Genomic DNA, 121,896 nt, shown 5'->3' with positions numbered 1-121,896 from the left:
GATTAAGAAAAATTGAATCTAGACCTTATTTAAAAACTAGCACATAATTAAAAAAACAAAAAAAAACAAAAGGACATTTGGAAATTGTCCATGGTTCTTCTTTCCAGATATGAAACAAAAAGGAGGATGCTTATTCAGTGCTAGTCCACTTAGGGCCACTTTGTGAACCTGGATAATCTGCTCTTGATAAAAAAAACAACAAAACATGATGAGGCTTCATGTGAAGTTTGTGGTGCAGACTTGGAAAAACCTTCTGGGATAATGGGTAGAATAGCGGCCGCTTTCTGCTTCAGTTGTGTCGCGTCCATTGGTTTTTGAGATGTGACGTCAACTCGCGTGTCACTGCCAGTGCTCAGCAGACTAGGCCGGGGAGACATCAGCCTGATGGGATAGGCTCTTCTAAAACTTTTCCTGAGATGAGAGAATCCATATCTAGCATTTTGTATTAAGGAAAATCACTGAAATTAGTAGGAAACAAAAACATTTGTAAATGGTTAGATTACATTAACCAAACCACATTTTTTGGGTCTATGAAATGGCTGAATTAAGTATTTTCGACTACTCAATTCGTACCTTCAACAGTCCCCCCTTGACTTACTTCTGCCATTTCCAAATACTAAGGGTACTGTGTTCCCTTAGGAAAAGAGGAAGAAAGATCTGTTGGGAAATCCTGCCTGACTGAACGTTGAGGCATGGGTGGAGAGGGGAATGGGATTTCTTCACCAGTTATAGACCAAGGACCCCTAGGTGAGTCCTCACCCTTTGTAGTTGGACTTTCCCATGTCTCAAGGTTCTCTAAGTCCTCTCTTCTAACTGTTTCGGCAATGATGGTTTGGGACTGTACAGGTTTTTTTGTAAAGGATAAATATGAGCAGGACGCTTAGTGCAGCTCCGGTGGATCGACCCTTCTGCAATGCAGGGCGTGAATCCATGCTGTCCTGCCGTTGAGCTTTATCGAATTTTCTGTGTCCTTTTAGGATTAATAGTCTCCTGACCGAAAACCATATACTACTAACTCTGATTTAGGATCTGGAATTAGAAAATACACTTGTTTATTTCTCTAATTAGTCAATCATATAAAAATTATACGTGGTTTGCGCTAGACCAAAAAGAAACATTTTACATTGGAACCTGTTTATTACTAAAGAGAAACACAACACACACTAAAGAGAAATATAACACGCATTGATTTACAACTTATCAGTTTGGTTTTTTTTACATACCACTTGCATTATATGGATTTTCAGCAATGACGTCGTTTTCTGCACTGGAAAGCCTCTGACCAGACCTGGAAAGAAATCTACACAACACGCACAGACTTGCATACAACGTGCTCATGATAAACATCCATAATCAGTTTGCAGTCTCTAAGAATGGGTAGAGCAGGTGCAGGGTGTTTTTACGGACTCTTTTCAGTGTTCTTCATTGTTTCAAAATCGTGTTTTACAAGACTGGGTGAATTTGCCTACCTGGGTACTGAACCCTGGTGTCACCAAAGCGCACACTGATATCCAACTGTCACAGATGTTAGTCCATGCTACTTGGGCCATCATTAAGAAGAGATCTCATGGCAGAGAAAGCTTACCGCCCTTCATCCACAGACCTTCCTCAGTCAGCTGGCTCCCTGCATCTCACTCTCCACTCCCTGTTGATTCGCTTGTTCCTGTAGGGATTTAAGAACACAAGGAGTGACAGAAGTCACTGACGTGACAAATGTCACCGAGGCATGGTCTTTATGCATGGTAAAGGACTCCTCAACTCTAGGCCCGTTCACTGCTTCTTGGTCAGCTGCACCTGTACGGGGATCTCCATCCGATTGCATCAGCACAGATCTAGACTTTCTTTTCGGCGTACCTAGCTTATTTGACAACAGGAAAGATCTACATCCTACATACATTTTGACTATCTTACCTACCTCTGCTCCACCCATCTAGAGAGGCACTTACGTCACTTCCTTTCGTACCGATAGGAGGGGAGGGAGTGGCCTAAATTTAGACTACCTCATGTTGTGCAAATTGTAGCATATCCAGTGCAGAATCGACCACCTTCTGGTTTCATCTATAAAAACAAAAACTAAAAGAAATATAGATTAGATCATTCCTATAACAGACATATATTCCTACATTCATAATAATCCAATAAACATGACATAACTGTTGCAAAAGAAAGGCCAGCTTCAAAGCCTGCTTTAAAGCCTATCCAATATGTCTGCTGCTAGAAAAATATAATAGATATCTACTTCCTCCCTTTTTATATATACTACTTTGACAAAATATATAGATCTATAACAGTAAACAATATGATTAACCAACAAATAAATATAACATACTCTACTGGGAAATTTTGAAACCTTACAACAGGGTTCATAGATAGTCTGTATCTACAAAAAAAAGGAAAATAATCAATATTGGCAGTCTGTATGCAAAAATAATACAAAAAAAAACATAACCATAAAAACAAAAAAACCTAATTTGTATATTTTAAAAAATATACTTTTCCCTGCAAAATTAATTTAATTATTTAAATAGCAGCAGAAGTCCCCTAGGTATGGGGATTACGATTGGAAATTTATATGATTATATATAAGACCAAAAAAAAAAATTGTTTTTGCGGCTCCATTTTATTACCAGAATATGAATCTCAGTTTTATAAGAAATGGTTTATAATGTGATAACTTAGACGGCCAAAATGGCCTTAGTCGCATTTCACGGTATATCAAACGTTTATGACTTACTCCAATCTATAAGTGAATCAATCATCATTCTTTAATGTTTTCCATTCTTTGTATTAATAATTTGAAACTCAATAAAAAATTTATTGTTTAAATAGCAGCAGAATACTATTGATAATCTCCTATGAAATTTTGAACTCTAAGGATTAAACAAAATCCACTCCATCAGCCGGAAAAAGCACTGGTTAGTACATAAGACAGAAACAGCTTTGTAAATCTGCTGAAGCTACCTTTTTTTTTTTACTTTTCTCTACTTCCTTATTTATTTTTTTTTCCTGCTCTCTACAACTTGTGACTAGCAGCAGCTTACTGAAAAAAAAAACACTCCCACACATCCCTGCATTGATTTATGCCCCCCCTATCTCCTTCAGGATGCGCGATATTAGAACAGGTGGTGGGCAAAACAGATACAAGAAAAAAACCATGGGCAGAACTTTCACTATAGAAATATATAAAATATATTTCTGTACCGTGTCAGCCAGCAGAAACAAAGGTACTACAGAAACATATATTATAGAAACCTTAAGATTGATGGAGTGGAATGGAGAGCATCATTAGAGCGGGTAGCTTGGGACTGGAAATCACTGCAACAAAAACAAGCAGTCCGGGGCTCCCCCCTGTGTCATTAGGGAAGGTTGGGGCAGACTCCTGGGTGCAGCCGGACTGTGGGCAGTATCTTGGGAAATCTCCTGGGACTGATTTAAAGGGATACTGTGATACTCTGGGAAAAGGCACACCTGGCTTCAGGTAGATCATTACTGAATCTACAGGGAACACCTTTATTATAAATTTATGTGTTGCAAGTTTTGGTTACGGTTTTGAGGGTACCTGGCCAAACACTGAGATTTGGGGGTGTGACACTTTCTTTGATAGTGACCAAACTGACCACAACGCCAACAATTCTGTTGCTGGCTCTGCTGGTTTTGTTGATTGGGAGCTACGTATATGGGGTTTGGGCCCTGTCGGGGCATGGGCTGTGGTGGGGGCTGCACCGGCGCGGTTGTATACACAAGGGCCAAAAACTGTCTCCTGCTTTTACTTTGGTGAGATTATCTAGGTCCTTCCGCGCAGCTGAGTATAACTGATGGACCTGTAGCATCTTCCTATAAAATCGCATAGGGTTAATGCTGGGAACTGGCAGGCAGGGGATTAATGCCGCTGACTGGGTGGGGTTGAAAGGGACATATTTAAATGAGGGCTGTTCCTTGTCAGGTTCGGGGTAAGGCTCACTATGTGTCCTAAGGAAAAAAGGGGGATCCAAGGGGAGGGGATTGGTAATTGGGGAGTGTGACGGCAGACTGGCCGGTATGGGGGGAGACGGCATTGCAGGTATGGGAGGGAAAAGGGGTATGGGTGTGGAAAGGGTTAAGGGATGCTGTCTAGTGACTGCAGCATCTGTGAATATCTCCGGGACGGGCGAATAGAATGGGGATCAGGTTGTGGGGCAGCAACAAAACAACCTATCGGATGACCCTCAGATCTGTCCTCAGACTCGGGTAACATATAGTAAAACACAACATCCCCTTGCTCATCTTCATCTTCAACCTCAATATATCTTTCTGATAGCAATGCCTGCGATATTCTGCCAAACAATTCTGCATCATTCAACAATCTCCTGTCTTTTAACTTGCCCTTTTTTGCTTTCAATGCTGTTGCCCATAGTGACGGTTGTAACCGACCTCCTTTTGGTAATTCTAACATTTTAAAAATCTCCAAGGCATGGTGTACAGCTTTCTTCCCTTCTCTCTCTGCACCTTGGGACTAGAACAGGAAGTTTAGAGAGTATTCCACTCCCCAATATTTCCCAGTATGCTGTAAAATACATCTCTGTTCGTTATACATTCTTTCTGTGTAAAACTACTGATAAGACTTTTGCTCATCATTATGAAGACTTTCATTGTCTGTACATCTGTTCACTCATCCTTGGTAACCCCTTCATGACTATACAGCTTAGAATCATATTACAGGTCTGTGCAATTGCTATATAGACACACAAATAATTATGCAACTACATCTATATTTTGATTATTTACATACACAGATATTCTTATTACGTTTGAACACATAATTTATAGCTTTGGCCACCTCCACAAGGCAAGAGTTGATTTACTGCTATAACATTTCCCACATTTTAAACAAACATGTCTTTTACCTTGTGTGAATTTTCATGTGTCTAACAAAAGTGAATCTGTGAGCAAAGCATTTCCCAAATTCTGAACATGAAAATGGCTTCTCCCCTGGGAGAGATTTTAGATGCACATTAAGCTCTGATTTCTGAATAAAACACCCCTGTGTGAGTTTTAATATGTCGATCCAGCCGTGATTTCAGAATAAAACATTTCCCACATTCTGAACATGAAAATGACTTCTCCCCTGTGTGAGATTGTATATGCTGATCAAGCTGTGATTTCCGAAAAAAACATTTCCCACATTCTGAACATGAAAATGGATTCTCCCCTGTGTGAGATTTTATATGCTGATCAAGCTGTGCTTTCCGAATAAAACATTCCCCACATTCTGAACACGAAAATGGCTTCTCCCGTGTGAGATTTTAGATGCACATTAAGCTGTGATTTCCGAATAAAACATTTACCACAATCTGAACATAAAAATGGCTTCTCCCCGGTGTGAGTTTTTATATGGTCATAAAGCTGTGATTTCCAACGATAACATTTCCCACATTCTGAACAAGAAAATAGCTTCTCCCCTGTGTGAGATTTTCTATGCTGATCAAGATGTTTTTTCCCAATCAAACATTTCCCACATTCTGAACATGAAAATAGCTTCTCCCCTGTGTGAGTTTTAATATGCCGATCCAGCTGTGATTTCACAATAAAACATTTCCCACATTCTGAACAAGAAAATGGCTTCTCCCCTGTATGAGTGTTTATATGCCTATCAAGATGTGATTTCCGAATAAAACATTTCCCACATTCTGAACATGAAAATAGCTTCTCCCCTGTGTGAGATTTTAGATGCACATTAAGATGGTATTTCCGAATAAAACATTTCCCACATTCTGAACATAAAAATGGCTTTTCTCCAGTGTGAGATTTCATATGGCAATCAAGAGATGATTTCTGAATAAAACATTTCCCACATTCTGAACAAGAAAATGGCTTTTCTCTAGTGTGAGATTTCATATGGCAATCAAGAGATGATTTCTGAATAAAACATTTCCCACATTCTGAACATGAAAATGGCTTCTCCCCTGTATGAGTTTTCATATGCTGATTCAGCTGTGATTTCAGAATAAAACATTTCCCACATTCTGAACATGAAAATGGCTTTTCCCCAGTGTGAGATTTCATATGGAAATCAAGAGATGATTTCTGAATAAAACATTTCCCACATTCTGAACATGAAAATGGCTTCTCTTCTGTATGAGTTTTCATATGCCGATTCAGCTGTGATTTCACAATAAAACATTTCCAACACTCTGAACATGAAAATGGCTTTTCCCCAGTGTGAGATTTTATATGGAAATCAAGAGTTGATTTCAGAATAAAACATTTCCTACATTCTGAACATGAAAATAGCTTCTCCCCCGTGTGAATTTTCATATGCACATTAAGCTCTGATTTCCAGCTAAAACATTTCCCACATTCTGAACAAGAAAATGACTTCTCCTCAATGTGAGTTTTAAGATGAACTTCAAGCTGTGATTTAAAACTAAAACATTTTCCACATTCTTAGTATGAAACTGTTTTTCCTTTGTGAATTATTTTGTGTGAAATTAGAGCTGACTTGTGGGTAAAACAATTTCTACATTGATTACATGAATACGGCTTCTCCCCTGTCTGAGCTCTTTGTTGTTTAACACCCCTTCTGTGGCTTTTATTTTGCTGAACATTCTGCAGTGAATCAAGACTTTGTTTAGAAGCAGCAGATGACGGATCCTGCCTGTGAAGGACTGAGGGTAGATCTGGGACAATTACTTGCTCTTCATATGTATTCTGTATAATGCCACTATCTTCTGTGAAAATAATAAAAAACAGATTTTGTGAAATTTGCCCCTTCAATGACCAACAACACAAGCTTTCCCTACACTAACTCCAGACACACTGCGCACAAGATGGCATCTGTGGATCTTTTTTTTTGGGGGTGGTGGTGGGGGGGGTGTTCTCCAGCTGCTCCTTTTCCCACCATATCTACAGATCCAACATGCGATCCTTCACCATAATGGTTGGAGGGCCCTCACTCATACATTTTGAAAGGCCCTTTTTCATACATTTGGCAAAGCCCACAGGTGGCCCTCTACCAGAAAGTTTGGAGGGTCCTTCCTCTAGTTCCTTTCATCCTGGTCTGATTTACCTTCCCCATCAGTCCCAGGCTGGAAATACTGCCTCGGTGAAGCAACAGGCTGTTTAAAGGACTGTCTTTAGATGATAAATCGCACACTGCAGCAGAGTTGAAAGGTCTAATAGACGCGACAGATCTGTATCTTTTGCCCTCCGAACCAACAACCAGCCATGCTCGTGTGTGATAACCTGGTGGTGGCTCTGAAGCTTAAGAAGCTCGCACATGTACCATGCACCATGCCTGGACCACGTGCTCAACTTCGTGGTTCAGCAGTTTATGAAAAACGAGCCCAATTTGCCAGAGCTACTTGTGAAAGTACCCTGTGTGTGCGCCCATTTCCACCAATCCACTCCAGCTACCACTTGTCTGGCAGGGCTTCAGCAGCGGTTGCAAGTGGCAGCTTAGCGACAGCTGTCTGACGTGACCACGCTGGAACGCCACATTGCACATGTACTTGCCAAGACTTTCTGACCAACAGAAGGCATTAGATGAATACCAGATACAGCTTAATTTTTATTTACATAACGCCAAATATATTCCATCGCACTTTATAATACCAAGTCCAACATGAGGTATTCCGGTCAGCCCCCATGCATAAAAACTGACTCATGAACATGGATGTCTGAAATCTGTGACTTTTTACAAAAAATTGAGGAAACAACCAAGATGGTGATGATGAAGCCATAATCAGCATAACCATCCTGCTTTGGTGCCTCCTCAAATGCTTCATGTTCCCAATTAAAGAAGAAGCTTTGCATGTGGGACCAAACACTATACGGGCATATTTACAGACTGCTTGCACTGGAAATGTAGCCATTATGTAGCCATACTGGACACTGAGGCTTGCCGTAACCATATGGCAGCGGCTGTCCTTCGGGACTTACTCCCCAGTGCAACTATTTTTTGCCCTACAACAGCACATATAAGAGATGAGTGAACCTTTCAGGGTTCGTTTCGCCGAGCCTAACCAAACATACGGTGCGTTAGTCGAACAAAACTGAACCTTTATCAAACCTTTCTGAACCCCACTGAATTCAAAGGGAGGCCAAACATAAAGCAGAGAAAACACCTTGGGGGTGGGGGGGGGGGGCGGGGGTTTGGGGCGAAATCCTTCCAAAACAGCAGAAATACGTTTTACAGTGCAGTACCACTGTTTTGGCATAGCCATTAGCTTCCTACACTATTGACAGAAGAAATATAGAAGTGGATGAGAGACAGATGTAGGGCTAGTGCTCCCATAACCATGCAGACAAGAGACAACTTTGAAACCTATCATGGAGACTTGACATTTAAAAGCATGTTTGCGTGGCAGGTGCAGGCCTCTTGCATGTGTGGTTTTCCCCAGTCACTTTGCCGTTTGGCGATTTGTGACATGAGCGCAAACAATTGTAATTGGAGTGGCACCTTGGAGGAATGAACTGTGTGTGATGTTGAGGTGCAGGAAGAGGAGGAGATGCCAATTAATGCAGCACTTGCCATCCATTCCAGCACCTGTTCTCTATCAGCCTCATTTCAAAGTTGAAGCAATGTGTGGCTGTCAAAGAAATCTAGTGGAGTAGGCTGCCCAGTAACAGTTGTTCTCATTGCTCTTGGGATAGGATGAGCCGGTGTTTGCTCACTAGACCTTTGGCTAATGGAACTTCCCACATGTACACCTACAACACCCCACCTATTTCCCCTTCCACGACAACCTCGTTGTCATTTACCACTCCTGAAGAAATGAAGGTCAGTCAGTCCGAAAAATTAGGAAAACTTTGAAAGTGTACCCAAGTGCAGTGGCAAAAACCATAAAACACTACAAAGAAACTGGCTCACATGAGGACTGCCCCAGGAAAGGAAGACCAAGAGTCACCTCTGCTGCGGAGGATAAGTTTATCAGAGCCACCAGCCTCAGAAATCGCAGGTAAACAGCAGCTCAGATTAGAGACCAGGTCAATGCCACACATAGTTCTAGCAGCAGACACATATCTAGAACAACTGTTAACACCTTCACCACCCAGCCTATTTTGACCTTACTGACCTCACCATTTTGCGCAATTCTGACCAGTATCCCTTTATGAGGTTAGAACTCTGAATTGCTTCAACGGATCCCGGCAATTCTGAGATTGCTTTTTCGTGACATACTGTACTTACGATTTCTTTTGCGTTTATTTTTGAAAATTTGGCGAAAATTTTGCAATTTTCAAAATTTTAAATTTTATGCCCATAAATCTGAGAGATATGTCACACAACATAGTTCCTAAATAACATTTCCCACATGCCTATTTTACACCAGCGCAATTTTCGAAATACATTTTTTTTTCATTAGGAAGTTAAAAGGGGTGATCAGCAATTTCGAATTTTTGCAACAAAATTTACAAAAACTTTTTTTAGGGATCACATCACATTTGGAGTGACTTTGAGAGGCCTAGGTGACAGAAAATACCCAAAAGTGACCCCATTCTAAAAACTGCACCCCTCACACTGCTCAAAACCATATCCAAGAAGTTTATTAACTCTTTAGGAGCTTCACATGATCCAAAGCAATGTCGGAAAAAAAAATTAAATTTTACTTTTTTTACGCAAAAATGTTACTTTAGCCATAAAATTTAGCAGTTTCACAAGGGTATCAAGAAAAATGCCCATAAAATGTTTTGTGCAATTTCTCCTGAGTACACAGATACCTCATATGTGGGGGAAATCAATTGTTTGGGCTGGGCTCGTAAGAGAAGAAGCGCCATTTGACTTTTCAAACTCAAAATTGTCTGGAATCGTTAGCGGAAGCCATGTTGCGTTTGGAGACCCCTTGATGTGCCTAAACAATGGAGCTCCCCCACAAGTGACCCCATTTTGGAAACTAGACCCCTCATGTAATTTATGTAAATGTTTAGTGGGCACTTTGAACCCCTGGGGGCTTCACAGAAGTTTAGAACATTGAGCCGTGAAAATAAAAAAAAATGTTACCAAAAAATTGTTACTTCATCCAAGTAGTTTTTTTTTTTTAAAAGGGTATCAGATAAAATTGCACCATGAAATTTATCGTGCAATTTCTCCTGAGTATACAGATACCTCATATGTGGGGGAAATCAATTGTTTGGGCGCACGGCCGGGCTCGGAAGTGAAGGAGCATTGTCTCTAAAATGGAGAAACTTATGAATGGCCTCAAACAGTTTGTGGGTCATGACTATGCCAAATATTGGAGTTTCATATAAAATATCAGTACTCCAGTATTCGTGAATTTCTGGTTTCTTCACAATGTCCATGTGAAGGACCAGTCCCCAATATTTCATCATTTCTACCGAGTCAACAGGACTCCAAATAGAATATGATGAATTAGGGTTTTCGGCCAAAAATTGCTGGGCATACAGGTTAGTTTGCTCCACCATAAGACTGACAATTGACTCAGAGAAAAAGACTTTGAAAAAGTCTATTTCCCTGAGGTTGGCAGTCTCGAACTGGATTCCTGATTGGGGAACATAATCAGGAATCCATGGAGAAAAATTTTCAGGGACGGGTGTTATGATTCAGGGACCGAGGAGGATAAAAAAAAATGCGGAATCACAAAAAGTAACTAGAGTGGCTGGAACCTTAATGGACTGCACACCTAATCCTGACACACAACTAGAAGTAGCCGTGGGACGAGTCTACGATGACCTAGTTGTCTCGACACAGCCGGAGAACTAAATATCCTTACAGATAGAAATATATAAGAAAAACTAATCTGCCTCGGAGCAAGCCCCAAAGATATAGATAGCCCCCCACATGTAAAAACTACAGTGATATAAGAAAAAACAATACATAGCCAGAAAACAGATTAGCAAAGGTGAGGCCCAAACTATCTTTATAGGAAAGGATAGGAAGGAGTACTGTCTGTAGCCGTAAAAGCCCTAAAAAAAATACCAGCACGTCTGATATAAAAAACCCTGAGACCAAACGGCCTCTCCCCCCCTAATCAGCACTCGGATGTTACTGGGATCCAATACACTAATATAGATAAGGGACTGGATTAATACCAAGCATGACAAAACACAATACATACACAATACAGTGCGATAAAACATCGCATTCCACTCGGACCAATATTAACCTGTGTGTCAGCGCAAATGAGCGTTTTATTTCTCAGCCCTAATCGGACCGAGAAAACAATCGCAGCATGCTGCGATTGTAATGCGAGACTTTTTCTCTTGCACCCATTCAAGTGTATGGGGCAAGAGAAAAATCACATTGCACTTGCGGTACACCGGTGTACCGCGTCTGCAGAGCGAGAAGCGCAATAGCCGACTACGGAGGAGAGAGGGAGATAAATCCCTCCCTCCTCTCCTGAGCTCCGGCTCGCCCCTCTGCAGTGTCGTCCTCCCCCTGCAGCTGAGGTCCGCTCGCACAGTCGGACCTCAGTCGCAGGGATACTAGCATGATACTCGACTCTACTGTGCTGCCAGCGTGAGCCGAGTGACATGCGAGGATCGCACTAGTGCCCCGTTTGGCCCCAGTCTTAATGTTTTGTTTAAATATTATTGTTTGTTTGTAATTGAGAAAAATATTAAAAAAAAATTAAAACGTTTGATATTTTCCACTGTTAAATACTGGGGGGAGCAGCTGCTGAAATCCTACAGAAATCCGACTGTAGAAATATCTCACTTTACAACTGCAGTAAAGTGGGCAGAATCTGCTCTCCTGTGTGTGAGGTCACAGCTACCCCTCCCAATCTGTGGGTTTCCAAAAGGATAAGATAAAATGAAGTGTAGGATCACAGTGCGGAGCCATTTTGCAGGTGACCGCAAATATCTAAAGTGTCACCAAGGATAGCAGACAGTATCACACAGGAGAGGATTAGATACACAGCTCAGCAGACAGTGTCACACAGGAGAGGATTAGATACACAGCTCAGTAGACAGTATCACACAAGAGAGCATTAGATACACGACTCAGCAGACAGCATCACACAGGAGAAGATTAGATACGCAGCTCAGCAGACAGCATCACACAGGGTGTCATTGGAGACGGTAGCAGCAGCGGCAGCAGGGGGAGGGTTGCCAATACTCTCGCAATGTTCTGCATGCACACCCAGAGGGTAGCAGCAGCGGCGGGGGGAGGGGTGCCGGTACTCACACAGGCCGAACGGGTGACAGGGGGAAAGTGAAGCACACAGCATATGCTGTGAGCTGCACAAAGATGGCGCCGTTCTCCTCCCTCTGCTCTGATCTGGACAGGCCAGGGGGCGCGTCTACAGGTCATAGCAGGGAGATGTCACTGTATTAAGTATAGAGTCGGTGTCCGACTATCAGAGTCAATGCTCTGGAAGCTGCCATAAAGGAGATGAGTAACTGTCGTTACAAACACCAAATCCATGAAGGCAGCCCCCAGTGCTTCAGTAAAATTAGAATTAAATAAAAACTAAATAAAAAGTGAGTTTAATTTTGTATTAAAAATATTTGATTTCATAATCACTATTAATCCAAAAATAAAAAGCATGACACCTTCCCTTTAAGCTCCCCATCTGTGTGTCTATGAGCGCAGTGCTACCAGCCATCATTAGATGTTGACTTACCATTCCTGGGTTCCCTAGTTGGAAAGGTAAGCTTAGGCTTCAGGTACACTGACAGGACTGAAAGAGTTAACCAGAGAAGCCGGTCCACAGTGAAGGGGATATAGTGTGGAGCATTTCATGGGTTTGGAGACGTAAGAATAGTGCGTAGAGTAAGCCAAGGCTAAAGTAACTGACAGGAGGAAGCAAAGGTGACCGGGACCGGATTGTGTAAACAGTGCAGACGTGGCAACTGACCCTGGGGAACAGACTCTAGGAGCAATCTCAAAGAAGTAACATACCCGTGCAGGTACCTCTAATCATAGATAAACACATTACACGTATGCTAGATACCTAGAGGACAGGGATGCACCAACCACCTCCACCCACATTGTAGCTAGTGTGAACTTGTCAGCAGCCGAAAACAGAAGAGCTGGTTTGTACTAAGGCTGCTTTCACACATACGTTTTTTTCCTTCAGTTGCAATCCGTTGCCTTGAGGAATTACGGTATACTGCAAAATATTAAGCAGGAATCCGTTTTTTCTCCATAGACTTGTATTAACAACAGATTGTGACTGATGGCATTGTGTTGAATCCGCCACAGGACGGATTAGTCGTTTATTAACTGACTGTCGGGCGGAAGCAACACAGAATGTAACGTTTTTTCTCGGCGGCAAAATAACGGATGCCGACGGATGTGTCATCGCCCGTCGTGTGTTATAACGGAAGCCTATGATCGTCAGAATCCGTCAAATGATGGAATCAGTCAACGGATCCGTGTTTTTTATTCTGTGCATGCCCAGATCAAATGTAAATGAACTTCTGGTCATGAAAATTCTCCCTCTCTGGGATGTGTTCATATAGGATTACAATCACAAATCTTTCCCGGCTATAAGAACAAAATTACAATGGATCCGTTATTTCACAGGAATCCGTCACATCAGTTTGACCACTATCTGCAACGCATCAGTCCATTCAGCACACAACGCATTGTGACTGATGGAAAAAAATGGAAGTGTGAAAGCAGCCTAAGATGGTAATACTTTGTTTGAAACCTGTCACAAGCAAAAGGAAACGGTGTTCAAAACGTGTTACAAGTAAAATATCTGCAGTTTTTAAACATTGTGGACTCGTCTTTATTCTTTAAAGGGAACCAAACATCAGGATTTTCATCTATAAGGTAAAGCCAGTGCAGTACTGGCACTATCCGGCACAGGCTGTACACACCATTAGTGGGCAGCTCGGATGTTTAGGCTTTGAAATCCAAGGTTGTAAAATTTAAAAATTCATCACCTTTTTGACTGTCAGTTGCACCTCTGCTGATAATATCGGGGCAGGTTATGCACATGATTCCCGACCAATACCTCCCCCGTCACCTGCTCCTCCCAGACAATATCGTAGCAGATATTTCAAAAGACTGACCTGCACATCCTACAAGTGTGTATAGGTGCCAGCTGATAAAATCTAGCAAATACAAAATGGATACAGCCGCACACTAAATGCCATCAATGTATAAGGGAACTCTGGTACTGCATTACTGCTATATGAAAAATGAGATTTTTAGTTTATGAATTGGCCAATGCATGTAAGCCCGGAAACCAAACGGCAAGGTAAATCTCAATATTCCGGGTACCTAACTAAAATGCCACTATCTAGGTTAAAAACATCCATGCCTGGGCAGCTAGACTAAAAATCTAACTTGAAATGCCACTATCTGGACTAACCTCCATGTCTGGGCAGCTAGGACTCCTGGTATAAGGATTATGAACACAGCCTGGTTTATAGGGCGGAGTGCTCAGTCAGAAAAAAACTCACTGCAAATATTTCAAAAGATTGACCTGCACATCCTACAAGTGTGTATAGGTGCCAGCTGAAATTTTTAGTCTAGCTGCCCAGGCATGGATGTTTTTAACCTAGATAGTGGCATTTTAGTTAGGGACCCGGAATATTGAGATTTTTCCTTGCCGTTTGGTTTCCGGGCTTACATGCATTGGCCAATTCATAAACTAAAAATCTCATTTTTTCATATAGCAGTAATGCAGTACCAGAGTTCCCTTTTACATTGATGGCATTTAGTGTGCGGCTGTATCCATTTTGTATTTAATATCGTAGCAGATGTCTGCTGCAGCTAATGAGTAAGATCAGCTGTTCTCCAGTCCTGTTGTGACCGCACGCGCTCCCGCGGTTACAACGAGATCTGAAGAAGCGAGGGCACATGCGCCACCCTCTCAGGCACAAGACTAGGAAATACAGGCTTCAGAAACATGGCGCCGGAGATAAGCACTATGTGCAGGCGCCAACTCCGACGCCATGTTACTAAATATAAAAATTTGCATAGAGCCAGAGAGAGGGAGGAACACGCGGGTGGGGAGGGGGGGTGTTAACGGGAATCAAGTGCCTAACCCGCCCGAATATTATCAGCAGAGGTGCAACTGTCAGTCAAAAAGATGATGAATTTTAAAACTTAACAAACTAGGATTTCAAAGCCTAAACATCCGAGCTGCCCACTAATGGTATGTATAGCCTGTGCCTGATAGCACCAGTACTGCACTGGCTTTACCTTATAGACTAAAGTCCTGATGTTTGATTCCCTTTAATAACCTGGAACAACACAGTGTGACCTTGATGAAGAGAAGCTGGAGGAGACGTACTGTTACAACCAGGTGAAATCTCAACTCTCCCCTCTGTGTCTGTAGGGTACCAGGGTAAAAACACAGCCTCTCGCCCATGATTGCCGCCCCTGGCACCCTTACACGTGTCAGATACCTAGATTTTGGAAACACAGAAACGTTGCAAATGTCAAAGATCCATCGCATTGAGATGGATTTCTTATAAATACCTTCCAAAATATTCAGAAAAAAATCCAGCACTCGTGTCCAGAAAATAGCTTGGCTATAGTTATGGACTACCACCATACAGGATCTGCTGCTGTCTCCCCAAGCCTCCTGAGGAACCTTTAATGGGAAAGGAGAAACGTGTAGAGGCAAGGCAGGGATGAGGACCTGCTTTTTTCAGGGAAGTAAAACTATCCTTATATTCCCTTTAGTGTCTTTTATATTTACTTGGGACTGATTGTATCCCAGTAAGGCACCATTCATGTGTGGTACTGTAAACTCTGCAAAACATATGGTCTTGGTCTGATTGTGGAGGGACCATGATAGCTCCCTTTTGGAATGTTTTTGGTATAAGGGATTATTACATGGGCTAATGTTTGCAGGTTTTTTGTTTTCTTAAATATCACCTCCTATGGTTGTATATCATATTACCAGTAATCAGGTCTTGAATACATATTGGTGTACCAAACCCCACTTAAATTTTGGGAGCGGCAATCTTACTTCCCCCTATTTACCTTCATTTGAGCACTGTCCCTGGTTTAAGGGTAAGGAGAAAGAGGGAAAGCCGTCGTGGAACGGGGGCGCCCGGAAACTCAAGGTGTCATACCCTCCGTTGACAGATAGGGACATCTAGTCCCTTGAGGGTTACTAGGGTTTGTCCCCCCCCCCTTCCACGAGATATATATATACTTTACCGACTCCCATATAGGGGTTACCTGCTTCTGGTATTTTTGTGTTTGTGTCTCCTTGGAATTTTAACCAATTATTAATAAAACATATATTTTTAATAGGGGTTGAGGATAATTGTAAATTGGTAACCTGCGTCATTGGTAATGTCATTGGTTACCATTGGTAAGGAGTGACACTCCTAGAGTGGTAGAGCCAATGCCCTATGTAAAACAAAAATTTCCCCAGGGGACGGGGTATACATGGATCATAAGCATCAAGACATGGTGGAGAAAGAGGAGGAGTAGGATGAGAAAAAACCCATATACCCCTGTTTGGATTGGAAGGGACGTACGTTAATACAACTTACAAAACTTTACATTTTCGGTCACTTAAGCGTCATCTAGTGGTGTGATAAAGTGTGGGTAAATAAAACCCTTGTTCAATTGTATAAGTCAGCCTGTCTGCATTTTCCTATGACAGGCAGCTGTGTCAATCTGCTGTGATGACCCCGACGCCACTAAAAATCAGCTCAGACAAGACGCTAGCAGCAGTGCGGCATAGCACCTCCAAGGTATACAAGGAGAGTTTGTGGCATGTATACAGCTTTGACACCCAATAGTTATATGGCACTGAGGAATCGGAATCAGAGAGGACACTGGTACGGTCACCTATCTACACCTTCACCATCTTCGGCAACTTCCCCCTGCTTGTCAGAGCCTCGTCCCTTGGTGCTGGGACGGTTAGAGGAAAAGTTACAAGGTCCTGTACATTGTACACTGCAGGGCATGACCAGCGCTGACTTCCGGAGGTTAGCTAGGTGCATTAAATGCGGTGATCGAAACCGCTGCACTCCTGATATCAGCGCTGGTCACCGAGTTAAATGACTGCCGCATTCTCAGATCACCTCTCGCGAGCGGCCCGTGACGTCACCGCTAGTCACAGTATGGGCCGCCCGCGAGAGGTGATTTAAGAACACGGCGGTCAGAGATACCGCAGGTAATGAACTTTACTGACCTCGTGACGGCAACACTCCTCATCCCCACAGCTGCTCGCACTGCAGAAGAGGACATGTTCCATAATAAAGGAACGGACATACGGCATCCGATGTGTTTTTTTGTAGGATCGGATGCACACGGAAGTGCTCCTATGTGCCATCCAATCCTACACAAAAGACATTGAAAAGATGGTCCTGTTAGTAGGTCCGCAAAAAAAACAGGAAATGAGCAGGACAAACGGAACAGTCATGTGAATGAGCCCTTAGGGTCAACAGTGAAGTTCAGGTCACCACCAGGAGCAAGTTGTCACCGGGTCTCTATTAAGCAAATACCAATTATCAATGGTGAAAAGGGAAGAATTGACACTTATATTCAAAAAAATAAACCACCCCTATTAGTCGACCTTTGTACCTAAAACCTCGTGGCTACCTATTGATACCCCTTTTGATTTTGATTCTGGATTGGAGCGGTGTATCCACTTGATATAGTACCTATCTGTGAAGCAGCAGAGATAGCCATTCTCGAAGTGCGTCTCCTGCAATAGTAGGATATGAATTTGATTCCGTCAAATGGATCTGGTGACGGGGCAGTCCAGCAATGCCATGTGGAGTAGACCACGACCCATCAAGGGAGGTGAGAAACTGTTTTCCCCCCTCCAACCCGGCGGAGAGTGCGCTGCCGATCACTTGAGGGCACGGCACCCCTCGGTCCCATCGTAAAGTCTGGCCAGTCCTCAATGGCAACCAAGGGGATGTCCAGGGCCGCAGAGAAGGAAGGCATGTCAGAGGAGGATCAAAGGATTTGCATGCGTCCTGTGTAGCGAACCTGAAGGTGGAATGGGAAGCCCCAATTGTACAGGATGTCGTAGGAGCATAGCATGTCCAATAGTGGTTACAGGGACTTCCGCCTTTGCACAGTGAAACAGGACAGATCAGGCACAATTTGAATTTGTCCATCTTCAAATAAAGCTAAGGCCCCACTGCAGATCTTGAGCATAATAGGCTCCTTCAGAACAGAGCGGTGCACTCTACATATCACATCTCTCGGGCGGTCATTTTCCACAGGTTTAGGGCCCAGAGCCCTAAGAGCTCTATCTAGTTCCAAAATCTTGCTAGGGGGTTCGCCCAGGATCTCATTAAAGATGGTTTGTAGTGTACAAGGAAGGTCTTTGGATTTAACAGATTCTGGCAAGACACGTACCCTAATAATTTTTCTCATAACAGATTTCCAGAATACCATACTAATCATATACCTGGCGTCCCTGATTGTCCAGGGATCACACAGGTGGCACAAACTCCTAATTAATTCCAAAACAGGAGAAACACGAGTTTTTGCAGTGCAAACAATACATAATTTATTTAGTGAACATGGTGACAAAGACTTGAAAAAGTTAAAATGAGCACTAAAAGCCGGATCAAAAAATTAGATTTTACATGTACCGAATATAGTAGGTCCAATACATCCATAAGAAATGTCCCTCTGTTTACAACATATAAAGGTATGTAAAACCATATTCATATATAACCAAGAGGGAACATTAGTGTACCTAAGTCAATAATGGATGTATCAGGGCAAATGGCAGGCAATAGGGCATAAAGTCAGAAAAATGGGTCCAGTACACCCCCAGAAAATGTCCCTCTGTTCACAACAAATAGGTAAGATTGTACACAAGCATATTCACATATAGTACAGAGGGAACATTATTATACTCAAATGGAGAGAGGATGTACCGGAACCCATGACAAATGCAGGAGCATGCAGTTAGATCATAACATTCAATCATTAGCGTTCCTAGTAAGTCCCGGATTTAAGTAGGCACAATGCAGGAAACATCCGACCGCAACTCACACCCCTTATCTGCCAGGCCCACGTCCGATAACAAGTGCTGTAATGAGGATTTTGATCCGGAAAAGAGGCCCCAGATAGCCCAACGTACGTTTCGATGAAGGTATTCAATCTTCTTCAGGGGAGGGATGCCATGAGGTACGTGGCGAAATGCCGGTTTTTAAATGGTGGCGGTGTTTTTCCGATCCCGGAAATCACGTAATGGCGCATGCGCAGATCCACCCGCGAAGTCTCGCGTGATGCGCCGCCGTCATATCATCCCGCGCATGCGCGGGAGCGGGGACGCGTCACCATAGCTCCCGCGCATGCGCCCGACACCAGACGGCGGCGACAATCACGGAGACACAGGCAGGGGGACCCGGACATGCGCACATGAGGACCGGGAAGGAAAGAGGGTACATGCATCAAAACATATATATTAAAGGCCACCGATGACAAGGTTTTCCAAAAGGGTCCATAACAACATCTTTAGGTAGATAAGGTGCCTATATGGAAAAAACCAAATAGAACCAGCATTAAAAGATGGGACCATAAGAACAGTTAAAAAAGGGGATTTAAAAGTCATATTAACAATGACAAGAATTGCAGTAAGGCAAAAGGTGGTCACTCGGAAAATATCAAAACCAACCAAAATAAGAGAATTTTACACCTAGTTTTTTAATTATAAAGGTGTTATAAGAAGGAAGCGTAACTAATGGACTCATTAAGTCCCTGGGGGGCCATAGTGTTAAGAGTAAGGATCCATTTCACTTCACATTGTGCCAAGCGCTTTTTAAGATCACCACCCCTGATCCCCCCATTTATCATGTCAATACCTCTGACTTTCAACTGGGAAGGGTCACAGGAGTGGTGAGTCCTAAAATGCCTTGGCAAGGTTTTCAGAAGTGTATCATCAGTTACTGTCCTGGCTGCGGAAATGTCCCTCACATGTTCTCTAACCCTGATGCGGAGCTCACGTGAAGTGAGTCCCACATATATCAGGGGACAGGTGCAGGTTGCAAAATACACCACATGTGTAGAACCACATGTGATGTATTGCCGGATATTATAATTTTTCCTGCCATCTGAGGAACAGAATTGTGTACTACGGAGGACATTGCCGCAGGCCAGGCAATGCCCACAGGGAAAGCATCCCTGCAATGGACCCCGTGAACCGAAGATATTGGATATAGGGGGGACATAATGACTTCGTACCAAAAAGTCTTTCAGATTTTTAGCACGTCTGGATGTCATTAATGGCCGGTCAGTGAGGTTCTGGGCCAACACCGGATCAGTTAGTAATACCGGCCAGTGTTTCCTCATGATGTCCCGCATAGTATCCCATTTTTCATTATAAGTCCCTATGAACCTCACTGAAGGATCAAAGGAGTCCTGTTTCTTGGGAACGTGGGCAAGTAATTGTGCTCTAGGGGTCTTCTTGGCCCTATTGTACCCGAATTTGATGTTCCTATTGCTGTAACCCCTATCAGAGAAACGGGCCCTGAGATCGGATGACTGAATTTCAAATTTACTATCAGAAGAGCATATCCGCCTCATTCTCAGAAATTGTCCGGTGGGGATGGCACGAATAGTAGATGGATTATGGGCAGATGAAGCGTGGAGCAACGCATTGACGGACGTCTTCTTACGAAAAACGTCCGTCTGGATTGACCCCCTATCGTCAACCGATATTTCAACGTCCAGGAAGTCAATCTTGCGAGTGCTGCACTTATATGTAAGTTTGATGTTAAACTTATTTCTATTCAACTGCCCCATGAACTGATCAAGCTGCTCCGCCGGGCCCTGCCACACAAAAAGAATATCATCAATAAAACGATACCAGCACTGCACATGGGCCGATGCCCCCACGCCTCCGTCACCAAAAACCAGCCTCTCCCAATATCCAAGGAAGAGGCAGGCGTACGAAGGCGCGCAGGCCGCACCCATTGCAGTGCCGCGTCGCTGTAAATAAAAATAATCTTTGAAAACAAAAAAGTTGTGTGTCAGGACGAAGCGGAGCAGCTCCAAAATCAGTTCACCCATTTCATCATCCCGACCGGACATCTCCAAGAAAAAGCGGACTGCTCTTAGCCCATCCTCATGTGCAATACAGGTGTAAAGACCCTCTACGTCTGCGGTGACGATAGTCATATCGTCATCTAAAAAGATACCGTCAATTCGCCTCAGGACGTCCGTCGTGTCACGGACATATGAGGGTAGTGTCTCAACCATTGGCTGAAGATAGTAATCAATGAATTTACATATAGGGTCACACATCCCCTCAATGCCTGACACGATCGGACGTCCAGGCGGATTGACAGCATCTTTGTGTATCTTAGGTAAGACGTAGAAGGTCGGTATTTTAGGGTATTTCCTGCATAGGCCATCGTGCATTTTTTTGTCAATCAACCCGATCTCAAGGGCCCTCTCTAGGATCACAGCAAGTTCACTGGTATATTTACCTAAGGGATTTGAAGGAAGCTTCACGTATGTTCCCTTATCACGTAATTGCCTAGCCACCTCATGCTCATATTTATCAGATGACATAACCACAATGTTTCCCCCCTTATCCGCAGGTTTTATAACGATGTCAGGGTAACTCTGTAGTTCAGTGAGGGCCTTTCTCTGCGAATGGGTTAAATTATCCCATTTACGCCGAGTGTCAATCTTCCTGAAGTCCTCACTGACCAACCTCACAAAGATATCCACTGCAGGACATAGCAGAAAGGGGGGAAACTTAGTGGATTTTGGGAGAAGAGACTGAGGAAACGCACCTGTTGGGGGAGCCTCCTGCTCCTGGAGTAACTCTTCCAGGTTTTGGATGGCTTCCCTTTCGGCTTGGCTGTCTGTCACGGTGTCCTTCTTGTGAAAAAGTTTTTTAAGGATTAATTTACGTGCAAATAAGTTAACATCTTTCAGGGCTGTAACAAGATGAAAAGAATTAGATGGAACAAATGTTAAGCCACGGGAGAGGACCTCCACCTGAGCACCGGAAAGAACTCGTTCAGATAAATTAATTACCTGTAACTTGTTTCCAGATTTTTTATTTTTTCCAAGTGGCACAAGTTGTCGGTTCCGCTGTTTTACACGGTCTCCCACAGTCTCTGCAGGTATATGAGAACTCTCCGACGTCCCGGAGGAAGAACCCTCTCCAGAGGTCTGGGACACAGAGGATACGGATCTAGTGCGCTGACCTCTACCAAAACGGTTAAAAGGGCGTCCCCTACCATTATCAATCTTCCACCTATATGCCTTTTGAGTGGAATAGTCCAGTAAATCCCTATTGAATTTCTTGATTTTATACATTTTAATTTCCTTTTCCCATTTTTCCAGTTCCTTCTCCATCTCTAAATTAAATCGGGTTATGACTGTGACGTCACATTTTTCTGTAATAGTTTTATCCAGGGTTTCCAGCTCACTTTCAATCAAAGTCAGGGAGCTGGAGTTGTGGTCACACAAGAGGGTCAGAAACCCCTTTGAGCAGGTTTGTGCCAATGTTTCCCATTTACTACGGAACTCCTCGTCCTCAATTGCAAAGGATGGGAATACCTTAATTCTAAGGCCTCGTGGGACCATGTCCCTTTCAAGGTATTTAGTTAAGAAGGCACGGTTCCACCATAGTTTCATTCTCTTTTTGGAAAGATCTTTGTATTTATTAATAAGGCTATCATCCGAGTGAGTACCAGTCGCCCCACCTGCAAAATCACCATCACTCTTCATAACGTCATCCAATAAAGAGAGCCAAGTGGTGTCCCTGGCTCGAAAATTCATGTTGGATCTGGTGGCAACTGTGAAAAACACAGAAATAATCAATATCATAACAGATTTCCAGAATACCATACTAATCATATACCTGGCGTCCCTGATTGTCCAGGGATCACACAGGTGGCACAAACTCCTAATTAATTCCAAAACAGGAGAAACACGAGTTTTTGCAGTGCAAACAATACATAATTTATTTAGTGAACATGGTGACAAAGACTTGAAAAAGTTAAAATGAGCACTAAAAGCCGGATCAAAAAATTAGATTTTACATGTACCGAATATAGTAGGTCCAATACATCCATAAGAAATGTCCCTCTGTTTACAACATATAAAGGTATGTAAAACCATATTCATATATAACCAAGAGGGAACATTAGTGTACCTAAGTCAATAATGGATGTATCAGGGCAAATGGCAGGCAATAGGGCATAATAATTTTTCTGCAGCTCCTATTTTCAGTATCATCCATATGAAGCATCCCACGGGGCAGGTGTTTTTCACCTACTCGTCGCTGGGTCGGGGGTGCAGATCCTCTGTACTGTCACGGGGTGGTTTGGCCCAGTCCCGTTGCCCCGAGGCATGGTTAAGGGTGGTAGGAAGGATGGAGGCGGTAGTTGCAGGATGGGGGTGACAGGAAAAGTCTATTAGATGATCATGATGCCACCTGTGATACACAACTAGGTATGCGGCCGCCGCAGCTGGATCTCTCACCGGGGCAGATGTTGGGTGCAGCCAACATGGTGTCGCTCCCCACAGGCGGAGCGGGATTACCCCGGGGAGAATGATGGAGGACGGGGGTGGTGGTAGTCTCCGTTGGCACCGCAACGCTGGGCGTCGGTAAATGAGAGGCAGAGGCAGGGACTGCGGTTCCAGGTCTTTTACTCACAAGTTCTTCGGGCGCTGCCCCAGAGTACCGTCCACTGCCACGATGAGCTCCAGCCGATCCCGGATAGTCGGCAGTCACCACTGGTGCCCGTGAAAGTCTGTTAGTAAAGTGTCTCTCAGTTGCTATCCGTAACCCGGGCCGAGCCTCCTGCTCCAAGCCACGGGCCCATGAAGAGAGAGAAACACAAAGTCCAGTTGTCAGTGCTAGGTGTTACCCAAGCTGTGCCCAGGAAGGTTCTGTTCTAGTGTATTTGTTGCGCCTATTTCTACCCCATGTTGTGCCCGCCCCCAGTGGTTGTCCTAGCGACTATGAAAGTCCCATGCTTCGTGATGGCTAACTAACCTGTCTGCCCTTGTCCACCCCCCAGTGGAAAGCAACTTTATTGTTTTGTGTGTATGTTTTGTGAAGACACCGGCAGTTAACCCCCTCCTGACCCGGGATAGATATTACCCCATAAAAGTGGTGTAATACCCTGTGGCGCCTGAAGCCCAGGGGCGCCACACATAGCTTCCACCATGTACTGTAATTGGCGGGAATGTTGCTCCAATGTGGCACTCTGGGCTTGTAAGGAGTCTTCAAGGCACTGGATTTTCACCGCGTGCAGCTGACTCCAGGCATCAACCCTCTCCACATCCCCCCTCATGGAACACAGTTCTGTGCAGTATGCCAGTTCTAACCCAGCAATATAGGCCTCCATATCCTCCCTGGTGGGAATGGCAGTTAAGCGTGTGTGCAACTCATTAAGTTTAACCAGTACCCCTGTGGGCCCACGCAGTGCACTAATGGCCCAGCATTCCCGGGAACATCACTATCTGGGGTCCCGTGCCCCAAGCTCTGTCTCCCATCAGAAAGGATCCCCCTGTTATGTAGGCTCTGGCCCTCTGAGACCATGTGAGAGTCGCCATCCAGGGCCACTGTGCGACCATATGACCGCGTTGGAGAAGAGGGATCCGCCTTGTACCCAAAGGCCTTGGGGTCCCAAGCCCCTGTCCATGCTGCACCAACCACACACCTTCTGCACCGCCGGCTGGCCATTGGATCCCCATGCCTGGACATAACATACATCTGAGCAGAGTCTGGCTGCTCGGTGTCAGCTGTGCAGGAAGCTCCCCCTATGTAACCGCAGCTGCTGGTGCACAGGTATGAGCCAAGGCCATTTTAGGAGTCCTTTGGAGGCTTCTGGGAGTCCAAGCCTGGGAAAAAAGTGCTGAAAGTACCCGGTGTTGCACCCTTGCATTCTGCCCATTCTCATAATCTGCTTTCTTGCTCTGTAGGCTGCGTGGATATGCTGATATTTGGTCCGAAGGCAGAAGCTCAGACACCGCATGTCCTCACTCCTCCATAGCCAGGTCATGCCCCACTAAATTCTTTTTTAAAACACACTGGCCCCTAATTTTATGGCTCCATGTTCTGTATCTCTCACACACTGACATGAGTGTAAAGGGAGATAATGGATTCTTAGTCCCTAAACTGGAGAAACCCCTCATCAGCCCTGACAGCGGATAATAGGAAAGAGCTAAAACTCGTCCTCGCTCACATCGGCAGAATTCATGTCCAGCTGTATTTCTCCTCTATAACATAACTGCGCATCCCGTGTTATCACCTGCACCGGGATCCCAGATTCATTCACATTTCATGTGTATTTTACATGAAGGGTTAATATACCGCTGGAGAAACTGACACAGCAAAGAGCGGGGAAAATAGGAATGTGTGACTTGTGTGCGTTATTGGGTGGTCTGTACTCACCGGGGCGGTGATCTGTAGGAATCCCCTCGTTACTCCGCTGATCGCCGCTCACATTTCTCTCTAGAGAATTAATATTGCTCAGATCTTTATCCGGATCCAAAAGCTGCAAAACAAAATATTGTAAAAGTCCCCGGGAATAATTGAAATAAGATCCGGACATGTGCGGTCTGTGGTCAGCTGTGATCCTGCCGTCTCCACCGCTCTCATTACACAAGTATAAAACATCTAATACTGGAGGAGAAAACAAGACTGAACACAAGGAGGTCACAGCCGTCTACACCTCATAGGGGAGATCTCCATCTACCTGAGGATCCTGTGGAGGAGGAGGAGGAGCGGGACATCTCTCTGGGGTCGTCCTCGTACTGGAGAGACCTGCAGGAGACACAGACAGGACGGACATCATTATTACATACAGATAATTATAGGCCGGGTGTATTCAGTCCTGTCTATTACCTGGTGATGTGCGGGGCTGGGGCTCCTCCATCATCACCTCCTTGTACCGCTCCTTGTGTCCTTCTAGATACTCCCACTCCTCCATGGAGAAATAGACGGTGACATCCTGACACCTTATAGGAACCTGACAACACAATGATACCGTCATCACCCAGAATCCTCCAGTGCCGTCCTGTATAATGTCCCAGCATTCCCGGCAGTGTCACCTCTCCAGTCAGCAGCTCCAGCATCTTGTTGGTGAGTTCTAGGATCTTCTGGTCATTGATGTCCTCATGTATCCGGGGGTGAGGTGGAGGCCCCGGGATTGGTCTCAGGGTTCCTCCCCGTCCTTCACACACAGGGGCCTGACAGTGATCACTAGAGGTTTTCACTAATGTGTAATCCTGAGTGTGGAGACATTAATAATATCACTACAGACATTTCCAGATTCCATCACCTCCCCGGTCATATCCTCTGTTATTCCCATAGATAATGATGTAATGTGATGACATCAGAACCTCTCACCTCCTCGGTCATATCCTCTGTTATTCCCATAGATAATGATGTAATGTGATGACATCAGAACCTCTCACCTCCCCGGTCATATCCTCTGTTATAACCATAGATAATGATGTAATGTGATGACATCAGAACCTCTCACCTCCCCGGTCATATTCTCTGTTATTCCCATAGATAATGATGTAATGTGATGACATCACAGCCTCTCACCTACCCGGTCATATCCTCTGTTATCCCCATAGATAATGATGTAATGTGATGACATCAGAGCCTCTCACCTCCCCGGTCATATCCTCTGTTATTCCCATAGATAATGATGTAATGTGATGACATCAGAGCCTCTCACCTCCCCGGTCATATCCTCTGTTATTCCCATAGATAATGATGTAATGTGATGACATCAGAGCCTCTCACCTCCCCAGTAAGATGGAAGATTATCTCCAGACTCAGGTTTAATATCTTCTCCATAATTTGGTCTTTGTCCTTATTCATCTTTTATGTCAATCAGGAAATATCAAAAGAAAACAACAAAAGATCTTTTATTGTAAAGAGGATGAGATAATTATGAGAAAAATCAACTAAAAACACAAAAAAAAAATAACTGAAGATAATAAGGGGAAATTATTTGAAAAGATAAAACAGTGCAGATGTCGTCTTCCCTTTTTTTTACTGTCGGAGCCAACTGAATCCGATCTGAGGAGACTGTGCAGGAGATCGGGCGACTCCAACACTTTATTCTTGGTCATAAAATTGTCCAGTTTTTAGAGGAGTTACTCATAAACCATGTGTCGCTCTCTCCCCCATGTGTAGTGTGGGGTCTGTCGCTCTCTCTCCCCCATGTGTAGTGCGGGGTCTGTCGCTCTCTCTTCTCCATGTGTAGTGCGGGGTCTGTCGCTCTCTCTCCCTCATGTGTAGTGCGGGGTCTGTCGCTCTCTCTTCCCCATGTGTAGTGCGGGATCTGTCGCTCTCTCTCCCCCCATGTGTAGTGTGGGGTCTGTCGCTCTCTCTCCTCCATGTATAGTGCAGGGTCTGTCGCTCTCTCTCCCTCATGTGTAGTGTGGGGTCTGTTGCTCTCTCTTCCCCATGTGTAGTGCGGGGTCTGTCGTTCTCTCCCCCCATGTGCAGTGCGGGGTCTGTCGTTCTCTCTCCTCCATGTGTAGTGCGGGGTCTGTCGTTCTCTCTCCTCCATGTGTAGTGCGGGATCTGTCGCTCTCTATCCCCCATGTGTAGTGCGGGGTCTGTCGCTCTCTCTCCCCCATGTGTAGTGCGGGGTGCTGCCCTGGTTAGGGCAGGAGTCTGGGGCACACAGGGTCAGGTCTAGTTATATTGCAGGGTAATCTACACCTGATATTGATTTGCCGCTGTGGCTCCAATGTGAATGACCCGACCATATGAATCTACATTGATGGGGGAGACTTTTTGGCAGATGTCACTATTGGATTTTATGAAAGGTTTTTCTTTTCACCTCTGTGATGCTGTAATTTTTGGAGGTTTTTTGTCTCCAGCAAACCAGCGGTAATTCTTATAAACTTGAGGTAGTGTCAATACCTACTAATAGGTCTCTATGATCCATCTCTTACATGTGAATGTTGGGAGTATTAAGGGTAAGTGGTATAGTGGAGGTGGCCTAATCTATAGCTTGTTTGTTTAAACGTAAGAATATCTGTGTATGTAAATAATCAAATATAGATGTAGTTGCATAATTATCTGTCTGTCTATGTAGACATTGCATAGACCCATAATATAATCCTAAATTTCGATAAAGCTCAACGGCAGGACAACATGGATTCACGCCCCGCATTGCAGAAGGGTCAATCCATCGGAGCTGCACTGAGCGTCCTGCTCATATTTATCCTTTTCAAAAAGACCTGTACAGTCTCAAACCATGATTGTCAAAACAGTTAAAAAAGAGGACTTAAGGGGGCTTTACACGGTAGCGATATCTGTAACGATATCGCTATCGTGCGTACCCGCCCCCTCGTTTGTACGACATGGGCATATCGCTGCCCGTCGCGCACAAAATCGTGCTCCCCCCGTCACACGGCTTACCTGCGCTGCGACGTCGCTATGGCCAGCGATCCGCCTCCTTTCTAGGGGGGCAGTTCGTGCGGCGTCACAGTGACGTCACACAGCAGCCGTCCAATAGAAGCGGAGGGTCGGAGATGAGCGGGACGTAAACATCCCGCCCACCTCATTCCTTCCTCATTGGCGGTGGACGCAGGTAAGGAGCTGTTCCTCGCTCCTGCGGTGTCACACACAGCAATGTGTGCTGCCGCAGAAACAAGGAACAATATCGCTAATGAGAGGTGACCGATTTTTGGTTTTAGGACGACCTCTCCAGGGCAAACGATTTGTGCCACTTATGCGATCGTTTTAGGTCGCACAAAAGTGTCACACGCTGCGATATCGTTAATGACGCCGGATGTGCGTCACTAACGGGGTGACCCCGATGATAAAACATTAACGATATCGTAGCGTGTAAAGCCCCCTCTAGAGAGCCTTGAGACATGGGAAAGTCCAACTACAAAGGGTAAGGACTCGCCTAGGGGTCCTTGGTCTCAAACCGGTGAAGAAACCCCTTTCCCCTCTCCACCCATGCCTCAACGTTCAATCAGGCAGGATTTCCCAACAGATCTTTCTTCCTCTTTTCCTAAGGGAACACGGTACCCTTGGTATTTGGAAATGGCAGAAGTGAGTCAAGGGGGGACTGTTGAGGGTACGAATTGAGTAATCTAAAATACTTAATTCAGCCATTTCATAGACCCAAAAATGTGGTTTGGTTAATGTAACCTAACAATTTATAAATGTTTTTGTCTCCTACTAACTCATATGAATATATTCAGTGATTTTCCTTAATACAAAATGCTAGCTATGGACTCTTTCATTTCGGGAAAAGTTTTGGAAGAGCCTATCCCATCAGGCTGATGTCTCCCCTGCCTAGTCTGCTGAGCACTAGCAGTGACCCGCGAGTTAACGTCACATCTCAGAAACCAACGGTCCTGAAACAACCGAAGCAGAAAGCGGCTGCTATTTTACCCATTATTCCAAAAGGGTTTTTTTTCCAAGTCAGCGTCACAAACTGTTTACATGAAGCCTCATCATGTTTTGTTTTTTTTATCAAGAACAGATCATCCAGGTTCACGAAGTGGCCCTAAGTGGACTAGCACTGACCAAGCATACTCCTTTTTGTTTCATATCCGGAAAGAAGAACCATAGACAATCTGTAGCAATTGTTTTTTAGTTATGTGCTAATTTTAAAATAAGATAATGTGCCCTAATGAAAGTAATAACGCCAATTCTAATAGCCCCTATAAATGATAAAGTTATTTTTAATAAATACAATAAGTACTTAAGGGGGGAGTTAAATCCTGTAGTGTTGTATTAGACAACAATCTCATGGAAAGCACACACACACACACACACACATATATAACTATAATTTGAGTCCCAAGGGGGGTAAGTCACAAATTAGTCCCAAATAAAATATATCTATATATAATATATACCATTAGCTATCTTTACCCAAAATCTCTACCTTGACAGTATTAACCCAATAGATGAAAGATCTGGGATCACATTTAAAATTGTTTTCCCAAAAGAAAGGCGTACAGAAGAATTTAACTGTTAAGGCCACGTCTCACTAAAGCCTGCTTTACACGTTGCAATTTCGCATACGATATCGTATGCGATTTGCAACGCCCCCATCGTATGTGCGGCACGTTCAATTTGTTGAACGTGCCGCACAAACGATTAACCCCCGTCACAAATGCTTACCTTCCATACGACCTCGATGTGGGCGGCGAACGTCCACTTCCTGGAGTGGGAGGGACGTTCAGCGTCACATCGACGTCACACGGCAGTCGGCCAATAGAAGAGGAGGGGCGGAGTTGAGCGGGACATAAACATCCTGCCCACCTCCTTCCTTCTGCATTGCCAGCCGGGAGCTGCAGGACGTAGGTAAGCTGCAGTTCATCATTCCCATGGTGTTACACACTGCGATGTGTGCTACCCCGGGTATGATTAACAACCTGACGTGCAATTCGTCAGGAATGAACGACGTGCGTGCGATGAACGGTTTTTCGTTCAATCGCAATTGCACGTCGCTGTCACACGCTACAACATACCTTACGATGTGCGTCACTTATGACGTGACCCCGCCGACACATCGTAAGATATATTGTAGCGTGTAAAGCGGGCTTAAGCGACATCGCTAGCAACATCGCTGCTGAGTCACTTTTTTTGTCACACAACAGTGATCTTGCTAGCGATGTTGCTGTGTGTGACATCCAGCAACAACCTGGCCCCTGCTGTGAGGTTGCCAGTCGTTGCTGAATGTCCTGGACCATTTTTTAGTTGTTGCTCTCCCGCTGTGAAGCACACATCGCTGTGTGTGACAGCGAGAGAGCAACAACTGAATGTGCAGGGAGCAGGGAGCCGGCTTCTGTGGACGCTGGTAACCAAGGTAAATATCGGGTAACCAAGCAAAGGCTTTGCTTGGTTACCCAATATTTACCTTCATTACCAGCGTCCGCAGCTTCTAGAAGCCGGCTCCCTGCACATGTAGCCAAGGTACACATCGGGTAACTATAAGCGAAGCGCTTTGCTTAGTAACCCGATGTGTACTGTGGTTACGAAGCATAGCGTCGTTACACGGGTCGCTGGTGGCTGGAGGCTGATCTCTGATCGCTGTGGAGATCTGCCTGTTTGCCAGGTCAGATCGCTGGTGGGATCGCTGGAGCGTCGCTTAGTGTGACGGTACATTTAAGGTCACTGCTTCGTCATTTCTGAGACCTTCTGTTATTAAATGGAGAATGAATATATGAACATACGTCGCTGGAGTTATAGTAACCAGAACCCCAGATTGTAATGCATGGCATAACACGTGGAGCGAGGGGTTTATCAGAAGGAATATTATATATATATATATATATATACACACACTCCTTTTGTTGTCCTAAGGCCGGTTGGTCAGGGAATGCAGTGCACACTGGCTAGTAGCCCCTCTCTCACGTTTGCACTATATAGGTGTGTGTTGGTGTTTAGAGGATAATAGTAAAGGGTTAATGCTACATTTATTTCCTCTTTTTGCTGCAGGAACATGTTGGGGTAAATGAGGAATTGGTGAATATCTGATGTGATTGCAGATCTTTGCAGTAATTACCTTTGTGAATATTAACCCCACATTTGCTGGCACCAGTCATGCGGGACAGACCCTGTTATTATGGAGGCTGTGAAGATTAATAATAATGGTGTATATCACCGTACTTAATCCCTGCAGCTCTCGGAGGTGTCTGCCGTCCGGGCCGGGATTTATCTACTTTACTGATTTTGAAGCGGTTTAAGAATTTCTACTAATAACCAAGATAAAGTTCATTATCTCAGCTAGAAACCAGTAGAATATATCAGCTGTAATCCACACATCCGCTGTAATCCACCCATCCGCTGTAATCCACGCCTCCGCTGTAATCCACGCCTCCGCTGTAATCCACGCCTCCGCTGTAATCCACGCCTCCGCTGTAATCCACGCCTCCGCTGTAATCCACGCATCAGCTGTAATCCACGCATCAGCTGTAATCCACCCATCAGCTGTAATCCACGCATCAGCTGTAATCCACGCATCAGCTGTAACCCACGCATCAGCTGTAACCCACGCATCAGCTGTAACCCACGCATCAGCTGTAACCCACGCATCAGCTGTAACCCACGCATCAGCTGTAATCCACGCATCAGCTGTCATCCACGCATCAGCTGTCATCCACGCATCAGCTGTCATCCACGCATCAGCTGTAATCCACGCATCAGCTGTAATCCACACATCAGCTGTAATCCACACATCAGCTGTAATTCACACATCAGCTGTAATCCACACATCAGCTGTAATCCACACATCAGCTGTAATCCACACATCAGCTGTAATCCACACATGAGCTGTAATCCACCCATCCGCTGTAATCCACACATCAGCTATTCTACTAAAAGTGTAAAGTGCTCACCAAAAGGAGCCAAGACAGATGATGTATGCGCACACAGAATGTGGTGAGCCTTCCTCATAAAGATGGCTGCAGCCCAGGTGCACGATGCTGATGAGCAGCCACTCCAACCTCCACACTAGAGGTGAGGGACGGCTGCTTAGCATTAGACATGCACACTCATAAGGCTTGCACAGGGAGACCATCATATAATGAGTGAAATGTTCAGTGTCTGAACTGTAACCTATAAATGACGCCAAAAACCTAGGTCAGGCGAGCCCATCAGCACTATATATAAGTGCATCTCACCCGGATACGCGAGATGCACAGTGTCTGAACTATAGCCTATAAATGACGCACAACACTAGGTCAGGCGGGTCAGTTAGCACTATATGAGTGCATAACGGGTGCTTTACACGCTGCGACATAGCTAGCATCGGCTAGCAATGTCGAGCGAGATAGCACCCGCCCCTGTTGTATGTGCGATATTGTGTGATCGCTGCCGTAGCGAACATTATCACTACGGCAGCGTCACACGCACATACCTGCTCTGCGACGTTGCTATGACCGGCGATCCGCCTCCTTTCTAAGGGGGCGGGTCGTGCGGCGTCACACGGCAGGCGTCCAATAGAAGCGGAGGGGCGGAGATGAGCGTGACGTAACCTCCCGCCCACCTCCTTCCTCATTGCCGGTGGAGGCAGGTAAGGAGATGTTCGTCGCTCCTGCGGTGTCACACATAGCGATGTGTGCTGCCGCAGGAACGACAAACAACATCGTACCTGTCGCAGCAGCGATATTAAGGAAATGAGCGACGTGTCAACGAGCAACGATTTGTCACGTTTTTGTGCTCGTTGATCGTCGCTCATTTGTGTTACACGCTGTGATGTCGGTAACTGCGCCGGATGTGCGTCACTACCGACGTGACCCCGACGATATATGGTTACCGATATCGCAGTGTGTAAAGCCCCCTTTACACATGACAGGCTCACCAATTTACCACCTGAATTCAGAAGGTCAACACATATCCTGCAAAAATGGATAAAATGTGCCATACCTCAAATAGTGAGATATTAGTTTATATTTTGGCCCAAAATATGTAAGCTCGCAATCCATTGGTCAAGGATTCTCACACTTGCGAGTCCCTACACCAAATTTGTTAGAAAAACCACATAGAACTATATATAAAAAAAAACTTACCAAAAGGAGCCAAGACAGATGATGATGATGACACCTCTAGTGTGGAGGTTGGAGTGGCTGTTCATCAGCATCTTGCACCCGGGCTGCAGCCATCTTTATGAGGAAGGCTCACCACATTCTGTGTGTGCATACATCATCTGTCTTGTTTTTTTTATATAGTTCTATGTGGTTTTTCTAAAAGTGTAAAGTGATAATGTCAAGGGAGGAATTTTGGGTCAAGACTGCTAATGGAGTCTTCGTTTAGGATCCAGAGACGGTGCCCCATTAATGCTGTATACCAGTGCCGATATATATCAATGTATATAAGACAAAGAACACACAGACAACATTGCTCTCTCCTTGAGTCAGCAATACCCACTGAGCTCATTATTATATTGAAAGAAACTTAATTATTACAGAAGGCACCTTCGGCCTTGAAAATGATACACAGAGTTTATGGGAGTGTCACTCCCCTATTTCTCCCAGCAGATGTTCATTAAAACATTCTTTCTGTGTGGTGTGAGGTAGCGACCACCAATGTTGTGGATGGTCGCAGTGGAGAAGGATCCCCCTGTGATATTGAACTGAAGGTGTGACGGTGGGACTTGTAGTTCCACAGAACTTGGGTTGTAATTAAGGGTTAGGTTCCCTTTAGGCTTCTGCCACACTCACGTGAAATTCACGCACGTGCCGAGAGACACGTATTTTCCCTGCGTGTTGCGTGCAGGTAAGTACGTGTCTCTGGTACGTGCGTGACACGTGTGTTCTACGTGTGCTATCCGCGATAGCACACGTAGAACCGGTAATTAACATACTCACCTGGTCCTTCCTGATGTCCGCGCTGCTGTCCGTGGTGCTGATCCTCGGTCTCCAGCCCTCCCGTCTCCTCGCTGCTGCTGCTGCCAGGCAGTGAAGTGAATATTCAATGATAATAATGAGCGGCGGTCGGCAGCAAGAGGCAGCAGCGGCAGAGACAGGAGGGCTGGAGAAGGTGAGTTAATGTTTTTTTTTTTTTTTCACTGACATGTGTGTTTTCTCCGGCGCGTGTCACACGGGACCGCATCCACACTACACCCGTGTGGTACGGGTGCGGGCCGTGTGACACCCGTGCTGCGGGAGAAATCACTGACATGTCAGCGCTTTGAAAAACGCACACACGTACAAACGCACACGGACACACGTTCCGTGTGGTTTTACGTGTGTGTGCCTGCTACAATAGGGTAGCATTGGTTAACGTGTCTCCGTGCCGCCGGTACGTGTAAAAAATGACAAACACGTGCCGGCAGCACGGATGTGTGTCGCAGGCCTTAAACTGTGACCAGTGTGATGGACAGAGCTGGAGAATCACATACCTCCACCTGTGGGTGTATCCGGTTGGGTTTTAAGAGACTGTTAGTTTTAGAAACAGGGGGAAGCCTGAGAGTGCTGCACATGGAGGATGTGTGCTGGAGATCTCAGTCTGTGTGAAGACTGAAGAGAGACTCCTGGAAATCAGTCCCGGTGATGACTGGGAAAAATACTGCAGCCTGGCTGGAGAGGGCTGGAGGCTGCAGGAAGCAACCACAGTGATTTGTGTTCGCTGGCTGGAGCCAGAGTGTGGAGAATCCACTATGGACACTTAATTGGACTGGAAGCCCACGGTATGTGGATGTTATATTTTCCTTTAAGCCAGGAGAGGCTTCATTGTGTTTTGGAAGGGCAGTTTATGTTGGTTACTAATAAACTGCTGCATTTTTGAGAGAGACTGTGTTGCCTGTGTATGCCTAAGCTACCCTGCACCGCTGCAAGCGAGTAAAACCCCCGGGTTGCGGTAAGCAACGTTCACATATGGTGCTAGATAGCGGGCAGCAATCCAGGCAGCACGTCTAGCAACTGCAGAGGTGTTGTTCCTGTGGATCAGCCGGGTCCACGAAGGTTGTTTTGTTTTTTTTGGTTTTTTTTTATTTTTTTTTCTGCTGTCTACACACTGCAAGGAAGTGTTGCCTGTGGATTGGCGGGTCCACGAAAACAATTTTCGAAGCTGTCTGCAGTGGATCGGCGGGTCCACGAAAATCGTGTTGGCGCACTCAAGCAGCTGGCGGTGGATCGGTGGGTCCACGAACAGGGACAGCGTACTCCAGCTGCTGGCGGTGAATATGCGGGTCTGCGGGGTTCCGTGCTGCAGTGGCGAGAGACCAGTGACTGGAGGTTCCAGGCCAACCCAGAATTGCGGGGCCCTGTTTGGTGAGCAGTGATACACCACAGGCTGGAGATCCTGGTTGTACGGGCGGTACAACCTGGAAAGGTTAGTGGTTCTCTAACCCCCCCCCCCCTCTTTAGACCACCGGGTATTACCCATTGGAGCGCCCCTCCTGTTTGTTTTCTTGTTTCAGCATGGAGGGCGCACAAATGGATGCTATGGAGGAGCTGTACCAGTTCCTTGTGCGTGGACAGCAGGAGCCGTCAGTGCGCACTGATGTGGCAGCAGTGGACCAGTTGATGAACTCCCTTCTGGGGCCAATACGAACACAGGGTGCCCAGCGAGATAAAGGGGAACTGTGTGAATTCGGGTCTAAAGACACTGCAAGGAAGCCACAGAAACCCCAAAAGGAGGCGGAGTCCCAGAAAGGGGTGGTTAGCCAAAAGGGGACAGAGGCCCGGAAAGGGGTAGTCGCTCAAAAGGGGGCGGAGTCCCGGAAAGGGGCGGTTACCCAAACGGGGACAGAGGCCCGGAAAGGGGTGGTTACCCAAAAAGGGGCGGGGTCCCAGAAAACGGTGGTGACACGAAAAGGGGCGGAGCATCCCAAATCCGAAGGTGTAGTGGCACCAATGGACAGTAGCCAAGGACAATGGTGTTCATGCTATTCGTGTCCGGTCTGCGGTACAGACTGCCCGGCTGACGAGAAGTCACGTCTGTGTTCTGTGGAAGTTGATGGCAAATGTGTGACTGGGCTGGTAGACTCGGTGAGCTTGGTGTCCCTGGTGAGGGCCACGCTCGATACCTACCCGATTCTTGGAAGGATGGAAGCCCGCTGCAGACATGGGAACATTGGAGAGTATCCACGGTCCCGAGTGGTCGTTGAGACGGATGGGGTGTTTGGATCCGTTAATGTTGGGGTAGTGCCTGACTTACCGCATCCCATTATAATAGGCCGGGACTTTAATTTTTTTGAGGACTTGTGGTCGATGGCAGAAATGGCCAGCTGCTTGTGTAAAAGCCGGAAAGGCTCAAAGGAAGCCCTATCACAGCGGGAGGCTGAAAGTGTTCCTAGTAGTATGATATTGTGTAATAAGGGGAAGACCGTTAAAAATGGGAGAGCTCCAGACAGGGGGTTCAACACTTGGTTAAGTGGGGGCTTGTTAGTCCAGGACACCAGGGGGAGTGACACTGACTCTAGTAACCTGACGACTGAGTACAGTGAGGTACAGACAGTTGAGAAAGATAAAATCTCCTCTCGACGCCGAAGACGTAATAAGCGCCGAGGGGTAGTGCAATGTATATCGTCTGAGTGGGGAGAGAAGGTTGAGGAAGGCACGTTGACAGTAGCAACCGCTAATGTAGAGTCAGACAGTGAAATCCTGAAAAAGAAAGAGTCAGAAACTAAACAGACACACTGTAACGACAGAAATCAGCAGGGTGAAAGTGCAAAAAAGGAGCCGACCAAAACAGTATTGGTGATGTCCCCTATGATTTCCTGGTGTGAAGCTGATGGTCTGTTGAGTGAAAACACTATAGGAGTAGAAATCCTGGAGGCTGTTGGTGGAGGAAAAATCCACAAAGGTCATGGTGAGCAGACCAGTGATCCACCCAGTGCTGGGGTGAATAATAGTGCAAACGGCACAAAAGCTGTTGTAGACCCCAGAGAATCTGAGGTTGAAGGTATGGAGTGCAAGAAAGCCTCTGAAGTTGCAGAGAATCAAGAGGAAATTGAGGGAGATGCTGCAGAGTCCCAAGAGATGGCTGAAGCTGCAGAAATTGAGAGAACCCTTAAAGTAGGGAAATATAGCCCAGAAGTCCCATCAGCAGCTGAGAGCTTAACTGAACTTACTGGTAAGACCAAGATGGAGGCCATAAAGATAGACTTGGTACAGAAGATTGAGAATCTTGAGGCCAAAGATGAGGAAAAATTCAAAGGCTCTGAGGCTATGGAAAAACCTGAGGAGAAAGCAACTCCAAAGGTGGAGCCTGTGATAAGAAAAGAGGATGGATATGGAAGACCCAAGGAACGGTCCGATGGCCTAAGGCTACTTTCACACATCAGTTTTTGGCCATCAGGTACAATCCGGAAAAAAAGGATAAAACGGATCCGGTATCGCATCCGGTTTATCCCCATAGACTTGCATTGTAACCGGATTGTACCTGATGGCTTTGCGGTGCATCCGTTTTTTTCCGGATGCGGCAAAATAATCCGGCGGCCGGATAGAACGTATCATGTAACGTTTTTTTGCCCCTTAAAAAAACCGCATTGTGCCGGATCCGGTACAATGCGGCATTGAATAGAATGGGTGTCTATGCATGCCGGATCCGGCGCAATGCGGTTTAAACCGGATGCGGTGACCGCATCCGGTTTGGTAAACAGAGCATGCGCAATTTTTTTTTTTCCATCATCACAAAACTTATAAAAGGATCCAGCACATTCTACACACCTCCTGCCGGTTCCTGACTTCAACTTCTGCTGTCCTCCAGTCCAGTGCTCCAGGGAAGAGGTATGTCCACAGTACTGTCCACAGATCACCGCTGTGAGCTGCGTACATGTACTTAGACATTTTTTTTTCTTTTTTTGCAGGTGCAGTGTTGCCGTTAAAGTTTGGCCCATCAAGTTGGTGTGCGTGGCCTGTAATAAAAAAAATATGTCGTCTTCTGGTAGCCCGCCCTTCGGTTCACAAACTGAGGTATTTTTTGTTTTTGGTGGGTTTTTTTTTTAAAAAAAAAAAAAATTTTTTTAAATAAACGACATTTACACAGGTGGCCGAAACATCACAGGAGATGCTGCCAGAAGAGGACGGAAGGGGTGGAGAAATACACGGAGCGGGCGGTCATAGTGTAAGTTTCATACAGGAATTGTTTACCACAGCACACCAAACACATAAGTAAATAATGTTTTTTTTTTTTTTTCTTCACTAAAGGCTTCAACTTCTAGGGCTCACGATAGAGCTCCCCCAAGACCGTCCCAGGGTCGTCGTCGAGGTGGCGGTGGTCATAGTGTAAGTTTTTTTTTTTTTTTTTTTTTTTTTTTTTTTTTTTTTTTCATGTCAGTGTGAATTTTTGTCTATTTTTTTTTTTTTATTTTCTTTTTTCTTTCTTTGAACAGGCATCACAGCGTGCTCCCGATTCTGACGGTGAGGAGGCCGGATTTATCAACATCGACCTCCTCATCGATGAAGTTAGAGAGAGGGAGCCGCTGTGGAACATGGCTGACCGCCGCCACGCTGATTCGATCGTAACCCGTCGACTCTGGGACGAGGTATGCCACGCAGCGGTAGAAGGTTGGGGGGAGCTCAATTCTCGTGGCCAGAAGAAACAGCGTAAGTATTCACAGTTCAGTAGGTTATGCTGCAGGATGTAATGTGTTGTATACTAACCACTTTGTGCTTTCCACTTTCAGGTGACAAACTTCAGAAGCGGTGGCGGTCTATCAGGGATCGCTTCAAAAAGGAGTTGAATCAAGAGATGCAGGCCCCGAGTGGATCCGGAGGACGCAGATCGAAGTACCGTTACTTTAGAGCGTTGTCGTTCCTCCGGACAACTATGGTGTGCAGAAGGTAAATATTCCCCAAAATATGTACAAAGTATAATATTTTATGTCTGATTTTTTTTGCCTTTTTTTTTTTTTCTGTGGCACTGTATAGCAATTAAATTAATTATTATTTTGTTTTTCCTCTTTTTACCAGCACCGTCTGCAGCACTCAGGAGCCTGCATCGAACCCGACAGGAGCGATCCCTGAACAGTCCGCCACTGGGGAACACAGGCACAGACCCCACCCATCTGAACCTTCCCTTCCATCTACATCTGTCCCATCCACCTGCGCTGGAGCTTCCCGTGAGACTTCATTACCTGAAGCTGCTGGTGATGAGATAGCTTTTCCCCTACCCCACCCCTCTGACACTGCTGCCCTCAGTAGAACACCTTTGGGTTCTGGGCGTCAGCGTCATAGGGGTCAGGAAAAGAGCTATGCGCCCGAGTTCTTGCATCTAAATGCAGCCTTCCAGAACGCCATTCAATTATTATCAGAACAAAATCGTTCATCTTTTAGCTTCCTAAATGCCAATATGGAAAAAAATACACACGAATTGTGCACGCGTCTGGACAGGCTGCATTTAGATGCAAGTAAATCACCCAATCATTGTTTTTTTCAAGCCGTACTACAGCGCATGGAAAAGCTATCTCCTGACCAGCAGATGCATGTAATGCAAGCCACACGGCAGGCTCTGGCGCAGGTTGACTCCCAACCACCTCCACCCACCCCTCCTCCAGCACCTGCCCCCCCTCCAGCCATTGTCCCTACTCCCTCTGCTGCCCAGTACCAGCCTGCTGCCCAGTACCAGCCTGCTGCCCAGTACCAGCCTTCTGCCCAGTACCAGCCTGCTGCCCAGTACCAGCCTTCTGCCCAGTACCAGCCTGCTGCCCAGTACCAGCCTGCAGCCCAGTACCAGCCTGCAGCCCAGTACCAGCTCCCAACCACATCTGCCCCTACACTTCCTACCCACTACCACATCTCGCCTTCCACACCCATCATGACCCCAACTCAAGCCACTAATTCACCCGCCACCTCTTCTGTCTCCCAATCCCTCCACTCCACCCCTCAATCCTTACCAAATCCCATCCCATCTCCTGGTTTCCCTCTTGGTTTCTCAACCACACCTTCACCTTCTGTTACTTCCCCACCACCACCACCAACACCACTTTCCACCCTCAATACTGCAACTGTGCGTGTGTTCCCACCTGTCAGCCCCTCCAGTACTATCTCCACCCCAAGCCCAAGATATACCAATTTATAATTTATGTTTGTAATAAAAATAAAAGTTTTTTGTTTAAAAGTATTTATTTGTTCTTGTTTTTTTTGGGGGTGAATATTATTTTGCAAGTTAAGTTAATAATAAGGTAATACAAAAACATAACATGTTGTAATTTGACGGTGTAAAAATTACAAATTTTTAAAGCGAGTGAAAGATTAAAATTAACAAAGTTAACAAGATATTTTTTTAATTTATTTTTAACTATTTTTATTTGTTATAAAACTAAACAAAAATCTTACACCATTTGATCTTGCCAATCTACTCTACCTTCTGGGGACACAAAATAGTCAGCATATTTGTCACGGATTGTTGAACAGGCAACACTACTCCTAAATCCAGGACTGGTGTAGTCAGACAAAGCGGTGGATTCCAAACTCTGGTCATCCAAGGACAAAGGTTCCTTTGTTAAAACAAAATTGTGCAGTACCACACATGCTTTCACTATTTCATCCACAGTTTCAATGTTTAAATTAATGGCTGTTAACAACACTCGCCATTTGCTGGTTAGTATCCCAAAGGAGCATTCCACCATTCTTCTGGCTCTGGATAATCTGTAATTATATATTTTTTGTGTTTGCGTCAATCCACGGCTTGCATATGGCTTCAATAGATGTTGGGAGAGTTGAAAGGCTTCGTCGGCCACAAAAACAAAGGGCATTGGGGGCTCACATGTGCCAGGAAGAGGTCTTGCAGGAGGGAAATCAAAAGTATTCCCATAGATTCGCCGCCCCATTGGGGACATTTTAAAGACCTGAGAGTCATTGGATCTCCCATATGCGCCAATGTCCACTGAGATGAATTTGTAGTCCGCATCCGTTATTGCCATTAGGACAATTGAGAAATACTTTTTATAATTGTAGTATTCTGACCCCGAAGCAGCTGGTTTCACAATTCTTATATGTTTGCCGTCCACTGAGCCAAGGCAATTTGGAAACTGACAAATGTTATAGTATTGTTCAGCAATTGCAAGCCATCTGTCCCTGGTGGGCTGGGGGATGAAATCCTCATGGAGGCAATCCCACAAGGCTTGGCAAGTGTCTCTAATGATTCCCGAGATGGTGGAAATTCCTAGTCGAAACTGGTAGTGGAGGGATGAAAGCGACTCTCCAGTTGCAAGGAATCTGTAAAGGAAAGACAATAATTATAAAAAAATAATAGCAAACACATTACAGTTAAAAGTCAATTTACAGGAGGATACAATTTAAAAAAAAAAAACTTACCTAAGCGTAACCAGCAAACGCTCCTCGGGTGTTATAGAGTAACGGCAGAAGGTGTCCGTTTTACGTATGTTGTCCGCAACAAGGCCAAGGAGGACGTCAAAATTATTCACTGCCATCAGGACATAGCTTGTGAATTTTTCATGGTTTCCACGGAGCTCCAGGTATAGGGTTGAAAACACCCCACGTGTCAGTCTCTGGGCAGTCAGGGGATGGATCCAAAAGCGTCGATGTCGCTGACGCCTCAGTCGCTGTCGCTCCTTTTCTCTGACGATGATAGCCAAGCGATTTGCCTCAAATATAAAATCTGCAGCGATCTTTGTGTAATTTGCAAGAATAGCATCCATGGTTTCTGCTTGCCTCTGTCTTCATTCTGTCATATATGCTTCAAAATACAGTATATATACTATATGTTCCCAATAGCCAATCAGAATACGGAACGCGTTAATTGTTTGTTTAGTGTTTAAAAAACGGATCCGTAAAAAAACGGACATAACGGATGCAAAACGGATGCAAACCGGACCCACCGGATCCGTTTTTTTACGGATCCGTCCCCAACGGATCCGCTTAAAACCGGATCCGGTGGGTCCGGTTTGCTCCGGTTTGCACAACAAAACCGGAAACGTTGGATACGGCAAAAAAAAGGACTGTACCTGAATACAGAAAACTGATGTGTGAAAGTAGCCTTACAGGTAAAGAAATTCGGCCAGTCTTTACGTGCATGGTAGAAGTCCCTGCAGACTTGAGAAAAGCCTGTGCCAGTGAGGCGGTACATGAAAAATTCAAGACGGCCGTAGGAGCCTATAAAGTGTACTTTGCCCCAGAGTCTTGTCGGTTGCTGGTGTGCTCTGTAAGTGATGTCACAAAGAAGCGGGTGGCTATCCTTAGTGGCATGCACCTACAGTGTCTTTGCACGAAGTGGCTCATCTCTACAAAGATGGAAGAAGACACCAGACGATTGGAGCATATGAAGCGGCTCACCGCAGCGTTTCAGGAAGTGGTGGTTGTGAAGAAACCATTAATTAGGCTTGCAATAAGAGCGCTGAGAAGTAACATTCAGCAAGCCAGGAAGGTTCCAGGTATTACAGCTATTGAAGTGGAAAAAACCAGTGGAACATTCCGAATCTATGGGAAAACTGCAGGAGCAGTGAAGACAGCTCGGAAGTTGTTGGAGTTTGTGGAGGAGGTCACACAAGTGCCCAGAGAACTGGTTAAGAAGCTGATTGGAAGAAATGGAAGAGTCATGCAGGAGATGGTTGACAAGTCCGGTGTGACGAGAGTAAGAATTAATATTCATAATGAAGCCAAGATACTCTGTGAAGTCGGTATGGTTCCATGTGTCATTGTGGGAACAAAGGAGTGTGTTGAAAATGTACGAGTCCTCCTAGAGTACCGCCTGAGTTACCTGGAAGAACTAAGGCAGTTGAACCTAAAAAGGCAGAATATTGCAGAACAATTCCATCAAGTGGGTAAGAGGTGGGGACCGCTTTCAGGCTGGGGCCAGGAGAAGGGTTGCCCACCTGATAAAGGTGTTGCTTCAGTTGGCACAGAAAGTAGGTCCTATAATGAAAGGAACCAAGGTCATGGAAGACCTAACTACACTTTGAGCTATAGCATAGACTCTGAATGGTCCAAGTCCTCTACTCTAAACTCCAAAGGAATGGATGAAGGGAGTGATGTATCTACAGCGAAGGATGGTCTTGAAAGAACACACCAACAGAGCGATGACAACCGAAGACGCCATGGCAGAACAAGCCATAGTATATCTGCAAAAAGAGAATGCAGACGGTCTAGATATAGCAGATCGTCTATCCGCTCAGTGCTGAGGTGCCCAGACAGTAGCCCTTCTAGTGGATTAGATAGCTCAGAATCAGACCAGACAGTAGTTTCGACTGGAAGAGACTTTCGCTACTACACTAGCCGTTGGAGACAGTCATGGAGAGATAGGTCTGAACGGGGGGCGTACCTGACAAGGAGGTTGACTGAGACGAGTCTGGTGACAATGACCGACTTTCTGTCAGGAGCTAAAGCTCAAATTTATCAGAGAGGGCCCTCTCAACTTGTAGGGCAAGGTAACACTAATGCCCTGTCTCAGGGCCCCTGTGGGTTATCAAATGTTCAACCCTACAAGTTTGAACAGAGGGGGGGGATATGTGAGGTAGCGACCACCAATGTTGTGGATGGTCGCAGTGGAGAAGGATCCCCCTGTGATATTGAACTGAAGGTGTGACGATGGGACTTGTAGTTCCACAGAACTTGGGTTGTAATTAAGGGTTAGGTTCCCTTTAAACTGTGACCAGTGTGATGGACAGAGCTGGAGAATCACATACCTCCACCTGTGGGTGTATCCGGTTGGGTTTTAAGAGACTGTTAGTTTTAGAAACAGGGGGAAGCCTGAGAGTGCTGCACATGGAGGATGTGTGCTGGAGATCTCAGTCTGTGTGAAGACTGAAGAGAGACTCCTGGAAATCAGTCCCGGTGATGACTGGGAAAAATACTGCAGCCTGGCTGGAGAGGGCTGGAGGCTGCAGGAACCAACCACAGTGATTTGTGTTCGCTGGCTGGAGCCAGAGTGTGGAGAATCCACTATGGACACTTAATTGGACTGCAAGCCCACGGTATGTGGATGTTATATTTTCCTTTAAGCCAGGAGAGGCTTCATTGTGTTTTGGAAGGGCAGTTTATGTTGGTTACTAATAAACTGCTGCATTTTTGAGAGAGACTGTGTTGCCTGTGTATGCCTAAGCTACCCTGCACCGCTGCAAGCGAGTAAAACCCCCGGGTTGCGGTAAGCAACGTTCACAGTGGACACTACTGATAAGAGTTTGTAGCTTCACATTTTGGCTTCATTATCTTTGGTTAACCCCTTCATGACTATACAACTTTAAATTATACTATAGGTCTGTGCAATGGCTACATAGACAGACAGATAATTTTGCATCTACATCTAGATTTTGATTTAGTTATATACACAGATATTCTTATTACGTTTAAACAAACAAGCTATAGCTCAGTGCCACCTCCACAGTCCCCCCTTTAATAAAATATCTGTGAATATTATTAACCTTAAATTTAAAAATTTTCCCCATTTAGATATATTTTATTATTTGGGACTTATTTGTGACCTATTGCCCTTGGGACTTTAATTATATCTATATCTATATATGCGGGCTTTTCATGAAATCGGTTGTTTAATTTAACACTATAGGCTTTTTTTTTTTAGCTCCCCCCCTTAAGTACTTATTTTTATTTATTAAATATAACTATGATTTATAGGGGCTATTAGAATTGGCATTATTACTCTTATTAGGGCACATTATCCTGATAAAAGAAAAATTGAATCTAAACCTTATTTAAAAATTAGCACATAATTAAAAAAACAAAAAACAAAAGGACATTTGGAAATTGTCCATGGTTCTTCTTTCCGGATATGAAACAAAAAGGAGGATGCTTAGTCAGTCCTAGTCCACTTAGGGCCACTTTGTGAATCTGGATAATCTGCTCTTGATAAAAAAAACAACAAAACATGATGAGGCTTCATGTGAACAGTTTGTGGCCCAGACTTGGAAACACCTTCTGGGATAATGGGTTGAATAGCGGCCGCTTTCTGCTTCGGTTGTGTCGGGTCCATTGGTTTTTGAGATGTGACGTAAACTCGCGTGTCACTGCCAGTGCTCAGCAGACTAGGCCGGAGAGACATCAGCCTGATGGGATAGGCTCTTCCAAAACTTTTCCTGAAATGAGATTTTCCATATCTAGCATTTTGTATTAAGGAAAATTACTGAAATTAGTAGGAAACAAAAACATTTGTAATGGTTAGATTACATTAACCAAACCACATTTTTGGGTCTATGAAATGGCTGAATTAAGTATTTTCGACTACTCAATTCGTACCTTCAACAGTCTCCCCTTGACTTATTTCTGCCATTTCCAAATACTAAGGGTACCGTGTTCCCTTAGGAAAAGAGGAAGAAAGATCTGTTGGGAAATCCTGCCTGACTGAACGTTGAGGCATGGGTGGAGAGGGGAATGGGATTTCTTCACCGGTTTGAGACCAAGGACCCCTAGGCGAGTCCTCACCCTTTGTAGTTGGACTTTCCCATGTCTCAAGGTTCTCTAAGTCCTCTCTTCTAACTATTTCGGCAATGATGGTTTGGGACTGTACAGGTTTTTTGTAAAGGATAAATATAAGCAGGACGCTCAGTGCAGCTCCGGTAGATCGACCCTTCTGCAATGCGGGGCGTGAATCTATGTTGTCCTGCCGTTGAGCTTTATCGAAATTTCTGTGTCCTGTTAGGTTTAATCAGTCTCCGGACCGAAAACCATATACTACTAACTCTGATTTAGGATCTGGAATTAGAAAATACACTTGTTTATTTCTCTAATTAGTCAATCATATGAAAATTATACGTGGCTTGCGCTAGACCAAAGAAAAACATTTTACATTGGAACCTGTTTATTACTAAAAAGAAACACAACACACACTAAAGAGAAATATAACACGCATTGGTTTACAACTTATCAGTTTGGGTTTTTTTTTTACATACCACTTGCATTATGTGGATTTTCAGCAATGACGTCGTTTTCTGCACTGGAAAGCCTCTGACCAGACCTGGAGAAAAATCTACACAACACGCACAGACTTGCATACAACGTGCTCATGATATACATCTATAATCAGTTTGCAGTCTCTAAGAATGGGTAGAGCAGGTGCAGGGTGTTTCTACGGACTCTTTACAGTTTTTCCTCATTGTTTTAAAAACGTGCTTCACAAGACTGGGTGAGTTTATCTACCTGGGCACTGAACCCTGGCGTCACCAAAGCGCACACTGATATCCAACTTTCACAGATGTTAATCCATGTTACTTGGGCCATCATTAAGAAGAGATCTCATGGCAGAGAAAGCTTACCGCCCTTCATCCACAGACCTTCCTCAGTCAGCCGGCTCCCTGCGTCTCGCACTCCACTTCTTATTGGTTCATTTGATCCTGTAGGGATTTAAGAACACAAGGAGTGACAGAAGTCACTGATGTGACCGGTGTCACTGAGGCATGGTCTTTATGCATGGTAAAGGACTCCTCAACTCTAGGCCCGTTCACTGCTTCTTGGTCAGCTGCACCTGTACAGGGATCTCCATCCGATTCCATCAGCTCAGATCTAGACTTTCTTTTCGGCGTACCTAGCTTATTTGACAACAGGAAATATCTACATCCTACATACATTTTGACTATCTTACCTACCTCTGCTCCACCCATCTAGAGAGGCACTTACGTCACTTCCTTCCGTACCGATAGGAGGGGAGGGAGTGGCCCAAATATAGATTACCTCATGTTGGGTAAACTGTAGCATATCCAGTGCAGAATCGACCACCATCTGGTTTCATCTATAAAAACAAAAACTAAAAGAAATATAGATTAGATTATTCCTATAACAGACATATATTCCTACATTCATAATAATCCAATAAACATGACATAACTGTTGCAAAAGAAAGGCCAGCTTTAAAGCCTGCTTTAAAGCCTATCCAATATGTTTGCTGCTAGAAAAATATAATAGATATATACTTCCTCCCTTTTTATTTTTTTGTTTTATATACTACTTTGACAAAATATATAGGTCTATAATAGTAAACAATATAATTAACCAACCGATAAAGATAACTTATACTCTACTGGGAAATTTTAAAACCTTACAACAGGGTTCATAGATATTCTGTATCTACAAAAAAAAAGGGAAAATAATCAATATTGGCAGTTTGTATGCAAGAATAATACAAAACAAAAACATAACGATAAAAACAAAAAAACCTAATTTGTATATTTTAAAAAATATACTTTTCCCTGCAAAATTAATTTAATTATTTAAATAGCAGCAGAATACTATTGATAATCTCCTATAAAATTTTGAACTCTAAGGATTAAACAAAATCCACTCCACCAGCTGGAAAAAGCACTGGTTAGTACATAAGACAGAAACAGCTTTGTAAATCTGCTGAAGCTACCTTTTTCATTTTTTTTTTGTTTTTTTACTTTTCTCTACTTCCTTATTTATTATTTTTTTTCCCTGCTCTCTACAACTTGTGACTAGCAGCAGCTTACTGAAAAAAACACTCCCACACATCCCTGCGCTGACTTATGCCCCCCCTGTCTCCTTCAGGATGCGCGGTTAGAACAGCTGGTGGGAAAAACAGATACAAGAAAAAAAACATGGGCAGAACTTTCACTATAGAAATATATAAAATATATTTCTGTACCGTGTCAGCCAGCAGAAACAAAGGTACTACAGAAACATATATTATAGAAACCTTAAGATTGATGGAGTGGAATGGAGAGCATCATTAGAGCGGGTAGCTTGGGACTGGAAATCACTGCAACAAAAGCAAGCAGTCCGGGGCTCCCCCCTGTATCATTAGGGAAGGTTGGGGCAGACTCCTGGGTGCAGCCGGACTGTGGGCAGTATCTTGGAAAATCTCCTAAAACTGATTTAAAGGGATACTGTGATACTCTGGGAAAAGGCACACCTGGCTTCAGGTAGATCATTACTGAATCTACAGGGAACACCTTTATTGTAAATTTATGTGTTGCAAGATTTGGTTACGGTTTTGAGGGTACCTGGCCAAACACTGAGATTTGGGGGCATGACACTTTCTTTGATAGTGACCAAACTGACCAAAACACCAACAATTCTGTTGCTGGCTCTGCTGGTTTTGTTGATTGGGAGCTACGTATATGGGGTTTGGGCCCTGTCGGGGCATGGGCTGTGGTGGGGGCTGCACCGGCGCGGTTGTATACACAAATTGATCTTGAGCCCATCTTTTTAAAGCGGCACAATACTGTTGTCCACTTTAAAAAATAGTGTCATCAGTGCCTGGGTGCATTGTGAGATGGGGCTCCATTAAGGGCCAAAAACTGTCTCCTGCTTTTACTTTGGTGAGATTATCTAGGTCTTTCCGCGCAGCTGAGTATAACTGATGGACCTGTAGCATCTTCCTATAAAATCGCATAGGGTTAATGCTGGGATCTGGCAGGCAGGGGATTAATGCCGCTGACTGGGTGGGGTTGAAAGGGACATATTTAAATGAGGGCTGTTCCTTGTCAGGTTCGGGGTAAGGCTCACTATGTGTCCTAAGGAAAAAAGGGGGATCCAAGGGGAGGGAATTGATAATTGGGGAGTGTGACGGCAGACTGGCCGGTATGGGGAGAGACGGCATTGCAGGTATGGGAGGGAAAAGGGGTATGGGTGTGGAAAGGGTTAAGGGATGCTGTCTAGTGACTGCAGCATCTGTGAATATCTCCGGAACGGGGGAATAGAATGGGGATCAGGTTGTGGGGCAGCAACAAAACAACCTATCGGAGGACCCTCAGATCTGTCCTCAGACTCGGGTAACATATAGTAAAACACAACATCTCCTCACTCATCTTCATCTTCAACCTCAATATATCTTTCTGATAGCAATGCCTGCGATATTCTGCCAAACAATTCTGCATCATTCAACAATCTCCTGTCTTTTAACTTGCCCTTTTTTGCTTTCAATGCTGTTGCCCATAGTGACGGTTGTAACCGACCTCCTTTTGGTAATTCTAACATTTTAAAAATCTCCAAGGCATGGCGTACAGCTTTCTTCCCTTCTCTCTCTGCAACTAGCTCTAACACATTCTGTGAACCTTCAGGCCTCTCAACTTTCTGTTTCCTCTGTCTGAACATTTTTGCTATGTTGGTGGTGTCTGGATTACACTAATATAACTATGCGGTGAACGTTAGAGTCCGGCCGGCACCTAAGGCTACACCTCTGTACTAGCTGGCAACTCCTCAGCTATATAGTAATAAGGGTATCCCGTGATATGGAGGAGGGGTACAAAATGTATTCCCTCCGGACTTGATCAGCTGCACCAAAATTAATGTCCTAATCCCTATCTTCAGCCACGGGAACCCCCTAATAATGGTATCTCGTGATATGGAGGAGGCGTACAAAAGGTATTCCCTCCGGACTTGGTCAACTGTATCAAAATTAATATCCTAATCCCTATCTTCAGCCACGGGAACCCCCCCGCGTCTTTAATTACAGACCGGGTCAGTCTAACTAGCTATATCCAGCCACCACCGTCTTTCCTGCCCTAACAACCGTCCTCTGGATCCCATGTGACACTCAATCCACACCTCAGGGCTGGGATCGTGCTCTGAGCTCCAGCGGGCACTACCCCTGAGTCACAATCAGGTACCTTTTAACACCGATATGGACACACAGCCCGTCACTCCCTCCTCTCCAAAACCAACCACAACGGTAGTGAATACACAGTATGTAACACTTACCCGTGGGGTCGGAGGTGATCAGCCTGTTTGGAGGAGAGGGAGATCTCAGTCCGCGACGTCCAAACCATCGGTATCTCCAGGTCGGTAATGCGTCCTTGAAGGAGCTCCACGTTGGTGCGCCAAACTGTCAAGGGAGGAATTTTGGGTCAAGACTGCTAATGGAGTCTTCGTTTAGGATCCAGAGACGGTGCCCCATTAATGCTGTATACCAGTGCCGATATATATCAATGTATATAAGACAAAGAACACACAGACAACATTGCTCTCTCCTTGAGTCAGCAATACCCACTGAGCTCATTATTATATTGAAAGAAACTTAATTATTACAGAAGGCACCTTCTGCCTTGAAAATGATACACAGAGTTTATGGGAGTGTCACTCCCCTATTTCTCCCAGCAGATGTTCATTAAAACATTCTTTCTGTGTGGACACTACTGATAAGAGTTTGTAGCTTCACATTTTGGCTTCATTATCTTTGGTTAACCCCTTCATGACTATACAACTTTAAATTATACTATAGGTCTGTGCAATGGCTACATAGACAGACAGATAATTTTGCATCTACATCTAGATTTTGATTTAGTTATATACACAGATATTCTTATTACGTTTAAACAAACAAGCTATAGCTCAGTGCCACCTCCACAATAAGAAAAAAAGCATTTATGAGGAGCGTACTCAACTTTTCCAACAACTGTCATCCCTTAAGCCTGCTTTACGTTACTATTTCGCATACGATATCGTATGAGATCGTAACTGCCCCCATCGTATGTGCGGCATGTTCAATTTCTTGAACGTGTCGCACAAACGATTAACCCCCGTCACACGTACTTACCCGTCCATACGACCTCGATGTGGGCGGCGAACGTCCACTTCCTGGAGTGGGAAGGACATTCGGCGTCACATCGACGTCACGTGGCAGCCGGCTAATAGAAGCGGAGGGGCGAAGCTGAGCGGGACGTAAACATCCCGCCCACCTCCTTCCTTCCGCATTGCTGGCCGGGAGCCGCAGGACGCAGGTAAGCTGCAGTTGATCGTTCCCGGGAAGTCACATACTGCGATGTGTGCTACCCCGGGTACAATGAACAACCTGTCATTCAATTTTTAAGAATTTAACGACGTGCGTGCGATGAACGTTTTACCGTTCAATCGCAATCGCACGTAGCTGTTACATGCTACGATGTACCTTACGATGCCGGATGTGCATCACTTACCACGTGACCCCACCGACACATCGTAAGGTACATTGCAACGTGTAAAGCGGCCTTTACCTCTGCGGTTTGAGTCAATCTGGTATATCTCTAATTGACCCCTCCACGACCCCCTCCCCACTTTCCTTTGTGACCACTTGTTTACTCTGTCTATGGTACCCCACATCTGGACTCAGCTTTGTTTTAATTGAGGAGTACCGTCTAGAGATGAGCGAGGACCGAAATATTTGTAATCGCTATACTGTGAACGAGTAGTTTGTAATATTCGTGCCAAATAGCGAGTACAATGCAAATCAAAGGGGAATGCGAGTAATTTCCTGCTGGACCCAACAAAGAGGTCTGGAGCCTGAGGAAAAGGCTGAAATGGATGGGAAAGTGATGAAACTGAATGGGGAGAGGCTGGAGAATGTGCTGCATGCATACTCTTCCATCACCGGCTGTCCCACTGCTCCGCTGCCCCTGATGAAGCTGCTATAGAGCGGATCGCGGGGGAATCTCTCCACGACCCTCTTTACTGACGTGCTCCCTGCTTCTGTGCTCTTTACTGACGCATGCTAATATATCTTGTGTCCTCCGTCTCCTTTATGCATGGTTTCCCTGCTCACATACTTGCCTGTGACAAATGCAAACTGATACCGGGCCCGGTCACCAACTATGTGTGACCTTAGGGATCAACCACTTTTTGCATAATTATATATATGTGACGCCCTGGCAAAACCAGGTAGTCACAAATAGGGCCCCGCATAACACCTTCCCTCATTAGGAAACACACAGCGACCAGTAAACCCTAGTCACCCCCCTCAGGGACTGATAGGCACGCCAGGGGGCGGAACCAGGAGGTTGGAAGACGCCCACCTAGGAGTCCAGACAGCCCGAGGGTGGGAAAACAGCAGATAGCTTGTAGTTCAAGTTTGGAGAGGAGTGTGGGCTGGAGCTAGGTGTAGCTCCACCAGTGAAGTCCAAGTTGAACAGCGCAAGGGTTGGAGCCCTGGTTCCACTAGCTAAGAGGCAGATGGTGGTCTCCATCAGCAGGAGACGAGAAGACGGTTCGGCAGAACCGAGGTGGACCGGGACAGGGTTGTAGCCCGCCAGTACCTACACCGGGGACCCGACCGGAAATCGTGCACAACGGGGGTTACTCGGACCCTGAAGCCAGGAACCAGAAACGACTGGAACTGGTTAATTAACCGATTGAGGCGAGGACTAGAGGTCCTGTCCCACCCAAAGTCCCTCATAGAAGACAACAGCCCACCGATTAGGGATAAGAGGTCACCACCAAGGCCCAGAGATCCCACGGGCCAGCGTCTGCGGGCACGGCTCCTTAGGCCACATCCAGCTGGGAGCGGACTCCCGAGTTTCACACCGGGAAGATCCATTTAACACAAACATGTGCAGGAAGAGATAGAGACCACCAGCCGGGTGGGGGATCCAGAACGCAACCGACAGCGGCACCGGCCACCACCATCTTGGCTTACCAGAGACTTGTGTGTGTTTCTAATCGTGAGTACTCCAGCACCCCTGCGGTCGCCATCCCCCTGCACCATCCCACTGGGTCCCGGGGCCACCATCCCTGCCCACAGAGGGGTTAACAACTTGCTGCACAACATCTCCCCTGGGTGCCCCATAACAGCAGCGGTGGTGTCCCACCTCACCAAACACCGTGGGTGGCGTCACAAACTTGTTACGGCCTAGCCCGTACATCTACGTATCCCATTTATTCGGCGTGTTCGCGAGACCCTCGGGTCCGGAGACCCTCGAGCCACCACCCCTGAAGGCTCGGATCCGAGCAGCGTCGGCTGCTGGCACGGAGGCGGCATATATATATATATATATATATATGTGTGTGTTTTCCATCATTCTTTGGGCTAGTTTCTGGAGCGGTAGACTTTAGTAGTTTCCAATTCTCTGCATGTGCCAGTGCTAATTGTGTGTGTGTTTCTGGACATTCATTATACAGATCCTTTGCATCATATAATGGTGTGAGGCTCATATTATGGATTGTGCAGAAGTCCTAATTGTTATTGGTACTTTTTGTACAACCAATAGGCACATGCTTTCTGCTCGCTGATCTAAGGTTATAGACTATTTATCTGACCTATAAGGGTAACATTATTGTCATCTCTTTGACCTATAAGGCAGATTTCGGAGTTGAGGTGACCCATTGTTTCTATCACTATATATATATTATATATATATATATATATATATATATATATATATATATATTGTGAGACTGTGACTGGGGTTGTCTATGACGGCCGGTATGTCTCGCCCCGGTTGTGCTCACTCCATGATAGAAAGTACATCCACTCTAGGGTTAATGCTGTTTCCTTACAGGCTGAAGGAAGGGTTAAATGCAAACAGGAACAAGGGCAGGTGTGCCGGGTGTGAGGGAGTGAACACAACTCCCTGAGCTCTCTGCTGGAGAGGCACATGTATAATGGTGTGGACTTTTTGTTTGGACATTAAACCATGTGCTGTGAAACTTAATGCCTGGATCCCGTGTCTTCTGCTGCGCAGCCGACCGTGCTACCTCACATATGGTGGAGAATCGGCGGGCATCCCAGCCGGTGAGGTGTAGCTTCCTTTTCTGGTGACCCGGTAGCACATGTCCTGGATTCAAGCGGCTATACTACGGCCCAAACCCAGCGACACCATGGAGGAAATACTAAAGCAGCAGCAACAGATCAATGCACACCTGCTCCAATCCTTGAAATCGCAGGACCAAAGACACCAAGAACTGCTGGTTCAGGCCAATGCACGTCAGCAGCAAGCCTTACAATTGCAGGAACAAAGACATCAAGAACAGATGGTTCTCCTGGCCAAGTCGATCCGTGCCGGACCGGCAGCAACAACCCCGGGACTGGGTGATGACGGCAGCGTCCGGAAAGCGGTGAGACAAGCGTTGCAAAAGATGACCCCGGGGGATGATGTGGAAGCGTTCCTGGCGGTGTTTGAGCGGGTGGCCGAGCGGGAAAAGCTGCCGACCCCCCAGTGGGCTGAGGTATTGTCGCCCTATCTGACGGGGGAACCCCAAAAAGCGTACCTGGACCTCTGTACCGAGGACGCCATTGACTATGTGACCCTAAAAGCCGAAATACTGGCACGGTTGGGGGTGAATACCTATGTACGGGCTCAGCGGGTAAATCAGTGGTTCTATGAGGAAGCCAAACCCGTACGCTCCCAGGCCTATGACTTGTTGCATCTTGTAAAAAAATGGTTGCAGCCTGACACTCTGAGCCCGGCGCAGATGGTGGAAAGGGTAGTAGTGGATCGTTTTGTGCGCACTTTACCCGTCACCGTTCAACGGTGGGTAGGACAGGGTGACCCGAGTACCCTGGACCAATTAGTGTCCCTGGTAGAGCGGCATGTGGCTACGCAGGACTTGATACGGGACACTGAGACTTTGCGTACCGCCCGTCGGTCCGGCCCCTCCAAGCCTAGGGCCAAGGACCCACCGCCGACACCGGTGCAGGAGTCCCCTACCGTCCCGTCTGAGGCCACGGCCGCCATTCCTGAGGTCCGGAAGGTTCTGTACCCTAAACGACAACCCGTCAAGGAGGTTTCCGTCCCCATTAGATGTTGGCGATGCCAGCGGGTGGGACATATAGAAGCCCAGTGTCCACTCACCACGGAGCCCATGGATTGTGGGGTTACCCGGCGGGGTTCAATGTATGCTCAGGTGGTGTGTACCGCTGACCTGGTCTCCCCAGAGACGGAGCCCCACTTGTGCCAAATACAGGTGAATGGATGTCCGGTTACAGGATTGTTGGATTCCGGAAGCTTAGTGACCCTTGTGCGATCCACCTTGAGGGCTAAAGTAAAGGCCACAGGACGTACCGTGGGGGTGGTTTGCATACATGGGGACCGCCGAGACTATCCCACAGGGATTGTCACCATCACAGCACCTTGCGGTCAGGTGCAACATGAGGTGGGACTTCTTAACACTCTTCCCTATGACGTGATCCTAGGAAGGGATCTACCCTATTTTTGGACTTTATGGAAGGGACCCCCTAAGTCTCCTCAGATATTGGTCAGTCCGGGACCTGAGCCCTACAATCCTGAATCCGGGACACCTGCCGTAGGGGTCCCCATGATAGGGACAGAATGTGAACCCGATAGGTCGCCCCTAGAGGTATTGGCAGGAGAGGCTGAGACGGTCGAACCCATCCCGGAGTTGGAGTCGTCCCCGGATACGTTTGGGACAGCCCAACTCCAGGACCCTACATTAATACATGCCCGGAGTCGGGTGACAGTAATTGACGGGGTGGCACAGCTGCCCGGTGCCCAGGTAAGGTACCCCCATTTCGCTCTTAAGCAGGATTTACTCTACAGGGTAGATGAAATACGGGGCGTGGGGGTAGAGCAGTTGGTGGTGCCCCAGCCGCATCGTCGGCGGGTCCTCGACTTGGCTCATAAACACCTGATGAGTGGCCACCTAGGGGTCAAGAAAACGCAGGAGCGAATATTGCAAAGGTTCTATTGGCCCGGAGTCTTTGGGGAGGTAAAACGGTTCTGCGAAACCTGCCCGGAGTGTCAGCTTACCGCACCCCTGACCCGTTTTCGCAGTCCGTTGGTACCGTTACCCATTATAGAAGTCCCTTTTGAACGGATAGGGATGGATCTGGTGGGGCCCCTCGTAAAGTCCGCGCGAGGGCACCAACACATCCTAGTGATCGTTGACTATGCCACCCGGTATCCCGAGGAGATACCTCTCAGACATACTGCAGCAAAGCTTATAGCTCGGGAGTTGTTTGCTGTGTTCTGCCGGGTGGGGTTGCCCAAGGTGATCCTTACGGATCAGGGGACCCCATTCATGTCTAAAGTGACCAAAGAGCTATGCCGGCTACTCCAGATCAAGCAGTTGCGTACGTCTGTGTATCATCCTCAAACGGACGGTTTAGTCGAGCGTTTCAATAAAACCCTGAAAACCATGCTCAAAAGGGTAATTTCAAAAGACGGGAAAGACTGGGATATGATGCTTCCCTATTTGATGTTTGCCATCCGTGAGGTGCCACAGGCATCCACGGGGTTTTCGCCTTTTGAGTTGTTATACGGGCGACATCCCCGGGGATTGTTGGACCTGGCAAAGGAAACATGGGAGCAAGAGCCCACCCCCCATAAAAGTGTGATTGAACACATTTTGGGTATGCAGAACCGCATAAGCGCGGTCATGCCAATTGTGAAGGAGCATTTACAGGAGGCTCAGGCCGCGCAAAGCGGACGCTACAATAGACAAGCCACTGTGAGGACCTTTAAACCCGGGGATCGGGTGTTGGTATTAATCCCCACGGCGGAGAGTAAATTCCTGGCTCAGTGGCAAGGCCCCTACGAGATAAAGGAAAGAGTCGGGGTGGTTAACTATAAAGTATTGCAGCCCGGTAGGCGGAAACCTGAACAAATATACCATGTCAACCTATTAAAACCTTGGCAGGAACGGGAAAGCCTGATGGCTGTTTTTTCCCCATCTCCCTCCTCTTCGGGTCGTTCACCTCCGGCTCCAGCGACCTCCGGAGAGGACGAACCGGAAGTAAGGATTGGAGAAGCCCTCACCAAGACTCAGAGGCGAGAGGCCAGACGGTTGGTTCAGCAGAACCCCGATGTCTTCTCCGAGCTGCCCGGTAGGACCAGTCTGATACGACATGATATTGTCACCGAGCCCCACCTGAAGGTACGCCTGAAGTCATACCGGGTACCGGAGGCTCGACGACAAGCCATATCGGAGGAAGTAAAAACAATGTTACGCCTGGGGGTCATCGAAAAATCCCGGAGTGAATGGGCTAGCCCGATTGTCCTAATACCAAAACCCGATGGCTCCTTAAGGTTCTGCAATGACTTTAGGAGATTGAACGAAATATCCAAGTTCGATCTCTACCCCATGCCCAGGGTGGATGAGCTGATTGATAGGCTGGGACAGGCGCGGTATTTTACCATGCTCGACCTGACCAAGGGGTACTGGCAGGTGCCACTGACGGAGTCCGCCAAGGAGAAAACCGCTTTTGTTACGCCGGAGGGTCTCTTCCACTATGTTGTCTTGCCTTTTGGGTTACATGGCGCTCCGGCCACGTTCCAGAGGTTGATGGACTTGGTGTTGGAACCCCACCAGGCGTATGCATCAGCGTACCTTGATGACATCATTATTTACAGCTCCGATTGGCAGACCCATTTGGAACAGGTACAAGCGGTGGTGGACGCGCTTCGAACAGCCGGATTGACAGCCAATCCCAAGAAATGTGCGTTGGGACTCACGGAAGCCCGCTACTTGGGCTACGTGATAGGCCAAGGAGTGATTAAGCCCCAAATTAACAAGGTTGAGGCGATCCAGAAGTGGCCTAGACCCCTGACCACGAAGCAGGTTAGGGCCTTCCTGGGTATCGTGGGGTACTACAGGAGGTTTGTAAAGGATTTTGCGGGACTATCAGCCCCCTTGACGGACCTTCTCAAAGGCAAGAAGTCCGTCATGGTGCGCTGGACTCCGCAGGCCGAGGACTCCTTCCGGGCCCTGAAGGGGGTCCTGTGCGGACAGCCCGTTCTCGTACACCCTGATTTCCGGAAGGAGTTCATAGTACAGACTGACGCCTCAGAGGTCGGCCTGGGGGCAGTGTTGTCTCAGGTGGTTCAGGGGGAGGAACACCCCGTCACCTTCTTGAGTAGGAAGCTCACCCCTCCCGAGCGGAATTTTAGCGTAGTGGAGAAGGAGTGCCTGGCGATCAAGTGGGCCTTGGAGTCCCTACGCTATTACCTGCTGGGACGGCAGTTTCGCTTGGTGACGGATCACTCTCCACTGGTCTGGATGAGGTCCGCCAAGGAACGGAATGCCCGGGTTACCCGGTGGTTCCTTTCTCTGCAGAACTTCCGGTTTACGGTTGAACATAGGGCCGGTAGGTTGCAGGGCAACGCCGATGCCTTGTCCCGCGGCCCGTGTTTGCTGGCGGGAGTTCAACCCCGCACGCTTGAACTGAGGGGGGGGGGTATGTGAGACTGTGACCAGGGTTGTCTATGACGGCCGGTATGTCTCGCCCCGGTTGTGCTCACTCCATGATAGAAAGTACATCCACTCTAGGGTTAATGCTGTTTCCTTACAGGCTGAAGGAAGGGTTAAATGCAAACAGGAACAAGGGCAGGTGTGCCGGGTGTGAGGGAGTGAACACAACTCCCTGAGCTCTCTGCTGGAGAGGCACATGTATAATGGTGTGGACTTTTTGTTTGGACATTAAACCGTGTGCTGTGAAACTTAATGCCTGGATCCCGTGTCTTCTGCTGCGCAGCCGACCGTGCTACCTCACAATATATTTTTTTTTTACATGATTAATTTCTATGTGCCTGTACGACTCTTTGATAACTTGTTTCATTCCAGTTATTATCATATATGGCAGAATGATTTTTAGTATCTATTGATGAAGAAGAGTAATCTGTGTACATTTGGGTAGAGACTAGAGCTGATCGAACGGCCGAAAACCCGGTATCGTCAGATCACTGCCAGATTTTAAAAAAGTCCGCTCCGCTCCGGAATCCGGTGCCCATATCAGTCAATGGGGACCGGAATCCGGAGGTTAAAAACGTTTGTGGAGGGGATAGGGGGGTAGGAGCGAGCGCGGAATACTCACCGAGGCGCTGTCATAGCGGCACACGCTTTCCGGGTCACGCTATTCCGTTCCGGAGCCAACAATTCAATATTCATTGTTTTCCCCGCCCACCGGTGCGTATAATTGGTTGCAGCTATACGCGCCCCCACCCTGAGTGTCAGCGTGTCAGCTGACTGCAACCAATCACAGGCACCAGGATGGCCGGTGGGCGGGGAAAGCAGTGTGTCTGCCGGTCAGCATGGTGGTAAAAAATAAACAATCGGCAGCACAGATACAGTGCGCGGCTGCAGCACCAGCTGTCGGGCTGTATCTGTACTGTGTATCCAATCACACGTTTGAGGCTGCCAGGTAATCCTATGGCAGACTCGCATGAGTCCCTCGCATGTGTGACTGCGGTGAACCCGCATGCGGCTTTTTTTTTTTTATATTTAAAAAAATAATTTAAAAAAAATGACGTGCAGTTCCCCCTAATCTTCATCCCTAGCAAAGATAACGCCGGCTGGGAGCTGATATTCCAGCCCGCAGCCACCTGCTATTGCCGCATCTATTAGAGTGCGATACCGGCTCTTCTCGGTGGCGTGATGCGGTGCCAATCGGGGTAATAGCAGCGCACGGCTGCTACTAAACCCAAGGTTGTGATGGCACAGGCGTCTATCAGATACCTGCATCACACAAACATGTAAATGAATGTAAATAAACACAGAGAAAAATGCTTTATTTGAAATAACATACAAACACCCCCTCCTTCACCTCTTTATTACCCCCCAACATCCTGCAGCTCTGACGTAATCCAAATGACGTCCCACGCTGCTTCAGCTCTGCTACATCTGAATATCACAGAGAGGGGCCATAGAGCACGACCGCTCTCTGTGATATTCAGAGAATGAATGAGGTGCGCATTGAGCGGTGACGTCACTCAGGTCATTTGCGGTCACAGCTGGAGGTTCCCACAGTCCTTCATCTGTGATCACAGGTAACCTGACTTCAGGTGGAGGTCACTGAGTTCACAGACCTGCATCTCCTAGCAGAAAAATTGCAGTTTTTTTGGCCAAGAGATGCAAATTTGGTGCTGAAATTTTTACAACATATTCCTGCATCCAATCTACACCTCCTGGCAAAAAAAAGTGGTGTTTTGACGCATTTTTTTTGCCGCGGTTATTTTTTTGCGATTTTTTTTTTTTTTGCCAGGAGGTGCACATTTGCTCCTGAAATCGTCTGCACCAGATTTCAGCACCACATTTCCACCTTCTGACAAGAATTTTTTCTCTTTTTACAGTCTGCCGTTCTCTGAACATGAGCGTGCATGTACCTAAAAACACATGCACGCTCCTGTCAGAAGAAAACTGCTGTGCCGGTGATGTCAGACTTGTGCGGGTCTGCCAAGCATGACATCAACCCGGCACAGCCTGCCGTTCTCAGAGTATCAGCGTGCATGTACCTAGAAACACATGCATGCTCCTGTCAGAAGTGTGAGGCTGTGCTGCGATGTCAGACTCGTGGGAGTCCCTCACAAGTGTGATGTGGTCACATCAGTTTTTTTCCATCAGGCACAATCCTGAAAAAACGGATAAAACGGATCCGGCGCCGGATCCGTTTTATCCCTATTGATTTGTATTAGCCCTGGATTGTGCTGGATGGTATTGCGTTGCATCTGGCTTTTGCCGGATCCGGAGTAATTGGCTAATGCGGTGGCCAGAGGGAACGTCTCTTGTAATGTTTTTTGTCTCTGACAAACAAATGCATTGCGCCGGATCCAGCGCCGTACGGCTCTTTTTATAATTGAAGCCTATGGGCGCCGGATTCGTCGTCATTCGTCATATGCCGGAAACCGGCGCCGGGATCCTTTTTTTGTTTCTGGGCATGCCCAGTCGTTTAAATAGTCTCTCTCTCTCTCTCCCTGTTGATGTGTCGGTCGGTCCGTCCGTCGGTCTCTCCCCTCCCTTCTTTATATTCAACGATCACCGGCGCGGCGCTGCACGGCTGTCACAAGGCTCTGGCGGCTTCTCCTCTTTTGAAAATGCCGTTCATTATTCCATCTCGTATTCCCTGCTTCTCCCGCCCACCGGCACCTATGATTGGTTGCAGTCTGACACGCCCCCACGCTGAGTGACAGCTGTCTCACTACAACCAATCACAGCCGCCGGTGGGCAGGACTATATAGTGCAGTAAAATAAATACATTAAAAAAAAAACGACACGCGGTCGCCCCTAATTTTGATATAGCCAAGGTAAAGCCACACGGCTGATGGCTGGAATTCTCAGGATGGGGAGCTCCACGTTATGGGGAGCCCCCCAACCTAAAACTATCAGCCAGCAGCCACCTGGAATTGCCACATCCATTAGATGCGACAGTCCCAGCACTTTCCGATTGCCCTGGTGCAGTGGCAATCGGGGTAATAAGGGGTTAATGGCAGCCCATAGCTGCCATTAAGTCCTAGATTAGTCATGCCATGCGTCTGAGACACCCTCTCATCACTAATCTGTAAGTAAAAGTAACACAAAGACCTAAAAAAAACCTTTATTTGAAATAAAAGACAAAAAGCATCCTTTGTCACCACTTTATTAACCCCCCCAAACACCCCTTCAGGTCCGACGTAATCTACACAAGGTCCCACGACGTGTCTAGCACTGCTACATCTGACGCTCACAGCGAGCGAAACAGAACAAGACTGCCTACTGTGAGCTCCATGCAGCAAGTGAAATGAGCCGTGTGATCAGCGGTGACGTCACTCAGGTGATTTCCGGTCACAGCTGGAGTTTTCCACCTGTGACCGCAAATCAGGCCGCTGCGAGTGACGTCAGATGCGTGATCAGCGGTGACGTCACTCAGGCGAGTCCTCCACCTGTGTCTCACTTCAATCGCGGACTCCAGGACACATGGACTCCAGCTGTGACTGTAAATCACCCGAGTGAAGTCACCGGTTGTCATGTGGCTCACTTCACTTTCTGCATGGAGCGCACAATGGGCAGTCATGTTCTATGGCGCTCGCTGTCAGCATCAAATGTAGTAGAGCTGAATTGCCGTGGGATCTCGTGTGGATTACGTCGGACCTGGAGGGGTGTTTGGGGGTTAATAAAGTGGTGAAAGATGTGGCTTTTTTGTCTTTTATTTCAAATAAAGCATTTTTTGGATGTTTGTTTATTTACTTTCACTTACAGATTAATGATGGGGGGGTGGGTGTCTCAAATGCCTGCCATCAATAATCTAGGACTTAGTGGCAGCTACGGGCTGCCATTAACTCCTTATTACCCCAACTGCCACTGCACCAGGGCAATCGGAATGAGCTGGGTAAAATGCCAAGACTGTCGCATCTAATGGATGCAGCAATTCCAAGCGGCTGCAGGCTGATATTTTTAGGTTGGGGGCAGCCTAATAACCAAAGGCCTCCCCAGTCTGAGAATATCAGCCCCCAGCTGTGGGCTTTATATTGGTTAGGCATCAAAACTGGGGGAACTACACGCCATTTTTTAAAATTTATTTTACTGCACGATATAGAAGCACATGGAGGCGCCTCTGACTGCAACCAATCACAGAAGTCGGTGAAAGAGCTACCGCGGGAACAGTGTGACACCCGCCCCGGTGATCGGTGAGTATGAAGCGCTTGCTCCTACCCTTTTGCCCCGGATTCTTGTCCCCATAGACTTTATATGGGGAGCAGCATCGGCCAAATACCAGCGATCAATCCCCCACCGACCCGGAGTCAGAGGGGATTGATCTGCCAGTTCTCTGAAACGCAGTGACAAAACGCAAAAAGAATGGACATCCTGCATCTTTATGGTAACCTCAAAGATGAAGCAAAAAAACAAAACAAAGAAAACCCTGCAACGGAAGGGCTTTTATAGACCCTATGACGCTGCGGCCAGCCAATCACAGTAATGCCATAACCAAGATGGCTGCAGCATTACTGAGATTAAGAAGCCGAGCACGTTTATTGGCTACAAATCAGGCGCCAAAGCGTATACCCACAGCCTGAGGTTTTGGCTGTGAATGAAGCACATGGTGTGGTTGCTCGGAAAGCGGCAACGTAACCTCCTCATTATCCTCCTCTCCTGAGCTACTTGGCTGCATGTCTCTGGGTCCACACCAAGTGGGATCTACAACCTTATCATAATCCTCGCTGTTGTCCCACTCCTTGCCCTGAGAGTCATTCTTCTTTCTGCCTTCACAGGACAGTACATTAAGCGTGCTCCTCAGGTATCCGAGTCTCAACATCATCACCTCCACCCCCGGGGGATAACGTCTGTTGGCGACGGTCTGGATCATGCTCGCACAATTTTGTCCGGGCCCAGTTCCAATTGACAAAGATTTTGGGCATCAGTGCAGACGCTTTCCTCCTCGAGTCTGGGAATCTTTGGGAAAAAAACTCTGATACTCATGGGATAGAATGTGTGAACAGCTCTGCAGACTCACTCATCTGTGATTCCCCACAGTCACTGGATGGTTGGAGAGTTGTGACGCCGGGAGAACAAGAGTAATTGGGGTGCTACTTCTGAAGACTGTACTTTGTGTCATGTTGAGGATGAGGAGGAGAGGCCACTTGATGCAGAGCTTGCTGTCCACTGTAGCACATGCTCTATCTGGCCTTCATCTACAAGTCATACGATTGTGAGGCTGCCAAAGAAAAGGAGCGGAGTAGCCCGCCCGGTAACAGAAGCTGTCAGCTGTCTTTAGATAGGACATGCCCGTGTTTGTTCAGTAGAGCTTGCAGGAACATTAGCACCTACCCTGCGTACACCTCAAACACCACGCCTATGCCCCCTTCCACCACAACCGTGGGATTAATTACTCATGTTTAATGTATCTTTCCTCTCTTTAAACCAGCTGTTTCCCAACCCGAGGCCCACACCTGTGTCACCTATCACTAAATTAATAATCAGTATTTACATGATGAAATGTCAATATGGGGCTGGACCACAGATTTGCAGTCTCCACTTAGATCATGAAATAGACATTTTTAGCTGGACCACAGATTTGTATGTGATGCCTGCGGTCAGCTGTGATCCTGCCGTCTCCACCGCTCTCATTACACAAGTATAAAACATCTAATAATGGAGGAGAAAACAAGACTGAACACAAGGAGGTCACAGCCGTCTACACCTCATAGGGGAGATCTCCATCTACCTGAGGATCCTGTGGAGGAGGAGGAGGAGCGGGACATCTCTCTGGGGTCGTCCTCGTACTGGAGAGACCTGCAGGAGACACAGACAGGACGGACATCATTATTACATACAGATAATTATAGGCCGGGTGTATTCAGTCCTGTCTATTACCTGGTGATGTGCGGGGCTGGGGCTCCTCCATCATCACCTCCTTGTACCGCTCCTTGTGTCCTTCTAGATACTCCCACTCCTCCATGGAGAAATACACGGTGACGTCCTGACACATTATAGGAACCTGACAACACAATGATACCGTCATCACCCAGAATCCTCCAGTGCCGTCCTGTATAATGTCCCAGCATTCCCAGCAGTGTCACCTCTCCAGTCAGCAGCTCCAGCATCTTGTTGGTGAGTTCCAGGATCTTCTGGTCATTGATGTTCTCATGTATCCGGGGGTGAGGTGGAGGCCCCTGGATTGGGCTCAGGGTTCCTCCCCGTCCTTCAGACACAGGGGTCTGACAGCGATCACTAGAGGTCTTCACTACTGTGTAATCCTGAGTGTGGAGACATTAATAATATCACTACAGACATTTCCAGAGTCCATCACCTCCCCGGTCATATCCTCTGTTATTCCCATAGATAATGATGTAATGTGATGACATCAGAGCCTCTCACCTCCCCGGTCATATCCTCTGTTATTCCCATAGATAATGATGTAATGTGATGACATCAGAGCCTCTCACCTCCCCGGTCATATCCTGTTATTCCCATAGATAATGATGTAATGTGTTGACGTCACAGCCTCTCACCTCCCGGTCATATCCTCGGTTATCCCTGTCAAGGTCAGAATGACGATGATGATGATGAGACTCAAAGGATCTCTCGGATCCGGCTGCTGTTTCTAATTAAAATGTCATGAGTACACTTAGAGACTAAATAACTAGACACCAAGTCAGTTACATCTATCTCCATGACTGGCTCTTAACCAAGTGTACTTTTTATTGTTTGAAAGAAACTCTAGACCAAGCAGTAAGGGGGTGTAAACAAACGTTTTAGTCCAATCAAGTATCGCAGGGCAGGGCTTCATGACGTAGAGAGATCTACACATCCTCCTTGGATTGGTCAGTCCAGACTCCAGGAATTTCCTTTGTCCATCTGTCTTGGGTGCAAAACAGGAAATAGCAGCCATCTTTACAATTACATGTGCTGGTATATACTGTGTCTAAGGAAAATACACTGAATATGCAATATACATATATTCATATTAGTAAGAAACAAAAGCATTCACAAATATGTGTGTTAGTTCACATCTACTGAACTATATAACTGAGTCTATGAAATGGCTGAATTAAGTATTTTTGGATACTCAATTCTTTATCCTCAACAGTCCCCCCTAAAGACTTACTTCTGCCATTTCTAAATTCTAAGGGTACTGTGTTCCCTTAGGAAGAGAGGTAGAAAGATCTGTTGAAAAACCTGCCTAACTGAACGTTGAAACATGGGCGGAAAGGAGAAAGGGGTTTTCTTCACCGGTTTGAGACCAAGGACTCCTAGGCGAGTCCTCACCCTTTGTAGTTGGGCTTTCCCATGTCTCAAGGTTCTCTAAGTCCTCTCTTCTAACTGTTCTGGCAATGCTGGTCTAAGACTGTACAGGGTTTTCTGAAAAGGATAAGTATGAGCAGAACGCTCAGTGCAGCTCTGGTTGATTAACCCTTCTACAATGCGAGGTGTGGATCCATAGATGTTTCTGTGGTTGGATCAGCTCCTCTAGTGTTGACTCATGGCTCTTTCTCGCTTGTCCTTTAGGATCAATCAGTCTCCTGACTGGAGACCATATGCTAATAGCTCTGATTTAAGATCTGGAATTGTAAAATACACCTGATTACCACACTATTCAGTCAATTATATAAAATTATACATGTCTGTGCTAAACCAAAAAACATCTTACATAAAAACCTGCTTATTGCAAAAAGGAAACAAAACATATACATTTTATACACGATTTACTAGTTTCCACTTTTCTATAAAATATACACTTTTTGTAAACACATTTTTTTTTACATACCACCTTCATGTGCTTCTCAACAATAATATCGTTTTCTGCACTGGAATGCCTCTGACCAAACCTGGAGAGAAATTTACACAACACGCACAGACTTGCATACAACGTGCTCATAATATACATCTATAATCAGTTTGCAGTCTCTAAGAATGGGTAGAGTAGGTGCAGGGTGTTTCTACGGACTCTTTACAGTTTTTTCTCACTTCGTTCTAGGCACTTGTCTTACAAGACTGGGTGAGTCTGCCCACCTGGGTACTGAACCCTGATGTCACCAAAGCACACACTGACAATTGTCTTTCACAGATGTTACCTGGGCCATCATTAAGAAGAGCTCTCATGGCAGAGAAAGCTTACCACCCTTTGTCCACAGACCTTCCTCAGTCAGCTGGCTCCCTGCATGTCACACTCAATTCCTTGTTGTATCGCTTGTTCCTGTAGGGATTTAAGAACACAAGGAGTGACAGAAGTCACTGACGTGACCGGTGTCACCAAGGCATGGTCAGTATTGGTGAAAGACTCTCAACTCTAGGCCCGTTCACTGCTTCTTGGTCAGCTGCACCTGTGCGAGGATCTCCATCCGAATCCATCAGCTCAGATCTAGACTTTCTTTTCGGCATACCTAATTCATTTGAAAACAGGAAAAAATCTACAACCTACATATACCTCTAAAGACTCTTACCCACTCCTGTTCTACCCATCAAGAGAGGCATTAATGCATCACTGTCTCCTGTATCAATAGGATTGGAGGGAGTGGTCGAATTTAGACTACCTCATGTGGTGTAAACAGCAGCATATCCAGTGCAGAATCGACCACCATCTGGTTTCATCTATAAAAACAAAAACTAAAAAATATACATTAGATCATTCTTATAACTTTATCTCTGATCATAATACAGTTAGTGGTCATCTATACTTCACATGACTGAGAATACTAAATAAATAAACAAATAAACGTATAAGACAAGACTTTCCTATTTCAGTTAACAGATATACCTCATAGTAATCTAGTAAACATAACCTATGGGAAAAAAGGTCAACTTCAAAACCTATCTAATATGCCTACTGCGCCCTCGAAGAAACTGGAGAATATAATTAATACCTTATTCCCCCCTTGTTTAATTGTTTATTTACCAATATGGCAAAATTCAGCGTTTTTATACTGGTATTCCCTAAAAGAAAAAATAAAACAGCAGGTAATAAATTAGCTACATACTAAAACTTAAAAAGAACAAACACTGAAAATAACGTATATCTCACAACAATATACATTACTGGGAAATTTTAAAACCTTACAATAAACACTGTATCCATAAAGAAAAGAAAAACCTTTCATAGTAGAAACAACTGAGACATGATTAAATGACAGCTGTGACTGGGCGACTAACCTACAAAAATATATAAATTGTTTAGAAATAATCGTAAAAACAGAAAAGGTGATAGAGTCACAAAATAAAAATATATTGTTCAAATAAATCGCCATTAAAAACAAAACAACACAAATTATATCGCACATCCCATGAAATTTAATATTCCCTATTCAGGTATAAACAGCAAACTAAAAATGGGAAATCCTGAACTCCAAGGGTTAAACCAAACTTAAGTCACTATTGAGGAAAGACACATTCCATTCTTATCTCCGATTATTTATCAATTCAATAAAGATTTCACTTACTTATCTTTGACTTGCATGTATGGGATAGCTGAGTAAACAAATATACAATTTATACTTATTCAAATGTGTTAGTCATTTATACAACAGAACACCTCCCACCGGGGATGGGTGGAGAGCTTTGAACAAAGAGCCATTGCGAGGGGTGTGGCTTATGAGGTGTACTGCCAGCAGTGGGTGTAGCAAGACGGCTGCCACAGGAAGTTCCAGGCACCTGACTTCCGGGTGTAGCATCCATGTTGTGACTCCCTGGGTGTACTGGGAGTGGCTGTAACTACGTAGTAAACCAGGGATACTTTTAGTGCCTGTAAATTTGCATTCCAGCATACAAAGGAGAGATTTGATTAGCACCAGATATGATGACTTCTAGAGAAGAACAATGAGGCACAGCTAGAGAAAAACATTTAGTGATTCTACAAACAGCAACACACAGTGAATAGGGTCTTTGTCCTCCAGTATACTCTCACTGGAGATTAATCTGAACTTCAATACATGGGTTGCAGCCTGCCACCTAGTGGTAGTCCAACGATTTTACACAACTTTTTGCAATCTTTTATATTTTTTCCGTTTTTTTTGTAACTAGGGCGACAGCGTTCTCAGCTCCTACTAAAAACAATCTCTTCTTGAACAGAGTATACAGTGCTCTAGTTGGATTGGCCACATCCAACTGAACCCTCTTCCCACTTCCCTACTATGCAATAAGGACACACTTCGACGTCCAACGTACGAATACAATACCATTCCTCGTACGTTCCTATTTGTCTGGCTTCTCACATAGCAGTGCATGAGTTAATACTCAGGGGAATACGCTGGTTCAAAACACTTTTCTCCACCACCGGAATCCCTCCCCCTCTTTCCCGTGTAAGAGGATGCACTTTTTCAGCGTCCAACACGTGGATACTAATACCGTTCTCCACGTGTTCCTATTTCCGGCTATTAACACAAAATCGATGTGTTATAAAAAAACACTGGGGGACACGCCAATTCCCTTATCTCTCTGTTCCAAAAACAAACCAACGATTACAAAATGCTGAAAAACGCATAAACCAGTTAATTTCTCTAATCCAAACCAAAATAACACTTGTCTTTCTTTCAAATCATTACAACTTCTCTGTTTGCTTTACTATACAAAGGCTGCAGCCATCTTCTGTATATTACCCCACTGACCCCTCCTTTCTCCTCACTGCAAAGAGCTGCGCTGTTTTGACCCCGGTCTCTGCCTCTTCACTCCTTTACCCCCCTTGCTTCCTGCTCTCTTCTGTTCTCAGCGAAAAAATGCAGGCTGCGTAATTCGATCTCCGCTCTGTCTCAAGCAGCCGGTGAGCAATGGCCAACACACACTGACCCCCCTTCTCCTCCACAGAACAAAGACAGCAGCTGCGTCTGTGTGGGCTCTATCAACCCCCCTTCTTTCTAACACACACAAACTTTCCTCCCTGCTGCCCTCTTAGCAAAAGAACGTAGCTGCGTGAGCGAGTGACCCCCCACCTTTTTCTTGCTTTCCTCTTAGTGGAGAAATGCAGGGACGTAGAGTTGCAGTCTGTCCCTGCCCAAGTAGCCAGTGGGGGACTGACCCCCCCTCCTTTTGTATAAGAGACGGCAGGCACGCTGGGCTTCTCTCCACCATTTCTATAGCTGACTGCTCAGACAATTAACTCTCCGAGAACCAAACAGAGTAATCACAAGCCTGATTAACCATACACCTATATACAAATCAACAGCTACTCAAAAAGCCCCCCATTTCTACCTTACTTACAGCCAGAAATACAGACAGCCGGATCCTGTACAAAAGACCTAAAAGCCAGCACCTATAGGGTCTGGGTTTTTTCTCTAGGTCACCGGCGAGCGACAGTCACACCGTTAGGTCTCCGGTGCACTACCATTCTCCGGACTAGTGACCACCCCCTTTCGCCAGGTGTCTCTCGATCCACAGGTAAAACAGCACACACAATGTATATGATGCTTACCGTGAAACGAAGGGTGATCAAATCCTTGATATCGAGCAACACCTGGATACTTGTGGAGTAGCCCCCAGACGTCCGGAAAATGGAAGCTCTGACTCACTCTTCTCGGTGGCCCCACACTTGGCGCGCCAACTGTCAAGGTCAGAATGACGATGATGATGATGAGACTCAAAGGATCTCTCGGATCCGGCTGCTGTTTCTAATTAAAATGTCATGAGTGCACTTAGAGACTAAATAACTAGACACCAAGTCAGTTACATCTATCTCCATGACTGGCTCTTAACCAAGTGTACTTTTTATTGTTTGAAAGAAACTCTAGACCAAGCAGTAAGGGGGTGTAAAGAAAAGTTTTAGTCCAATCAAGTATCGCAGGGGAGGGCTTCATGACGTAGAGAGATCTACACATCCTCCTTGGATTGGTCAGTCCAGACTCCAGGAATTTCCTTTGTCCATCTGTCTTGGGTGCAAACAGGAAATAGCAGCCATCTTTACAATTATATGTGCTGGTATATACTGTGTCTAAGGAAAATACACTGAATATGCAATATACATATATACATGTTAGTAAGAAACAAAAGCATTCACAAATATGTGTGTTAGTTCATATCTACTGAACTATCTGAGTCTATGAAATGGCTGAATTAAGTATTTTTGGATACTCAATTCTTTATCCTCAACACCCCCATAGATAATGATGTAATGTGATGACATCAGAACCTCTCACCTCCCCGGTCATATCCTCTGTTATTCCCATAGATAATGATGTAATGTGATGACATCAGAACCTCTCACCTCCCCGGTCATATCCTCTGTTATTCCCATAGATAATGATGTAATGTGATGACATCAGAACCTCTCACCTCCCCGGTCATATCCTCTGTTAGCCTCTCACCTCTCCAATAAGATGGAAGATGATCTCCAGATTCAGGTTTAATATCTTCTCCATAATTTTGTCTTTGTCCTTATTCATCATTTATGGGTCAATCAAGAAAAATAAAAAGAAAAGAGAAATTTTTTATTGTAATGAAGATGAAATGATGTTAACAAAAAATCAACTAAAAACACAAAATATGTAAGGATAATAAGGGGAAATCATTGGAGAAAATAAACTGTAGGTTTCTTCCGTCCTCTTTCGGCGCCGACTGAATCTGATCTGAGGAGACTGTGCAGTAGATCGGGCGACTCCAACACTTTCTTAATGGTCCTAAAATTGTCCAGCTTTAAAGGAGTTAAACATAAATCATGTTTTCCTCTCCCCCATGTGTAGTGCGGGGTCTTTCGCGCTCTCTCTCCCTCATGTGTAGTGCGGGGTCTGTCGCTCTCTCTCCTCCATGTGTAGTGCGGGGTCTGTCGCTCTCTCCCCCCCTCCCTCATGTGTAGTGCGGGGTCTGTCGCTCTCTCCCCCCCATGTGTAGTGCGGGGTCTGTTGCTCTCTCCCCCATGTGTAGTGGGGGGTCTGTCGCTCTCTCTCCCCATGTGTAGTGCGGGGTCTGTCTCTCTCTCCCCCATGTGTAGTGCGGGGTCTGTCGCTCTCTCTCCCCCATGTGTAGTGCGGGGTCTGTCGCACTCTCTCTCCCCCATGTGTAGTGCGGGGTCTGTCTCTCTCTCCCCCATGTGTAGTGCCGGGTCTGTCGCTCTCTCGCCCTCATGAGTAGTGCGGGGTCTGTCGCTCTCTCTCCCTCATGTGTAGTGCCGGGTCTGTCGCTCTCTCTCCCTCATGTGTAGTGCGGGGTCTGTCGCTCTCTCCCCCATGTGTAGTGCGGGGTCTGTCTCTCTCTCCCCCATGTGTAGTGTGGGGTCTGTCGCTCTCTCTCCCCCATGTGTAGTGCGGGGTCTGTCGCGCTCTCTCCCTCATGTGTAGTGCGGGGTCTGTCTCTCTCTCCAAGTGTAGTGCGGGGCCTGTCGCTGTCTCTCCCCCATGTGTAGTGCGGGGTCTGTCGCTCTCTCTCCCCCTTGTGTAGTGCGGGGTCTGTCTCTCTCTCCCCCATGTGTAGTGCAGGGTCTGTCTCTCTCCCCCCCATGTGTAGTGCCGGATCTGTCGCTCTCTCTCCCCCCATGTGTAGTGCCGGATCTGTCGCTCTCTCCCCCATGTGTAGTGCGGGGTCTGTCGCTCTTTCCCCCATGTGTAGTGCGGGGTCTGTCGCTCTCTCCCCCATGTGTAGTGCGGGGTCTGTCTCTCTCTCCCCCATGTGTAGTGCGGGGTCTGTCGCTCTCTCTCCTCCATGTGTAGTGCGGGGTCTGTCTCTCTCCCCCCCATGTGTAGCGCGGGGTCTGTCGCTCTCTCTCCCTCATGTGTAGTGCGGGGTCTGTCGCTCTCTCTCCCTCATGTGTAGTGCAGGGTCTGTCTCTCTCTCCCTCATGTGTAGTGCGGGGTCTGTCGCTCTCTCTCCCTCATGTGTAGTGCGGGGTCTGTCTCTCCTCCATGTGTAGTGCAGGGTCTGTCGCTCTCTCTCCCTCATGTGTAGTGCGGGGTCTGTCGCTCTCTCTCCCATGTGTAGTGCGGGGTCTGTCGCTCTCTCTCTCCCCCATGTGTAGTGCGGGGTCTTTCGCTCACTCTCCGTCATGTGTAGTGCGGGGTCTGTCGCTCTCTCTCCCCCATGTGTAGTGCGGGGTCTGTCGCTCTCTCTCCCCCATGTGTAGTGCGGGGTCTTTCGCTCTCTCTCCCCCATGTGTAGTGCGGGGTCTTTTGCTCTCTCTCCCTCATGTGTAGTGCAGGGTCTGTCGCTCTCTCTCCCTCATGTGTAGTGCGGGATCTGTCGCTCTCTCTCCCCCATGTGTAGTGCGGGGTCTTTCGCTCTCTCTCCCTCATGTGTAGTGCGGGGTCTGTCGCTCTCTCTCCCCCATGTGTAGTGCGGGGTCTTTCGCTCTCTCTCCCTCATGTGTAGTTAGGGGTCTGTCGCTCTCTCTCTCCCTTATGTGTAGTGCGGGGTCTGTCGCTCACTCCCTCATGTGTAGTGCGGGGTCTGTCGCTCTCTCCCTAATGTGTAGTGCGGGGTCTGTCGCTCTCTCCCTCATGTGTAGTGCGGGGTCTGTCGCTCTCTCTCCCCCATGTGTAGAGCGGGGTCTGTCGCTCTCTCTCCCCCATGTGTAGTGCGGGTTCTGTCGCTCCCTCCTCCAAGTGTAGTGCGGGGCCTGTCGCGCTCTCTCTCCCCCATGTGTAGTGCGGGGTCTGTCTCTCTCCCCCCCATGTGTAGTGCGGGGTCTGTCGCTCGATCTCTCCCCCATGTGTAGTGCAGGGTCTGTCTCTCTCCCCCCCATATGTAGTGCTGGGTCTGTCGCTCACTCTCCCTCATGTGTAGTGTGGGGTCTGTCTCTCTCCCCCCCATGTGTAGTGCCGGGTCTGTCGCTCTCCCCCCCCATGTGTAGTGCCGGGTCTGTCGCTCTCTCCCCCCCATGTGTAGTGCCGGGTCTATCGCTCTCTCTCCCTCATGTGTAGTGCGGGGTCTGTCGCTCTCTCTCCTCCATGTGTAATGCGGGGTCTGTCGCTCTCTCTCCTCCATGTGTAGTGCGGGGTCTGTCGCTCTCTCTCCCTCATGTGTAGTGCGGGGTCTGTCGCTCTCTCTCCCTCATGTGTAGTGCGGGGTCTGTCGCTCTCTCTCCCTCATGTGTAGTGCGGGGTCTGTCGCTCTCTCTCCCTCATGTGTAGTGCGGGGTCTGACGCTCTCTTTCCCCCATGTGTAATGCGGGGTCTGTCGCTCTCTTTCCCTCATGTGTAGTGCGGGGTCTGTCGCTCTCTCTCCCTCATGTGTAGTGTGGGGTCTGTCTCTCTCCCCCCCATGTCTAGTGCCGGGTCTCTCGCTCTCTCTCCCTCATGTGTAGTGTGGGGTCTGTCTCTCTCCCCCCCATGTCTAGTGCCGGGTCTCTCGCTCTCTCTCCCTCATGTGTAGTGTGGGGTCTGTCGCTCTCTCTCCCTCATGTGTAGTGCGGGGTCTGATGCTCTCTCTCTCCCCCATATGTAGTGCAGGGTCTGTCTCTCTCCCCCCATGTGTAGTGCCGGGTCTGTCGCTCTCTCTCCCTCATATGTAGTGTGGGGTCTGTCTCTTTCCCCCCCATGTGTAGTGCGGGGTCTGTCGCTCTCTCTCCCTCATGTGTAGTGCGGTGTCTGTCGCTCTCTCTCCCTCATGTGTAGTGCGGGGTCTGTCGCTCTCTCCCCCCCATGTGTAGTGCGGGGTCTGTCGCTCTCTCTCCCTCATGTGTAGTGCGGGGTCTGTCGCTCTCTCTCCCTCATGTGTAGTGCGGGGTTTGTCGCTCTCTCTCCCCCATGTGTAGTGCGGGGTCTGTCGCTCTCTCCCTCATGTGTCATGCGGGGTCTGTCGCTCTCTCTCCCCCATGTGTAGTGCGGGGTCTGTCGCTCTCTCTCTCCCCATGTGTAGTGCGGGGTCTGTCGCTCTCTCTCTCCCCATGTGTAGTGCGGGGTCTGTCGCTTTCTCCCCCATGTGTAGTGCGGGGTCTGTCGCTCTCTCCCTCATGTGTAGTGCGGGGTCTGTCTCTCTCCCCCTCATGTGTAGTGCGGGGTCTGTCGCTCTCTCTCTCCCTCATGTGTAGTGCGGGGCCTGTCGCTCTCTCTCCCTTATGTGTAGTGCGGGGTCTGTCGCTCTCTCTCTCCCTCATGTGTAGTGCGGGGTCTGTCGCTCTCTCTCCCTTATGTGTAGTGCGGGGTCTGTCGCTCTCTCCCCCCCATGTGTAGTGCGGGGTCTGTTGCTCTCTCCCCCCCATGTGTAGTGCGGGGTCTGTCGCTCTCACTCCCCCATATGTAGTGCGGGGTCTGTCGCTCTCTCTCTCCCCCATGTGTAGTGCGGGGTCTGTCGCTTTCTCCCCCATGTGTAGTGCGGGGTCTGTCGCTCTCTCTCCCCCATGTGTAGTGCGGGGTCTGTCGCTCTCTCTCCCTCATGTGTAGTGCGGGGTCTGTCGCTCTCTCTCCCTCATGTGTAGTGCGGGGTCTGTCTCTCTCTCTCCCTCATGTGTAGTGCGGGGTCTGTCGCTCTCTCTCTCCCTCATGTGTAGTGCGGGGTCTGGCGCTCTCTCTCCCTCATGTGTAGTGCGGGGTCAGTCGCTCTCTCTCCCTCATGTGTAGTGCGGGGTCTGTCGCTCTCTCTCCCTCATGTGTAGTGCGGGGTCTATCGCTCTCTCTCCCCCATGTGTAGTGCGGGGTCTGTCGCTCTCTCTCCCCCATGTGTAGTGCGGGGTCTGTCGCTCTCTCCCTCATGTGTAGTGTGGGGTCTGTCGCTCTCTCTCCCTCATGTGTAGTGCGGGGTCTGTCGCTCTCTCCCTTATGTGTAGTGAGGGGTCTGTCGCTCTCTCTCCCTCATGTGTAGTGAGGGGTCTGTCGCTCTCTCTCCCTCATGTGTAGTGAGGGGTCTGTCGCTCTCTCTCCCTCATGTGTAGTGCAGGGTCTGTCGCTCTCTCCCTCATGTGTAGTGCGGGGTCTGTCGCTCTCTCCCTCATGTGTAGTGCCTCCTCCCTTGAGGGAGGGATTGTCCAGCAGTTACAGCGATGCCGCCGACCAGGTAAGTGCGTGTGACGCTGCCGTAGCGATAATGTTCGCTGCGGTAGCGATCACACGATATCGCATGCACGACGGGGGCGGGAGCTTTTGCGTACGATATCGCCAGCAATTTCTAGAAATATCGTAGCGTGTAAAGTCCGCTTTACAACTAGCAAGGGAGAAACCTAAAAGTGTGCAGTGTAAGTGCTGTGAGAATGCAGAAGCCGGCAGTCACCTCATCTCAAACCTGCACAAGCCCTTCAATTATAAAGTTCAGCCGTGTAGCATGCCCAATCCTAACAGCGTGTAATATACTCACTGTCAGGATTCGGCTCTGCTTGCTGGTTGCAGCAGTAATCACATGGCCACTCCACTCATGTGTGATTTTCATACTTACGGTCATCTGACAATTCGCTTTTCTTCTTTCCGCTCTCTTTCACTGATCATTGAAAGAATTAGGAAAAGCAGCTCGGCATCACATGACTAAAGGGGGCTTTACACGCTACGACATCGCTAATGCAAACTCGTTGGGGTCACGGATTTTGTGACGCACATCCGGCCGCATTAGCGATGTCGTTGCGTGTGACACCTATGAGCGATTTTGCATCGTTGCAAAAACGTGCAAAATCGCTCATCGGTGACATGGGGGTCCATTCTCAAAAATCGTTACTGCAGCAGTATTATTATTATTATTATTATTATTTATTATTATAGCGCCATTTATTCCATGGCGCTTTACAAGTGAAAGAGGGTATACGTACAACAATCATTAACAGTACAAGACAGACTGGTATAGGAGGAGAGAGGACCCTGCCCGCGAGGGCTCACAGTCTACAGGGAATGGGTGATGGTACAATAGGTGAGGACAGAGCTGGTTGCGCAGTGGTCTACTGGGCTGAGGGCTATTGTAGGTTGTAGGCAGTAGCGATGTTGTTCATCATTCCTGCGGTAGCACACATCGCTCCGTGTGACACCGCAGGAACGAGGAAGCTCTCCTTACCTGCTTCCCGGCCGCTATGCTGGAGGAAGGAGGTGGGCGGGATGTTACGTGCCGCTTATCTCCGCCCCTCCGCTTCTATTGGGCGGCGGTTCAGTGACGCAGCTGTGACGTCGCTGTGGTGCTGAACGAACCACCCCCTTAGAAAGGAGGCGGTTCGCCGGTCCCAGCGACGTCGCCAGGCAGGTAAGTATGTGTGACGGGTCTAGGTGATGTTGTGCGCCACAAGCAGCGATTTGCCCGTGTCGCGCAACAGATGGGGGCGGGTACCCACACTAGCGATATCAGGACCGATATATCGCAGCGTGTAAAGCCCGCTTAAGTATGAAAATCGCATATGAATGATTGGTCACATGATGACTACTCAGACTATGGGAGCGGAGTGCCGATTGGAGTTTTTCCAGAGTGGACAATGAGACTGTGGAAGGTTTGAGGGTTGGAGGCGGAGCTGGGCAGAGGCGGGGCTGGGCCTGGGCGGAGTCTCAAGGGGGCCCGAACATTTTGCCAGTATGGAGCCCTGAAATTCCTAGTGGCGGCCCTGCATCCCGCACATGGGAACGGGCTACACACAAAATACAGATATAAATTACAGTGACTAAACCAATCCTGACAGACGGGTACAGAGGGGAGCGGACCCTGCCCTCGGGGGCTCACAGTCTACAGGGGAATGGGGAGGAGACAGTAGGTCAGGGATACAAATATATAACACTGACATACGGGTACAGAGGGGAGCGGACCCTGCCCTCTGGGGCTCACAGTCTACAGGGTAATGGGGAGGAGACAGTAGGGCGGGGATACAAATATATAACACTGACAGACGGGTACAGAGGGGAGCGGACCCTGCCCTCGGGGGCTCACAGTCTACAGGGTAATGGGGAGGAGACAGTAGGTCGGGGATACAAATATATAACAATCAACTTTACAAATCAATACATAGAATTAAGCCATGTTGGACATTGGAGACAATGAAAGAAATCTCTTGTACCCGAGTCCCGTGCGTTTTAGGTGTAAAAATTGTATTTCTGCATTTACCATAAATTCCTCTCTCATTGAATACATTGGAGGACACCGGAGGATGATGTGGATTACACCGCACTGTTCTCTCCGTCTCTAAGGTGGGACGACGGGGGGCAATTACACCCAGCGCGAGCCCCCCTTAACGTGCAACACGGGCCCCTGCAAGCCCCCCAAAGTGCAGCATCACCCCCTGCGTAGTGCGAGCCCTCTCCACCGTGCGGCTTACCCCCTGCGAGCCCCACCCAACGTGTGGCCTCCCCCAGTGCGAGCCCCCCAACGTGTGGCCTCCCCCAGTGCGAGCCCCCCAACGTGTGGCCTCCCCCAGTGCGAGCCCCCCACGTGTGGCCTCCCCCAGTGCGAGCCCCCCCAACGTGTGGCCTCCCCCAGTGCGAGCCCCCCCAACGTGTGGCCTCCCCCAGTGCGAGCCCCCCCAACGTGTGGCCTCCCCCAGTGCGAGCCCCCCCAACGTGTGGCCTCCCCCAGTGCGAGCCCCCCCAACGTGTGGCCTCCCCAGTGCGAGCCCCCCCAACGTGTGGCCTCCCCCAGTGCGAGCCCCCCCAACGTGTGGCCTCCCCCAGTGCGAGCCCCCCCAACGTGTGGCCTCCCCCAGTGCGAGCCCCCCAACGTGTGGCCTCCCCCAGTGCGAGCCCCCCCAACGTGTGGCCTCCCCCAGTGCGAGCCCCCATGTGCAGCCTCCACAACGTGCGGCCTCCCCCCCCTGCGAGCCCCCTCAACGTGCAGCCTCTCTCCATGTGATTCCCCAACATGCAGCCACTCTCCATGCGAGCCCCCCCAAACAGCCAGTGCCGCCCCCTGCCCAGTGCGAGCCCCCCCAAATGTGCAGCGTCGCCCCCTGCCCAGTGCGAGCCTCCCTAAACGTGCAGCGTCGCCCCCTGCCCAGTGCGAGCCCCCCCCCCCAAAGTGCAGCGTCACAGTGTCGCCCCCTGCCCAGTGCGAGCCCCCCCAAATGTGCAGCGTCGCCCCCTGCGATGCCCCCAAACGTGCAGCGCCACCCCCTTGCGAGCCCCTCAAACAAGCAGCGTAGCCCCATGCACAGTACGAGCCACCCCAAATGTGCAGTATAGCCCCCCTCCTTATTGAAGCCTGCAAAGCACAGTGCTGCAGCCTCAGCACATTCCCTGTGACATATACACGAGCTGCAGCCCCCAACACTGACAGGAGACGCTGCTCTGTGCCCCCAACACTGACAGGATACGCTGCTCTGTGCCCCCAACACTGACAGGAGACGCTGCTCTGTGCTCCCCCAACACTGACAGGAGACGCTGCTCTGTGCCCCCAACACTGACAGGAGACGCTGCTCTGTGCCCCCAACACTGACAGGAGACGCTGCTCTGTGCCCCCAACACTGACAGGAGACGCTGCTCTGTGCCCCCAACACTGACAGGAGACGCTGCTCTGTGCCCCAAACACTGACAGGAGACGCTGCTCTGTGCCCCAAACACTGACAGGAGACGCTGCTCTGTGCCCCCCAACACTGACAGGAGACGCTGCTCTGTGCCCCCCAACACTGACAGGAGACGCTGCTCTGTGCCCCCAACACTGACAGGAGACGCTGCTCTGTGCCCCCCAACACTGACAGGAGACGCTGCTCTGTGCCCCCCAACACTGACAGGAGACGCTGCTCTGTACCCCCAACACTGACAGGAGACGCTGCTCTGTACCCCCCAACACTGACAGGAGACGCTGCTCTGTGCCCCCAACACTGACAGGAGACGCTGCTCTGTGCCCCCAACACTGACAGGAGATGCTGCTCTGTGCCCCCAACACTGACAGGAGACGCTGCTCTGTGCCCCCAACACTGACAGGAGACGCTGCTCTGTGCCCCCAACACTGACAGGAGACGCTGCTCTGTGTCCTCAACACTGACAGGAGACGCTGCTCTGTGCCCCCCAACACTGACAGGAGACGCTGCTCTGTGCCCCCAACACTGACAGGAGACGCTGCTCTGTGCCCCCCAACACTGACAGGAGACACTGCTCTGTACCCCCCAACACTGACAGGAGACGCTGCTCTGTGCCCCCAACACTGACAGGAGACGCTGCTCTGTGCCCCCAACACTGACAGGAGACACTGCTCTGTGCCCCCCAACACTGACAGGAGACGCTGCTCTGTACCCCCAACACTGACAGGAGACGCTGCTCTGTGCCCCCAACACTGACAGGAGACGCTGCTCTGTGCCCCCCAACACTGACAGGAGACGCTGCTCTGTGCCCCCAACACTGACAGGAGACGCTGCTCTGTGCCCCCAACACTGACAGGAGACACTGCTCTGTGTCCTCAACACTGACAGGAGACGCTGCTCTGTGCCCCCCAACACTGACAAGAGACGGTGCTCTGTGCCCCCCAACACTGACAGGAGACGCTGCTCTGTGCCCCCCAACACTGACAGGAGACGCTGCTCTGTGCCCCCCAACACTGACAGGAGACGCTGCTCTGTACCCCCAACACTGACAGGAGACGCTGCTCTGTACCCCCCAACACTGACAGGAGACGCTGCTCTGTGCCCCCAACACTGACAGGAGACGCTGCTCTGTGCCCCCAACACTGACAGGAGATGCTGCTCTGTGCCCCCAACACTGACAGGAGACGCTGCTCTGTGCCCCCAACACTGACAGGAGACGCTGCTCTGTGCCCCCAACACTGACAGGAGACGCTGCTCTGTGCCCCCAACACTGACAGGAGACGCTACTCTGTGCCCCCAACACTGACAGGAGACGCTGCTCTGTGCCCCCAACACTGACAGGAGACGCTGCTCTGTGCCCCCAACACTGACAGGAGACACTGCTCTGTGTCCCCAACACTGACAGGAGACGCTGCTCTGTGCCCCCCAACACTGACAGGAGACGCTGGTCTGTGCCCCCCAACACTGACAGGAGACGCTGCTCTGTGCCCCCAACACTGACAGGAGACGCTGCTCTGTGCCCCCCAACACTGACAGGAGACGCTGCTCTGTGCCCCCCAACACTGACAGGAGACGCTGCTCTGTACCCCCAACACTGACAGGAGACGCTGCTCTGTACCCCCCAACACTGACAGGAGACGCTGCTCTGTGCCCCCAACACTGACAGGAGACGCTGCTCTGTGCCCCCAACACTGACAGGAGATGCTGCTCTGTGCCCCCAACACTGACAGGAGACGCTGCTCTGTGCCCCCAACACTGACAGGAGACGCTGCTCTGTGCCCCCAACACTGACAGGAGACGCTGCTCTGTGTCCTCAACACTGACAGGAGACGCTGCTCTGTGCCCCCCAACACTGACAGGAGACGCTGCTCTGTGCCCCCAACACTGACAGGAGACGCTGCTCTGTGCCCCCCAACACTGACAGGAGACACTGCTCTGTACCCCCCAACACTGACAGGAGACGCTGCTCTGTGCCCCCAACACTGACAGGAGACGCTGCTCTGTGCCCCCAACACTGACAGGAGACACTGCTCTGTGCCCCCCAACACTGACAGGAGACGCTGCTCTGTACCCCCAACACTGACAGGAGACGCTGCTCTGTGCCCCCAACACTGACAGGAGACGCTGCTCTGTGCCCCCCAACACTGACAGGAGACGCTGCTCTGTGCCCCCAACACTGACAGGAGACGCTGCTCTGTGCCCCCAACACTGACAGGAGACACTGCTCTGTGTCCTCAACACTGACAGGAGACGCTGCTCTGTGCCCCCCAACACTGACAAGAGACGGTGCTCTGTGCCCCCCAACACTGACAGGAGACGCTGCTCTGTGCCCCCCAACACTGACAGGAGACGCTGCTCTGTGCCCCCCAACACTGACAGGAGACGCTGCTCTGTACCCCCAACACTGACAGGAGACGCTGCTCTGTACCCCCCAACACTGACAGGAGACGCTGCTCTGTGCCCCCAACACTGACAGGAGACGCTGCTCTGTGCCCCCAACACTGACAGGAGACGCTGCTCTGTGCCCCCAACACTGACAGGAGACGCTACTCTGTGCCCCCAACACTGACAGGAGACGCTGCTCTGTGCCCCCAACACTGACAGGAGACGCTGCTCTGTGCCCCCAACACTGACAGGAGACGCTGCTCTGTGCCCCCCAACACTGACAGAAGACGCTGCTCTGTGCCCCCCAACACTGACAGGAGACGCTGCTCTGTGCCCCCAACACTGACAGGAGACGCTGCTCTGTGCCCCCAACACTGACAGGAGACACTGCTATGTGCCCCCCAACACTGACAGGAGACGCTGCTCTGTGCCCCCAACACTGACAGGAGACGCTACTCTGTGCCCCCAACACTGACAGGAGACGCTGCTCTGTGCCCCCAACACTGACAGGAGACGCTGCTCTGTGCCCCCAACACTGACAGGAGGGTTGCGTCTAGATCAGAGTTGATTTTTTGTGGTCCTCAAAAAATCAACTCTGATCTAGCTGCTTCAGTAGTGAGCCGGCTATATCGGAGTTGATTTTTTGAGGCCTCATTTTTTCCACTCTGATTTAGCCGGCTCACTACTGAAGTGTCTAGATCAGAGTGGGTTTTTTGTGGTCCTCATTTTTTCCACTCTGATCTAGCCGGTTCAGTGCTGAAGTGTCTAGATCAGAGTTGATTTCTTGAGGCCTCGCTGCAGTCACATGTTTTTGGTCACCTCATTTTATCCACTCCGTTCTAGCTGCTTCACCAGTGAGGAGGCTAGATCAGAGTTGATTTTTTGATGATCTCTGTGATCTTTTCTCCATACAACACAGTTCAGTTTCTACAGCGGGGGCTGGAATCAGATTTATAATTGGAATGATTTCATGTTTTTATTTATTAGATGCTCACACTGTTATATTTATTATTTTTTTCCAAACGGCAAATTTTTATTTTCATTATTATTATAACTTACATTTTATTATTATTTTTTACAATATAAATAATTCCACACAGCGCTGATTGTTCAGTTTTGCTGGAATTTTAATTTTACCGTATTTCCACAAGTCGTGGCCGCAGGACTGACATTAAAAGAGTGGGCGGAGCCTCACAAGGAAAAACGGAACCGCGCAGCTGACAGTCTTCATAACTTACCATATTGGATCAGAGTGGATTTTTTGAGGATCTCTCTGTAGCCTTCATTATGTACATTTGGTACTGAGGTGACTGAAATTCAGTTTTTTGAAGAGTGGGAGGAGCCTCACGGCGAAAAACGTAACAGAGCGCAACCAAGAAAGTGCTTATAATTTCACACATTGTGTCGTAGTGGATTTTTTGAGGACCTCATTTTAGCCACTACATTATGTATATTTGGTACTGAGGTGACTGCAATGGATTTTTTCGAAGAGTGGGAGGAGCCTCAAAGCAAAAAGCGTAACAGAGCGCAGCTGAAAGTCCTCATAATATCCACATTGTGTCGTAGTGGATTTTTTGAGGACCTCAAAAAAGCCACTCCCTTCTAGCTGCTTCAGTAGTGAGCCGTCTATATCAGAGTGGATTTTTTGAGGACCTCATTTTAGCCACTACATTATGTACATTTGGTACTGAGGTGACTGCAATGGATTTTTTCGAAGAGTGGGAGGAGCCTCAAAGCAAAAAGCGTAACAGTGCGCAGCTGAAAGTCCTCATAATATCCACATTGTGTCGTAGTGGATTTTTTGAGGACCTCAAAAAAGCCACTCCGTTCTAGCTGCTTCAGTAGTGAGCCGTCTATATCAGAGTGGATTTTTTGAGGACCTCATTTTAGCCACTACATTATGTACATTTGGTACTGAGGTGACTGCAATGGATTTTTTCGAAGAGTGGGAGGAGCCTCAAAGCAAAAAGCGTAACAGAGCGCAGCTGAAAGTCCTCATAATATCCACATTGTGTCGTAGTGGATTTTTTGAGGACCTCAAAAAAGCCACTCCCTTCTAGCTGCTTCAGTAGTGAGCCGTCTATATCAGAGTGGATTTTTTGAGGACCTTATTTTAGCCACTACATTATGTACATTTGGTACTGAGGTGACTGCAATGGATTCTTTCGAAGAGTGGGAGGAGCCTCAAAGCAAAAAGCGTAACAGTGCGCAGCTGAAAGTCCTCCTAATATCCACATTGTGTCGTAGTGGATTTTTTGAGGACCTCAAAAAAGCCACTCCGTTCTAGCTGCTTCAGTAGTGAGCTGTCTATATCAGAGTGGATTTTTTGAGGACCTCATTTTAGCCACTACATTATGTACATTTGGTACTGAGGTGACAGCAATGGATTTTTTCGAAGCGTGGGAGGAGCCTCAAAGCAAAAAGCGTAACAGTGCGCAGCTGAAAGTCCTCATAATATCCACATTGTGTCGTAGTGGATTTTTTGAGGACCTCAAAAAAGCCACTCCGTTCTAGCTGCTTCAGTAGTGAGCCGTCTATATCAGAGTGGATTTTTTGAGGACCTCATTTTAGCCACTACATTATGTACATTTGGTACTGAGGTGACTGCAATGGATTTTTTCGAAGAGTGGGAGGAGCCTCAAAGCAAAAAGCGTAACAGTGCGCAGCTGAAAGTCCTCCTAATATCCACATTGTGTCGTAGTGGATTTTTTGAGGACCTCAAAAAAGCCACTCCGTTCTAGCTGCTTCAGTAGTGAGCCGTCTATATCAGAGTGGATTTTTTGAGGACCTCATTTTAGCCACTACATTATGTACATTTGGTACTGAGGTGACTGCAATGGATTTTTTCGAAGAGTGGGAGGAGCCTCAAAGCAAAAAGCGTAACAGAGCGCAGCTGAAAGTCCTCATAATATCCACATTGTGTCGTAGTGGATTTTTTGAGGACCTCAAAAAAGCCACTCCGTTCTAGCTGCTTCAGTAGTGAGCCGTCTATATCAGAGTGGATTTTTTGAGGACCTCATTTTAGCCACTACATTATGTACATTTGGTACTGAGGTGACTGCAATGGATTTTTTCGAAGCGTGGGAGGAGCCTCAAAGCAAAAAGCGTAACAGTGCGCAGCTGAAAGTCCTCATAATATCCACATTGTGTCGTAGTGGATTTTTTGAGGACCTCAAAAAAGCCACTCCGTTCTAGCTGCTTCAGTAGTGAGCCATCTATATCAGAGTGGATTTTTTGAGGACCTCATTTTAGCCACTACATTATGTACATTTGGTACTGAGGTGACTGCAATGGATTTTTTCGAAGAGTGGGAGGAGCCTCAAAGCAAAAAGCGTAACAGAGCGCAGCTGAAAGTCCTCATAATATCCACATTGTGTCGTAGTGGATTTTTTGAGGACCTCAAAAAAGCCACTCCGTTCTAGCTGCTTCAGTAGTGAGCCGTCTATATCAGAGTGGATTTTTTGAGGACCTCATTTTAGCCACTACATTATGTACATTTGGTACTGAGGTGACTGCAATGGATTTTTTCGAAGAGTGGGAGGAGCCTCAAAGCAAAAAGCGTAACAGTGCGCAGCTGAAAGTCCTCATAATATCCACATTGTCTCGTAGTGGATTTTTTGAGAACCTCAAAAAAGCCACTCCGTTCTAGCTGCTTCAGTAGTGAGCCGTCTATATCAGAGTGGATTTTTTGAGGACCTCATTTTAGCCACTCTGTTCTAGGTGATTCAGCAGTGAGCCGTCTAGATCAGAGTGGATATTTTGAGCACCTCATTTTTGCCACTCCATTCTAGATGATTCACTAGTGAGCTGTGTAGATTGGGCCCGTGAGTCACTGTGGCCCCGTGGACCTCCTGCCGACGATCGTACTTTCATTTATATCGGCATCACCATCACAGATGCCAATACAATTGAAAGGAACAATGCGAGGAGGAGCAGAACACTCTATTTCTAATCATTCTACTACTATGTGTCTGTGAGACACTGATGTTTCAGCATGGAGGACTGCGGTTACTAGAGATGAGCGAGCCTCTGAAGGCTCCGTTCGAGGTGCCGTTCGACGAACCGTTTGACGAACCTCTCAAACCCCATTGAAAACAATGGGAGGCAAACACCTAAAAACACATAGAAAACACCTTCAAAGGTGTCCAAAAGGTGACAAACAACTCACAACATACCACAAACACATGGGAAAGTGACAAGGACATATACTAATGCGAAAACAAAACAGCTGGACGAGGAAAAAGAGGAGGAGACACAGATATAGGCATGGCACGCCCTTCTAAAATCATGTAAAACACAGCAAGGGGACTCTAAGCAGAGTCTCCCTTTTTTCCAAAAATTGGGCCACACACACCCCTTCAGTGGCATCACTTGTGCCCCAGTTGCAAACTTGACCTGTTGATTTGCATCAAGCACATTCAAAAATACGCCAGCCTTAACTGTCTTCAGGATGACACCGGGGTAGGTAGCAAAGTCCTTGCTGAACTATGACTTGTTCATCTTGGATCATTTTTAAAAACACAGCAAGGGGACTCCAAGCGGAGTCTCCCTTTTTTCCAAAAATTGGGCCCCACACACACCACTTCAGTGGCATCACTTGTGCCCTAGTTGTAAACTTCACATGTTGACTTGCATCAAGCACAATCCAAATCCACAAGCCTTTACTCTCCCCAGGATGACACCGGGGTAGCAAAGTCCTTGCTGATCCATGACTTGTTCATCTTGATGAACGTTAGTCTGTCCACATTGTCACTGGACAGACGCGTGCGCTTATCTGTCAGCACACACCCAGCAGCACTGAAGACACATTCAGAGACAACGCTGGCCGCGGGACATGACAAGATCTCCAAGGCGTAAGTGGAGAGCTCTGGCCATTTTTCAAGATTTGAAGCCCAAAATGAGCAAGGCTCCATTTGCAAAGTCATGGCATCGATGTTCATTTGGAGATACTCCTGTATCATCCTCTCCAGCCGTTGACTATGTGTCAGACTTCTTGTCTCTGGTGGCCTTGCAAAGGAGGGTCTAAAAAATTATGGAACGATTCAATAAAACTGCTGTTACCACCAGATACGGTGCTGCTGGTACGGTTTGACTGTTGATGACGAGACAGTCCCCTGTTTGTCAAGTTACAACTGGGAGATTCACTCCCTGCACCTGCACGGTTGTTTGGTGGAAAAGCCGAGCTAAGATCGAGTAACAGCTTCTGCTGATACTCCTGCATACGTGCGTCCCTTTCTATGGCTGGAATTATTTTGCAAAACTTGGACTTGTACCGGGGATCTAAGAGTGTGGCAAGCCAGTAGTCATCATTACTTCTAATTCGGACAATCCGAGGGTCATGTTGAAGGTAGTGCAGCAAGAAGGCACTCATGTGTCTTGCGCATCCCTGCGGACCAAGTCCTTGCTGTGTTGGTGGCGGCAAGGTGATAACCATGCTGCCTTCCTCTGACATATCCTCCCAACCTCGAACAACCGAAATTTGACCAAGGTCTCCCTCATCAGCTGAGTCTTCCATGCCCATCGACAGTTCGTCCTCCATTTCTTCATGGGCTCCTGCCCCTTCCTAAACAGTTTGGCTGCTACCATGTGCCCTTGTTAATCTCTCTCCCCCACTGTCCCATGCCTGCCGCCTTGGTGATGATGAACGTCTGGTCCTTGTAGATCTTGTTAACCCTTCCGTTGTCATGCTAATAATGGCATTGTCAGCGCTAAACATATTCGTCGCCATGTCGAAGCTGTGCAGAAGGGTGCATAGGTCCTTGATCTGAGACCACTCCATCAGCGTGATCTGCCCCACCTCTGCATCTCGTTGGCCCAGGCTATACGTCATAACGTATTGCACCAGGGCTCGGCGGTGCTGCCACAGTCGCTGTAACATGGGGAGAGTCGAATTCCAGCGTGTCGTCACATCGCATTTCAGGCGATGAACCAGCAGGCCGAAAGACCTCTGCAGCGATGCAAGTCGGTCAGCTGCGGCGGTTGAACGGCGGAAGTGAGCAGAGAGTGACCGTGCCCTGTGCAGAAGCCCATCTAGGTCGGGATAGTGGGTGAAAAATTGCTGGACAACAAGGTTCAAAATGTGAGCCATACAAGGCACGTGTGTCACCTTGCCCCGGCGAGGGGCCGCACCCAGGTTTGCAGCATTGTCGCACACGGCCTTACCTGGCTGCAGGTTGAGTGGAGACAACCATTTACGAAACTCTGAGTGCAGAGCTGACAACAACTCCTCAGCTGTGTGACTCTTATTTCCCAGACATTTCAACGTAAAGACCGCCTGATGCCGTTGAGCTCTACTGCCAGCATAGTAAGGAGGTGTGTGGGATTCCTTGTGCACAGTTACAACGCGGGTGGCCTGACCACACAGGCTTTGGGCGGAGGTGGAGGACCCAGATGAGGTTGAGGAGGCAGAAGCAGTGGAGGAACTTCGACATACAGAGGATTGACGCACAAGTCGTGGGGACGGCAAGACTTGTTCAGCAGACCCCTCACCATCTCTCACCATAGTTACCCAGTGCCCAGTCAGCGACATGTAACGCCCATGTCCATGCTTACTGGTCCAAGTATCGGTGGGGAAATGCACCCTGTCACACACAGAGTTTCTCAAGGAAGCGGCGATGTTGTGTGCGACATGCTGGTGTAGCGCAGGCATACCTTTCTTGGAGAAGTAGTGGCGACTGGGCATCTGGCACTGGGGCACTGCGACTGATATAAGGTCTTGAAAATCCTCTGTGTCCACCAGGTGGAAAGGCAGCATTTCGGTAGCCAAGAGCTTACAGAGGGTGAAAGTCAACCTCTTAGCTTTGTCATGGCTCGGAGGAAATGGCCTTTTATTTGTCCACATCTGAGGGACCGAGATCTGGCTGCTGTGTGGAGACGGTGATGAGTAGGGTGTCCCTGGAAAACTGCAGATCTGTGAGGAAAGTGCAGGCGGAGACATGATGTTGCCTTCATCCAAAGTTGATGCTCTCGATGTCTGAGAGAGCTCTACACTAGCACTTGTTTCCCCTTCCAAACCAACTGACAACCTGCCAAGCAAACTGGCTGTTGCGGTTAAAGAGGTGGAAGGTCTGCGTGGAAAAACATGTGTGACAGCTGTCCCCACAGTCATAGAAGATGAAGGGCGCGCGGAGGAATTTGAAGGGGCAGGCGGTGGTTGGCCCGCTCCGCTAGGCCGCATTGCAGCACGGTGAGCTTCCCACTGGGACTTATGCTTGTTATTCATGTGACGATTCATGGAAGAAGTTGTCAAACTGGTGAGGTTTTGGCCTTTACTTATAGATTGGTGACAAATTTTACAGGTCACATGATTTGGGAGATCCTTTGCAAGGTCAAAAAAGGACCCGGCTAGGCAAGGCTTAGAGGCCATGCGACCTGCAGAGCCACCCCGACTTGTGCTCAGAGGCAGAGTTGTGGCTGAGGATGCAGTTGTTGACGTGCTTCCAGTTCTCCGACTCTGTCCAGGAAGGCGCAAGGTAACTTCGTCATCAGTTGCATCCTCCTCCACCGCCTCTGGTGTCCTCCTCGAGTGCCTGACTGTGGGTTGACAGTAAGTGGGATCTAGAACTTCATTATCAAGTTAAGTTGTCATCCCAATCTGGTATCTGCGTCTCATCGTCATCAGTATGTTCCTCATTGTCTCTACCAACAGGTGTTACAGTTTGGGAATGAGGGTCTACATTATGCTCAGAAACTTGGTCATCAAGGCCTGAATCAGACTCACAAAGCTTCTGGGCATCACTGCAGACCATTTCCTGGTCTGTACTCACTATAGCTTGGCAACAGACCTCTGATTCCCAGAGGCTATAGTGTGACTGAACAGCTCTGCAGACTCAGCCATCTCTGTTACACCATACTCTTCAGGGCGGGTGGAGACTTGAGAGCTGGGAGAAAGCAAGTGCGATTGGGATGACAACTCAGAGGACTGTTGTTTTTTGGATGTTGAAGTTGAGGTGGAGGAGAGGCCACTTGTTGAAGCACTTGAGATCCATTCAAGCTTGTTCTTTTTTTGTGCATCATCTACCTTTGTTACAGTTGTTCGGTTCCGTAAAAAAGGAAGCACATCGGATTGTCCACGGAAAGTAGTAGACATCTTACTTTTGCTGGAAGATGGCATTTCTTCAGCAGATGTTAATGTAGCTTTCCCACCTACCACACGGACACAAACTTTTTTTCCTTTTCCATCACGCCTGTTCCCCTTTCCACCAGCATCTGTCCTTTTGCCACTCATTTTGTTAGCGAAAAGATTGGACACTTAAAATGTGGTAGCAAAAATGGAGAGGTGCTGTAGATTGCAGCGGTGGTCTAGCTTTATTGACAGCTGAAGAACCAACACTGACTATCCCAGACAATTTTAATATGCCCCTAACAGTGGCAGCACAGTTTGCAATTAGAATTGTGTGGGAAAAATGGGCAGTTGGGTAGAATGCCCGGGTGCTGTGGGTAGCAGGACAGCAAAGGGACACTAACGTAGTATTCCAGACACTTTTAGGATGGCACAAAAAGTGTCAGCTCTTTGGTCAAATAAAATAGCATGGCAAAAATGGGCAGGTGGGTATAATGCACAGGTGCTGTGGGTAGCAGGACAGCAAAGGAACACTAAGGCGGGCTTTGCACGTTGCGACATCGCAAGCCGATGCTGCGATGTCGCACGCGATAGTCCCCGCCCCCGTCGCAGGTACGATATCTTGTGATAGCTGGCGTAGCGAAAATTATCGCTACGCCAGATTCACACGCACTCACCTGCCCTGCGACCGTCGCTCTGGCCGGCGACCTGCCTCCTTCCTAAGGGGGCGGGTCGTGCGGCGTCATAGCGACGTCACACGGCAGGCGGCCAATAGCGGCGGAGGGGCGGAGATGAGCAGGATGTGAACATCCTGCCCACCTCCTTCCTTCCGCATATCCTACGGAAGCCGCGGTGACGCCGGTAGGAGATGTTCCTCGCTCCTGCGGCTTCACACACAGTGATGTGTGCTGCCGCAGGAACGAGGAACAACATCGGACCATCGCGTCAGTGTAATTATGGATTACGCCGACGCTGCACCGATGATACGATTACGACGATTTTGCGCTCGTTAATCGTATCATCTAGGCTTTACACACTACGATGTCGCATGCGATGCCGGATGTGCGTCACTTTCAATTTGACCCCACCGACATCGCACCTGCGATGTCGTAGTGTGCAAAGCCGCCCTAAGGTACTATCTCAGACACTTTTAGGATGTCACAAAAAGTGTCAGCTCTTAGGGCAAATAAAATAGCATGGCAAAAATGGGCAGGTGGGTATAATGCACGGGTGCTGTAGGTAGCAAGACAGCAAAGGAACACTAAGGTAGTATTCCAGACACTTTTAGGATGGCACAAAAAGTGTCAGCTCCTTGGGCAAATAAAATAGCGTGGCAAAAATGTGCATGTGGGTAGAATGCACGGGTGCTCTGGGGAGCAGGACAGCAAAGGAAGCCTCACTTTCTATCCCTGCTAATGAAAAAATGCAGCAAGGAATTGCCTGAGCTGAGGTAGCCAGACGCTGTTATCTAAATCCCTACACCGCATTTGCACGGACATGCTTAGCAGCTATGGCTATGAATGCCTGTAAATCAGCCCTGAAAAGGGCTGAAATAACCAGCAGTCCCTATTCCCTAAAGCGCTGTGTAGATTGCACTGTATCTCTATAGCGCACACAGCAGCAGCAGCGTGAGCGGTGACTGTCACCCACACGCAGAAGACAGATAATAGCGGCGAAGGGGAAAATGGCCGTATCTTATAGGTTAAGGACATGTGACATGCACAGCCTATGACACATGCCCTTGCTTGTCTGTCAAAAATCAACTTAGCTGTGTTTGTGTCTGTGATTTGCTGACAGCTTGGAACACTCCACTGCACGCGCGGTTAGGGGAAAAAAAAATTAATAAATGGTGATCAGCATTCTCTCAGCACTTTGCAGTAGCACAGATCTAAACCCCGTCCCCCCCGCACACTATAAGCTGAAATTTGATAATAGTGTGAATCACAGAGTGACTCACACTATTACAGTGAAAAGCCAGCTAGTAACTAGCTAGGCTTTTTGGTGATCGAACCGTTCTCGAACGTAACTCGAACTGTCGAGCTTTTAGCAAAAATCACTCGAACATGAAATTGGCGAACCTCGAACATTGCTCATCTCTGGCAGTGACGTCACTACTGCGCACTGATGTGCTAAAATGTCAGAGTGGCATAACAGTGGACACACGCTGAGGAGTCTGGGGCAGTGGCTGAATGAGGAGAAGTGAGTATATTTGTGTATTTAATCAGGAATTCCAGAGGACTATGGGGAGGCATTTATTGGGGTTACAAAATAGTATATGGGGCTGCATATTGTTAGGACCAGGATGACGGGTAGGCCCAGGAGGTGGATCCACTGGACTGAGCACCCAACCGAGGGCAAGGTGCCCGGTAGCCGAAGCACTACGGGTAGCAGGACAGTCCGTTCAGAGGAGTGGGTGTAGAAGTCCCTGGGATCACGGAGTCTCTGAAGGTAGTCCGGGTGACGGAGCGCAGGTTCGGAGGCCGAGATGATGTCAGGCAGGGTCCAGAACCAGCGGAACGGGGAGATCGGTCACCGCACAGATCCAGGAATCGGAGACGGTAGGGACTGAGAAGATGGCGGACAGTCCGTTCGGGGTTCTGGAACCGTCAGGACCAGTTGGCGGGACAGGAGCGGCTCTACAAGAGAGATAGGTGAGTACGAGACAATGGCACAGGGAGACCTGACTCCTAGCTTAGCAAACACGAAGAACAGGCCCCGCCCACTTGGAAAGGAACCCCCTATATACCCTGTACCTGCATCTTCAATATCCTGTTGGAGGACGCTGGCCCTTTAAGAAAAGGTCAATGACCGCGCGCACGCCCTAATGCGCATGCGCGAGGCCCGGGTGCCAGAAGCCAGAGCAGGATGCGGTGTACAGGAGGCAGGAGTGCCGGGCCGGCTCAGGACAGCAGACGGGCGCCGGGACCGGGGACCGGGTTGCCTGGAGGACGCAGGTGAGGGAGCATGGAGGCTGAGGAGCAGGGGACCGGGGAGCGTGGCACGGGAGTGGGGAAGCGAGGTCCGGGAGCGGGGGAGCGTGGCAGAGGAGCCGGGGAGCGTGGCAAAGGAGCCGGGGAGCGTGGCAGGGGAGCCGGGGAGCGTGGCAGTGGAACCGGGGAGTGTAGCACGGGCACCGGGGAGCATGGCACGGGCACCGGGGAGCGTGACACATATAACTATATGTTGGCGCACAATATTATATTGGGGCACACAATATGGTGGTGCACTATATGGGGGCTGCATACTAGTATATGGCAGAATATAAGGGGTGCATACTACTATATGGAGGAATATAAGGCGTGTACTAAACTATATGAAGGAATATAAGGGGAGCATAATACTATATGGAGGAATATAAGGGGTGCATAATACTATATGCAGGAATATAAGGGGTGCATAATACTATATGAAGGATCCCTTTTACATGGAATATAGGGGTGCATTATACATGGAGGACTATGGAGCTGCATAATCCAATATGAAGAACTATGGGGTGCATTTTAATACATATAGGACTTAGGGGGTTGCATTATATGGAGGACTAATTGGGTTACCTTATACATGGACTTTAGGGGTGCATTATACAGTGCCTACAAGTAGTATTCAACCCCCTGCAGATTTAGCAGGTTTGATAAGATGCAAATAAGTTAGAGCCTGCAAACTTCAAACAAGAGCAGGATTTATTAACAGATGCATAAATCTTACAAACCAACAAGTTATGTTGCTCAGTTAAATTTTAATAAATTTTCAACATAAAAGTGTGGGTCAATTATTATTCAACCCCTAGGTTTAATATTTTGTGGAATAACCCTTGTTTGCAATTACAGCTAATAATCGTCTTTTATAAGACCTGATCAGGCCAGCACAGGTCTCTGGAGTTATCTTGGCCCACTCCTCCATGCAGATCTTCTCCAAGTTATCTAGGTTCTTTGGTTGTCTCATGTGGACTTTAATCTTGAGCTCCTTCCACAAGTTTTCAATTGGGTTAAGGTCAGGAGACTGACTAGGCCACTGCAACACCTTGATTTTTCCCTCTTGAACCAGGCCTTGGTTTTCATGGCTGTGAGCTTTGGGTCGTTGTCTTGTTGGAAGATGAAATGACGACCCATCTTAAGATCCTTGATGGAGGAGCGGAGGTTCTTGGCCAAAATCTCCAGGTAGGCCGTGCTATCCATCTTTCCATGGATGCGGACCAGATGGCCAGGCCCCTTGGCTGAGAAACAGCCCCACAGCATGATGCTGCCACCACCATGCTTGACTGTAGGGATGGTATTCTTGGGGTCGTATGCAGTGCCATCCAGTCTCCAAACGTCACGTATGTGGTTGGCACCAAAGATCTCGATCTTGGTCTCATCAGACCAGAGAACCTTGAACCAGTCTGTCTCAGAGTCCTTCAAGTGATCATGAGCAAACTGTAGCCGAGCCTTGACATGACGCTTTGAAAGTAAAGGTACCTTACGGGCTCGTCTGGAATGGAGACCATTGCGGTGGAGTACGTTACTTATGGTATTGACTGAAACCAATGTCCCCACTGCCATGAGATCTTCCCGGAGCTCCTTCCTTGTTGTCCTTGGGTTAGCCTTGACTCTTCGGACAAGCCTGGCCTCGGCACGGGTGGAAACTTTCAAAGGCTGTCCAGGCCGTGGAAGGCTAACAGTAGTTCTATAAGCCTTCCACTTCCGGATGATGCTCCCAACAGTGGAGACAGGTAGGCCCAACTCCTTGGAAAGGGTTTAGTACCCCTTGCCAGCCTTGTGACCCTCCACGATCTTGTCTCTGATGGCCTTGGAATGCTCCTTTGTCTTTCCCATGTTGACCATGTATGAGTGCTGTTCACAAGTTTGGGGAGGGTCTTAATTAGTCAGAAAAGGCTGGAAAAAGAGCTAATTAATCCAAACATGTGAAGCTCATTGTTCTTTGTGCCTGAAATACTTCTTAATACTTTAGGGGAACCAAACAGAATTCTGGTGGTTTGAGGGGTTGAATAATAAATGACCCTCTGAATAAACGTTTCACAATTTAAAAAAAAAAAAAAGAAATAACATTCTTTTTTGCTGCATTTCACACTTCCAGGCTGATCTACAGTCCAAATGTCACAATGCCAAGTTAATTCCGAATGTGTAAACCTGCTAAATCTGCAGGGGGTTGAATACTACTTGTAAGCACTGTATATGGAGGATTATAGGGCTGCATAATACAATATGAAGGACTATGGGGATGCGTTATAATACATATAGGATTATGGGGGCTGCATTATATGAGGACTAATGGTGTTACCTTATACATGGACAATAGGGCTGCATTAGAATACATTAAGAACTATGGGGTGAATAATACAATACACTGTGTGCAGAATTATTAGGCAAATTAGTATTTTGATCACATGATACTTTTTCTACATGTTGTCCTACTCCAAGCTGTATAGTGAAAGCCAACTGCCAATTAAGTAAATCAGGTGATGTGCATCTCTGTAATGAGGAGGGGTGCGGTGTAATGAGGAGGGGTGCGGTGTAATGACATCAACACCCTATATAAGGTGTGCTTAATTATTAGGCAACTTCCTTTCCTTTGACAAAATGGGTCAGAAGAGAGATTTGACGGGCTCTGAAAAGTCTAAAATTGTGCGATGTCTTGCAGAGGGATGCAGCAGTCTTGAAATTGCCAAACCTTTGAAGCGTGATCACCTAACAATCAAGCGTTTCATGTCAAATAGCCAACAGGGTCGCAAGAAGCGTTCCGGGACAAAAAGGCACAAAATAACTGCCCATGAATTGAGGAAAATCAAGCGTGAAGCTGCCAAGATGCCATTTGCCACCATTTTGGCCATATTTCACAGCTGCAACGTTACTGGAGTATCAAAAAGCACAAGGTGTGCCATACTCAGGGACATGGCCAAGGTAAGGAAGGCTGAAAAACCACCACCTCTGACCAAGAAACATAAGATAAAACTTCAAGGCTGGGCCAAGAAATATCTTAAGACTGATTTTTCAAAGGTTTTATGGACTGATGAAATGAGAGTGACTCTTGATGGGCCAGATGGATGGGCCAGAGGCTGGATCAGTAAAGGGCAGAGAGCTCCGCTCCGACTCAGACACCAGCAAGGTGGAGGTGGGTACTGGTATGGGCTGGGATCATCAAAGATCAACTTGTGTGACCTTTTCGGGTTGAGAATGGAGTGAAGCTCAACTCCCAGACCTACTCCCAGTTTCTGGAAGACAACTTCTTCAAGCAGTGGTACAGGAAGAAATCAGAATCGTTCAAGAACAACATGATTTTCATGCAGGACAATGCTCCATCACATGCATCCAACTACTCCACAGCGTGGCTGGCCAGTAAAGGTCTAAAAGATGAAAAAATAATGACATGGCCCCCTTGTTCACCTGATCTGAACCCCATAGAGAATCTGTGGTCCCTCATAAAATGTGAAATCTACAGGGAAAGAAAACAGTGCACCTCTGGGAACAGTGTCTGGAGGCTGTGGTGGCTGGAGGCTGTGGTGACTGGAGGCTGTGGTGTCTGGAGGCTGTGGCGGCTGCTGCACGCAATGTTGAGTGTAAACAGATCAAGCTATGACAGAATCTATGTATAGTCGGCTGTTAAGTGTCATCATAAAGAAAGGGGGCTATATTGGTCACTAATTTTTTGTGGTTTTTTTTGCATGTCAGAAATGTTTATTTCTAAATTTTGTGCAGTTATATTGGTTTACCTGGTGAAAATAAACAAGTGAGATGGGAATAGATTTGGTTTTTATTAAGTTGCCTAATAATTCTGCACAGTAATAGTTACCCGCACAGACAGATATCCTCCTAACATTAAGGAATAACGTTTGGAACTCCATTCTATGTCTGAACTGGGTGCAAAAAACCTAAAAAACATCACTATGGGGAGATAAGGTATGCACACCAGTGACTATGGAAGGGGAATACATGTAATAGCAGAAACTGCTGTGTGAATACTGACATGAAAAATCCAATAGCTATATGTAAGAATGAAATGTGAAAAATGGAACCTGCATTACTGCCATGAATATATGAATGAAGAGAAATTTAGCTACTGAATTGATCAATGCAATAGAGCCCCAACACTATGCCAAAGTATTTCTCTACGTTGGGGTCCCTAGCTTGTGTGTGTCCTCTCATGCAGTTAAAAAACTTACCGTGTATGGGAAGCTGAGACCCAGGCTATATATACGATGTGGAATGGCAATAGGTGTGTATGGGGAGGGTTCACAAACGAAAAACTACTAACATTAAGGAATAACGTTTGGAACTCCATTGGGGCTCTATTGCATTGATCAATTCAGTAGCTAAATTTCTCTTTATTCATATGTTCATGGCAGTAATGCAGATTCCATTTTTCACATTTTCACTCTTACATATAGCTATTGAATTTTTCATGTCAGTATTCTCACAGCAGTTTCTGCTATTACATGTATTCCCCTTCCATAGTCACTGGTGTGCATACCTTATCTCCCCATAGTGATGTTTTTTAGGTTTTTTGCACCCAGTTCAGACATAGAATGGAGTTCCAAACGTTATTCCTTAATGTTAGTAGTTTTTCGTTTGTGAACCCTCCCCATACACACCTATTGCCAATCCACATCGTATATATAGCCTGGGTCTCAGCTTCCCATGCACGGTAAGTTTTTTAACTGCATGAGAGGACACAAACAAGCTAGGGACCCCAACGTAGAGAAATACTTTGGCGTAGTGTTGGGGCTCTATTGCATTGATCAATTCAGTAGCTAAATTTCTCTTTATTCATATATTCATGGCAGTAATGCAGGTTCCATTTTTCACATTTCATTCTTACATATAGCTATTGAATTTTTCATGTCAGTATTCACACAGCAGTTTCTGCTATTACAGATATCCTCCTAAGGCTATGTGTCCACGAGAGAATGTAGCTGTGGATTTTTCTGCATCAAAATCCGCAGCTTTCCCGCAAAATCCGCACCTTTTCAAAGGTGCGGATTTGCTGTGGATTTACCGCGGAATTGCCGCGGATTTGATGCGGATTTTTTTTCCCAATTTTAAAGCCAAAATCCGGATGAAAATCCGCAACAATAATTGACATGTTGCAGATTTTTCCGGACCAAAATCCGCACGAAATCCGCTGCGGAAAAATCCACAGCATGGACACAGCATTTCCAAAATGCCATAGAAATGGCTGGGAAGTGCCGGTGCTGCAGATTTTCGGGAAATCCGCGGCTTTTCTGCGAGAAATCCGCGGCAAAATCCGTGCATTTTCCGCAGCGTGGACCTAAGATAGCCAAATCTAGCCTAAGATAGCCAAATCTAAAAAACCCCACTCCAACTGCCAAAAATATTAAGCTTTGATATTTATGAGTCTTTTGGGTAATTGAGAACACAGTTGTTGATCAATAATAGAAAAAAATCCTCTGAAATAAAACTTGCCTAATAATTCTGCACACAGTGTATGAAGGACTATGGTGACTGCATTATAATACATATAGGACTATGGGGGTGCATTATAATATATGGAAAACTATGGGGTGCAGTATAATATACGCAGGACTGTGGGGTGCAGTATAATATACAGTTAGGTCCAGAAATATTTGGACAGTGACACAAGTTTTGTTATTTTAGCTGTTTACAAAAACATGTTCAGAAATACAATTATATATATAATATGGGCTGAAAGTGCACACTCCCAGCTGCAATATGAGAGTTTTCACATCCAAATCGGAGAAAGGGTTTAGGAATCATAGCTCTGTAATGCATAGCCTCCTCTTTTTCAAGGGACCAAAAGTAATTGGACAAGGGACTCTAAGGGCTGCAATTAACTCTGAAGGCGTCTCCCTCGTTAACCTGTAATCAATGAAGTAGTTAAAAGGTCTGGGGTTGATTACAGGTGTGTGGTTTTGCATTTGGAAGCTGTTGCTGTGACCAGACAACATGCGGTCTAAGGAACTCTCAATTGAGGTGAAGCAGAACATCCTGAGGCTGAAAAAAAAGAAAAAATCCATCAGAGAGATAGCAGACATGCTTGGAGTAGCAAAATCAACAGTCGGGTACATTCTGAGAAAAAAGGAATTGACTGGTAAGCTTGGGAACTCAAAAAGGCCTGGGCGTCCATGGATGACAACAGTGGTGGATGATCGCCGCATACTTTCTTTGGTGAAAAAGAACCCGTTCACAACATCAACTGAAGTCCAGAACACTCTCAGTGAAGTAGGTGTATCTGTCTCTAAGTCAACAGTAAAGAGAAGACTCCATGAAAGTAAATACAAAGGGTTCACATCTAGATGCAAACCATTCATCAATTCCAAAAATAGACAGGCCAGAGTTACATTTGCTGAAAAACACCTCATGAAGCCAGCTCAGTTCTGGAAAAGTATTCTATGGACAGATGAGACAAAGATCAACCTGTACCAGAATGATGGGAAGAAAAAAGTTTGGAGAAGAAAGGGAACGGCACATGATCCAAGGCACACCGCATCCTCTGTAAAACATGGTGGAGGCAACGTGATCACGTGGTCACTTGTGTTTATTGATGACATAACAGCAGACAAGAGTAGCCGGATGAATTCGGAAGTGTACCAGGATATACTTTCAGCCCAGATTCAGCCAAATGCCGCAAAGTTGATCGGACGGCGCTTCATAGTACAGGTGGACAATGACCCCAAACATACAGCCAAAGCTACCCAGGAGTTCATGAGTGCAAAAAAGTGGAACATTCTGCAATGGCCAAGTCAATCACCAGATCTTAACCCAATTGAGCATGCATTTCACTTGCTCAAATCCAGACTTAAGACGGAAAGACCCACAAACAAGCAAGACCTGAAGGCTGCGGCTGTAAAGGCCTGGCAAATCATTAAGAAGGAGGAAACCCAGCGTTTGGTGATGTCCATGGGTTCCAGACTTAAGGCAGTGATTGCCTCCAAAGGATTGGCAACAAAATATTGAAAATAAAAATATTTTGTTTGGGTTTGGTTTATTTGTCCAATTACTTTTGACCTCCTAAAATGTGGAGTGTTTGTAAAGAAATGTGTACAATTCCTACAATTTCTATCAGATATTTTTGTTCAAACCTTCAAATTAAACGTTACAATCTGCACTTGAATTCTGTTGTAGAGGTTTCATTTCAAATCCAATGTGGTGGCATGCAGAGCCCAACTCACGAAAATTGTGTCACTGTCCAAATATTTCTGGACCTAACTGTATGTAGTACTATGGGGTGCAGTATAATATATGGAGTACTATGGGGTGAATTTTACATAGATGGCTATGGGGTGCAGTATATGTAGGACAATGGGGTTCAGTATAATATACAGAGGACTTTGAGGGCTGCATTATAATACATGAATGACTATGGGGAGTGCATTATACAGTAATACATGGAGTACTATGTGAGCTGTATTAATAATATTAATAATAATAATAATAATCTTTATTTCTATAGCGCCAACATATTCCGCAGCGCTTTACAATTCAGGAGGATCATATACAAACAAGTAACAGTAATAACAGTAATAGAAAATGCAATATTTAGAGGGGAAAAAAAAGACAACCCTGCTCGTGAGAGCTTACAATCTACAATGAGATATGGGTGGGGTGGGGGGGGGCAAGGTACAAGTGCTTATTTACAATGACAATCCAGCAATTTCAAGGAAATGGGGGATAGATAATGGCTTCCTGGACCAGTGGGCCTGAATCTTGAGATGCATTTGGGTGGCATGGAGTTTGACGTGAGGTTATGTTGTGAGAAGTTGTAGAGGCACTGTGTGAATTGGATTAGATTAGGGAGTGTGATAGGCCGCCCTAAAAAGATGCGTTTTTAGGGAGCGTCTGAAGCAGAGTAAGTTATGATTCATTATAACTTCTTGGGGTAGAGCGTTCCAGAGGATTGGTGCAGCTCGGAAGAAGTCTTGGATCCGGGAGTGGGAGGTTCGGATTAGTGTTGATGTTAGTCGAAAGTCGTTTTTAGAGCGTAGAGAACGGGTGGGGTGAGACAGAGACAGACAGAGAGGAGGGTGGAGATGTAGGGGGTGCTGCACTGTGGAGAGCTTTGTGGTGATAGACAGAGAGGAGGGTGGAGATGTAGGGGGGTGCCGCACTGTGGAGAGCTTTGTGGTGATAGACAGAGAGGAGGGTGGAGATGTAGGGGGTGCTGTACTGTGGAGAGCTTGGTGGGTGAGAACAAGCAGTTTGAATTGGATCCTGTGATATATGGGCAGCCAGTGCAATGACTGGCACAGAGCAGAGGCATCCGAGTAGCAATTAGCCAGATAGATGACCCTAGCTGCTGCATTAAGGATGGACTGTAGAGGAGAGAGTCTAGTTGGGGGGAGACCAATTAATAGAGAGTTACAGTAGTCAAGGCGAGAGTGGATCAGGGCCACGGTGAGTGTTTTTGTCATTTCCATTGTGAGAAAGGGGCGGATTCTAGAGATGTTCTTGAGGTGCAAGCGGCAGGAGCGGGCAGTTTTGGAAAGGTTAAGTTTGAGATAGAGAGCAGACATGACATTGCAAACTGCAGTCAGGCAGTCACTTCTGTTCTGTAGTACAGCGGGGGTGAGCTCAGGGGATGAGGTGTATAGCTGTGTGTCATCAGCATAAAGATGGTACTGAAAACCAAATCTGCTGATGGTCATTCCAATTGGGGCAGTGTAGAGGGAGAAAAGAAGAGGGCCGAGGACTGAACCTTGAGGGATCCCAACAGTGAGAGGAAGAGGAGAAGATGTGGAGCCAGCAAATGATACATTGAATGAACGGCGAGAAAGATAGTTAGAGAACCACGAGAGCACAGTGTCCTTTAGGCCGATAGAATGGAGCATAGAGAGAAGGAGATGGTGGTCAACAGTGTCGAAGGTGGCAGAGAGGTCAAGAAGAATAAGCAGAGAGTGGTCACCATTATGTTTTGCAGTCAATAGGTCATTGGTCACTTTGACAAGGGCAGTTTCTGTTGAGTGTAAAGGGCGGAAGCCAGACTGTAAAGGATCTAGAGGAGAGTGAGAGGACAGGTAGCGGGTGAGGCGAGAGTAGACCAGGCGCTCCAAGAGTTTGAAGATGAAGGGAAGATTGGAGACTGGTCTGTAGTTGCTTGTGCAGGACAGATCAAGGGAAGGGTTTTTTTAATAATGGAGTAATGATCGAGTGTTTAAGGGAGGAAGGGAAGATACCCGAAGAGAGAGAGAGATTGAAGATTTTAGTTAGGTGAGTGGTGACAACCAGAGTAGGTGTGAGGGAAAGGGATCAGTAGGGCAAGTGGTAGGATGAGAAGAAGAGAGGAGCCTGGAGACTTCCTCCTCTGTGACTGGGTCAAATGTGGAAAGTGAGCTTGATGGGATATATGGAGGGATGGGATTCACAACGCTTGGTAGCTGGGAGCTGATCTCCTGGCGGATGTTTTCTATTTTATCTGTGAAATATGAGGCCAGGTCATCAGAATGAAGGTCTGTGATGGGGGTATGTACTTTGCGACTGAGGAGGGAGTGAAAGGTGTCAAAGAGCTTTTTTGGATTGTTGGATAGTGAGGAAATAAGGGTGGTGAAGTAGGTCTGTTTGGCGAGGTGAAGGGAAGAGTTGTAGGTCCTTAAGATGAACTTGTTGTGGATGAAGTTTTCTGGTGTGCGGGTTTTCCTCCATATGCGTTTGGCACTCCTAGAGCATCACTGGAGAAATCGAGTTTGTGATGTGAGCCAGGGCTGTTTTACTCTGTGTTTGGTCTTTCTGAGGGTGAGGGGCGCTACTTGGTCTAGGGTATTTCTGAGTGTGTCATTGTAATGGTTTACAGCCAGATCAGGACAGGAAAGTGAGGAGATAGGGGACAGTGATGAGTGTAAAGAGTCTGTAAGGGTCTGAAAGTCAATGGCCTGTAGGTTTCTGAATGTGTGATAGGTGGGAGTGTACTGGGGTGGACGAGGGTTTGTGAGCTTGAAGGAGAGGATGTTGTGGTCAGAGAGGGGAAGAGGTGAGTTGTCAAAGTCAGAGATTGAGCAGAGGCGGATAAAGACCAGGTCAAGAGTGTTACCATCTTCATGTGTCTCAGAAGATGAGAGCTGTGAGAGGCCAAGGGAGGTGGTGAGAGATAGAAGCTGGGATGCAGAAGGGGAGGAGGGGCTGGTCATGGGTATGTTAAAGTCTCCTAGGATGAGGGTTGGTAATTCTGAGGACATGAAGTGCGGCAGCCAGGCTGAAAAGTGGTCAAGGAACTGGGTGGGTGGGCCTGGGGGACGGTATATGACAGCTACTATTATAATATATGGAGGGGCTGCATTATTATACATGGAGGCCTATGAGGTCTGCATTATAATACATGGTGAGCTGTGGGGTGCATTATAATACATGCATGACTATGGGGGCTGCATTATAATATATGAAGGCCTATGAGGGCTACCTTATCCATGGACTATGGGGGTGCATTATAAAACATGGAGGACTATGGGGGTGCATTATAATATATGGAGGACTATGGGGTGCAGTATAATATATGGAGGACTATGGAGTGAATTATAATACATGGAGGACTATGGGAGTTGTAGTATAATAATTGGAGGGCTATAAGAGTTACCTTATACATAGAGGACTATGGGAAATGCATTATAATACAAGGAGGACTATGGGGCGCATTCTAGTAAAATGAAGGGTTACGTGGGACCCAATATGCTATATGGAAGGCTATGTGGGGGCCATTATAGTATTTGGAGAACTATATATACGAGGGGGGACAAAAACATAAGCTTGGGATGGGAACGTTTTGTGCTGATGGAAAGAGGCTCTTACCCGCAGCACCCAGCTTTACGATGCTATGATATGGGAAAGCTGGGTGCTGAGGGAAAGATGTATAGCAGAGCCTAGGGAAGCTGGGTGCTGAGGACAAGATGGATATCAGAACATAGGAAAGCTGGATGATGATAGAAAGAGGGATTTCAGATCATGGGAAACCTGAGTGCTGAGGGAAAGAGCCAAGTGTTAACTTCATTATCCCGCACCCTGAGTGTCAGCGTCATTATCCCATGCCCCGAGTGTCTGTGTCATTATCCTGTACCCAGTGTATCTGTGTTGGGGGGGGCAGGTCCTAATTTTGCATTGGGGCCCATCAAATTCTAGTTACAACACTGCCCAGCACAGAGATGACTAGATCAAAGTTGTTGCACTAAGGTTCATGATTTCTGATCTCACAGCACTGTCTGTAAGGAACGTCCCCTGTACAGTAACTCCATTCTATCTCACTAGAGATGACTAGATCAAAGTTGTTGCACTAAGGTTCATGATTTCTGAGCTCACAGCACTGTCTGTAAGGAGCGTCCCCTGTACAGTAACTCCATTCTATCTCACTAGAGGTGACTAGAGCGGAGTTGCTGCACTGAGGTTCATGATTTCTGATCTCACAGCACTGTCTGTAAGGAACGTCCCCTGTACAGTAACTCTATTCTATCTCACTAGAGGTGACTAGAGCGGAGTTGTTGCACTAAGGTTCATGATTTCTGAGCTCACAGCACTGTCTGTAAGGAACGTCCCCTGTACAGTAACTCCATTCTATCTCACTAGAGGTGACTAGAGCGGAGTTGCTGCACTGAGGCTCATGATTTCTGATCTCACAGCACTGTCTGTAAGGAACGTCCCCTGTACAGTAACTCTATTCTATCTCACTAGAGGTGACTAGAGCGGAGTTGTTGCACTAAGGTTCATGATTTCTGAGCTCACAGCACTGTCTATAAGGATGGCCTCAGCCAGTCCATGCATTGTGTTCAGAGATTGTACTGACGTTCATAGATGTTTGAATAAGCCCTTATACAGATTACATGAAAGCTCCCATAAACATAGGGCTAAAATTGCCCGGATCAGACAACAATATGATGTGTATGGGGGCTATCTGACTTACCTCGAGAATGGATGTAAAGCTGGTGTCACACACAGCGACGACAACGAGGTCGCTGCTACGTCACCATTTTCTGTGACGTTGCAGCGACGTCCCGTCGCTGTCGCTGTGTGTGACATCCAGCAACGACCTGGCCCCTGCTGTGAGGTCGCCGGTCGTTGCTGAATGTCCAGCTTAATTTTTTGGTCGTCACTCTCCCGCTGTGACACACACATCGCTGTGTGTGACAGCGAGAGAGCGACGAAATGAAGCGAGCAGGGAGCAGGAGCCGGCACTGGCAGCTGCGTTAAGCTGTAACCAGCGTAAACATCGGGTAACCAAGGGAAGACCTTTCCCTGGTTACCCGATATTTACCTTCGTTACCAGCCTCCGCCCTTGCTGCCAGTGCCGGCTCCTGCTCTGTGCACATGTGGCTGCAGTACGCATCGGGTAATTAACCCAATGTATACTGTAGCAAGGAGAGCAAGGAGCCAGCGCTAAGCAGTGTGCGCAGCTCCCTGCTCTCTGCACTGTGACATGTAGCTGCAGCACACATCGGGTTAATTAACCCGATGTGTACTGTACCTAGGAGAGCAAGGAGCCAGCGCTAAGCGCGGCTCCCTGCTCTCTGCACATGTAGCACAGCGACGTTATGATCGCTGCTGCGTCGCTGTGTTTGACAGCTAAGCAGCGATCATAACAGCGACTTACAAGGTCGCTGTTACGTCACAGAAAATGGTGACGTAACAGCGACGTCGCTGTCGATTAGTGTGAACCCAGCTTAAAGGGAGGGAAGGAACCGGCGTGTTTGAATTCCACTTGTTGATGCTTTTGATCTCTTGAAAGATAATCCACCCCCAGAGGAGGCGACACCAGCTCTCAGAGAGAGAACACAAGAACATTTGGCCGAGCACTCCTGTATGTGATAGTCAAGAGAGAGCTGTCGGACAAATAATTGTAGGGATTGTTTACACGCCTTAAAGGGATTGTTTAGTGAAAACAAGTTATCACCTATCCATGGGCAAGGTGATCACCTGCTGATCAGTGTCCGATCACTGGAACCCGCACCGATTGGGAAAACGGGGAATTTTTATCCATATGTTTCAGGTATGTGTGACATCCATTTTTAACACGGATGCCACACGTACTCATGTTATTCTATAGTGTTCCTCACACATGCATGTTTTTACATGGACCGTGTTGCCCCACATTTCCCTGCACGCAGACATTGTTTTTTTTTCTCAGGCAGCACGGGTGTCACACTGATGTGATCCGTGTGACAAGAACCAGAGAAAACACGTGTCTCTGAAATAAAATTAATTTTTATACTTGTCTCCAGCACTGCTGTCACTTGCTTCCGATCCCCGCTCATTATACTCAATGAATATGCACTCAACGGAGGACCTGGAAGCAGCAGCACCATAGACATCAGTGCCAGGGACAGCATCGCTGGGGACAGGTGAGTATCCAAGGAACTCTGATATCCTGACAACGCCTACGCCACCGCGGGTGTAGCGACAGTGACTTCACGGGTTCTTCAAAGTTTATTGAGAACTCCGATGAACCCATGACGTTACTGCCGCGACCCCCACAGTAGCGCGGGTGTCATCAGGATGTCATCTGAGTTCATTGTGAACTCTGATTAACCTGTGACATCACTGCCGCGCCCGCACACATACTGCTGACCTGAATAACCTGAGCTCACCTTATGAGATGAAGGTCATCAAACAGAAGCATCCACAGTGTGTGTGTGTGTGTGTGTGTGTGTGTGTGTGTGTGTGTGTGTGTGTGTGTGTGTGTGTGTGTGTGTGTGTGTGTGTGTACTCTCACAAGCAATGAGGAATGTTCGGTTCTCCATTGAGTGTGACAGCAGTATTGACGTGACCGCCCCCAATTGGCTTTCGGCAGACCAGGATTAGGGCTTTGATAGAGAAATAAATTGGAAAAGAGGGTGTCTTTTGTCTTTATTTATTGAATGATTTTCTCTTTTATGTCTTTCCAGGTTTGCTTTTGGGGAATGTCGTGGGACCTCACCATAGATTACGGTAGAACTGTTTTTTATTTATAAAAATCAAATAAATTGGTGAATGAGGTCTGAGTCGAAGGTTTTTTGTTCAAATAAAGTTTGTTATTCTCCTTTCATCTACTGGATTAGTAGTAGGGGTGTATGCTGGAGCTGGCGTCAACCCCACAAATATTACCCAGTTTGCCATTGCACCAAAGCAACGGGAAAAGCCAGGTCCAGCACCACAATTGCTGCATCTAATTGATGTGAAACTTCTCGGGCGTCTGTGGGCTGCTATTGTTAGGCTGGAAAGGGCCAAATAACCATGGCCCTTTCCACCCTAAGAATATCATCCCCCAGTTGTCTGCTGTACCATGGCTGTTTTTTTAGTAAAAATAGAGGGGACCACACGTAATTTTTTTTAATCTAAAAATGTAAAGAATAAGCGTGGGATCCCCTCTATTTTTCATAACCAGCCAAGGTACTGCAAAGAGCTGAGGATTTCAGCCTACAGCTGCTGCTGTTCCTGTGCTGGATATGAAAGTTGGGGGGACCCCACTTTTTTTTTTTTAAATTAAAAAATAAAAATGGTGTAAAAATGCTGGTCAAGCTAACTATCTCTAGAACACTATTCTATAAGCTCTATTTATCTTCCTATATCTTTAATTTTTCAGGCTTTCCACATTAAACAAAAAAACAAAACAAAAAAAAAAACAAAACCAAAAAACATTCATTTCAGTATCTTACTTTTTTTTTTACCGGTACCACACGGACAACCATACTGGTACGTGTGGCTTGCACCTGTTTAAACACGGACATCTGAAAGGGGCCTTATAGATACCCATCTACTGTATGTACTATAATTTTGAGTTGCTGCAAATTATGATGTTCTCCTCAGCGGCTAAAAATACTTCTCAAAATTTATAAGAAGTATTATTACCCCTCTGTAAAATATGTAGTGTCACCTCTGCCAGAGCCCGTCCTATGGAACAGTGGTGGCAACAGCTTCAGACGCTCAGCAAAAAGCAACTTACGTCCCTTTAAATTTAAAGAGAAAAAAAAAAAACGTTTCGCCCCATATGACCGGAATCAGGCGTTGTGAGCCTCATGGAGTTATGTTGCCACCAAAGGAGGGAAACACGGTGAAACAGGGCTGGGGCCTAATAAATGGGGGGCATAAGAGGATCAGGCGCTGCTAAAGACAGAAAATAAATGGTCAGCCAGATCTGATCAGTTTTTCTGTGGGTCTACATGTGAGGACTGAGATGTTTTGGAAACTATCTACAACACTGTGACCGCAGCCCGACCGGCAGTGACTGCTCACTAATGTCACACCGAGCTTCATCATTATAGAAATGAACATTCAGCCCAAACTTCTAGAACAGTTTTATTAAAATAAGTATATCAATTTAAAAAAAAAAAAAAAAGGAGAAATATATTTACAGTTTTATTTTTATAGAGAACATTTATTCCATGCTGTACATGGGAATGGGTTACACCCAAAATACAGATATAAATTACAGTGAATAAACCAATCCTCACAGACGGGTACAGAGGGGAGCGGACCCTGCCCTCAGGGGCTCACAGTCTACAGGATAATGGGGAGGAGACAGAAGGTCGGGGATACAAATATATAACACTGACAGACGGGTACAGAGGGGCGCAGACCCTGCTCTCGGGGGCTCACAGTCTACAGGGGAATGGGGAGGGGGAGACAGAAGGTCGGGGATACAAATATATAACACTGACAGACGGGTACAGAGGGGAGCGGACCCTCAGGGGCTACAGTCTACAGGGTAATGGGGAGGAGACAGAAGGTCGGGGATACAAATATATAACACTGACAGACGGGTACAGAGGGGAGCGGACCCTGCTCTCGAGGGCTTACAGTCTACAGGGTAATGGGGAGGAGACAGAAGGTCGGGGATACAAATATACACTGTAACAATCAACTTTACAAATTAATACGTAGAATAAAGCCATGTTGGACATTGGCAACAATGAAAGAAAAAAAATCTTTTGTATCGGAGTCCCGTGCGTTTTAGGTGTAAAAATTGTATTTCACCATTTACCATAAAAATCCTCTTGTTGAATACATTGGAGGACACAGGAGGTGTGATGTGCATTAGACCACACTGTTCTCTCAGTCTCTAAGGTGGGACGACGGGGGGCAATTACACCCAGATGCCAGTAGTCACAAACTGTGTTAGAAAAACAAAGGGAGAAGATTAATAGCACACCTCCCACAAAGTGCAACACGGCCCCCTGCCCAGCACGAGCCCCCCCACGTGCAGCCTCTCTCCCCCTCCAAGCTCGGCCCCCACGTGCAGCCTCTTTCCCCCTGCAAGCTCCACCCCCAACGTGCAGCCTCCCCCCCAACGTGCAGCCTCTCTCCCCCTGCAAGCTCCCCCCCCCAACATGTAGCCTCTCTCCCCCCCAAAGTGCAGCCTCTCTCCCCCTCCAAGCTCGGCCCCCACGTGCAGCCTCTTTCCCCCTGCAAGCTCCACCCCCAACGTGCAGCCTCCCCCCCAACGTGCAGCCTCTCTCCCCCTGCAAGCTTCCTCCCCCCCCCCAACGTGTAGCCTCTCTCCCCCCCAAAGTGCAGCCTCTCTCCCCCTGCAAGCTCCCCCCCCCCAACGTGCAGCCTCTTTCCCCCTGCAAGCTCCCCCCCCCAACGTGCAGCCTCTTCCCCCCTGCAAGCTCCCCCCCCCAACGTGCAGCCTCTTCCCCCCTGCAAGCTCCCCCCCAACGTGCAGCCTCTTCCCCCCTGCAAGCTCCCCCCCAACGTGCAGCCTCTCTCCCCCTGCATCCTCCCCCCCCCAACGTGCAGCCTCTTCCCCCCTGCAAGCCCCCCCCCAACGTGCAGCCTCTTCCCCCCTGCAAGCTCCCCCCCCCCAACGTGCAGCCTCTCTCCCCCTGCATCCTCCCCCCCCCCCAACGTGCAGCCTCTCTCCCCCTGCATCCTCCCCCCCCCCCCAACGTGCAGCCTCTCCCCCCCTGCAAGCTCCCCCCCACCCAACGTGCAGCCTCTCTCCCTGCGAACCCCACCCAACACACACACGGCCCCACACACACACACACGGCCCCCACACACACACACGCACGGCCCCCACACACACACACACACACACGCACGGCCCCCACACACACACACACACACGCAAGGCCCCCACACACACACACACACACGCAAGGCCCCCACACACACACGCAAGGCCCCCACACACACACACACACGCAAGGCCCCCACACACACACACACACACAAGGCCCCCACACACACACGCACGGCCCCCACACACACACACGCACGGCCCCCACACACACACACACACACGCACGGCCCCCACACACACACACACACACGCACGGCCCCCACACACACACACACACACGCAAGGCCCCCACACACACACGCAAGGCCCCCACACACACACGCAAGGCCCCCACACACACACACACACACGCACGGCCCCCACACACACACACGCACGGCCCCCACACACACACACGCAAGGCCCCCACACACACACACGCAAGGCCCCCACACACACACACGCAAGGCCCCCACACACACACACAAGGCCCCCACACACACACACAAGGCCCCCACACACACACACAAGGCCCCCACACACACACACAAGGCCCCCACACACACACACAAGGCCCCCACACACACACACAAGGCCCCCACACACACAAGGCCCCCACACACACAAGGCCCCCACACACACAAGGCCCACACACACACAAGGCCCACACACACACAAGGCCCACACACACACAAGGCCCACACACACACAAGGCCCACACACACAAGGCCCACACACACACAAGGCCCACACACACACACACACACACACACACACACACACACGGCCCCCACACACACACACACACACACACACACACACAAGGCCCCCCCACACACACACACACACACACGGCCCCCCACACACACACACACACACGGCCCCCACACACACACGCACGGCCCCCCCACACACACACGCACGGCCCCCACACACACACACACACACACAAGGCCCCCCCCCACACACACACACACACGGCCCCCACACACACACACACACGGCCCCCCACACACACACACACACGGCCCCCACACACACACACGCACGGCCCCCACACACACACACGCACGGCCCCCACACACACACACGCACGGCCCCCACACACACACGCACGGCCCCCACACACACACGCACGGCCCACACACACACACGCAAGGCCCACACACACACACGCAAGGCCCACACACACACACGCAAGGCCCACACACACACACGCAAGGCCCACACACACACACGCAAGGCCCACACACACACACGCAAGGCCCACACACACACACGCAAGGCCCACACACACACACGCAAGGCCCACACACACACACACAAGGCCCACACACACGCAAGGCCCACACACACACACACACAAGGCCCACACACACACACAAGGCCCACACACACACACACACACACACAAGGCCCACACACACACACACACACACACAAGGCCCACACACACACACACACACACAAGGCCCACACACACACACACACACAAGGCCCACACACACACACACACACAAGGCCCACACACACACACACACACACACACAAGGCCCACACACACACACACAAGGCCCACACACACACACACAAGGCCCACACACACACACAAGGCCCACACACACACACACACACACAAGGCCCACACACACACACACACACACAAGGCCCACACACACACACAAGGCCCACACACACACACAAGGCCCACACACACACACAAGGCCCACACACACACACACAAGGCCCACACACACACACACAAGGCCCACACACACACACACAAGGCCCACACACACACACACACACACACACACAAGGCCCCCCCACACACACACACACACGCACACAAGGCCCCCCCACACACACACACACGCACGGCCCCCCCACACACACACACACGCACGGCCCCCCCACACACACACACACGCACGGCCCCCACACACACACACGCACACGGCCCCCCCCCACACACACACACGCACACGGCCCCCCCCCACACACACACACGCACACGGCCCCCCCCCACACACACACACGCACGGCCCCCCCACACACACACGGCCCCCCCACACACACACGCACGGCCCCCCCACACACACACGCACGGCCCCCACACACACACACGCACGGCCCCCACACACACACACGCACGGCCCCCACACACACACGCACGGCCCCCACACACACACGCAAGGCCCCCACACACACACACGCAAGGCCCCCACACACACACGCAAGGCCCCCACACACACACGCAAGGCCCCCACACACACACGCAAGGCCCCCACACACACACACACACACGGCCCACACACACACACGGCCCACACACACACACGGCCCACACACACACACACACACACACACAAGGCCCACACACACACAAGGCCCACACACACACACGCACACACAGCCCACACACACACGCACGGCCCCCCCCCCCCACACACACACACACACACACACGCACGGCCCCCCCCCACACACACACACACGCACGGCCCCCACACACACACGCACACGCACGGCCCCCACACACACACACACACACACACACACACAAGGCCCACACACACACACACAAGGCCCACACACACACACACACAAGGCCCACACACACACACACACACAAGGCCCACACACACACACACGGCCCACACACACACACACAAGGCCCCCCCACACACACACGCACGGCCCCCCCACACACACACGCACGGCCCCCCCACACACACACGCACGGCCCCCCCACACACACACACGCACGGCCCCCCCACACACACACACGCACGGCCCCCACACACACACACACGCACGGCCCCCACACACACACACACGCACGGCCCCCACACACACACACACACACGCACGGCCCCCCCCCCACACACACACACGCACGGCCCACACACACACACAAGGCCCCCCCCCCCACACACACACACGCACGGCCCCCCCCCACACACACACACGCACGGCCCCCACACACACACACACGCACGGCCCCCACACACACACACACACACACACACACACGCACGGCCCCCACACACACACACGCACGGCCCCCCCACACACACACGCACGGCCCCCACACACACACACGGCCCCCACACACACACACGGCCCCCACACACACACACACACGCACGCACGGCCCCCACACACACACACACACGCACGGCCCCCCACACACACACACACGCACGGCCCCCACACACACACACACACACACACAAGGCCCCCCCACACACACAAGGCCCCCCCACACACACACGGCCCCCACACACACACGCACGGCCCCCACACACACGCACGGCCCCCACACACACGCACGGCCGGCCCCCACACACACACGCACGGCCCCCACACACACACGCACGGCCCCCACACACACACGCACGGCCCCCACACACACACACGCACGGCCCCCACACACACACGCACGGCCCCCACACACACACGCACGGCCCACACACACACACGCACGGCCCACACACACAAGGCCCACACACACACACACACACACACAAGGCCCACACACACACACACAAGGCCCACACACACACACAAAGCCCACACACACACACACACAAAGCCCCCCCACACACACAAGGCCCCCCCACACACACACACAAGGCCCACACACACACACAAGGCCCCCCCACACACACACACACACAAGGCCCACACACACACACAAGGCCCCCCCACACACACACACACAAGGCCCCCCCACACACACACACACGCACGGCCCCCACACACACACACGCACGGCCCCCCCACACACACACGCACGGCCCCCACACACACACGCACGGCCCCCACACACACACGCACGGCCCCCCCACACACACACACACACGCACGGCCCCCCCACACACACACACACACACACACGCACGGCCCCCCCACACACACACACACACGCACGGCCCCCACACACACACACACACACGCACCGCCCCCACACACACACACGCACGGCCCCCACACACACACACGCACGGCCCCCACACACACACACGCACGGCCCCCACACACACACACACACAAGGCCCACACACACACACACACACAAGGCCCACACACACACACACACACACACACGGCCCACACACACACACACAAGGCCCCCCCACACACACACGCACGGCCCCCCCACACACACACGCACGGCCCCCCCCACACACACACGCACGGCCCCCCCACACACACACACGCACGGCCCCCCCACACACACACACGCACGGCCCCCACACACACACACACGCACGGCCCCCACACACACACACACGCACGGCCCCCACACACACACACACACACGCACGGCCCCCCCCCACACACACACACGCACGGCCCACACACACACACAAGGCCCCCCCCCCCACACACACACACGCACGGCCCCCCCCCACACACACACACGCACGGCCCCCACACACACACACACGCACGGCCCCCACACACACACACGGCCCCCACACACACACACACGCACGCACGGCCCCCACACACACACACACACGCACGGCCCCCACACACACACACGCACGGCCCCCACACACACACACACACACACAAGGCCCCCCCACACACACAAGGCCCCCCCACACACACACGGCCCCCACACACACACGCACGGCCCCCACACACACGCACGGCCCCCACACACACGCACGCACGGCCCCCACACACACACACGCACGGCCCCCACACACACACGCACGGCCCCCACACACACACGCACGGCCCCCACACACACACACGCACGGCCCCCACACACACACACGCACGGCCCCCACACACACACACGCACGGCCCCCACACACACACGCACGGCCCACACACACACACGCACGGCCCACACACACAAGGCCCACACACACACACACACACAAGGCCCACACACACACACACAAGGCCCACACACACACACAAAGCCCACACACACACACACACAAAGCCCCCCCACACACACAAGGCCCCCCCACACACACACACAAGGCCCACACACACACACAAGGCCCCCCCACACACACACACACACAAGGCCCACACACACACACAAGGCCCCCCCACACACACACACACGCACGGCCCCCACACACACACACGCACGGCCCCCACACACACACACGCACGGCCCCCACACACACACACGCACGGCCCCCCCACACACACACGCACGGCCCCCCCACACACACGCACGGCCCCCACACACACACGCACGGCCCCCACACACACACGCACGGCCCCCACACACACGCACGGCCCCCACACACACACACACACACGCACGGCCCCCACACACACACACACACACGCACGGCCCCCCCACACACACACACACACACACGCACGGCCCCCACACACACACACACACACGCACGGCCCCCACACACACACGCACGGCCCCCACACACACACGCACGGCCCCCACACACACACACGCACGGCCCCCACACACACACACGCACGGCCCCCACACACACACACGCACGGCCCCCACACACACACACACGCACGGCCCCCACACACACACACGCACGGCCCCCACACACACACACGCACGGCCCCCACACACACACACGCACGGCCCCCACACACACACACACACGCACGGCCCCCACACACACACACACACACACACACACACGCACGGCCCCCACACACACACACACGCACGGCCCCCACACACACACACACACACGCACGGCCCCCACACACACACACACACACGCACGGCCCCCACACACACACACACACACACGCACGGCCCCCACACACACACGCACGGCCCCCACACACACACACACACACACACACGCACGGCCCCCACACACACACACACACACACGCACGGCCCCCACACACACACACACGCACGGCCCCCACACACACACGCACACACGCACGGCCCCCACACACACGCACACACGCACGGCCCCCACACACACACACACACACACACACACGCACGGCCCCCACACACACACACACACACACGCACGTCCCCACACACACACGCACACACACACACACGCACGGCCCCCACACACACACACACACACACGCACGGCCCCCACACACACACACACGCACGGCCCCCCCCCACACACACGCACACGCCCCCCCCCCACACACACACGCACGCACGGCCCCCCCCCACACACACACGCACGCACGGCCCCCACACACACACACACGCACGCACGGCCCCCACACACACACACACGCACGGCCCCCACACACACACACACACACGCACGGCCCCACACACACACACACACACGCACGGCCCCCACACACACACACACACGCACGGCCCCCACACACACACACACGCACGGCCCCCACACACACACACACACACGCACGGCCCCCACACACACACACACACACGCACGGCCCCCACACTCACACACGCAAGGCCCCCACACTCACACACGCAAGGCCCCCACACTCACACACGCAAGGCCCCCACACTCACACACGCAAGGCCCCCACACACACACGCAAGGCCCCCACACTCACACACGCAAGGCCCCCACACTCACACACGCAAGGCCCCCACACTCACACACGCAAGGCCCCCACACTCACACACGCAAGGCCCCCACACTCACACACGCAAGGCCCCCACACTCACACACGCAAGGCCCCCACACTCACACACGCAAGGCCCCCACACTCACACACGCAAGGCCCCCACACTCACACACGCAAGGCCCCCACACTCACACACGCAAGGCCCCCACACTCACACACGCAAGGCCCCCACACTCACACACGCAAGGCCCCCACACTCACACACGCAAGGCCCCCACACTCACACACGCAAGGCCCCCACACTCACACACGCAAGGCCCCACACTCACACACGCAAGGCCCCACACACACACACACGCACGGCCCCCACACACACACATGCACGGCCCCCACACACACACACACACACGCACGGCCCCCACACACACACACACGCACGGCCCCCACACACACACACACACACACGCACGGCCCCCACACACACACACACACACGCACGGCCCCCACACACACACACGCACGCACGCACGGCCCCCACACACACACACGCACGCACGCACGGCCCCCACACACACGCACACACCCCACACACACACACACACACACGCACGCACGGCCCCCACACACACGCACACACGCACGCACGGCCCACACACACACACACGCACGGCCCCCACACACACACACACGCACGCACGGCCCCACACACACACACACACACGCACGCACGGCCCCCACACACACACACACACGCACGCACGGCCCCCACACACACACACACACACGCACGCACGGCCCCCACACACACACACACACGCACGCACGGCCCCCACACACACACACACACGCACGCACGGCCCCCACACACACACACACACGCACGCACGGCCCCCACACACACACACACACGCACGCACGGCCCCCACACACACACACACACGCACGCACGGCCCCCACACACACACACACACGCACGCACGGCCCCCACACACACACACACGCACGCACGGCCCCCACACACACACACACACGCACGCACGGCCCCCACACACACACACACGCACGCACGGCCCACACACACACACACACACGCACGCACGGCCCCCACACACACACACACACGCACGCACGGCCCCCACACACACACGCACGCACGGCCCCCACACACACACACGCAAGGCCCCCACACACACACACGCAAGGCCCCCACACTCACACACGCAAGGCCCCCACACTCACACACGCAAGGCCCCCACACTCACACACGCAAGGCCCCCACACTCACACACGCAAGGCCCCCACACTCACACGGCCCCCACACTCGCAAGGCCCCCACACTCGCAAGGCCCCCACACACGCAAGGCCCCCACACACGCAAGGCCCCCACACACGCAAGGCCCCCACACTCACACACGCAAGGCCCCCACACTCACACACGCAAGGCCCCCACACTCGCACGGCCCCCACACTCGCACGGCCCCCACACACGCAAGGCCCCCACACACGCAAGGCCCCCACACACGCAAGGCCCCCACACACGCAAGGCCCCCACACACGCAAGGCCCCCACACACGCAAGGCCCCCACACACGCAAGGCCCTCACACACGCAAGGCCCCTCACACACGCAAGGCCCCCACACTCACACACGCAAGGCCCCCACACTCACACACGCAAGGCCCCCACACTCACACACGCAAGGCCCCCACACTCACACACGCAAGGCCCCCACACTCACACACGCAAGGCCCCCACACTCACACACGCAAGGCCCCCACACTCACACACGCAAGGCCCCCACACTCACACACGCAAGGCCCCCACACTCACACACGCAAGGCCCCCACACTCACACACGCAAGGCCCCCACACTCACACACGCAAGGCCCCCACACTCACACACGCAAGGCCCCCACACTCACACACGCAAGGCCCCCACACTCACACACGCAAGGCCCCCACACTCACACACGCAAGGCCCCCACACTCACACACGCAAGGCCCCCACACTCACACACGCAAGGCCCCCCACACTCACACACGCAAGGCCCCCCACACTCACACACGCAAGGCCCCCCACACTCACACACGCAAGGCCCCCCACACTCACACACGCAAGGCCCCCCACACTCACACACGCAAGGCCCCCCACACTCACACACGCAAGGCCCCCCACACTCACACACGCAAGGCCCCCCACACTCACACACGCAAGGCCCCCCACACTCACACACGCAAGGCCCCCCACACTCACACACGCAAGGCCCCCCACACTCACACACGCAAGGCCCCCCACACTCACACACGCAAGGCCCCCCACACTCACACACGCAAGGCCCCCCACACTCACACACGCAAGGCCCCCCACACTCACACACGCAAGGCCCCCCACACTCACACACGCAAGGCCCCCCACACTCACACACGCAAGGCCCCCCACACTCACACACGCAAGGCCCCCCACACTCACACACGCAAGGCCCCCCACACTCACACACGCAAGGCCCCCCACACTCACACACGCAAGGCCCCCCACACTCACACACGCAAGGCCCCCCACACTCACACACGCAAGGCCCCCCACACTCACACACGCAAGGCCCCCCACACTCACACACGCAAGGCCCCCACACTCACACACGCAAGGCCCCCACACTCACACACGCAAGGCCCCCACACTCACACACGCAAGGCCCCCACACTCACACACGCAAGGCCCCCACACTCACACACGCAAGGCCCCCACACTCACACACGCAAGGCCCCCACACTCACACACGCAAGGCCCCCACACTCACACACGCAAGGCCCCCACACTCACACACGCAAGGCCCCCACACTCACACACGCAAGGCCCCCACACTCACACACGCAAGGCCCCCACACTCACACACGCAAGGCCCCCACACTCACACACGCAAGGCCCCCACACTCACACACGCAAGGCCCCCACACTCACACACGCAAGGCCCCCACACTCACACACGCAAGGCCCCCACACTCACACACGCAAGGCCCCCACACTCACACACGCAAGGCCCCCACACTCACACACGCAAGGCCCCCACACTCACACACGCAAGGCCCCCACACTCACACACGCAAGGCCCCCACACTCACACACGCAAGGCCCCCACACTCACACACGCAAGGCCCCCACACTCACACACGCAAGGCCCCCACACTCACACACGCAAGGCCCCCACACTCACACACGCAAGGCCCCCACACTCACACACGCAAGGCCCCCACACTCACACACGCAAGGCCCCCACACTCACACACGCAAGGCCCCCACACTCACACACGCAAGGCCCCCACACTCACACACGCAAGGCCCCCACACTCACACACGCAAGGCCCCCACACTCACACACGCAAGGCCCCCACACTCACACACGCAAGGCCCCCACACTCACACACGCAAGGCCCCCACACTCACACACGCAAGGCCCCCACACTCACACACGCAAGGCCCCCACACTCACACACGCAAGGCCCCCACACTCACACACGCAAGGCCCCCACACTCACACACGCAAGGCCCCCACACTCACACACGCAAGGCCCCCACACTCACACACGCAAGGCCCCCACACTCACACACGCAAGGCCCCCACACTCACACACGCAAGGCCCCCACACTCACACACGCAAGGCCCCCACACTCACACACGCAAGGCCCCCACACTCACACACGCAAGGCCCCCACACTCACACACGCAAGGCCCCCACACTCACACACGCAAGGCCCCCACACTCACACACGCAAGGCCCCCACACTCACACACGCAAGGCCCCCACACTCACACACGCAAGGCCCCCACACTCACACACGCAAGGCCCCCACACTCACACACGCAAGGCCCCCACACTCACACACGCAAGGCCCCCACACTCACACACGCAAGGCCCCCACACTCACACACGCAAGGCCCCCACACTCACACACGCAAGGCCCCACACTCACACACGCAAGGCCCCCACACTCACACACGCAAGGCCCCCACACTCACACACGCAAGGCCCCCACACTCACACACGCAAGGCCCCCACACTCACACACGCAAGGCCCCCACACTCACACACGCAAGGCCCCCCACACTCACACACGCAAGGCCCCCACACTCACACACGCAAGGCCCCCACACTCACACACGCAAGGCCCCCACACTCACACACGCAAGGCCCCCACACTCACACACGCAAGGCCCCCCACACTCACACACGCAAGGCCCCCACACTCACACACGCAAGGCCCCCACACTCACACACGCAAGGCCCCCACACTCACACACGCAAGGCCCCCACACTCACACACACGCAAGGCCCCCACACTCACACACGCAAGGCCCCCACACTCACACACGCAAGGCCCCCACACTCACACACGCAAGGCCCCCACACTCACACACGCAAGGCCCCCCACACTCACACACGCAAGGCCCCCACACTCACACACGCAAGGCCCCCACACTCACACACGCAAGGCCCCCACACTCACACACGCAAGGCCCCCACACTCACACACGCAAGGCCCCCACACTCACACACGCAAGGCCCCCCACACTCACACACGCAAGGCCCCCACACTCACACACGCAAGGCCCCCACACTCACACACGCAAGGCCCCCACACTCACACACGCAAGGCCCCCACACTCACACACGCAAGGCCCCCACACTCACACACGCAAGGCCCCCACACTCACACACGCAAGGCCCCCACACTCACACACGCAAGGCCCCCACACTCACACACGCAAGGCCCCCACACTCACACACGCAAGGCCCCCACACTCACCACACGCCAAGCCCCCCACACTCACACACGCAAGGCCCCCACACTCACACACGCAAGGCCCCCCCTTCGCCCCCTGCCCAGTGCGAGCCCCCAAACGTGAAGCGTCGCCCCCTGCCCAGTGCCAGCCCCCCCCCCCCAAACGTGCAGCGTCGCTCACTGCCCAGTGCCAGCCCCCCCAAACGTGCAGCGTCGCTCACTGCCCAGTGCCAGCCCCCCCAAACGTGCAGCGTCGCTCACTGCCCAGTGCCAGCCCCCCAAACGTGCAGCGTCGCTCACTGCCCAGTGCCAGCCCCCCCAAACGTGCAGCGTCGCTCACTGCCCAGTGCCAGCCCCCCCAAACGTGCAGCGTCGCTCACTGCCCAGTGCCAGCCCCCCCAAACGTGCAGCGTCGCTCACTGCCCAGTGCCAGCCCCCCCAAACGTGCAGCGTCGCTCACTGCCCAGTGCCAGCCCCCCCAAACGTGCAGCGTCGCTCACTGCCCAGTGGCAGCCCCCCAAACGTGCAGCGTCGCCCCCTGCCAGCCCCCCCAAACGTGCAGCGTCACCCAGTGCCAGCCCTTCCAAGCGTGCAGCGTCGCCCAGTGCCAGCCCTTCCAAACGTGCAGCGTCGCCCAGTGCCAGCCCCCCCAAACGTGCAGCGTCGCCCAGTGCCAGCCCCCCCAAACGTGCAGCGTCACCCAGTGCCAGCCCTTCCAAGCGTGCAGCGTCGCCCAGTGCCAGCCCTTCCAAACGTGCAGCGTCGCCCAGTGCCAGCCCCCCCAAACGTGCAGCGTCGCCCAGTGCCAGCCCCCCCAAACGTGCAGCGTCGCCCAGTGCCAGCCCCCCCCAAACGTGCAGCGTCGCCCAGTGCCAGCCCCCCAAACGTGCAGCGTCGCTCACTGCCCAGTGCCAGCCCCCCCAAACGTGCAGCGTCGCTCACTGCCCAGTGCCAGCCCCCCCCCAAACGTGCAGCGTCGCTCACTGCCCAGTGCCAGCCCCCCCCCCCCCCCAAACGTGCAGCGTCGCTCACTGCCCCAGTGCCAGCCCCCCCAAACGTGCAGCGTCGCTCACTGCCCAGTGCCAGCCCCCCAAACGTGCAGCATCGCTCACTGCCCAGTGCCAGCCCCCCAAACGTGCAGCGTCGCTCACTGCCCAGTGCCAGCCCCCAAACGTGCAGCGTCGCTCACTGCCCAGTGCCAGCCCCCCCCCCAAACGTGCAGCGTCGCTCACTGCCCAGTGCCAGCCCCCCCCCCAAACGTGCAGCGTCGCTCACTGCCCAGTGCCAGCCCCCCAAACGTGCAGCGTCGCTCACTGCCCAGTGCCAGCCCCCCCAAACGTGCAGCGTCGCTCACTGCCCAGTGCCAGCCCCCCAAACGTGCAGCGTCGCTCACTGCCCAGTGCCAGCCCCCCAAACGTGCAGCGTCGCTCACTGCCCAGTGCCAGCCCCCCCCAAACGTGCAGCGTCGCTCACTGCCCAGTGCCAGCCCCCCCAAACGTGCAGCGTCGCTCACTGCCCAGTGCCAGCCCCCCCAAACGTGCAGCGTCGCTCACTGCCCAGTGCCAGCCCCCCCAAACGTGCAGCGTCGCTCACTGCCCAGTGCCAGCCCCCCCAAACGTGCAGCGTCGCTCACTGCCCAGTGCCAGCCCCCCAAACGTGCAGCGTCGCTCACTGCCCAGTGCCAGCCCCCCCAAACGTGCAGCGTCGCTCACTGCCCAGTGCCAGCCCCCCCAAACGTGCAGCGTCGCTCACTGCCCAGTGCCAGCCCCCCCAAACGTGCAGCGTCGCTCACTGCCCAGTG

At 49.4% G+C, this 121,896-nt stretch overlaps 1 protein-coding gene and 2 long non-coding RNA genes across 3 annotated transcripts in view; all 3 read right to left on the bottom strand.

The window, feature by feature from the left end:
• Positions 1–3,058: 3,058 nt before the first annotated feature.
• Positions 3,059–64,460, bottom strand: LOC142279151 (uncharacterized). Its single transcript, XM_075332667.1, has 14 exons — positions 64,380–64,460; positions 64,150–64,326; positions 63,944–64,067; positions 63,795–63,862; positions 26,622–26,699; positions 25,916–26,092; positions 25,710–25,833; positions 25,561–25,628; positions 25,257–25,359; positions 22,087–22,647; positions 21,634–21,780; positions 20,849–21,567; positions 20,075–20,662; positions 3,059–6,390 (listed from the first exon to the last, which is right to left on the bottom strand). Exons 1-14 carry the CDS (start codon positions 64,407–64,409, stop codon positions 5,212–5,214), a joined length of 4,143 nt encoding a protein of 1,380 aa, XP_075188782.1. The 5' UTR covers positions 64,410–64,460; the 3' UTR covers positions 3,059–5,211.
• Positions 64,461–69,839: 5,379 nt separating this feature from the next.
• On the bottom strand, positions 69,840–77,056 carry LOC142279150 (uncharacterized). The gene is made up of 3 exons (XR_012741873.1): positions 76,982–77,056; positions 70,360–70,428; positions 69,840–69,920 (listed from the first exon to the last, which is right to left on the bottom strand). It is a non-coding gene; the product is annotated as an uncharacterized LOC142279150 (long non-coding RNA).
• A 29,985-nt stretch (positions 77,057–107,041) lies between these two features.
• Positions 107,042–121,896, bottom strand: part of LOC142279149 (uncharacterized) — a 15,829-nt gene continuing 974 nt past the window's right edge. The window contains exon 2 of the long non-coding RNA XR_012741872.1: positions 107,042–107,868. This is a non-coding gene — a long non-coding RNA (uncharacterized LOC142279149). The remainder of the gene's footprint in view (positions 107,869–121,896) is intronic.

Source organism: Anomaloglossus baeobatrachus, unplaced genomic scaffold, assembly GCF_048569485.1.
Source record: "Anomaloglossus baeobatrachus isolate aAnoBae1 unplaced genomic scaffold, aAnoBae1.hap1 Scaffold_424, whole genome shotgun sequence".
Taxonomy (NCBI): domain Eukaryota; kingdom Metazoa; phylum Chordata; class Amphibia; order Anura; family Aromobatidae; genus Anomaloglossus; species Anomaloglossus baeobatrachus.
The sequence above is the reverse complement of the archived record's forward strand: the minus strand, read 5'-3'. Positions and strand labels throughout refer to the sequence as shown.

Excerpts from the sequence above, each read along its gene's own strand:
- LOC142279151 (XM_075332667.1), bottom strand. The coding sequence starts at position 64,409 with ATGGGAATAACAGAGGATATGACCGGGGAG. Across the intron at positions 26,093-26,621 it reads TCTTCCATCTTACTGGGGAG|GATTACACATTAGTGAAAAC; the intron begins GTGAGAGGCTCT and ends CTCCACACTCAG. Across the intron at positions 21,568-21,633 it reads GCAGGAGGCTCCCCCAACAG|TGGATATCTTTGTGAGGTTG; the intron begins GTGCGTTTCCTC and ends TATGTCCTGCAG.